Source organism: Sarcophilus harrisii, chromosome 4 (assembly GCF_902635505.1).
Source record: "Sarcophilus harrisii chromosome 4, mSarHar1.11, whole genome shotgun sequence".
Lineage (NCBI taxonomy): Eukaryota > Metazoa > Chordata > Mammalia > Dasyuromorphia > Dasyuridae > Sarcophilus > Sarcophilus harrisii.
Genome location: NC_045429.1, coordinates 31,109,628 through 31,230,845, shown reverse-complemented (window position 1 = coordinate 31,230,845; position 121,218 = coordinate 31,109,628). Strand labels below are relative to the sequence as shown.

The 121,218-nt window shown below is 52.0% G+C and overlaps 6 protein-coding genes across 12 annotated transcripts; 4 read left to right on the top strand and 2 right to left on the bottom strand.

The window, feature by feature from the left end:
• The first annotated feature begins 585 nt into the window (after positions 1 to 585).
• On the top strand, positions 586 to 6,731 carry FAM183A (family with sequence similarity 183 member A). The gene is made up of 4 exons (XM_003770356.4): positions 586 to 773; positions 4,155 to 4,214; positions 5,466 to 5,569; positions 6,546 to 6,731. The coding sequence occupies exons 1-4, from the start codon at positions 641 to 643 to the stop codon at positions 6,654 to 6,656; spliced, it is 408 nt and encodes a 135-aa protein (XP_003770404.1). The 5' UTR covers positions 586 to 640; the 3' UTR covers positions 6,657 to 6,731.
• EBNA1BP2 (EBNA1 binding protein 2) lies at positions 6,381 to 12,350 on the bottom strand. The gene is made up of 9 exons (XM_031969293.1): positions 12,115 to 12,350; positions 11,941 to 12,024; positions 11,507 to 11,667; positions 11,241 to 11,364; positions 8,217 to 8,306; positions 7,812 to 7,887; positions 7,599 to 7,692; positions 7,018 to 7,180; positions 6,381 to 6,918 (listed from the first exon to the last, which is right to left on the bottom strand). Exons 1-9 carry the CDS (start codon positions 12,196 to 12,198, stop codon positions 6,868 to 6,870), a joined length of 927 nt encoding a protein of 308 aa, XP_031825153.1. The 5' UTR covers positions 12,199 to 12,350; the 3' UTR covers positions 6,381 to 6,867.
• Positions 12,297 to 56,100, top strand: CFAP57 (cilia and flagella associated protein 57). The gene is made up of 23 exons (XM_031969292.1): positions 12,297 to 12,393; positions 12,538 to 12,714; positions 13,137 to 13,453; positions 16,440 to 16,726; positions 18,481 to 18,691; positions 25,070 to 25,222; positions 25,728 to 25,867; positions 26,260 to 26,425; positions 27,126 to 27,239; positions 33,449 to 33,661; positions 37,781 to 37,954; positions 38,722 to 38,883; positions 39,957 to 40,112; positions 43,341 to 43,434; positions 47,029 to 47,219; positions 47,730 to 47,903; positions 48,770 to 48,928; positions 49,249 to 49,392; positions 52,076 to 52,192; positions 52,810 to 52,944; positions 53,025 to 53,168; positions 53,502 to 53,634; positions 54,046 to 56,100. Exons 2-23 carry the CDS (start codon positions 12,558 to 12,560, stop codon positions 54,249 to 54,251), a joined length of 3,747 nt encoding a protein of 1,248 aa, XP_031825152.1. The 5' UTR covers positions 12,297 to 12,393; positions 12,538 to 12,557; the 3' UTR covers positions 54,252 to 56,100.
• A 4,204-nt stretch (positions 56,101 to 60,304) lies between these two features.
• TMEM125 (transmembrane protein 125) lies at positions 60,305 to 70,851 on the top strand. 2 transcript variants are annotated; one of them, XM_031969290.1, is made up of 4 exons: positions 60,305 to 60,502; positions 66,845 to 67,081; positions 69,137 to 69,231; positions 69,419 to 70,851. In XM_031969290.1, exon 4 carries the CDS (start codon positions 69,573 to 69,575, stop codon positions 70,248 to 70,250), a length of 678 nt encoding a protein of 225 aa, XP_031825150.1. In that variant the 5' UTR covers positions 60,305 to 60,502; positions 66,845 to 67,081; positions 69,137 to 69,231; positions 69,419 to 69,572; the 3' UTR covers positions 70,251 to 70,851. The 2 variants fall into 2 exon arrangements, with proteins under 2 accessions (XP_031825150.1, XP_031825149.1); XM_031969289.1 differs by lacking the exon at positions 66,845 to 67,081.
• An 11,402-nt stretch (positions 70,852 to 82,253) lies between these two features.
• On the bottom strand, positions 82,254 to 88,253 carry C4H1orf210 (chromosome 4 C1orf210 homolog). Of its 4 annotated transcripts, none has more exons than XM_031969287.1 (3): positions 87,965 to 88,253; positions 82,994 to 83,140; positions 82,254 to 82,653 (listed from the first exon to the last, which is right to left on the bottom strand). In XM_031969287.1, the coding sequence occupies exons 2-3, from the start codon at positions 83,010 to 83,012 to the stop codon at positions 82,331 to 82,333; spliced, it is 342 nt and encodes a 113-aa protein (XP_031825147.1). In that variant the 5' UTR covers positions 83,013 to 83,140; positions 87,965 to 88,253; the 3' UTR covers positions 82,254 to 82,330. The 4 variants fall into 4 exon arrangements, with proteins under 4 accessions (XP_031825147.1, XP_031825146.1, XP_031825148.1 ...); XM_031969286.1 differs by lacking the exon at positions 87,965 to 88,253 and adding an exon at positions 87,837 to 87,936; XM_031969288.1 differs by lacking the exon at positions 87,965 to 88,253 and adding an exon at positions 87,770 to 87,851.
• A 150-nt stretch (positions 88,254 to 88,403) lies between these two features.
• On the top strand, positions 88,404 to 116,082 carry TIE1 (tyrosine kinase with immunoglobulin like and EGF like domains 1). Of its 3 annotated transcripts, none has more exons than XM_031969283.1 (23): positions 88,406 to 89,001; positions 89,278 to 89,595; positions 89,690 to 89,800; positions 95,818 to 95,973; positions 96,057 to 96,188; positions 96,386 to 96,526; positions 97,020 to 97,148; positions 97,412 to 97,557; positions 97,809 to 97,953; positions 104,129 to 104,287; positions 104,474 to 104,611; positions 104,742 to 105,038; positions 105,160 to 105,438; positions 105,545 to 105,735; positions 107,472 to 107,682; positions 107,945 to 108,055; positions 108,126 to 108,316; positions 110,576 to 110,689; positions 110,799 to 110,869; positions 111,453 to 111,493; positions 111,705 to 111,801; positions 112,266 to 112,365; positions 115,670 to 116,082. In XM_031969283.1, exons 1-23 carry the CDS (start codon positions 88,947 to 88,949, stop codon positions 115,739 to 115,741), a joined length of 3,405 nt encoding a protein of 1,134 aa, XP_031825143.1. In that variant the 5' UTR covers positions 88,406 to 88,946; the 3' UTR covers positions 115,742 to 116,082. The 3 variants fall into 3 exon arrangements, with proteins under 3 accessions (XP_031825144.1, XP_031825143.1, XP_031825142.1); XM_031969282.1 differs by having other exon boundaries at positions 105,160 to 105,444; XM_031969284.1 differs by lacking the exons at positions 111,705 to 111,801; positions 115,670 to 116,082 and having other exon boundaries at positions 88,404 to 89,001; positions 105,160 to 105,444; positions 112,266 to 112,355.
• Positions 116,083 to 121,218: the final 5,136 nt, after the last annotated feature.

Below are 121,218 nucleotides of genomic sequence, written 5' to 3'. Positions count from 1 at the left end.
TCACCGTACAAACTGAAGGGAGAAAACGAAGCCGACGCTGCCCTCAAAAACTTACGCTCTGCTCGGGGCGGGAGACAATGCAAACGCGCATCGAGAAATACAAAGCCCGCAGCGAGAGTAATAGGAGGGATTTGTGGGGAGGCCCAACCAGCGCAGGGATCGGGAGGGGGCCCGACCAGAGCCACGGGGACCGCGGTGGGGAAGGCGACCGGGCCAACGCCCCGGCAAAGCGCCCACGGCGCAAAGGGGACACTGAGGGAGAAGCGGGGGAGCTTCCGAGGCCAGATGAGGCGGGATCTTCGGGGGGACTTCGGGGCTGCGGCCGTGGGAGGATGGGGGAAGGAGAGAGCGGCTTTTTTAAATTAACAGTTAGAGGAGGAGGCTCTACGGCCGTCCCGCCGGCTGGGAAGGACTCTTGGGGCTGTACGGCTTCTTCCCAGAGCAGATCCTCGGGGCCGGGGAGCGAGCGCCCCGGCCTCGCTAAGCGCGGGCCGAGGCGGGGAATGGGGGAAGGGGGGAAGAAAGAGCACTGTGGGGGGCGGGGGAAGAAGCGAGACCGGGCGGCGGTTGCCTGGAGACGGCGTCGGGACCCGCGGTCTACTGAGCCCAGAGCGCAGCGAGAGGGAGCTGGAACCTGATCATGGCGGCTCGCGGGCGTGAGAAGGCTCCTCCGGACCCAGTGCATCAGAACCAGATCATGTGCGAGCTAATCCGCAAGGAGCTTCGGGCCCAGAAGCTGTACACTCAGTACAACGTGAACCCCCACCACCCAGGTGCACCCCCCTTCCGGGGAGAGGGGGACTCAGTGTCAGAATGCACCCCCCCACCTGTGGGTGCCCCAGGGAGGTCTGGGAGAGGAGGGAGGGGGAAGGATCACGTGAACCCCACCGAAGGCACCCACATACCCCTCCAACACTCAGGATTTAGTGGGGATCAGACGGGAATTCCTCCGCAGTTTCTTAAATACCACCTCATATTGGGGTTTGGTAACTGAGTGGGGGTCTCGAAATTATGATTCCTCATCGTTAAATGTTCGATTTGCATACCTATTTTATATACCTATCTATTTGGGTCGAAAATTTCTCAGGTGAAAAGGGGATGGGGAGTGCAAAAACTTTAGAAGCTTCTTGACCCACTTTGTGTTTGGGGGTGAGGGGCGTACAGGGGAGCCTGGGTGTAAAGATCAGCTGCGGAGGCCAGAACACAGGGCATTTGGGGGGCGGGGGACACACAGGGAAAAGCACCCTAGGGAGCAGAGCCTGATCAGTTCAGATCTTGCCTCAAAGTCTTGTCCCCTTTTTCAGTTTCCCCACCTGTAAAATTGGTATAATGTTAGCACCTGTCTCCCCAGGGCTGTGTGAAAATGATTTATTCTGTAATTTCTGCAAATCTTAAAGGACCATGTTAATATTATCAATTAATGATTTAGTATTTAGCTATGGTCACTATATTGTAGCTAAATATTAGCTATTACTGTCTCCTCTGCACAAGAATGAGAGCAGACGGGCTCCACAGGAGAACCCAGATCATCTGTGCCCATCACCCACCCAGTGCCAAGCATAGAGCTTTGACTCTGGATCGTCAGAAATGAATGAAGAGAGCTCTAACTTGGGCTCCCCAAGGAAAACTTACCCCAGAGTGCCTTCTAGTGTTCCTCTTGGAGCCTTCAATCTGGCCTCAGACTACTTAGTTAGCTTTGTAACCCTGGATAACTCATTTCATCCTGTCTGCCGCCTCAGTTTCCTTGTGTATAAAATGAGCTAAAGGAGGAACCAGTAAAGTACTTCCCAAGAAAACCCCAAAGGAGGTCACAGAGGGTCAGATTCTGTGAACAACAAAATGTCCATCTTGCGGAGCTGGGCATGAGGCTGGAGACAGATACTAAACAGGCATCCCAGGGAAGCAGGACTGGGTTCTCCCCAGAGTACGTCAGAATTAGGGTTAGGGTTAGCAGTATATGTATGGTACCCCCACCCCTCCAGACATGCTGAGCTGGAAGGGGCTCCCGGTTATCACTCATGAGTAGGCTTTCATCTGTAGGAGTCCATTTTCTCTTTGAGACTCGGCTCTGTTGCCAACTCTCTTAACAGCTAGTAATTATAAAACACTTCGTGATCTCACTTGATCCAAAACTTGTGCTGCCTGTCCTATCACCCCATTTTATCAATGAAAAGGCCGACACACAAGTTTCACAACTTTCCTGCTTCTAGTAAGTGTCTGAGGCTGAAATCCAGCCTTCCTGACTGCTAAGTCTGAGAATCTGGTCAGTGTATCACCTAGCTCCCTATTTCTTCCCTGGTCAACTTTTCCCTCTCCAAACCAGAGCAGTGACTCTCAGACCAAACTGACCTTCATGCTCCTTTTGTGAATATATTTCCTTGCTAAATTATGCAATGATTTGTCTCCCTAGCATCTGGACACAGTAATTACTCCAATCTTCCCAACCCAAGATTTCACTTTTGTAGGGAGAACTAAAAACTCCCCCTTCCCAATGCACCCATCTTCATCTTAGCCCTAGAAAGCTGCCTCCTGCAAGGCAAGGTCACAGTTTGTGTCAGAAGTGGGACTTGAATCCAGGGCACCTCAATGGTAAGGACTGTGCGCCATTCCCTTCACCATGCTGCCTTTTAACAGTGATTAAACACAGAATCTCAGAGCTTGGAAATAAAGTTAATCTTGGAAATAAAGTTAATCTGGCCTGACCTCTTCCAGCTGAAACCATATTAGCTTTCTGTGGTCCCGGCTTCCTTTTTGAAATATTTTTCAACCATCCCTTTAACAATACATTCTAGATCTTGTGCTCTCCTTTCCCTTTTGTTTAATCTTAAGACTCCCATTTTCGATTATTCTGAGTATAGTTTGAAAAGACGATAAGCATTTTTTAATGTACCAGGGCACATGCTAAGCTCTAGGGATACAAAGAGTGCCAAAAAACAGGAATGATAGAGTTACGAAGTCAAAAAATCACTGGGTTTGGGATGACTTCTAGACAAAAGGGGATTTGAACTGGCCTGGAAGGATGGATGGAATTGGGATCTTTAGAGAAGGAATTTCATATGAGAAGAATCTCACCTCTGTCCGTACTAAGCTAGGTATTTGGGGGAGAGGCAAAAGGGATGAACTAAAGGGATGTTTTGGGGTGCAGCTATTAAAACTTTGTTTACAGCTCTAGGATTGATAGCTTATTGGAGGACCTAGATAAGGGACTGCACTGTCTCCTAGGGTCTTTTCTGGCTCCAAACCCAAATAAATCATAAGACATAGCTCTATAACATTGCTGTCACTCCTCTGAGAGTACTTCAGGCCTGTGGGGAAAAAGAGGAAGACGGAGCTAGAGATATGGTCCCCTCCTGCTGTTTTTCTGATTCATACCATCATCAGTCAGACAAGATTAGCCTAGCACTGAAGGAGTCAGAAACTCAAGTCCTGGCTAACCTCTTTTCTCTACCCATACCGATTACCTCTCAGGTGGTTGGGAATTTCAAACAAGATAACGTATAAATTGGGATCCAAAAGTCCATCACCACCTCGGGAGGAAGAGGAAGAGGGTGGGAGTTAGTGCTGTGGGTCATGGCTGGCTGGTATCAGTGCACTTCACACAAACACCTGATGGGGAGTGTGGTGGTCAGTGCCTCAAAGAATCACACCATCATGGGGTTAGAAGGGACGTCAGCCGCCAGCTATTTCAGCCCTCCCTGCAAGGAATCTCCATTTACAAATGACTCAAGTTGTCACCCAGCTTGTTTTCTGCCTCTCTGCCCCATCCTCGGGTTAGAGGTGGCATGTAACGCAGAGAAAAACTAAATTACCAGTGCTAACTCTCTCCTGTGCCTCATTCTCCCTGCTCAATAGTATGGGAATAGGGTGAACTGCAGATAGTGCTGAACCAACAGTGGCCTGACTTTCTATTCCAGCAGCATCACCAAGCTTGAGCAGGATTAGAGGCAAGGAGTGGTTTGATGTCATGTTCCCAAGGTATTTTGTCTCCAGTTCACACCCGCCTAGGGCAGGAGTAGGGTACCAAGTGCAAGAGTTATTTAGGGCCTGCACAGAGCTTCTCGTGTATGGCTTTTTCCAGTTCACATGGGTTTGGGGCAGGGGAAGTGGTTGAGAGAATAGTTAGTGCTGAAATCTCTCCTGTCCTGTCTCTGCAGTTCACAACATTACCAGAAAGCCCATGTCCTGGCATGACAATGTGGAGGAACCTGCAGATGGTAAGACTCCTCTACTCAAACTGGTGCCCCAGTTGGCAGCCGTAAGGGCTTTGCCATGCCCTGTGCCTGGGGCTGTGAGCTGGGGGCAGGAATTGGGAGAGTCCAAGTCAGTATTCAGAGATGTTCAGGAGGGCCCAGACTGGTGGGGCTTTGTTCCAGTCATGGTCAGATCATCCAGAAATTTAATTTTTCAAGGTGGGGCAGAGAAGGGGTAATGCTCAGTCAAGACCATCTTTCCCTGACTTCTCATCATAGCATGGAGGCTACCCTGGGTCCCTGAAGGCTGAGAAAGTAGAACAGAGCTTGATGGGCTCTAATTAGGCCCAATGCTGCATAAATAAAACATGGAGGCTGGCTATCAGCAGATCTGTCTAGGCCGGACCTGCAAATGGCAGCAGTGAGCTATTGTCCAGTGCTTTTATGGATTCCGGGCTCCTGTGAAGACCAATTATTTCCTCAGTCTTGGAAGGACTGACATGGAGGTTTGGGGGGCATGAAGTGTGGGAGCAGAAGGCACAGCAGATGTATTGCACAGAGATGGCGTCACCGTTGAAGAAATGCCAGAGCCCCCCCATCACTACTGAGCTAGTTACCTGTTGGGGGCATGACCAAGAACCAGCCCCAGGAGAGGGCGTGGATCAGGACCCACTTGGTGGCTGGTGTTCACAGTAAGAAGATCACAGATTCCAGGCTGCAGCGGAAGATGTTCCACAGGACGAGTGAGGGGGTGCACACCAGGCAGTGCCAGACTCAAGCCCCGGCTCTCTAGGCTCCATGCCCACTGCCCACCACTGGAGACAGGGTGAAGCCTGGGCTTCCAACAGGGGGGCCTCTCTTAAACCCAATTCAGGCCTGATGCTTTCCTCTCCCAGAATGAAGGAGCAACAGCCCACGCCCCACCTGCCAACCCACCCCCAGCCCCATCTTGCTTCCCTGACACTGACCTTGAGACACACATGAGCACCCACACACACAGAAAGGGGGTAGCAGGGGTCCTCAAACTATGGCCCATGGGCCAGATGCAGCAGCTGAGGACGTTTGTCCTTAACCAGGGGTTGGAACTTTATTTAAAGGCCCACAAAACAAAGTTTTTGTTTTTACTATAGTCCGGCCCTCCAACAGTCTGAGGGACAGTGAGTTGGCCCCCTATTTAAGAAGTTTAAGGATCCCTGGGCTAGAGAAGGGATCATGGCACACGCCGGTCTTTGGCCCGTCGCCCTCAGAAGCTCCCTTCACTTGTCTCACCTCTAGCCAAGTTCCTGAATGTCATTCACTACGCTGCTCAGGGACCCAAGAAGAAATACTCAGAGCCCCAGACAGAGAGCCAGGAAATCGGCTGGGACTGCGAGCCCTTGGTGAGTGAGCCAGGCAGCCAGGGACGGCCTTCTGGAAGGCTCCAGATCTCCCCCTCCCTCCATTCACAGCTGACCCCTCACTTTTCTCAGGCCACAGGGCTCCCGAGCCACACTGACCCCTCACACTCAGGCCTAAATAAGAGGTAAGGGAGGCATGTAATCCAGATCCATGGGGAGTCTCCTTTACAAGCTGGAAGGCAGGGGCTGGCTTAGGTAACTCCGGGCCTCACCCCACTGACTCCAGCCAGGCTGTCCAGGTGACAAATGGTAACCTTGCTTAGTAGGATTTCTAATAGATTAAGGGATTGAACTTATTTGCAACATCAGTTCTAGGAGCCTGCACCTCGCAGCCAGAGACAAAGGGACTAAAGAAAATGCAAGAGATAACCAGCAAAGGGGACCCCCCCCCAAGAAGTAACCCCCTTCCTCAGCCTCTGTCAGCAGGCTGCAGACTAGGAAAAGACCCCAAAGGACTTGTCCCCGGCCCCACCTCTTCAGAAGAGAGGAACCTTGCTTTGGTCACACCTCTGCCCCGACATCTCTAAATCAGACATCCTTTGTCCAGTCTATCATTTGCCCTTTGGCCCCCCATGCTGCCCATTTACAACCAAGAGATGAGAAGTGAGACAGAGGAAGCCGGGGGGCCACAAAGGGCCAAGAAGTTCTGAACCAGGTCCGCTGCTCCGCTCCCTGCAATGCTGCTGAGAGTGGCGGAGCTCTGGGGTCAAGGCAGCCGCTGCAGAGCAGCCAGGGGGAGGACATTCTGCCCAGGAAGCCGCAGGTGGGGTGTTGGGGGGAATCACACAAGAAGCAGAGGGGAATGCAGGCCTAAGCCTGACAGCCATTTATTCACCCAGCCCTTAGAAGGGGCCGGCACTGACCCCAAAGGGGCTGTGAATGGATGGGGCAGGCAGGGGGCAAAGCATGGGGGACAACCAGACCATCCCCTCACTACCATGTGTCCTCCTCTCTCCAGATTCCTAGCGAGCGCGGAGACAAGAGGATCAATTTTTTCCGCACCTACCAGGACATCACGAAGTATATGGCGGAGTTCTGGCGCCTAAAGGCCAAGCAGAGCTCAAAGTAGCGGGGCCAGGGTCGCTCAGCTCCAGTGCTTGGGCCACACCCCAATCCTTTGAAGCACCCAAGCCCATTTTTGCCCCACCCTCCCTCCTCAACCCCGCTCCAGCCAGCACAACAGGGGTGGCTCATACCCCCCAATCCCGTAACTCAGAAAGCAAAGGCAGCCAAGGGATGGCTGTGGCTCGAGCCTGTGTCCTCTGTATAAAAGGCGTTGCTTAGCGTGCTCGGTTTTTCATTTTCTCTCTTGCCCGTTTTCCAGGTCTCTTCTAAAAAAATAAAATAGATATTATGACATCCTGAGTCTGACATGTTCTGCTGCTGCACTTCCCCTCCCACTGGGAGCCCAGGCCTCCAGGTGCACTCACATTGGCCATCTTCTTGCCCATCTTGTGAGGGCCCTTGCCATGGGCAGTCCGGGCCCGGAAGCCTGACACGTCATCGTAGCTCTCCTTGGTGTTCCTCTTGGATCCTTTCTTCCTTCCACCAAAACCAAACTTCTGGTTTTTGTACCGACGCTTGGCACTGGGCCTGAAATCAAGCACGGTCTCCCTTCAAGGCCTTGTCTCCCTGAAGCTTCAAGGTCCTTCCAGGCCCTATCCTCCAAGACTGCTTGCTGATTAACAGACCAACTGACCCACAGCTTCTGCCCCTGATGGGCTTCTTGGGGGCCCAGGGGATCTCTGAGCCTGAGCCCAGGGCCAGCTGGACACCAATCTGGCCTCAAAGTTAAATTATTTCCTGGCTGCATGACCTTCAGCAAGTCACAGTCCCAGGGTCTTCAACAGCAAAATGGAATTAAGAGCCACCACCAGAATCAAGAACAAATCTGATCATGTGTAAAACACTTGGCACAAGGCCTGGTATGTAGCAGGCACCCAATCAAAGCTCGCTCCCCCCACCCTCGGGCCTTAAAGCAGCCCCAAAGCAGGAGGAAACGCAGCCTCACCCCTTCTTCATCTGCTGGGCCTTGGCACCGTCCTTCTCAGCCCGAGAGTGTGACCGCCCATCTCCCTCAAGGAAGTCCAGTCTGTCAGAGAAGCCTGCGTGTGGAGAGTGACCGGCTGAGCAGGGCTACACGCCAGAACAGCTGGCATCCCAAAGCAGCCCAAGGCAGGGTCACGCCCTTAAGCCCCCCCCCTCCCCGCCAGTCTGTGCCCACCTTTCTGGTACTTCTTGATGGCCGTCATCATCTTGGACTTCTCCTGCTGCCTCTTCTGAAGGACCTCTGTTTGAACCTACAAGAGACAGAGCCAGGCCAGTCCAGAAGCTCCCCCTGTGCTGGTTAACTGCATACAGCCACCCGGCCCTGGGATGGACCCAAGGCCCAGGGCATGAATAAAGGAACCAAGGGACCCAGGGGCAAGGCTCCCCACCCCAGGCCAATCCCAAGGCTGGGCCTCCCTCTGGCCCCCTTCTCCAGCCCTTGTGGGACACAGAGAAAACGGCTCCTCCCCTCCAGCAACATCAGGAAGTAGCAGTGGGGAGAAGGCCATGGCTGGGCCCCCCCTCCTCCCCAGGCCGTCCAAGCCAGGCCCTGACCGGCCCCATCCCCTTTCTGCCTCACCTTCTTGCCGTACTTCCGGAGCGCCCGGAGCTGCTTGGCCTTTTCAGACTTCTCCATGGCAGCCTGTTTCGTTTGCAGTTTCTGTCGAATCTAGAGGGGCCAAGAGAGGAAGCCCTGGAGCCAACGGTGCCACAGCCCTGGCACCTCGTCCCCCAGCACGAGGGCCCCAGAGAGCAGACTCCCGCTCACTAAGACCAACAAGGATTTGTTGAGCACCATTCTATGCCCTGGGAATACCGAGAAGGGCAAAGGTCACAGTCTCTGCCCTCAATGGGCTATGTGCAGCTGGAAAGGCCCTCTCCAAAGGGGGAGAAGAGACCCCGCCACAGTCTGTTCACTGCGTTTTTTACTTCACCTCATGACAAGAGGCACCTCTGAGCCAGGGTGGGAGGGGACCCCAGCCCTGGGGAGACAGCTCAGATCCAAAAGGAGCAGGCTGGTGGAGGTGGGGAGAGGGCAGCTTAGCACTACACATGAAGATGTGAGGAGACTCAGGACTAGGAGGACATAATGGAGAGCGAGGCTCAATGGAGGTAGAAATAGAAGGGACCCCTCGTCCTGTCCACCAGAGAAAATGGATGAGAAGTTCTAAACAAAGGCCCAGCCATAACACGCCTGCCCCGCAGAGCGGCCTTCCGTAACCTGTTAGCACTGACTCCCTCACACTAGCAGGGATCAAAGGCACTGGTGGATCCCCAGGGCTCAGACAATGCAACATATTCCATTTCTATTAAAGTCCTTGCTCTGCACCTGCCAGGCTTGGTGCTCAGCAACGGAGACAGATACAGGTTCTTAGATAAATAACTAAATGGAGGCTCCCTGTGAAATCAACACCAAATGATCAAGGGTCAAGTGCTAAAAACTGCAAATCAAGACAGAGCTCCTCGGCGGTGTTTGAGGTGTGCGCTGAAGTTCCAAGAGAAGATGGGAAAGGGGAGGACAACCTGTACAAAGGCAAGGAAGCTGGAGCTGGAAAACCCGCTACAGGTTACAGGGAGGAGGGAAAGAAGCATTACTAAGCACTTATATGCCAGGTCTTGTGCCAAGCTCTACACAAGGAGGCTCACAGAGAACCTAAATGTAAATAGGACGCAATGTGTCTGGACAACTCTGTAGATAGGACATGCATTATCTCTTAACAACCAATGACGGGGATATTTCAAAAAGGTTAAATGACTTGTGTACAATCAGATGGTTAATTAGTATTAAGATTCTTAGGGACCCGTATGTGCAAAAATGTTTGTGGCAGCCCTTTTTGTAGTGGAACTGGAAAATGAATGGATGCAAACAATACAATGATCAATGACTATCATAATCTAGTATTTGGTAAAAACCCAAAACTCCAGCTTCTGGGATAAAAACTCATGATTTCATAAAAATTTTAGGAAAAACTGGAAAATAATGTCAGAAATTTTCCATACACCTACATTAAGGACCAAAAAGATCTCCCTGGGGGAGGAGCAAAGGCAGAAGGTCAGAAGGTGGAGGGTGTTCAGGTTCAGGGGAGGGGGAGGGGAGAGCAGGTGCAGGCGGCACCTACTTTCCCCTTGGGCTTCTGCCCGGTTCAGACAAAACCAATGCTCCTTGTTTCTTGGATCAAGGAGAATGACCTCTCGATTACCAAGTACAAAAGGGCCTGGCACCAGGGGTGGCTAAGGAGCTAACAGGAAAACTTCAGGCAGCCAGGAGTCAGAAAGCCCTGGTTCAAATCCAGCTTCAGACACTATTTGTGTGGCCTTGGGCAAGTTCCTTAACCCCAACTACCTCAGTTTCCCCATCTGTAAAATGAACTGGAGAAGGAAATGACAAAACCCTCCTTTTGCTGAAAAAACCCCCAATGGGTCACAGAATCAGACAGGATGGAAAAGACTCAACAACAAAGAACCCTCCCCGACTTCTGGGAGCTCGGCCATACAATCATCCAACTCGGGACAATGGCCCTCTCATGGAGGGGCTGGGAAAGCAGAGGGCAGAGAGGGAACGTGACAGACCGAGCCAGCGATCCCCAGATGGGGACAAGGCGTCCCCCTAGGTTCCCCCCTCTGCACCGGCCACACCACCCCGTGACCAGCCCAGGAAGCATCTCTGGCTCTCAGAAGAGCTGACAGACGTGACCAGGTTGGTGGTGGGGAGGCTCCGGAGGAGGGGATGAAGGAACCAAGCAGCTGGCATGCTGTGAAGCCAGAGCGCCTGCCTTGGGACCTCCAGCCCCGATGAAGCGGTGGCGAATACAAAAGCTGGTGGGGCTTCGTCCCGGAAGGGGTCAGGCCAGCCTTAGCACGTCTCCCTTTGATGGTTACCAGAGGAACAAGTGCATGCACACAAGCCCAAGGACGCCCGGTCAGCTGCAGTCACAAACTCACCGCCTGGCCCGAGCCCCTGGGCAGTCCCTCAGAGCCCGACACCTGCCCAAGAAGGGGGCGTCCCAGAAAGCTGCAGGTCACCCCCACTAACGGCGTACCCTGCACCTCCCCCCCATCACTGAGAACTGGCGTCTGCACGACACTTAAGCTGCGGACATCACCTCATCTGACCCCGAGTTACCTAAAAGGTGAGAATGAGCTGACCCAGCAAGGGGGCACAGGGGGGAGGGGGACGAGGGAGACCACCTTCCCCCTCACTGCTGACAAACCCGAAGCCGGAGGAAAGTCCGAGACGGGGAGGGCAGCGTGGGGTGGACCAGGAGCTCGCGGGCTGCACTAGAGAGGCCGTGCCCAGGGGCAGGAGAAGAACAGCTCCCAGGGACTGCATCCCAACCACAAGAGAGACCTGGGGGTCACACTGCCGGAAACATTTCCGGGGTAAGCAGAAAAGGTGCCCTGTCTGGGAGGAGGTGGTTCCCCTCGCGCTCCCTAAGACAGAGGGTGAATGACCACTGGGGGGGATGGGGCGGTGCCCAAGAGTCATCCTTGGGGGCCAGGGCTGGGACTCTGCTCCCCTCAGGCAGGAGCCCGAGGCTCTCCTTCCTCCAGGCACCAGCGGGGGCGCCGCCCCCTCCCGCCCCCGCACTGCCCAAGGTCCCACCTTCTGCATCTGCTGGTCAGACTTGGCCATCTCTGCGAAGTAATCCTGGGGCCTCTTGGTGGGGATCTGGTGCTGGTGGAGCCGGGGCAGGACGGCCAGGACCGCAGCCTGGGCCTGGCGGTAGCTGCCCCGCAGACAAGGGTCAGCACCTCCGGCTGCCTGCGGGCCCCGCCCCCCAGCCCCCCCCCTCGGTTAGGCCGCCCCCCCCTCTCCCAGCCCCCCCCCCCGGCCAGGCCGCCCCCCTCTTCGCCCCCTCCCCCACTTACAAGGTCATCTCCCGCCGGAAGTCGTCCTCCGGGTCCGCCGCTGCAGACTTCTCGGGCCCCTGCTGCGCCGGCAGCTCCGGAGCCGGCCCCACGGTCACGTCCAGCCGCTCCAGCCACGGCAAGTCCTTCCGGAACTCGGCCAGACACTGATTCAGGCCAGCCTGGGGAGGGCTCACGGTGAGCCTCCCGGAGGGCCCTCCCCGGGCCCGCCCACAAACACCCCACGCTCCCCAAACAACGTCCACGCCTCGGCCCGCGCGCGTGCGCGTGCTCTCGCCCCGCCCCTCCCCGCGCGCTCTCGCCTCGCCCCGCCCCCCGCGAACTCGCCCCGTCACTGCGCATGCTCCGTGGGCCGGAGCCGCACGTGGAGCCGCACGTGGAGCCGCAGCGCGCGCCCCTCCCCGCGCCGATGGCGCCCCCTCCGAAACTCTCACCACGTCGTTCTGCCGGCGTTTGGGCGCCTCGAGCTCCACGTTGAGCCCCGGTTTGAGGTCGCCCCGAGCGAAGGCCGCCTGCAGCTGCAGAGGAGACACAAAGCGGAGTCAGCGCCGGCCGGGCCGGGGGAGGGAGCGGGCCGGACCCAGGCCCGGGCCTGGCGGGGCACCGACCTCAGCGTCCGAGAGCGCCTCCGAGTCCGCCTCCGAGTCCGAGCCTGACTCCAGCGCCGCCATCGCCGCCTCCTTCAGCTTCATTTCCCCGAGCCCAGAAGCCGCCAGAGCCTCGCCGCTCTCACTTCCGGCGGGATGCTTCCGTTTCCTGTAGGAAGGCCCGCCTCTTCCTGTTTACCGTTGCCGTGGGAACGCGGAGGTTTCCCTGAGAGAAACCCAACCAAAGAAAAAGGAGAGAGTGGAAAAGACAGAGACAGAGACCGAGGCGGCAGAGGCCAGGTTTGGATGGGGCCCCGTGGGATCACGGGTCAGGGCCGGCGGGGGCGGCAGGGGGAGCCCTGCTCGGGGGGCTTGGGGGCCCCAGCCCGGGAGCACGGCGGGGTCACAGGTCAGGGGTCACGGTGCCTCTCTCCCCCTCGGCAGCCCCCGCCCCCCGCGGCGCCATGAGCGCCGTGGTCGCCCAGGCCCAGCACATCTTCGGCATCCGCGCCGGGGTCGTCAACAACCTCTGCTTCTTCGACGAGCAGATCATCATCTTTCCGTGCGGGAACTACTGTGTGAAGTACAACGTGGACCAGAAATGGCAGAAGTTCATTCCAGGTACCCGCGGGGGGAGGGGAAACGGAGGCAGGGCCGGGACACTCCCCCTGCGGTCGGCCGGGACACGCCCCTGCGGTCGGCCGAGACACGCCCCCTGAGGCCGGGATACGCCCCTGCGGTCGGCCGGGACACGCCCCCTGCAGCCGTCCCGGACACGCCCCCTGCTGCCGGGACACGCCCCCTGAGGCCGGGACACGCCCCTGCGGTCGGCCCGGACACGCCCCCTGAGGCCGGCCCGATGTGGGGCTGTGGGGGTGAGGTGGGAGGGACCCCTGAGGGTCTCGCCCCCGGAGAGCGAGAGCTGGTCCCCGGCTCCGGCCTTTCCCGCAGCATTGCCCGCCCCCTGGCAGATCCCCCGGCGCCTCCCCGGCCCCGCAGCAGAGAAGCGCCCCCGCCCCTGACCCCCGCGCCGCCCCTCGCAGGCTCAGAGAAGAGTCAGGGCATGCTGGCCCTGGCCATCAGCCCCAACCGGCGCTACCTGGCCATCTCGGAGATCGTGCAGAACAAAGCCACCATCACCATCTACGAGCTCTCGTCGGTGCCTTGCAGGAAGCGGAAGGTCATCAACAACTTCGACTTCACCGTCCACAAGTTCATCAGTCTGGCCTTCTCTCCAGACTCCAAGTACCTCGTGGCCCACACGGGGACCCCCGAGTCCAACCTGGTCTACTGGATGTGGGAGAAGCAGAAAGTGATGGCCATCATCAGGACCGACACTCAAAACAACCCCATCTACCAGGTGACCGGCCGTGGGGACAATCGGGCGAGGGGGGCGTGGGCATTGCCCGGGCCGTGGGGATGACCGGGGGGAGGGGGGCGTGGGCATTGCCCGGGCCGTGGGGATGATCGGGCGAGGGGAGCGTGGGCATTGTCTGGGCCGTGGGGATGACCTGGGGAGGGGAGCATGGGCATTGCCCGGGCCGTGGGGATGACCGGGGGGAGGGGGGCGTGGGCATTGTCTGGGCCATGGGGATGACCTGGGGAGGGGAGCGTGGGCATTGTCCGGCCGTGCTGCACCTGCTTCCCACCCTCCAGGGGCCGGCCCGCCAAGTCCAAAAGAGAGCCACAATGCCGGGGCCACGGGGAGGGAAGATGGCGCAGCATCACGGGGTTGCAGACATACACTCTCTGCGGGGATCATGCAGAGAGCGGGCTTTGGGAGAAGGGAGGAGCCCCTGCCTGGGGTTACCAGGGCTAAAAGCAGGGGCCGGGGTCAGATCCTGGGCCTCCCCCCTGGCACCATGGTCTCACCTGCTCTTCATAAAGGACAGGAAAGGTTTCCCAGCAGGGACAGACTGGGATGAGGGGCCCACAATGTCACCGTCAGCACTAATGATGGACTCTGGGGTCGGTCAGGGTTTCTCCGCAGAAAGGTCCCGGTGCCGGTGTCTGTCTCCTCAGTCCTAGGGCCCACACTGAGCATTTAGGTATTGATCTGCCTCAGGGTGGCCTGGCTGGGCCCACTTCAGAGCCAGTCCTTTGCTACCTAGAGGAGGACTTCTGGGAACAAGTTCATCAGTCTCTCACAATGAGGGCTTCTTCAAAGGCCCCATTCCCTGCACCGGTGGAGATACCTTTGCCTGGCATTTCAGGCCTTCCCCATCCAGCTTCTGCAGAGCCGGTCCTCCTGACCCCCTGCACAGCCTGTCTTCCCCAGACAGATTGGCCTTGGTGCTTCTCTCCATCTGTAGCGTGTCCCCTCAGTGCTCTCCCTCCCCCCTCTGCCTCTCAGAACTGCTAAGCGCCGCCTCCTTATCATGGCCTTTCTCACTCCCCCCAGTTATTAATACCATGCCCACCTAATGCTGCTCCTGTCAGACGAAGAACCAGTATTTTCTTTTCTGTGAGCATGTGTGCCCTCCCTCAAAACAGTGTAAGCTCTCAAGGGCAGGAACTGTTTCATTTTTGTCTTTCCTCCATGCCCAGCACAGTGTCGGATGCACAGCAAACACGTAGCAAATGCTTGCTGACCAATGAATGGTCCCTTGTCTTCTGATCTAGCAGACCCTCCCCCTGCCCTTAGTTTTATTTGTTTTTCCTTTTAAACATTTATTTAAGTTTTGAATTCCAAATCCAGTCCCTCCCTCCTCTTTCCTCTCCATTAGATGGTAAGCAATCAGAAATCAATTATACCTGCCTAAATACATAATATATTTCCATATTAGTCATTTCGGAAAGATACAAATAAAAGGGAAAAAAAAGACAGTGAAAAACAGAATGCCCCCGTCTGTATTCGCATAATACCAGTTCTTTCTCTGGAGGCAACTGGTATGCTTCGTTATTAGTCCTTTGGGATTGCCTCTGATTGTTGGATTGCTGAGAAGAGCTAAGGCATTTGCAGTTTATCCCAGTGTTGCTGTTGTTGCGTACATTCTTCTGGTTCTGTTCCCTTCCCTCAGCATCAGTTCATGTGAGTCCCTCCAGGCCTTTCTGAAATCAGCCTGCTGGTCATTTCTTACAGCGCAGCAAGATTCCATTACGATCATGTACCACAACTTGGTCAGCTAGTCCCTCATCGACAGGCGTCCCTTTGATTTCCAATGTTTAACCACCACAGAAAGAACTGCTATAACTGTTTGTTCAGATAGCGCTTCCCCTTCTTTTGGGCGTCTCTGGGATGCCCACATAGCAGTCCCTCTCCTCTTTTTCACTCTCACTCCCCAACTCATCCCTTCTGTCGGTCTGACTTTTCCCACACTGTTCGGCTGGAGTGTCTGTCTTGGAGGTTTCCAGGCTGTACGTAGGCCGCTCTGTGCCCGGGACTCTAGGTGTTAGGTGGCCTAATTTGTGAGGCCCTAAGACTTGTAGGCGCTGCTCTGTGCCTGGGAGTCTAGAATACATACAACCTAACTTGTGAGGCCCTATGGCTATTATTCCTTTGAAAAGACAAAGAAACTTTGAGAATATAATTGGCAACTGATAGTCAAGTCACAGATCTCACGGGGCCCATCTATAAATGAAGACTTAGAACCCAGGAGCTCTCGCAGTGGGCCCAGCTTACAATGTCAGGGCTCAGGTTAGGGACTTAAGCATCTCTTGCAAACTGGGATTTGTGAAACCCCTTTTCTGTGTGCTAAGAATACCGTTGCTGACGGAGAAACAGGAGTGGAGAGGCAGCAGGGCGCTTGGGGGCCTCAGGCTAACCTGGAGGACCCCATTGTACCATAAGCACAAACAGTGCCTCTGCTTTCAGCCTCCCCGTTCCTCCTGCCTCCCTGTGAACTCTGACTCCAGCTCTGGCACCCCTGCGCCACCTCCCTGCCACCCTCAGCAACAGGGATTACACGTGGACCCCCCCCCGCCTTGCCTAGATGTGGTCCAGCCAGCACGTGCTGATTCCCTCCATTTCTTTTCCCTGTGACTCGATCACCTTTTACAAACCCCGTCTAGAATTTGGTGAGAGCAACAAGTCAGACTCTTCATGTCCCCTCAAACTTCCCTGGGAGTAGCAACCTTAGGTGCCCTGACTGCACAAGAGCAGAGGGCCCAGCAGAGCTGGCCTCCCTTGAAGGCTTCAGCATGACCCTCATGCTGGCACCAGCCTTTCCTCGTAGTGGGAGCTGGCTGCAGCCTTGAGGGGTGCGGAGTGCCAGAGCCGCGGGCCTTTAAACACAGAGGGCATCATGGGGCTGGGGGCAGCTCGGCTCGGCTGCAGCACGGGGAAACCAAAGGCGTTTTCTCTCAGGGTAGGTGAGAAAACGGGCATCATTTTTTCCCTCTTGCAGGTGAGCTTCAATCCCCAAGATAATACTCAGATTTGTGTCGTCGGAAATGGAATCTTTAAACTTTTCCGCTATGCCGAGGGCACGCTGAAACAGACCAATTTTGTACGGGGAGAGCCCCAGAATTACCGGTCTCACGCCTGGATCTCTGAAGAGCGGATCGTCGTGGGCACTGACACGGGCAAGCTCTTTTTGTTCGAATCTGGGGATCTTCGCTGGGAAACGAGCATTGTGTGCAGGGAGACGCCCAGCGACACCAAGAAACTGGAGGTGGTGCACGAGTCGGAAAGGTAACGGGGCCTCTCGGCGGGCGTCGGGGATGAGGGGTCCTGGGCGTCCGGCGGCTTCTCTCTGGCCTCTGCAGCTCTGCACCAGCTGTCTCGGCCACAAGAGGGGAGGCCTGTGAGATTGTTGGGGGGTCCAGTAAGAAACCTTACCTGGGGACACTGGTCTATGAATTTGTTAATCAGGGAACTAGGCCCTGCACTGAGCAGCAGGGACACAGAGACCTAAGGGATGCAGTTGCTGCCCTCAGGGGGCTCACACTCTTTGAGACCCACAGAGAAGCATCTGTCGGATGGACACAGTGATTTTGGTGGGAGTCAGAGCCCCCTCAGAGAGAAAGATTGAGAAAGCCTCAAGAAAGCGATAGGAGAGCTGAGCCCCAAAGGGAGCTAGGAATGCCAAGAGGCAGAATAAGGAGGGCAGAGCATCCCCAGCATTGGTATAGCCTGGGCAGAGACGCAGAGGCTGGGCATGGGCTGAGGCAGGGAGGGTGGGCTCTAAAGTGTGATGCCAGAGGGAAGCCTTTCTTTGAATAGAGATAATATAAGTCTTTTTAAAAGTATTTAAGGCTTGCACCATCATCCGGAGTCATGAATTCCTAAGCTTTGCCAGCACTTGTGCAGAGCAGGATGTTCTATGGTCTGCCCCAAGCTGGGCCTTGCCAGGCCTTAAAGGTGCGCCATTGGGGATGGCCCTTGCAGACCTCTGCCTGCCCGCCCTTCTCACACTTGATCTTCCAGACAATCCCACGTTGTACTTTATCCATGGCTGCCCCAGCCCATATTAGCTGCCTACCTCTCTTGGTCGCCCCCCTGTTCAATATCCCTGCCCTCTCCTCTGGGTGCCACAAGTGTGGAGGAGAATGTGTGCTGCGTCAACCAGGCCCCCATCCCCCTGAGGGATGCCGAGCCCTTGGCCACGTTCCAGAAGCACGTGGCCTTTGTGTGGATTTAGGAGAAACCCCTGGGATGCTGCCTTCATCCCAATTTGGTCTGTCCCGTGGGGAGTCTCCCAAGCTTTCCTAATGGCAGAGGTTTGAAGGGAACCGTACCTAGCTCTGAAATGCACCCCGTGCCTCCAGTGACTCGTCCCAATGGCAGAACCAGTCCGAGCCTTGGAGCTTACGTTCTTAGATGCCTTGTCTGTGATTAGTGAAGAGCTGGGCGCGCTCTGGGAGGAAGTCCACCTGCAGGGACAGACCAGCTCTTGCTCCGAAATCTTCACGGCTTCCTGTGTCATCCAGCCAGGGTGTGTCAAAGCCTCCTGGTGCCTCCGGGCTCAGCCTCCTCTGAATCAGCACCTGGCACACAACAAAAATGGGGGCAGGTGGCACGTTAGCTGGGACTAGAGGGAAGTGAGGAGACCGGGACGAGGGAGAGAGTTCAGGGGCAAGCCCATGTATGTGGCCAGGCCGAACGTGGCACGTCTTGTGTGAGGAGTGATGGGGCCAGTGTCACTGGCTCAGAGAATGTGACTGGAGAGGCCGGCTTGTGAGTCCTAAGGGGAGGATTCTGTCCTTGATCCTGGAGGTAATGGGGGTGGGGGGGGCAGTGACATGGCAAACATGGACTCAGGGAAGATCTCTGACAGCCGGATGGAGAGTGGACTAGAGTGGGGAGAGCTGGGTCAGCCAAAACTCCGTCTCCACCTGGCTCAGTCTTGGGGAGGCCCAGAGCGAGCCCTCCCTCCTCCTCGCTATCAGTGACCTCCACGCCAGGGAAGCTCTTCCTGTGGTTCCCACAATCTTTTTCTTTTGCAGCCTCATTGAATTCCCAGCCCCCAGCTCTCCTGACTATTCCAGCGAGCAGCTCTTTGTGGAGAAGAGCGAGAGCCAGAATATGACGCTGCCCCAGGTGTCGGCCATTGCCGTGTACTCCAAGGGCTTCGCCTGTTCGGCGGGCCTGGGCCGAGTCCTGCTCTATGAGAAGATGGAAGAGAAGGACGCCTATCGGGAGAGCCGGGAGATCCGGGTAAGGGAGGGGCCAGGGGCGTGGGAAAGGGGCCCCCCATGTGCACTTAAGGCTTCCTTGGGAGAGAACATGGCCCCCAGGCTCCCCCTGGGATCAGAGGGGGTGGGGCAGCAGGATACCCTCAGGCTCCACCACAGAGGCCGGGCCTGTGGGCCCAAGGGGGATGGATCTACAGTGAACATCTGTTAAGTGCCTACTGTGTGCCAAGTTGTGGGGCAGGTTCTGCCTTCAGGGAGCTTACACTCCACGGGGAGATAAGCACCTTCACATAAGACAGACACCAGATGGATAGGAGGAGAGATCCCACCGCAAGGACCCGGACTGAGCCCAGTGGGGAAGGTGGAAGGCGGGGTCAGGGCCAAGGCACCATGCTGCTACGGCATCCAGGAGGGAGAAAAAGGCTGTGCCTGAGGCAGGGCAGGGTCAGGCAAAAGCAATCCCCCCCCTGGCCTTGTCCAAGCCTGTATGTGAGCTCATCAGCTCGCTGCCAAGAGGTGGGGAAACATCAGGCCTCCGGAATCCTGCTGGACCAAGGCACTGATCAGAGGTCCCCAGTTCTTTTTCCTGGGATGTTGCTACTGAGCAATGTGTTCTCCTAGAACTTCTCAGCGAATTAGATCCCTCTTTTCCCCTAGTCCCTTCATAGAAGTCTTATCCCTCTCTCAACCTCACAAATCTTCTTTTATACATTTAACATTCTTAATATACATTTATATACATTAATATACATTATGTACTTAATGTATATGTAAATATACATATACATATACATTTATATACATTATATACTTAATATACATTTCATACATTTAACGTTGGGTAACAATTCTTCTCATCAATGTAAATCAGTTGATCAATTATGAAAGGCTTGGTTCTTCTCAGTAGTTCAGTGATCCAAAGCAATCCTGATAGATTTTGGACAGAACTAAGAGACTGCATGTAAATCAACACGTGCTGTGTTTACTTCTTTTTTTTCTCTCCCGTTTGCTCTGATTTTTCTCTCCCATATAATTCATAAAACAATGTGTATTAAAAATAAACTAAAGAAAATCAATTTGAATCAGTATTATCTACATCTTGAAAATGAGACCCTTATCAGAGCAACCTGCTGCAAAGATAGTTTCCCACTTAACTGTTTTACTTCTAATTTTAATTATATTGGTTTCATTTATACAAATTCTTTTAAATTTTATGTAATCAAAATTGTCCATCTGTTATGATGCCCTCTATCCTTTTTTTTTGGTCATGAATTCTTCTTCTCCCCATAGATCCAAAACCTAATTAATTTCTCCTTAGCTCCCCTGATTTGTTTATAATGTCTCCCTCCATATCTAATGCATTCATTTGGAGCTTTTCTTGATAGATGATGTGACATATTAGTCTCAACCTGATTTCTGCTTAACCCCAGCTGCTTTTTATTAAATAATGAGCCCTTATCTCAGTTCTTGAGGTCTTTGAGATTAACAAACAGTAGAGGTAATTGTTTAACTGCTTCTTCATATTGTATATGTAATCTATTCCACTGATCAATCACTCTCTTTTTTTAAACTAGTATCAGACCATTTTGATGATTACTGCTTTATAGTAGTTTCCACAGTTTGAGATCTGGTATTTGTAGGCCCTCTTCTTTCACACCTTTTTTTTTTTCATTTTTTCCCTGGAGATTCTCAACCTTTTGTTCCTCTAGATAGTATCTTGATTGACTTGACACTGAATAAGTATAATGGCTTACGCAGTAATTTTTATTTTTCCAATTATTTTGTTCTGTCTTTATTTCTATAGAAATAAAGTTTCTTATAATTATAGTCATGTAGCATCCATGTGTGATCCAGTAGATAGATCATCAAGTATTTTATTTCTATCATTTTTAATGGAACTTCTGTCTGTTTTGGAGAATATACAGAAATGCTGATGATTTATGATAATTTCTTTTATATTCTGTAATTGTACTGAATGTATTAGTTGTTACAGTTAATTTTTAGTTGACCCTTTGGACTTCTCAGCATACACCATCATATTATCTGCAGAAAACAATAGTTTCATTTCTTTTTTGCCTGTGTTTATTCTTTTGATTTTTTTTTCTTATCTTATTGTAAGAATGTGCATTTTTAGCACCATATTAAATTGTAGTGATAACAATGAACATTCAACTTTGATTCATTTTCTTTATGAAAAGTCTTTAATCTTTTTCTATTACATATATTTGCTCTTGGTTTTTTAGATATATGCTACTTATCCCTTTAAGGAAAAACCCATTTGTTCCTGTGCTCTCTAATGGTTTTGACAGAAAAGGGTATTGGATTTTGTCAAAATCTCTTCAACATTTATATAATGTGGTTTTTGTTATTTTTCTTTTTAACATGATCAATTATATTTCTGATAAGTTTTCCTTTTATCGAAAAACCTGTATTTTTAGTAAAGATTCTGTTTGGTTTGGTGTATAATCTTTTTTTTTCTTTTTGCTGGTCACTGGCATTTTCTTTTTTAATTAAGTTATTTTAATACACTGCTTTATGAGTCATGTTGGGAGAGAAAAATTAGGAGAAAAGGGAAAAACCTTGGGAGAGGAAAAAAAAGTGAACATAGTGTGTGTTGATTTACATTCAATCTCCATAATTCTTTTTTCTGGATGGAGATGATGTTTTCTATGCAAAGTCTATTAGGTTTGCTTTGGATCACTGAAACACTGAGAAGAACCAAGCTTATCATAGTTGATCATTGTACATTCTTGCTGTTATTATATACAATGTATTCCTAGTTCTGCTTGTTTTGCTCAGTATCAATTCATATAAATCTTTCCAGGATATTCTAAAAATCAGCTTGTTCATCGTTTTTTACAGAACAATAATTTTCTATTACCTTCATATATCTTCAGCTTATTCAGCCATTCCCCAATTGGTAGTATATATGCTTTTTAATATGATATTTTTGCCTCTTTGCTAGTATTTTATTTAAATTTTTGCACTACTGTTCTCTAGGGATATTGGTCTACAGTTTTCTTTCTCTGCTTTTTCTCTCCCTGATTTTGGTATCAGCTTCCTATTATACATAGAAGTCACTTGAAAGAGTCCCTTATTTTTCTATTCTGGCAAATAATTTAAGTAATATTAAAATTGTTGTTTAAAATATTTGGTAGTCCTAATTCTGCTTGTTTTGCTCAGTATCAGTTTGTATAAATCTTTCCAGGCTCATCAAATGTGTTTCATCCTTCAGTCTGAGTCTTACCTTTCAGCCAGGTGATAGGTAGCATGTTTCATTATGGATCCTCTGCATTGTGGTTGGTCATTATGCTGATTGCAGTTACCCAGTCCTTCCCGGTTACTCATCTCCAATCCATTCTGTGTATCTTGTTGGAATAAAGTTGTTTGTATGTTGTCTTTCCCTCCGTTCAGTGGGGGCCCCTCCAGGGCTGGGTCTGTCTTTTGTATCTCCAGGGCTTAGCACAAGATAGACACTGCTTATGACTGACTGCCTGCACTTGTCTGTGTGCCGCTCTGGTGGTGGGGACTTGTAAGTCCTGGGACATGGCTAAACTGAGGAATTGGGAGCTTAGAGTGCTTGAGGGAGCATCAGTATCGCTGTTAAAGTTGAGGAGGAAGGACTGTGAGCCAGACACTGAATCTGAGAGGGGCCTAGACATCTGCAGACAACTGCTCTGAGAATCTTGACTGAGGGACAAACACAAGGAACTGAAAGCACGGAGGGAATGGTCAGACCATCTGTGAGTCTTCCTGGGAGGAGGAGAGATGCAAGGCTGCTGGTGGTAGATTAACTGAGAGGCCAGATTGAGACACCACCAAAACATCCTTCTGGGAATGTGAAAGTTAGAACAGTCCCCAGATGGGGAGAGTCCCTCTGTCCTCTGCTCGGTCTGTCTGTGTCTCTGGGATTGTCCCCAGGGATTGTACTTTGAAGGATGTAAGGTGATATCCAAATGAGAATTCTGCCAAAGCTAAAGGCCTCTAGCGCCTAAAAGACAAGATAACAGAGGGAAAAGCAAAAACCTTCAGATGGAAAACCTTTTGCCTCTCTTAGAAAGGATGGAAAGCTTGGATCCTTGGGTTGCATATGAATTAGCCTGCAATCGAGTGAACTTACCCTTAGTTTGTTTGACAAACTACATGAGATTCCTCAAGAGAATTGGAGATGAAAATGACTCTTCTATAGCCATCCACAGGACCACGTAGGATGGTTTAGTCTGGCTCAGGGGCTTTGGAGTCGGGAAGATTTGGTCTGGAGGAGGACCCTCGGCTAGAGCTGAGCCTCTGAGGGAGTCCCAGGGAAGAGGTTTCTGCCTGTCCCAAGCTAAGGGCCATTTCCCTAGCAGAAGGAGCTTGGTAGCTCTGCAGGTAAAAAGCTCAGTGACCAAATGTAGAAAAGGGCCAGAGTGAGCCCAGGAGACAGCGAAGACACCATGTCTTCGGAAGGACCATCTAGTGAGCCACCTGCCCCATCTGGGGGCCAATGGCAAGGTGGCCTGCTGGGCCTGGTAAGGAGGTAGCGAGTGGCCCGGCCCGGTCCTCCAGCCCCTTGCCCACTAGCAAGAGCTTCAGCTCAGGCTGGCTCCCCAGGGTGCATTGTGCCTGTCAGGGAGCCGGCCCTGCTCAGCCTGTAACAGCTAGTCGGAAAGGACTTTTAGGGAGAGAAGGGGCGTTGGGGGCCCGCGGCTCCAGAGCTGGGCCTTGCCTGGGCACTTGTACCCCACGTGTGTCTCACTTTTATTATGTTCCAGGCTTCCCCCACGCTTGTGTATATTTGTGGCAGAGTGCCCCCCCCCCCCCCCCCCCCCCCGAAGGGAGAGGAAATGCTTTGTGACTCTTGCCCTTAAAGATCCGAGTCTGTCGGCCGGCAAGTTAGCATTTAGATCCCCGAGAGGGACGGGCTCCCCTGAGGAGCTGCTGCTGGGGGCGAAAATGAGCGGTCGGAGCCGGAGCGTGTTACAGACACTGATGGGGCCTAGTTGAGGCAGGCGGGGAGAGCCCTCAGACAGGAAGGGGCCACATGTCCAGGGCTTGGAGGAACAGCAGAAAGGGTGTGGGGACAGCCTGGGGAAGAGAGAACCTGAGGGGTCTGTCACAGGGGGATGTGGCTTGGCTCGGGGGGGAGGGGTTCAGGCTCAATATCATTAAATCATTCTAAGATTGGATCCATTGGTCCCAAGGGAGGGCTGGCTGCCTCTGGGAGTCTTGAGGTATCCAGACACTGTGGCTTGTTGTCACAAATGCTATTGAAGAGAGGATTCTTGTTCAGGTGTGACGTGGACTGGGCAGCCACTGACATAATTTCCATGCCTGAAGTTTGTGATTTCCTGAATTTCCATGACATGGGGAATAAAGGGAGGGGACAGACTGTTGGCTTGGTGGTGGCGTAGAGCCCGTGTGGGCTTAGAAGTGGCAGGTGGGACCGATTGGATGTGGCCAGGAGTCTTGACAATGACCCTGCAGCCACATCCCGCCCACTGGGTGTGGAGTGAGGAATCTCACCTTAGGGGTTCAAGCAAAGGCCCCTAGGACTCAGTGCTGGCCCAAGCCACATAATACATGCGGCTTTGGGGGAGGGGAGGGCACACGCCTCGAACCCATCAGAGAAGCCCAGGCAGTCCGTGTCTGCAGTGCCTGGCCCAGCCCCCAGGACCCCACCTCCAGACTGGGCCTCAGGCCCCCTGGGGAGGGGGACGGCCCTGTGGTACTAGAGGGTCCAGCTGAGTGCTTTCCCTCCCTTTTCTTTATTACAAGGGTGCCCCAGTGGAGGGGAGGGGTGTTTTTCTCTCCTTCATTTTTGTTTGTTTTTCTGGGGGGGCTTTTCTTGGGGTCAAGAGCCTTGCTCTGGGTCACACAGCTACCAAGCGCCAGAGGCTGGATTTGTACTCGGGTCCTGACGCCAGGGCCATCCTGCCACCCCGAGGGAGGTGGTGACAGAACAGCAAAAGTCACCAGTAAGAATTTAGAAGAAAAAATGACTCCTTTGGCCTGAGTGGTTTGTGGTTTTCCCAGGGAAAGCCTCCTGCCAGGAAAGGCAGCTTCCCCTCCCCAGCACAGGGCAGTTCAGTCCTGCCTCGGCGGCGGGAGAAGCTGAGGGCGTCCGAGGCCTCCGTAGCCTGCCCTGCGCTGATGATCGGCAAGACTAGGCCGAGGAAGTGACTTATTGGCCGTCCTCATCTCATGGCACGATGAATGGCACGCTGGCCTTGGAATCAAGAAGAGCTGAGTTCAAAACTCACTTCTCACACTTCCCGGCCTGGGACCCTTGGCAGATCACACCCCCTCAGTCCCCCTCAGTGTCCTCATCTGTAAAATGGGAGTGATGATAAGAGCTATGATTCAGGTAAAAGGCACTAGAGCTAACTGCAGTCTCCTCCTCCCCTGGTCCGGTCGGCAGATTCCCTTGGACCAGCACAGCAATGACCCGAGCCAGTCCAACAAACAGGAGATTGTCTGTATGTGCTTCAGCCCCTCCGAGGAGACGCTGATCATCAGCACCAGCAAAAGCCAGCTCTACAGCATCGCCATGTCCCTGACGGAGATCAGCAAGGTGAGTCAGGAGGTCCACCCTGGGCAAGGCCCGGCCTCTTCTTCCCTCTCTGGGAAGTGAGGGAACCTCGAGGGCTCCTTCCAGCTCCGAGCCCATGAACTGGGGACTCTAGGAAGAGGAAGCGTCCTCTTTGCTAAGTAATTCCTACATGATCAGGTGTCCTGATCAACAAACACTTATTAAGCACCTGTGGTGTACCAGGTACTGGGATAAAAAGGCAAGAACCCAAAAAAGGAACCTAAGCCATCCTTCGATGTGTCCAGGCGATATGAAGCGGCTCCTCCCAAGTGCCAGTGACCCCCTTGTATCTGTTCCTCCACGTTCTGTTGCCTCCATGATGTGTTGGGCAGCAGAAAGCCCCAGGAGACTGTGGCCCGGACTTGCTGTCCCTCAGCATTATTTCTTCCCAGTCTAATTTCCTCAGCTTCTAGGCCTGTCCCACCTGGAGTGACCCGCGAGGGACCTGGGGAGTGCCCATTTGAGAGTCCTTGTGTGATTTTCCCAGGGGGAGCCCGCCCAATTTGAGTTTCTCATGTACTCGCTACATTCTGCGGCCATCACAGGGCTGGCCGTCTGTATCCGCAAGCCCCTCATTGCTACCTGTTCCCTGGACCGATCAGTGCGCATCTGGAACTATGAAACCAAGTAAGAAAGACAAAGCCTGACCCTGGGAGGTTTGCCTCCCTGTTGCCTGCCCAGATTTCGTGGGCTGTCCCAACTCGCCGGGCAGGGGCCAGACGGCCGCCACAACACCCGGGAGGCCTCCTCCTGAGCCCTGCCTGAGACACACGCTGGCTAGGTGACTGTCCTCCTCAGGGCCCTTCTGTCAGGGGAGGTGCCACTGTGCCCTGGGGAAAGTCTGGGCTCCAGGGACACGGAGACAAAAAGCCAGGAATCCTGCTCTTCTGTCGGGGGGTGGGAAGAGGTGGGCTCGGGTCAGCACTGGCACCAGGGAGCTGCCTGCCGGGGGGGCTGGGCCGCCGACTGGCATGCTATGGAGGAGAGTGATGGAGAGCCCTCGTCCGTCCTGTCCCCAGTAACCTGGAGCTGTACAGAGAATACCAGGAGGAGGCGTACACGGTCTCTCTTCACCCCTCCGGGCACTTCACCGTGGTCGGCTTTGCCGACAAACTACGCATCATGAATCTGCTCATTAATGACATCCGGGCTTTCAAGGAGTTCCCCATCCGAGGGTGCCGAGAGGTAAGAGCTCCCGGGAGGCAGCGAGCAAGGCCAGGCCTCCTGGGAGGCACACGGGGGCTCGCTCATCATCTCCCCTGGAGGGCATCCGGCCTCTGCCTGCAGGGGCGCTTTCCCCTCAGGGACAGCTGGGCTCGCGGGCAGTTCTCCTTTCCTTGAGGAAAGCCTGGCCCTTGTTGCCCTGCATAGGATCCATTTCTTCTGTCTGCCCAAGTCATTTATCTTTGTCCCCACATTGGTCTTCACCCACATTCTCCCCACCAAACTTCCCCCTGCTGCTCACTCCTGGATAAATAACCTCTTAATGGCCAGTGGGCCAGACTTCCATCCTACCCCCTTTAAGGGATGGCATGTGACTGCCAAGAGGCCTAGGGCGGAGGCCAGAGTAACGCAGCCTTCCGGCCCCTTTTCTTACTGCCCCCAAAATGGGCTGGTGCCTGGGAGAACCAGCCCCAAGCAGGGAGTCAAAAGGGGCCCGGACTGGAAGTCAGGAGCACGTGAAGGGATCTGCAAAGTTGTGCCGGGTGGGGGGGGATTATCCATCACAGACTGCCCTCCCTGGTCAGCCCAGTGGGCAAAATGTCCACTGCAGCCATTGCTGCCCCTGCCCCCAGCCCATGCTGACGTGGCTGAGTCACATTGGAAGGACCTGGAGCTGTCTGAGGGTCCTGAGGCAAGACCTCTCTCACCCCAACACTTGCAGTGTGCCTTTAGTAATGGAGGTCACCTGTTTGCCGCTGTCAATGGGAACGTGATCCACGTCTACACCTCAACCAGCCTGGAGAATATCAGCAACCTGAAGGGACACACTGGCAAGGTGAGGGGGACTGAGGGGGAGGGAAGGCCCCCGCCAGACCCACGGTGAGGGGCCCAGGCAGGGAGGGGCTCTGGTCCAGGCTATAGGGAATCTTCCCCCACCATATTCATGTGAGAGCAAGCTCACACACACACACACACACACTCTCACACACACGTGTGAGCCTTCTGGCCTAGGCCCAAGGTGAATGTCACAATGCACTTTGAGGCTGCCAGATGACAGATTGACTCAAATTGAGTTTGCAGTCACAGGAAGAGCCTCGGAGGTTCCCTCCCCAATATCCATGACCACGAGCCTCCAGCCCCATCTCCCGTGGCAGCCCCTTCCACTTTGTACACATCTTGTTGCTGGGAAGTCTTTCCAGACACTGAAACAGGCTGGGACTTCTTGAAACTTCTCTCGGTGCTTCAGGTTCTGCCCTCTTGGGTCGAGTAAACAAGCATTCTCTTTAGATACTTGAAAAACAGCCCAAGTGTTCTCTTCTTGCTCCACGTATCCAGGTCCTTCACCCGATCTCCACTTGTCGAGCACTCATGGCCCCTTGCCCCCGTCATTTCTTTCTCTCTCTCCTTCTTGCACCCAGAACTGTAGCCAGTAACCCCGACTTGGGTTACAAGGACTACATCAAGGCTTATCTCCATCCATGTTCTGGTCACTCACAGTAGATCATGAGGCCATCCCTGAATGGATGGAGAAAGTTGTCCCCTCCTGGTGGGCTTCAGCCTGGAAAAGCTTCACCTTGGCTCTTACGTCCTTGCCCCCTTGGCTCAGTATAGTGGGGAGCCGGCACTAATCTACAGCCACATAAGGCCAACCTTGAATAGGTTGAATCTCCTAATCACATCCTAACTTTGAATAGGCAGATATCTAGGCATCCCCTAATCACATCATAGGGCTTCCTGCCACCAGAAACATCTGAGCAGCTCATCCTTGGGCGGGATACCAACCCTTTGTCTAGGACCCCCACCCTGTACTGTGTTTGAACAACCCTGCCTTCTTTTCTACTGCTATATATATCTGTACTATTGCACCCATTAAAATGAGGCTTGATCAGAATGATTTGACTTGCCTCCATTTTGCGCGTCCCCTCTCTCTCTTGCCCTTATCTCTTTTCTTCCAGGGTAGACAGGTAGAGCATTCTCTAGAGGGACGTGGGCACACATACACAGAGCACCTTGCTAGAGGAAAATGGATAGGAAACTCCTGTGACCAAGATGGCTCATGTTTCCAGCATGCCCTTCCTGTCCTTGGGATGTCCTGACATGGCAGGGTCTCTTCTGGGCAGCTCATTAGCTGGTTTCCTTGGGCCCGATCTTCTCTGCAGCCCTTTGATCAGGGGTGACTCTCTTGACTCACAAAGCTCCTTCATTCTTGTGCTTTGACTAACTGGGCCGGGTCCATATCAGGTACAGGGTGGGTTCAAGGTCTGGGTTCTTCCATAATGAGTTCCAGAGTTCCAGAGAACTCCTCAGAGTTCTCTCCTTTTTCAATAGATTGCCAAGGGAGTGCCTTGCTCTTTAAAGAATCACTAAGTACATGGCTAAACCAATGGCTATCTGCTTTCCAATTGTATCAAGTTTGGTCACACACACACACACATACACACACAGAAATCTGGATCACAGTCCAAACTATATCAAGCAACAGTCATCACAAACATTTGGTACTAGTTAAAAAACAGAAAAAAATCAATCATTGAAATAGACAAGAGAATGGAGAATCAGAAATAATGGAATTCAAGAAACCAGTGTTCAATAAATTCAAAACTCTAAATTACCTTGGGAAAAACTCCTTTTGGGATAAGAACTGTTGAAAACACTAGAAACCAAACTGGCACAAATTAGATTTAGACCAGCATCTCACATTATAATCCACATGATGACTGCTGAATATCCTGTTCAACATATGTACCCTGAATAGAAAAGATCATACCATTAAAAAGTGAGAAGAAGCTCATCATATCCCTCTCGTGGCTCTGGGGAGGAGATGTGTTGTTAATTAAGCAAGAAATGGAGGCAGTCACAAAAGATAGATAATTCTGACGTAATGTGTTAGAAAAACTTTTGCGTGAACAAAATTAATACATCTGACATAAGATAAAGAGTGGTTGACTGGGGGGAAGTATTTAAATCAAATATCTCCCAATAAGATTTAATATCCAAGGTATATAGACAACAGAAATGTAAAAGGTCAAAAGCCATTCTCCAATCGATAAGGGATCAAAAGATAGAAGTGGATTGTTCTCAGTGGAAGACTTTCAAACTTGATGACAACATGAAAGAATGCTCCATTTCACTGATAATGGAAATGTTAATTAAAACAACTTGGAAATTTCATCTCATACCTGTTAAGGACCACACCTAAGTGTGAAGGGGCAGGTTGATTCTCCAAGGTTGACTCTCCCCAAAGCTGTGAATTATAACACCCCTGAAGGAGTTGCAAATCAGCCTTTACTGACACAGATGTGGCTTGTGGATTGGCAAAGAAATAATTTGGAGGCAAGAGGGAAGAGGAGAGAGATCAGAGAATGCATCTGCCTCTCAGTTGCCTTGTATGTTATCATCCTTTCACATGAAGGGATCTGTTCTACTGGTCAGAATGAGATCCTCAGTGGTCACTAGCAGATGGTTCCTGTAACACCCAGTAGCCACTAATAGGTGGCTCCCATAACAAATGACACCCAACGTGGGGCACAAGAAACATAAGAAAGAAGCAGCCATGCTTGAGAGCTGTTCATGAGTAGGATCCTCCCAGAAGAGTTCCTTCGGTGACCCATGAGGAAGGAAAGGGAGAAGAGACCCAATAAGACTTTTTTAGTCGGGGTAATTAAAATGTGCTAACACATCAAAGAGCCAAGCCAGAAGATTGATGAGGGACTTATGAAAAAAGCCTACTCTGACTACAATCTTGCTTGTCCATTTGAAAAAAAGTTTGCCTCCATGATAGACTATTACAATATTAGAGCAAGCTACATCTTGCAAAATTCAACACCTGCTCTAGCATCTCACCCTCAAACCATCCAGAGGAGTAGGACAGAAAAGACTGTGATAGTGCTGTTTGCATTCCTGTTACAAATAATAGCTGCTTCACAATATCGGACAAACTTACTGATCATGCTGTTGGGGAAAAATAATCATGTTCCTATAAAACAAAAAATGGCAAATTGTTAAGGACTATGTCTAAGTGTGAAGGGGCAGGTAAATTCTCCACAGCTGTGAGTCATAACACCCCTGAAGGAATTACAAATCAGCCTTTACTGATGTAGCTTGTGAATTGGAAATGAAATAAATTGGAGGCAAGAGGAAAGAGGAGAGAGGCCAGAGAATACTGCTGCCTTTCAGTTCCTTGTATCTTTTCATCCTCTCACATGGAGGGATCTATTTTGCTGGTCAGAATTAGATCCCCAGCAGACACTAGTATGTGGCTCCCATAACACCCAGCAGCCACTAACATGTTGCTCCCCTAACACATACCCAGAAACCCTGGGTAGAAAATGGACCCACTAACACATTGTGGATTGAGTTGTGAATTGGTCCAATTCTGGAAAGCAAGTTTTAAGTATGTAAATAAAGTGGATCCATATCCTTTTCTAACCCAGAAATTCCACTTGTAAACTTATGCTAGGTATGTACTGCTACATGTATCCACTAAGTGATCCAGTAAATAGAACTCATGAAATGGTGGTGTCTGAATCAAAATTTCTTTCAGAATCCAAAATCATCTTTATTGAAAAAGGCGAAAAATGCTTTTTCCAGAGGATAGTATGGTATATGAAAATTTGGCCACCTAATATAAGAAGTCATTTTTTTAATATTGGGAAAATGTAGAGCCAACATAAATGAACATATTGTTGATCTACTTTTCTTAGAACTTTCATAAAAGATTTTTCACCAAAAACAAATTGGACATTAAAAAAAAGTCTCTATGTACTCCCAAATGTTTATAGCAGCATTTTCTGTGATTATTAAGAACCTGGAAACCAAATATATTCATCAGTTGGAGAATGGCCAAACCAGTTGTTGGTACATGAATGTAATGGAAGAAACAATGAACAATAAACATGAATACAGAGATTCATGGAAAGATTTACCTGGACTGATGCAAAGTACAGTAAAGCAGAATCAGGAAAACAATATGTAGTTGATACAATAATGGGCAGCAAGGTGGCACAGTGGATAGAGCACTGGATTTAGAATCAGAAAAACCTGAGTTCAAATCTGGCCTCAGATACTTAACACTTACTAGTTTGTGCCACCCTGGGCAAGTCACTTAACCCCAATTGCCTTGCAAAAAATAATAAAGGTGGTAGAGTAAAATGCCAAATATACCATTCCAAAGTCTGACATTCGCTGCCACAAATATGTGCAAAATCCATGGGAAATAGGGCTCACACTTAGTCCACATGGTAAAGTCATCAGCTTCTGATTGCTAGAAATCCTTTTCTTCCATTTATAGAGTACTTAGGAAGCTCCATGAAGCATAGTGAACTTGTATCTGGTCAATAATTGGCCATCAGTGTAGACACTGCCACCAGTTGCTGCTGTCCTTGAGGGACAGTGCTGAAGCCTGATGAAAATAACTCTAATGAAAAGAGGAGTCCAGAATCCTGTGGGCCTTCAGAACTTGCCGGTTTTCTTCAGGATAAAAGTGATAGGCTGAAGCTGAAGCCTTTCTTCCTTCCCCCTTCCCATCTCAGGCAGTTCTTCCTCAGAGCTTTGCTGAATATTTCCTCTTTTTCTGACTTGCTCGAATGCCTCAGTTCCAACCATCTTGATACTTTTATATGAGACCTAGAGAGCCAAAGAAAACCCTCTTCCATTTGTAACAGATCACCCATCTAGCATCATTTCACTTCATCAAATAACTTTAAAGTTTTTAGACTTTGTTGAGATCTATGATTGATTGATTGGGTATCTTATCATTTTAAGTGTAGTGAGGTTGAATAAGTCTATTCCACCTTTACAATTAAAAAAAAAAAATTTGTTTCAAATGTAACAGTGATTACTTCAGCTTTCACTGCTTAAAAGCCAGAACTTTCCAGTATGCATGCTGAAGGCGATCGGGGCTATCTAGTTTCTGCCAGTGGCTCAAACCTCCACTAGTTTGTGTGCACCCAATTTGGGGGGTCCCCTACACCCTAGTTCCATTCCATCACTTTCTAGTCGAATCAGCTTTTACAAAAGAATAGTTACTTCAGCCCTCCCCCAGTATTTGGGAGGCCCAATCCCCCTGACAATTTCCCCAGCCTTTGGAGACTCTGAATGTGGTTCATACCTTATCTCATTACCTACATAGCATGGCCCCACAAGTTCTGAGTCCAAAACCCCTGGGTTTGCATCCCTGTAGCCTGCTTCTCATGCCTTCCTTGCTGAACTGGCAGCATCCAGTTCCCACTCTGACTCCATATTCACCACGGCTCAAGATCTCCAGTCCAGAGATCTCACTGCCTATGTCTAGAACTGAAGCGGATGAATAAAACAGGCCAAGACCCCAAATCTGATTTTTAAGATCACAAGGTCTTACAGGGAGGGGGAAAGTAACCCTTATTCCCACATAACTCAGTGCTTGGTACCCATGCGGTGAGTAACTGGGACCCTTGCCCCATGCATGCTGCCAGAGCATGAGACTGTGCCCCAGTACTCCTTAACTTGGCCTAGATCCCATCTTGGTTCCCCTTTATTGCTTTTCCAGACTCCGCTACAGACACATCCACAACCAGGCCTCCAACTGTGATTTCTCTGCCCTCCCACCCCCGAGACACAAGATGCCATATTGCAGAACTATTTCTGTTCATTGTTTACTTCTGTTTTCACTCATAAATTACTTTCTCTTAGGGGCTCAATCATTTTTCTTCTGTTTTCCTCAATGCTTTTCTCTGATAAGACCATCTCTTCCATCCATCATCTATATGATTTGACAGAGGAGTTGCCCTACTAAATTGGCATTGCCTTACGTCTACACTAGGCAAACTAATTAAGCATTTGCCAACTAAGGCAGCTTTTAAGTTCTTGATGTTTTCATCACAGTGATTAGTTTATATCAGTTAAATTTGTATGTCTTTATTGTGTCTGGATTGAATGCTCCAAAGAGATTCTCATTTCTTTATATATCCCCCAGTGCCTTACACATAAAAGCTCAAAAAATGCTGGCTAACCTGGATTTTCCAGGCCTACAGCACCTTACCAGGGCCAATCTTTGTACTCTTCCAGATCAAGTCAATCGCATGGAATTTGGATGACAGCAAGCTGATCTCCTGCGGCACAGATGGTGCCGTGTATGAGTGGAACCTGACTTCGGGAAAGAGGGAGACTGAGTGCGTGATCAAATCTTGCAGCTACAACTGTGTGACCATCTCTCCTGACTCTAAAATCATTTTTGCTGTTGGAAGTGACCAAACTCTCAAAGAGATTGCAGATTCTTCGGTGAGCAAGATCATGACACTGGGAGAAGGGCTGGGGTAGACCCCAAGGAGCAAGATACCAGACATTCATGATTGACTAGCTGGTGTCGGGGATGAAAATCCCAGATTGGAAAACTCTTCAGTTGGGTCCTCCTGTAAGTACGTAGGGCATCCCAGATTAAGCCCATTCATTACAGCCCACTCTCTTGAACTATCTTCTCCTAACTCATACTTGCAAGTTGGGACTCCAGAAGGGCAACTGCTTGAAGGTTCAAGTTATTCTGTAGTGTTATGATCCTAAAAATATTACTCGTGAGCCCCCACCAATGTGTTTACCTTTAATAATTGACCACACACACAGTTGCCTCAAAGAAAAGATATTTACTGAAATGACATGACATGAAAAAATAGAAATAAATCATTCTCTCCATAAACCCTCCCCACACCGCATCAATGGGAAGAATTTAAACACATATGGAATATAAAGCTAGAGAAATACATATGTAAGAAATACCCTGGACACTAATACCTCTAGTCAGAGGTAGGAACACAATGTTCTTTCCTTTCTTTAAGAATGTCTTCATGAGGTTTCCCCTAAGTACAGTGTCTGTGCTGGGCAGGTTCAGCTGGGATCCCTGACTGTTATTCTCCATAGCTCAGTTCTTGCTTACCAGGGCAAGCTCTCTAAATTCACAAAGCTCCTCCAGTGCTGTGCCTTAACTGGCCTACTCCACTTGGGGTGAGAAGAAGAAGAGAATAAACATTTGCTAAGTACCTACTATGTGCTTTCCAGATGTCATCTCACTTGATCCTTACAACCACTCAGAGAGGAAGATAATGTTATCAGAGAGATAGATGCTCTTATTATCCCCATTTTACAGTTGAGGCAAAGGTTTAATGACTTTCCCAAAGTCATACTACAAATAAGGGTTTGATGTTGGATTTGGACTCGGGTTTTCCCAATTCCAGTCCAACACTTTCTGTATTGTACCAACCTACTCAGCAATTAGTTCACCTGAAAAACAGCACTTTTGATGGTATAAAGAAGAGAGAGAAGTCCCCTTCCTGGCCCTGGCCCAAAGGGTGAGCAACTATTCTTTCTCAAAAACTGGCTGCTTCTTTTTCAGAATTGATCCTTCACTTGACTGATTCCATCTTTCTTTTTTCAGAGCTGTTTGTTGACTTGACTAATTCCATCTTTCTACTTAAGGGTAACCAGGAGCATGGTCGGTCATCCCCGAGCCAGTCAGTTAGCTAACTGCCTTCTATTTCCATCATAAGGTGTATGGGGTATTCAGGGAGCACTAGGCTCTCTGGGGTGAGGGCTGCCAAGCTCTTTTCAGCACTGCTCATCCACAGCTCTGAGAAGCTGTAGCATGAACAGCAGCCACATCCCAGTAAAACCATGTCAGCATATGGGCTAAATTAGGCTGAAGGTAACTAACGGGTCTCGGACCTACCTGCGAGTTAGGGAGGTTCAGCCCCAACCATGTGAAGACTAGAAGAAGGAGCAAATGAGAACATTTTGTCTCAGTGGACTGTGAAGATGGCAGAAGCATGTCTCCTAGAGCTCTTGGAGCTGGATCAGTCTCCAAGGTTATCCATTGCATCCAGAACCAGTGTTCTGTACTGACTTTTGTCCTGCCATGGGACTCCAGTGATTGGGAGAGAGTGAAGCTGAAGAGTTCACACAACTCTGTCTCACTTAAATCCAATTTATGCTCAAATCAAAAGGCATCCTACCATTTTATTGTTATTTCACTGTGCAATAATTGCTTGTGCACAAGCTGATGGAAATTTTCCAGCTTATGTGAAGGCTATCCCCCAGGAGTTCAAGGATGCTTCCATTGTCTTGACTATATAAAGGAAAATGAAATAAGTTGTCCTGTGACAACCACAGGAAGGTGATCTTTGTCACTTCTAGCAGGATTCTTGCTAGAATCTTCCTTAATCAGCCGAACCTTCACTTGAAAGATGGTCATCCAAATGTGGTAAAACTGGGACCCTAATGATGAGGTATAGATTTGGGGTACCCAAATGAAAATGAGGTCTAATGGCAGGTTTGGGGTACAGGGAGTCAAATGAAGCTCCCCTTTAACCCCTTTGCATTCAGAGCAAGAATACGGAGTTAAATGAGGTCTAGTAGTGGTGCAGGAGTCCCCTGTAAAGAAATTTACAGATCCGAAAACCTAGATTGATAAAAGAGGTTTATTATGGGGTTTGGAAGTAAGGTTAAAGTCTAGTTGGTAAACGGTGAAGGTAGAGATAAGAGGGCACGGGAAACAGGATTCTAGTGGGCAGAGATCCTTGGCATGCCAGGTATAAAGCTGGCATGTTTGGAACCTCTTCAAAGAGAGGGCCCCAGCTTGGCTCTTTTATAATGAGATTTAGGTAAAGGGGCCCGTGGGTGGAGTCCCAAGTTGGCTAGAGAGCTAGATTTTGCCTGGTGGGGAAACCTGAGCAGATCATTAGAATGGGCTGGGAGAGCCCAAGTTGGCTCAGATCCGATGGAAGCTGGAAAAGCCCAGATCTCCTATTGGAATTCAAAGGGGTGCTTTTGACCAGGATTTATGAATCAAAGATCTTGGCTGAAGATCTTGGCTGAACTGATAATGCATCAGCTAGAATGGGAATCAGAAAGGAATAAATCAATCTGAAAGGACTAGTTTCTTAAGGGGACCACAACCCACTTCACTAATACATTGTTGGTGGCGTTGTAAACAGATCCAACTATTCTGGAGAGCGATTTGGAACGATGCTCAAAAAGTTATCAAACTGTGCATATCCTTTGATCCAGCAGTGTTTCTACTGGGCTTATATCCCAAAGAGATCTCAAAGGAGGGAAAGGGACCCAAATGTGCCAAAATGTTTGTGGCAGCCTTTTATGTAATGGCAAGGAATTGGAGACTGAGTGGATGCCCATCAGTTGGAGAATGGCTGGATAAGTAATGGTATATAAATGTTATGGAATATTATTGTTCTATAAGAAATGACCAGCAGGAGGATTTCAGAAAGTCCTGAAGAGACTTACAGGAACTGATGGTGAGTGAAATGAGGAGGACCAGGAGATCACCAGGAGATGACAACAACAAGATTATGTGATGATCAATTCTTTGGATGTGGCCCTCTTCAACAATGAAATGATTGAAACCAGTTCCAATGATCTTGTGATGGAGAGATGGAGGTATTAGGCTGACGACCAACCTGAGGGTCTGCAGAGCTGGGGCACTGATCTCATTGTTGTGCACAGTCTACCAGCGCCGTGCCAGGATGGCATCCCTTCCATTGGAGGTGCCTTGGGAAGATCTGGCAAGCTCGGATCTTGCACCCTGAAGTCCTTTCTCGAGCCAAACTGCCAAACATTGAAACCTGCTGCAGAGAGCCCAGAGGGCTGGCCACACTGCTCAGATGCCACTTCATGGCCGCTGGCATGGACTGTTCTCATTCACCATTCCCCTGGGGAAAGTCTTCCCATTTGTGGGGCAGACACCCTTGTGACTCCCTGATGGGTGTGAGACCTGTCAGTCACCCTCAGTCGGGTGTAGAACACAACGCGAGCAGAAGGCCGGTACCTTCCCTTCTAAGAGAGAGCACAGCCATCAGAACAAACATTGAAAAGAGGGGGGAAGGGGACAAGGGCTGTTCTGGGGGACGTCCTGCCCAGTTTGTGGCGCAGGGCTGAGGCTCAGAAGGGAGGTGAGGGCCTGAGAGAGATGGATTTGAAATTCATCTGCTTAGATAAGGTGAAGATTGAATTCATGGAAGCTGATGAAGTCACCAAGTGAAAGAGAATAGAAAAGAGGGCTCAGGATGGGCTGGGGGGTTCCCCAGTTAGTCCCTCTGAGGAGATTGAGGAGCCATCTGCAGTGGGGGAACACAATAGAATTGCTGCTGTGTGTTCTCTTGCTCCTCCTTCCTCTGCTGTGCCCCTGAGCAAGCGTTTATCACACACCTACAGCATACAGAGGCTGGAGTTGGGAGGAGGGAACCAAGTCAGCAAGCTGGCAGTTGCCCTCCAGACTTGGCTGTCCCACGCTGACCGCTCCTCGCTGACCAGCCCTCCATTGGCAAGGGTGGCAAGGGTCTGGCTCTACATGAGAGGCTCGGGCTCAGCCCCTGAGCAGAGCTCTCCATGTCCCAGGTGCTTCGGGAAGTGTCTGCCTTTGATGTTGTCTATACGTCGCTGGTCATCTCCCACTCTGGGCGCATGATGTTTGTGGGCACCTCAATGGGCACTGTCCGATCCATGAAGTACCCCCTGCCCGTGAGCAAGGAGTTCAACGAGTACCAGGCACATGCTGGGCCTGTCACCAAGGTGAGAAGAGCCCTCGGCCTCCCCCTTCCTCCACTCTTCTGGACATCTTCTGCCCCTGTCCCTCCTTGGCCAACTCCCTGTGAAAAAAAGCTCCAGGTAGTTGGGATTTAAACAGTTGTTCCAGTGTCTTTTAATGACAAACATTGAGAGGTTTCCAAGGCTCCGTGGAAATCTTCTCTTCTGGCCACCATCGGGCAGCTGGCCATCCCACAGGTTCTGAGATCGCAGGGAGCGACTCCCAGGTGTTCAAGGCACCCCAAAGGGCTATCCACTGCTCCCTGGCAACAGAGACTCCCTCCTGGGACAGCCCTGCCTCTGCCTGTAGGCTTGGAGAGACCTGGATGGGAAGGCAGGGCAGAGTCAGCACTCCCGAGGGGCATAGCTGGGGGATGGGCACAGCCGGGAGGAAGGGGCGCAGCCAGGGGATGGGGCACAGCCAGGGGAAGGAGCACAGCTGGGGGACGGGGCACAGCCGGGGGACGGGCACAGCCTTTCATGGCACTAGGCCAATGGCCTGGACAGCTATGGGCTGGGAGCCATCCCCCTCCAGCAGTGGTGCTGCTGGTCCTGCCCCCTCCCCTGTCCTTAGAGCTTCTTGGCCTAAGTGAAGCCTACAGCCAGTCGGGAGGGCCCCATAGTGGGGAACGCCTTTGTGCAGAAGCCGCAGAGGCCATGGAGAGCCCCGTCTGCCCCGTCCATGAGTGGGCTCTGGACGGCCCCCACTGTAGCCCTCACGGCCCCTTTGTTCCCACTCCTTCCTTCCATAGATGACCATTACGTTCGACGACCAGTTCCTGCTGACGAGCGCTGACGATGGCTGCCTCATCACCTGGAAGGTCTTCGACAAGGATGGCCGGGGCGTCAAGAGGGAGCGGGAAGTGGGCTTTTCTGAGGAGGTGCTGGTCACCAAGACAGACATGGAAGAGAAGGTGAGGCTGGCACAGAGCCTGTCCGTAGTGCCCGCTCCTGGCCGACGCCTGCCCCATCCCACTGCAAGAAGACACGGGAGGGTCCCCGGGAGCTGGACCCCCACCGCAGTCTCCACACTGGGGGGCACAGAGCCAACACAGCCCCTTCTGTGGGCACCGGCTCCCCCACACAGACAGGCATCTGGAGCCAGAGAGGCTGGCTTGGGAGAGCCAGTGGCCCAGTGGGTAGTGGGACATTTACCCCAAGTCTACAGATCCGGGCAAGTTCACTGGTGGCTTATTTAGATTTATGAACATGACATTTTGTGTGTGTGTGTGTGTGTGTGTAGTGTGTAGTGTCTTGGAAGAGCCTGAGCACCTCTTCTTAAAGTTCCAAGACCCTCAGGGGCCAGAGAGAAGTGAAAATTGAGGTTACACGTGGCCTGTGAAGGCCATAGGAAAAGGTCAGGGGCATTAAAATAAAGAGAACGGGCGACTTTGAGGCAGACAAGCCCGAGAGGTTCCCTTGGACAAGTCCCCCATCCTGGGCATCCAGGGCTCCGCCACATAGCAGGGGCCACCCTGCAGGGGGCGGGGCTGGAGCTGGGATAAAGGCACCGTATCCCTGTTGGTGAACCTGAACCTTGCCGCAGAATATGGGAAACAGGAGGGAAGCTCTGAAAAGTTCCCCTTGAAGAGGGCACCCTTTGCTCTGGCTCCCTTCCACCCCGGTCACAGAGGGCCCACATACGTGCAGAGTATGGGGTTCTGGACCCTCAGGGCCCCACCTGCCATGTGCCAGGGCCTGGCTGGCTCTGACAGGGACCAGAAAGCGGCTCCAGATAAGTCAGGTGCAGGGGGAAGGAGGGAGGACTCCTCCCTGGGAGAAGAGAGCAGAGGAGGGAGGAAGGACACAGGGCACAGAAGAGGGGCCTTGCCCAGAGAGCCACCAGCCACTCCAGGCCTTCAGCGTAGCTGGCACCCACTGCTCCTGGTGCTGGGGGAGGCTCCTAACACAAGATGGGGTGAGGGGCTGCCCCCACATACAGGGGGAATCCTCAGGCCCGGCCCAAGGCTGCGCTCTCCCTCCACAGGCCCAGATCATGCTGGAGCTGAAGACTCGCGTGGAAGAGCTCAAGATGGAGAACGAGTACCAGCTCCGGCTGAAGGACATGAATTACACAGAGAAGATCAAGGAGCTGACGGACAAGTTCATCCAGGAGATGGAGTCCCTGAAGACAAAGAACCAGGTCTGTCTGCACTTGGGGCGGTCCTGGCGGCCGCCATCCAGCCTCCCTGGGTAGGGAAGGCTTCTGTCCTCGAGCCAGATAAGATGGAACAAGGGTGGGAATGGAGGAAGGGCTGGGAACATGAGGGCATCAAGAGCCACCCTATACACTAACTCTGGAGTAGGCTGGGCGCTTATTAATCACTGTGTACCAGGCAGAGGGAGAGAGGGCGGGAGGGCTGGGGGCCGAGCACTTGGGAGCAGCCCAAACACAACTGCCTGTGCCCCCACACTGTGAAGCCACCCCTGGGTCCTCACAAGCAGCCGGGGGGAGACCACCCCCATAACACAAGCCGCGGAGCAGACACGTGCCACGGCAAACCGCCACAGCCTGTGGAAAGCAGAGTGAAGAAGCTGCCGGCCGGGCTCTGGATCCTGGCCACAGGCTATCAAGTAGCGGATTATGAGGGGCCTGGGAGGGCCGGCTCCCCGGCAAAAGTGAACATAACCCTGCAGAGGAAAGGGGGGTGTAACTAGCCTTCCTCATGACCAGAGAGAAACAGAAAAGGAGGCTTTCAAATACAAGATTCAAGAAGCAGGAAGAAAAATCAAGCTAAAGGCTGACAGTGATATTTGAGGAAAGGTGATCCCTGTAACGTGTGAGAAGGTTCTCACTATTGGGGCAGCTAGGAGTAGGGTGCGAGCCAGATATGGTGGAATGAGATCTAAAAAAATAAAATTAAGGGGTGAGAACCAAGAATGCTCTGAGAGGAGTGGGAGGGGAAAATTCAGATGGATAAATTGTCTCATATAAAAGAAATGTAAAAGCTTTTATGATGGAGGGGAAGATGAGGAAGTTGGGAGAACCTTTTTCTCATCAGAATTGGCTCAAAAAAAGGAATAAACATAACCAGTTAAGCATAGAAATCTATCTTTTTGTTGGAGTTCAATAATTTTTTAGTCACGCCCAACTCTTTGTGACCCTTTCTGGGGTTTTCTTAGCAAAAATCCTGGAGTGGTTTGCTGTAATGTCTGGGCTGGCTTTCTGGGGGTCCTCCAACTGGGTCTTGGTCTCAGCAGGACAAGAATAGAGTCCACAGTCTCTATTGTCTCTTACACAGTCTGACCCAGTCTCAGTCTGAGCCAATCCCCTTCAGCAGTCTGCCAGTCTACCCGTCTCAACCAGTCTCCCCCTTAGTGCAGGAGGCAGGAGAGCCACCATGAGGATAGTCAAAGATAGACTGTCTCTCTTCCAATCCTTCTCAGCTCTTATATACCTTATTGTAATTACATCATTACAGCATACTGAGCATGTGTGAACTAGAGAACCATCATCTCATCAATTCCACTGACTTAACACCTTGTTTCAAGTATGCTTCTCCAGGTTCCAGCCCTCTACAGTTTGCCATTTCCAATTCCAGATCATTTTACAGATAAGGAAATTGAGGCAGACATGATTAAGTGACTTAGCCAGCATCATACAGCTAGTCAGAGTCTGAGCCTATCTGTGAACTCAGAAAGAGGGATCTTCCTGACTCCAGGCATGGCACTCTACCCACTCTCTGCCCAAAATCTGTCTTACCCTTCAAGAAAGTAGAAGGAAAAGAGGATTGGGCAGCAAGGAGATTAGGGAAGGTGGTAGTCAGAAGCAAAATACATTTAAAAATGGACATAGTGAAAGGAAAGGGAAATGGGGGGGGAGAGAGTGGGAGGGAAAGAGAAAAAGAAAGAGGGAGGGAAAGAAAAAGAAGGAAAGAGGCAGAGGAGGGGAGAAAGAGGGAGACAGGTGAAAGAGAAGGAAGGAAGGAGAGAGAAAAGAGGGGGAAAGAGAAAGGAAAAGGGGAGAGAGAGAGGAAAAGAGAGAAAGCAGGATAAATGGGGGGGAAATAGGACAAAAGGAAATTGAGAACATTTTCTCAATTGAGAACAATTATAGCAAGTTTCTCTGATAGAGGCTTCATTTCTCAAATGTTTAGGAAACTGAGTCAAATTTATAAGAATACAAGACATTTTCCAGTTGATAAATGATAAAAGGATATGAACAAGCAGTTTTTGAACAAAGTAATCAAAGCTCTTTATACTCATATAAAAAAGTGCTCTGAATCACTTGTAGAGAAATGCAAATTAAAACTCCAAGATACCAAATGAAAAGGAAAAAGACAAATGTTGAAGGGGATGTGGGAAAATTGACCCTAATGCATTGTTGCTGGAGTTGTGCACTAATGCAACCATTCTGTAAAATAATTTGGATCTATGCCCAAAGGGCTATAAAACTCTGCATATCTTTTGACCCAGCTTCTACTAGGGCTGTATCCCAGAGTGATTAAAAGAAAAAGAAAAAGGGGGCCCGTTATGTACAAAAATAGTTATAGAGGCAAAGAATTGGAAATTGAGGGGATGTTCATCAGTGGGAGAAGGGGTAGCTGAACAAGTTGTGCTATATTGCGATGGAGTACTATTCTGTTATAATAAATGATGATCAGGATGCTCTCAGAAAAACCCATAAAGACTTCCATGAGCTGATGCCGAGTGAAATGAGCAGAACCAGAAGATCATTGTAGATGGGTGTACCTTGGGTGTGATAAACAGCTGGGAATGACTTGGTTATTCTCAGCTTTACAATGATCCAAGGCAGTTCCAAAGGACTCGCCTCCGGTGAAAGAACTGATGAATTCAGAATGCAGATCCAAGCAGACTCTTTATACTTTCTTAATTTTCTTGTTAGATTTTTGGGGTTTGGGGCTTTGGTTTGGTTTGTAGTTTTTTGATCTGTGTTTTCTTTTGCAACATAACTAATACGGAAATATATTTTGTATGACTTCACACGTATAATCTATACCAAATTGCTTGCCCTCCCAAAGTTTTTTTTTTTTTTGGGGGGGGGGGGCGGGGGGGGGGGTGGGGGGGGGGGGGGGGGGGGGTGGGGGAGGGGGGGGGGGGGGGGGAGGGAGGAAGAGAGCAGATGGGACTCAAATTTTAAAAGCAAGTGTTTACAGTTTTGTCATGCAATTGAGAAAAGAAAAGAAAAAAAGAATAAAACAACAACAATAAAAATGGTACCCACATCTCAGGCTTGCTGGACCAGTGTGCTCTAGAAAAGTGAGCCCTCTCACCATGATTGTCCCCAGGGAGGGCTGGGTGATCTTCAAGAGAAATTGACCTCCAAATTCTGGCCCTTGGGGATTGGGGGAAGTTCCAGAGAAATAGATAAAAACAGGAAGGAGATCCCCAAACTTTGCTTGGGTTTCAGGTTCTGAGAACGGAGAAGGAGAAGCAAGAGGCCTCCCACAATACCTATGTAGAGGATCTCTTGGAGAAGCAGAGCCGGGAACTACAGGACATTGGTGAGGGGGTGGCACCTTGGGGGCACGAGGAGGGTCTCCCCCTGTTCTGGGATGGAGGGTTTACCCAGACTCTGTGGGGAAGGGCCCCAGCAGCCTTGACTCCCCTCCCTCCCACTACCCCCTTCCCATAGCCCAGGCTCACAGAGTCACCTCTGCAGCATCTTGCTCCTAGCAGCCTCCTCTCAGACTTGGGCCCCTACATTCAGCTGTCAGTCAGTTTGGGTCTGGGTCTCCCTGCCACTCTCTGTGTCTCTGTCACACACACACACATACACACACACATACACACACACACACACATACACACACACACACACACACACACACACACACACCCTCATCATTCAGTTGCCTCCAGGGGCTAACAGTTTAGAAGTGGAAGTGAACAGAGGCCAGACACTAAAACTTGCCCAAAGAGGATGGGAGTCCCCTTTCCTCACCTGCCTCTGGGGGAGAGAGGGAGGGAAGAGCCTGTGGGTTTCTTGGGGCTGCCCCTTGCACAGAGGTGCCCATCAGGCTCTCCCCCAATCCCAGGCATCCTTGGGTCAGCCCCTGGCAGCCATCCCCAGGGATGCTTCTCATGCCCTTCACTTCAGCTTGGAAGGGGTTCCTGCTTCCCTCCACAAACCCCCTGAAGTTCAGGTCGGGGGCAGGATTAGAACCTGACAACCTGGCTCCTCCACAGGGGGCCACAGCCAAACACGGGCCTCGTGCTTTATTTCTTAGAGACTTTGGACTTGGAAAGGCAGTGTACTCAGCGGGTATACAGCCGATTCTGGCGTGGGAAGTGTGGCTGGGGGAGCAGGCAGCTGCCTCCTTTAGGAGGTTGGGGGGGTGGGAGGGGGACTCAAACGAGGCAGTTCTCCCGAGGAACCTTGTATGAGACATGGATGACAGAGCTCCTGAGCCCTGCTTGTGGCTGTTGCCCTGGGTGACCGTGGGGTGGGAGGGAGTCCCTTCAGCTCTGGCCAGATCAGCTGAGGGCCCTGCCAGCCCCAGTCCTGCCCGTCACACCGGCTTAGGTATCTGTTGTCTCCTTAAGGACAGGCCCTGCTTTTTCCTCTCCATGTTTCCTCAGGCCTTGGCCCAGCAAGTACACATACAGGAGGTGCTTCATAAATGCTTGTTGACTAACTCCATCTCAGTGCCCTTGTTTCTTTGAAATATCCAGAGGCCTTGATCAGTTCAGCAAGCATTAAACATTATGTGTCAAGGGCTGTGACACCTGTGAGGTCTACCTTGCCTTCCTGCATTAGGGTCCCTGCATCCCCAGTTTTGGGCATTTCTGAGCATGGATCTGAGATTGTGACTTCCTGAGCACTGGTCTTTGTAGGATTCCAACTCCTCTGACCTTTGAGGTGTCTCAGCTCCCCTTCCTCTTCTTCCACTGGTGCAGGAAAACCCAGTTTGGTGACATATTCAGTGCTGCTCCTCCTCCATCCTTCCTATGCAAGCTTTTTGGATTCCATTTGCAAGACACCATAGAGATGTCCCTGCTGTCCTCGTTGGGGTTACTCCATGGCTAGGCAGTGTCTGGTGTGTTTGTACCTGGTGCTGGAGTCAGGGCCATTATCAGCTCTTGCCTTGCCTAGGACGGGCAGCTATGAAGGGAATTGGGAGTCATCCATCTCTTGCACATCAGCTTTGGTGACACGTCCTAGGTTCCTATCAGCAGGGACAGCACAACAGTAGGAGTCATTGGCTTTGACAGGAGACTCAGAACTGCCCCATCCCCATTCACTGGCCAGATGGTCCTTACTGTGAACTCAGCTCCGCTCCCTTATGTGAGATGCGTGGACAAGTCCAATCTGGGAGGTCTCCCGGGAGGCCCTCTGCCCTCATGGGGCTGCCAGCCTTGTCTCCCCCTGTTCCCTTGCCCCTTTGCTCATGCATGGCACCTGAGGCGCTGACCCAGATCCAGCTGCATCTAAGGAACAAAGATTTGTTTTTATTTTATTTTTTAATAATAACTTTTTATTTTCAAAATAAATGCAAAGATAGTTTTCAACATACATCCCTGAAAAGCCTTGTGTTCCAAATTTTTCTCCCTTTCTTCCCCCTCTCCTAGACAGCAAGCACCAATATATGTTAAACATTTAATCATCCATACATATTTCCACATTTATCTTGCTTTATTAAATCAAGTCAAAAAGGAAAAAAAAATGAGAAAGAAAAAAAAGCAAGCAAACAACAGAAAAGATGAAAATACTACTTGTGATCCCCATTCAGTCTCTACATTCCTCTTTCTGACTCTCTTCAACACAAGTCTATTGGAATTGGCCACATTGATGAAAAGAGCCAAGTCCATCAGAATCGATCATCATATAATCTTCTCATTGCTGTGTACAATGTTCTTGTCGTTCTGCTCACTTCACTTAGTATTAGTTCATGTCAGTCTCTCCAAGCCTCTCTGAAATCATCCTGCTGGTTATTTCTTATAGAATAATAATACTCCATAACATTCATAACTTATTCAGCCATTCCCCAACTGATGGGCATCCACTCAGTTTCCATTTCCTTGCCACTTCAAAAAGAACTGCTACAAATATTTTTGCTCATGTGGGTCCATTTTCCTTTTTTATGATCTCTTTGGGATACAGACCAGATAGAAACACTGCTGGATTAAAGGGGATGCAGTTTGATAACACTTTGGGCATAGTTCCAAATTGCGCTTCAGAATGGCTGGATCAGTTCACAACTCCACCAGTAATATTTTAGTGTCCTAGTTTTCCCCTGTCCCCTCCAACATTTATCATATCTTTTCCTGTTAACCATTATGAGAAGTGTGAAGGTGGTACCTCAGAGGTGTCTTAATTTGCATTTCTCTAATCAATAGTGATTTAGAACATTTTTTTCATATTACTAGAAATGGCTTTAATTTCTTTGAAAACTGTCAGTGCATTTATTAATTAGAGAATGGCTGGTATTCTTATAAATTTGCGGCCCATTCTCTATACATTTTAGAAATAAGGCCCTGATCAGAACCCTTGGATATAATTTTTTTAATATCCAGTTTTCTGTTTCTCTATTAATCTTGGCTGTATTGGTTTTGTTTGTGCAAAAGGCTTTTTTAATATAATTTAATCTAATCAAAATTATCCATTTTTCATTTCATAATGTTCTCTAGTTCTTTGGCCATAAATTCCTTCCTTCTCCACAGATCCGAGAGGTAGACTAGCCCAAAGATTCATTTTTCAAAATCTTGCCGAGCCTTCTTTCCTCTTCCTCTTCCTCTCCGAGGTCCACTTCATGACCCTCTTCCAGACATTCCCCAACCCTGGAATTCTAAGTTCCAATCTCTCTGTCCTCCCAAGTCTCCAGCTAAAGGCAATTGGCGGGTCCTGGGCTCCTCGCCACCCTTTCTCCTTGTACGTCCTGCTCTGTCCCTTAGACACCTGCGTATGTGCCTTCTCCCTGGGGAGGGCACGGGCGCCCCTTGTCTCAGGATGGAGCCGGCGCTCTGCCCGCGGCAGGTGCACGTCGCGCCGTCCCCTCCCTCGCTCTCGGGCTCCCCTTGGGGAGGAGGCCGGTTGGGGGGCAGCGAGCCTGGGCCTGCAGCACCTCAGTTCTCAGAGGCTCCACCCTCCTTCCTAGAGTGTTGTAACAATCAGAAGCTGCTGCTGGAGTATGAGAAGTACCAGGAGCTGCAGCTCAAGTCCCAGCGGATGCAGGAGGAATACGAAAAACAGCTCCGCGACAACGAGGAGACCAAGAGCCAGGCCCTGGAGGAGCTCACCGAGTACTACGAGGCCAAGCTGCACGAGAAAGCCAGCCTGCTGGAAGAGGTGCCCGCCCCGCCTGTCGGCCCCGGGGCCAGCGGGGGCGGGGACTCTAGGGACCCCACGCGGGGCCAGCGGGGGCGGGGACTCTAGGGACCCCACGCAGGGCCAGCGGGGGCGGGGACTCTAGGGACCCCACGCGGAGCCAGCCTCAGCAGGATCGGAGAAATCTAGGGACCCCACAAAGGGCCAGCGGGGGCGGGGACTCTAGGGACCCCACAAAGGGCCAGCCACAGCAGGGGATGAGGAATCTAGTGACCCTGCCCGGGACCAGCCGAAGCAGGCGGTAGGGAACCCTGGCGACCCCCTTTCCCCCTCAGATGAGCCCAGTGGGCTTTCTGTCGGTCTCTATGAACTCGGGCGGGCCTTAGGGAGCAGAGGGCCTGAGCCCCCGTTCCACAGCACGCTGGCACAACCCAAGCTCCCCGCCTCCCCCCCGGGCCCTTAGCCGCGCGCACGGAGGGAGTCGGGCCGGGGAGCTGACCCCTGCGCCCTCCCCCGCCGTCCCTGAGCCAGGCCCAAGATGACGCCCGGCAGCAAATGCGAGAGTTTGAAGAGACCAAGAAGCAGATCGAGGAAGATGAAGACCGAGAGATTCAGGACATCAAAACCAAGTACGAGAAAAGACTCCGAGAGGAAAAGGAAGCTAACTTACGCCTCAAAGGAGAAACGGGCATCATGCGCAAGAAGGTGAGGGCCCCCTGGGGGGGGAGGGGGAGAGAGGAGGGGGAGGAGCTGCCCTGGCAGGAGCAGGGCGAGGACGCCGGCTGAGGGGGTCGAGAGCTTTGGGGGGGGGCGCCCCCTCTGTCCCCACCCCTGGGAGGCCCCCGGAAGGCTTTCCCACCCACTTCTTCAAACGTTGACTCATGCCCCGGGGGGCTGTGCGTGGAAGCACCAAGCAAAGGCAAACTTCAATTTCCCCCACTGCGAGGTTCCGCCCCAGCTCAGGGACAGGCACACACACATGCGCGCCCACAGCCCCCTCTCCTGCTCCCTGCCCAGCTCACCAGGCTTCTCTCCTCCCCCTCCTCTCTTTGGCCTGGATTTCCAAGCCCTTTGCTTTGCCCTTCCCCCTCCAGCTTGTCCCTGTCCCTCCTGAAAGCCGGGGCCCGGCGCCAAAATCCAGGGCCTGGCAATGGTCGGGCCCAGGCTTCAGCCAGAGCCCCTCCCGCTCCTCCCGAAAGGTGGCTGTGGGTGGCCTAGATCTGCCACCTGCCCAGGGCCAGTCTGACAGATGGGTCCCTCAGTGCTGAGAGGACCCATCAGTGGGACTTGTCCTCCGCTGAGGCAGGCCACGGTCCTGTGGGCCTCGGGTGTGGCCCTGTAACGAGCGTGGCGGGACTGGTCCTGGAGCAGCAGGCCCCTCGCCTGCCATCACCAGCCTCTTGGAGGTCAGCTCCTCTGGGGACCGGCTCCTTCCTCATCCTCCCCTCGGGCTCCTGTCAGAGTTCTGCCCCAGCGGGCACGAGGCTCCGGGACCATCCCTCTGGAGGGAGGCTGGCTGCTGGCCGCCAAGGGGCCTGGGTCACCCACTGTCCGGGGGGGGCGGGTTCCAGTTCAGCAGCCTGCAGAAGGAGATTGAGGAGCGGAGCACCGACATTGAGGCCCTAAAGGGGGAGCAGGCGAAACTCCAAGGGGTCATCAAGGCTCTGGAGAAGGATATTCAAGGCCTCAAGCGGGAGATCCAGGAGAGAGACGAGACCATCCAGGACAAGGTGAGAGGCTGACCCCCGGGACATGGCCCCAGACACAGCTGGCAAAGGGGGGTGAGTGGGAGCTGCCTCTGACCCCATAGGGATCAGGGACCAGTCATTGTGGCCCTGGCGTCACTGCTGCAGGCAGGAGGAGCTCCCCCCAGCGGCCACACCGCCTGCCCCGCTCAGGGCGGCTTCCCTCAGCATCCACACCGCCTGCCCGGCTCAGGGGGTCCCCACAGTTTCATGAGTCCCAGCCAGCTTCGGGAGGGGCTTGGTGTCTCTCCACTGCCGTCTCCCCCAATCCTGAAGTGTGTCCCTGTGACCCCCTGGCCCCTTAGGAGAGGAGAATCTATGACCTGAAGAAAAAGAACCAGGAGCTGGAGAAATTCAAGTTTGTGCTGGACTACAAGATTAAGGAACTGAAGAAGCAGATCGAGCCTCGGGAGAACGAGATCAAAGCCATGAAGGAGCAGATCCAGGAGGTGGGCAGCCCCTCCCCCTCGCCAGCCCCCGCCCCGCCCCTCTCCGCTTCACTCGCTCCTCTCCTGCCCCTCCCCCGCTCCCTTCTCCAGCCCCTCCCTAGCCAGGGCCAGCTGCAGGTTGGCAGGCGCTGGGAACAGGGAGGGGGAAAAGGGGAGGGAAGGGAAGGAGCTCTGCCCCCCCATCCCTGCCCCCGGACAGTGGGGAGAGCCTGGGCCCTCTGGCTGGAGGGTCCCCCGGATTTCCTTCAGGTACAGCTGGGGCCCATGGGTAACCAGACAGTCTGGGAGAAGGGGCTTTGTTCCAGATTGGAATCCTGGACATCCAGAGCCTTTGTAGGACGGGCCTGGAGAGGTTCTTAAGTCCGAAGCAGTGACTGGGGGTCCCGTCTGAGGGGCCACATGGGACATGCCTCTCTCCTCTCTACACAGTCCTCAGACCCACCGGGCTGGTCAGTGCAAGGAGTCTGTTTCAGGAAAGGTTTTCAGCCCTGGTGGTGGCCACGTGAAGGTTCCAAACCCACTGCGATGCCCCAGCATTCCCACTCCCACACACCCATGGCCTGAGTGACCTCGGACACAGTCACTCACTCCCTGGCCCAGACTCCGGCCTCTGGGCAAAGGCCTTCAAGGAGGGCCACCTGCTATATCCTGACAGCCCAGCAAGTCCCCACGTGTTCCTGGGGGCCCTTCTCTTCTGCAGGGCAGCTGGAAGCCCCTTCTGCACCCTCTCCAGACTGAAGACAAGGTTCCAGAGGCCAGAACTTTCCCAGAGTGGTCCTCTGAGTTGCAGACCACTCAGATCCCTAGATCTTTCTCAAGACACCAGGCATCCAACCAGGCTTTCCCCATCCTGCAGTTGGGGAGCTAATGTTTTATTTCCAGGACTTTGGTTCTTATTTTATAAAACTTTGGACTTGCCACTTCCTGAGGTCCAGCCCAAGGCTTAAGCCTCTGGGGATCCTTTGGGAGCCAGCCCACCCTGTTTGGGTGCGCTCCTGAGAGCGCAGGTGAAGGGAACAGAGCCAGGAGGATTTATACTGAGAGAACACCACCAGAGCCAGTGATAAAGAGCTGCCAGGGCAGCCGATTCCTGGAGCCTCCAGGCCCACCCACTCTCCATCCGGCTCAGTGCATCTACCCCACCCCGACCCATAGCTTTGTGCCAATCATGCCCCCGGCATCATCCTCATCTGCTGGCCTAGCACTGCCATCAAAATGGGAAACGAGCCCAAGGCAGCCGGCCCTCGGCCCTTTCTGGGTGCTCAGCCAACCAGCTCTTCAGGAAACTGTTCTAGAATGTTTTGAGGAATCAAAGTTAAGTTCACTGGCTTAGAGCTTACAGATTCTGGTATTGACTGGACTTGCAGTCAAGAAGGCCCGAATTCAAATTCTACCTTAGACAGTAGCTGTGTGACTCAAGCAAATTGCCACCTCAGCCTCAGTTTCTTCATCTGCAAAATGGAGACAATAGTTGCACCAATCTCCAGGACTGATGAAATAGGATGTATAAAGTGCTTTGCAAATCTATGATTAGTATTTTCCTTTTTAAAAAAATCCAAACAGATTTTGTGATTCCTCTCCCATTTTCACAATCCCTCCCATAGCACAGTTAATAATGGGCCAGTTCTTTTGGTATCCAGTATGTCTTTTTCTGGGCCAGAGATCTTAGATTGATCCAGAGCAGCTGAGCCGGGCTCACTCACTGTACCCCTTCTTAGCTTGGGAACCTGTCCTGTTACTTGGAGTGCCGAGGTCCTTGTCCTTGTCCCCCTGTCCCGAGGGAGAAGGCTCCCTCCAGCAGCCCCAGAGCTCATTCAGCCTGCCTTTGAAGGCCTTGTCCAGGCCCACTCTGCCCTCCTCCACAACTACGGACTGAAGCTTCTCCAGACCTTGGTGTGGATTGTGCCTCCCTGACTCCTGCTGCTCTAGTCTATAGCCACAGTGTCCGACCAGACGATTCTCTTTTTCTAACCCTGGTTCTGTGAGCTGATCGTCCTTTGGCCAGGGAGTTCCTGGGGGATTCTTTCCTATGCCCCCCCTCCACCCCAGGTGAAGGGAGCAGAGCCAGGAGGATTTATACTGAGAGAACACCACCAGAAAACAACTTGGGAAGACTTAGAAACCTGGTGAAGATAATCAACAAATAGCCCTATTTCTGCAGGACTTGTGATGAAGCATTCTCCTTAGCTCTGGGCAGAGGGGAGGAAAGAGACAGACCTGTTTGGACATGGCTTCCCTGGAAATGTGTTTGGTTTGACTATGCAAATTTGTTATAAGGGATTTTTTTTTCTGGTTTTTATTGGGAAAAGAAGAAAGTTCAGAAAAAATACACAAGCAGGACAGCTTTGGAAATTCATCAAGCATTTATTAAGCACCTATTGTGTCCCAGACACTGTGCTAAGCACTGAGGTTAAAAACACTGTCCCTGCCCTCACAAGAGCTCATCACCTAGTGGGAAGGACAACATGCAAACAGTTGGGAGCTATGGGATGGATCTATACTATCACTTTTATTTCTCATAGCTAGAACAGTGCCGGGCACACAGTAGGGGTTTGATAAATGTCTCCTAATTTGCACTGTTTGTAACCGGATAGTTCTAGTGGTGACAAGGAATGGAGGAGCATCTGAGGGCAGTGGGGTTGCACATGTGCATCTGGCTTTCTCCTTCCTTCCTTCTCTGCAGATGGAGGCAGAGCTAGAGCGATTCCATAAACAGAACACACAACTGGAACTGAACATCACGGAGCTGTGGCAGAAGCTCAAAGCTACAGACCAGGAGATGCGCCGGGAGCGGCAGAAGGTAAATCGGCTGAGCCCGGGAGCACCATAGGGATTGAGGGCTGGGCTTCTCCATGGCCATAAAAGCCATTTCGCTTGGCCCCAGTGGGCCGGAGCCCTGGGAGTGTCCAGGAGAACCTTCCCGAGCAGCAGAGCTGTCCTGGTGCGGGCATGTGCAGGGAGGTGTGGGGAGGGGGCATGTGCAGGGGGGAGAGGGAAGGGATCATAGCCTGGGCCAAGACCCAAACCCACAGATAGCGCCTGACAGAGTCTGGTGCTGTTTGCTTTGGAGCAGGGCAGTCAGAGCCAGCAGGGCAGAGGCTCCACCCACAGGTCCTGATAAGGAGGGGGCACCCAAGCGCTTCTCTGTCCCTAGAAGATCAGACAGGAGGGCGGTGGCAGGGGCTGGGCGGCTGGGCTCCCTCTTGAGGCCTGCCTTGTTGGCATCAGACTGGCTGGGAGACGGCCTCTCAGCTGGCATCTTGGCACTCTGGGAGGTCTCCCGGCGGCAGGCTCCAAGCCAGCAGAGGCAGGGGGTCCTCAGCCCTGGCTGGAGCCCAGGACGGCCCTCGGCCTCTGCCCTTTGGCCCCTGCCCCTTGGCCCTGGCCCACTGCTAAGCCAGAGCCCTGTGCATTCAGGAGCGGGACATGGAGGCCCTGGTCAAGCGGTTTAAGATCGACCTGCACAACTGCGTGGGCTTCATCCAGGAACCTCGGCAGCTGAAGGAAAAGATCCGCGCGCTCTTCGACAAGTACGTCCAGCAGGCCGACATGGTGAGTGGGAGCCCTCCCCGCCCGCCCCGCGCGCCGCGGCCCAGCCCCGCCCACCTGGCCTGCTCCTCCCGTCCCTCCAGGTGGAGATCGTGGGCGTGGACACAGACCTGCAGCAGGAGTACATCCGGCAGAGGGAGCACCTGGAGAGGAACCTGGCCACGCTCAAGAAGAAGGTGGTCAAGGAGAACGAGCTGCACCGCTCCGACAACGTGCGCATCATGCAGGTAGCCCCGCCCTCGGACCCGGGCCGAAAGCCTGAGCCCCCAAGCCTGCATCGCCCCCCCCCCCCGGGGCAGACTGGTCCTGCCGGCTGCTCCGGCCTCAGCCCCTGGGCCGCCGCCCGGACCCCGCACCCCCGGGCTCACCCATCGCCTCTCCGGCCCTCCCACTGCTGCCGGGGGAAAACCCGCCGGATGCTCCGTGGGAAGGCCTCCGTCCTAGCCGGAGGCCCCGCTGCAGGGGCTGGGGAGGGCCCCACACCTGGGCGCGCGGCCCGGGGCCTGGGCACATGCGCCGCCCGGCGGGGGCTCACGCCGCGCTCCCCCTCCTTTCTGCAGGAAAACGTGAACTTGATCAAGGAGATTAACGAGCTTCGAAGGGAGCTGAAGATCACGCGCGCCCAGGTGCACGACCTCGAGTCGGCTCTGAGGCTCACCAAGAAGCTGCGGCACTCGGAGGTCCCCGAGCCAGGTACCGGCTGGCCGAGCAGCGCCCCTGCCTGCGCCCCCCGCGGCACGCGGACACGCGCTTCCCGCGCCCCCACGGCCCTCCGAGCGTTATTGTTGCACCTTGGCTTCAGACACCCCGCGCACGGGCCTCGTTCCTCCCCGGCCCCTTGCCTGGTGTCCGTGAACCGCGCTGTTGTGTCTCGCGTGCTAGATCCCTCCCGCCCGCCTCATTCCTGGGCTTACTGCCTATCCTCCCCCAGCCTCCCCCTTGTCTGGGATTCCAGCCTCGGGCCCTGTGCCCGGGCTCCCTGTTCCAGGCCCCGGGCTCATCTCCAGGTCTGAGGGGGCCGCGTTGTCTCGGATCCTTTCCCCAGGCCGCGGGAGGGGCCCGGCTTCCAGAGCCAGACCTTTCCCTTCTCTCCCCTCCTCACAGTGCCCAGTGTGGAGAAGCCCTCCACCGCTGGGATTTTGAGGCTGACCGAGGAAGAAGAAACGGAGCGGATCATAGAGATGCAGCGGCTGGAGATCCGGCGCCTGCGGGACCATCTGCAAGAGAAGGAACAGATCCCGGGGCTCCACCCCCCGGGGAGGCTCCCCTCCTTAGAGAGTGACAGGAGCATTGAGACCGGGAGCAACTGAGCCTCCTGAGCCGCAAGCAGATGCAAGCAGGCCCCCAGGAGCCCTGGAGGAGGAGGCCTCGGTGCTCTCTGCCCCTGGCTGGTCTGAAGCCCCGCAAGGCGGGCCCTGTTCCCTGAGCCCCCGGGAGAAGGCAAGGGGGGGGGAATAAAGGAAGTGCCTGCCTTCAGCCATTGACAGTTCAGTTGTGGGGCCAGGGGCCAGAGGGAGGCAAAGGGGCTGCAGGGCCTGCCCACCCTCCTTGCTCCCTGCAGAGGCCGGCACCATCTGCTTCCCCACTCCCCCTCCTGCTCTGGCCGCTGGCAAATTCGGGCAAGCAAGGAAAGGAGACAAATGGAGAGAGTGACCAGTTTTCTCCCGTTCCCTGGAACTGAACAATGCCGGCCTCCTCAGTCATGGCTGGGCACCCATGAGGCTCCGGCCCTCCTGGGCTTTTCGGCGGAGCCCCAGAGCTCTCCCGCTTCCCCTCCTGGATTCCCTTCCAGCCCCCACCATTCGGCCCTCCCGCCGAGATTCCCAGCCTGTGCTCGCTCTGAGGACTGGAGCCCAACCCGCTGTATTCAAGATCCCCACCTTCAGCTTCACTGGGGGTAGAACTGAAGTGTCCTCTTGTACTCTGGCTCCCCTGCCCCCCAAATGGGGCTCTCCATCCTGGCTTCCTTACCAGGGTGCTTGACTGAAGCCCTCCCTCAGCCCACACTGTCTCCCTTCCCAGGGAGAGTCCAGCCCAGACCCTCCAGGCCAGATCCTCCCCCTGAAATGCTTTCCTATGAGATTCAGCTCAAGTTCTACCTTTAAGAGGCCTCTCCCAGCCACCACCCCCCCCCCAGCACCTTGCCCTGAAATTACCTCCTATTGGCCTTGTTTGCACCTTGTTCGTATGCAGTGGCTCACCTATTCCCCCCCCTCCCCTCAATTAGACTGTGAGTTCAGAAGGCAGGAACTGGTTTTTCTCTTTTTTTCTTTTTTTTTGTCTGTCTTGTATCCCCAGTATTTTGCGCAGGGCCTGCTTCGTGGCAAATGCCCGTTGCTTGGTGATGACCACCCTGGCCACCCTGCCTAGGCCAGCCCCTCTCAATCCCCTCTACCCTCTGCGGCCTTGCGGGTAGCAGGGGTCCCTGCAACAACTACAGACTTTGTGATCTACTTTGAGCCCCAGAGTTAGGTATGAGGAAGAGGCTGTCTAATTGTTAGAGGTTCCACAGGAGGGAATTGCTGCTGTGGGACGCAGTGACCTCCCTGTCACTGGGGGTCTTTAAGGAGAATCGGGATGGCTGAGTGCTCAAAATCCCTCAGAGAAGTAGCGACTGCAGCACTTCTCTAGTAATGGATGTGAAGGGACCAAGACTGGAAGCCGGGTGTCCTGATCCTGGATCACCTACTGCTTCTAGATCACATCCCATACAGCAGTCCGGACAGAGGCAGGATCACAGAATCTTGGGTGTAAAAAGGCCCTCAGAGACTGGAGTCCAAACCACATCCAAATACCAACCGCTCTATCACCTCTGACCAATGTGGTAGGCACATCCTGGTACAGTAGAACTTGCCCTGCACTGGAGGCCAAATCTCTGCTCTGCCGCTGACTGCCCACGGCCATCCACTTGGATCTGTCTGGGCTTCCATTGTGAAACAGGGTTGGGGAAAGGGGGAGGGGGTCTCAATGGTCCCTTCCCATGTCATCCTGCCTCTGCTGGGAAACCTCCAGTGAAAGGAAAGCCATCATCTCCCTAGGCAGCTTTTTAAATTTTCATTGAAGCTCTTTTTGAAATATGTGCCAGGATCATTTTTCACCATTGACTCTTGAAAAACTGTGTTCCTATTCCCCCCTTTCCCTCCACCCTCTCCCCTAAATGGCAAGTAGTCCAGTGCATGTTAAACATGGGGGGGGGGGAATATGTAAATGCAATATAGGCATACATATACAATTATCTTGCTGCACAAGAAAAAAATGATCAAAAAGGAAGAAAAATGCGAAAATTCAAGCAAATGGAAGTAAAAATGATAGGTTGAAATCCACACTCAGTTCCCATGGTTCTTTCTCTCTGGTGTAGATGACTCTCATCATAAAATCATTGGAACTGGCCTGAATCATCTCATTCTTAAGAAGAGCTGCGTCCATCAGAGTTGATCGTCATATGATCTTGTTTAGGCAGCTCATTCTTAAGGATGGCTTTCACTGGCAGAAAGACACACGCGCTAAAATTTGCCTCTTTACAACTTTTGCAAACAGGATTTTGTATCTAGCAGGCGCCTACTTTGTGTTGGAGCACAAAGAATCCCTGTCCCCAAGGAGCTTACATTCTCCTTGGGGAAAAAAGGGTACAACCTGTACGATAAGCACAGGACAATGCCAGGGAGAAGCGACCACTGCTGGGGGCATCAGGCACTTAAGTGAGGAGGCACTGGGCAAAGCCACCAGCCTCACTTTCTCCTCCAGAACCCCCTGGGGCGGTGGCCAGATGGAGATAGATCGGGAGGACTGGAGATGGCTTGTAGGAAATGAGGGAAGAGAAAGGTGTCGCTGTCCACCAGGTCGGGTGCTGGTGAGGTGCACGCAGCAGGACATGGTCACCCCCAGCATCTGGGACAGACTGAGGCTCTCGCCACGCTGTTGCTCCCACCTCTCACCCTCTGTAGCACTGAGTATTCCTTTCAGGCCCTGGATCAGAAGGAGGGGGCAGATTTTCTTTTCTCAGTCACTCCCAGACAGTCCCTTTGCGTTTATAAGCTACAACATCAACAATAACAATTGCATTCAATAGCATGTGTAAGCTTTTCAAGCACTTTATTTGATCATCAAAATATCCCCTCGAGGTAGAGGTAGAGCCCCTAGATGCTGCTTTTTAATACAAATAAAGAAACTGAAGTCATCAAACGTTAAAACTTGCCCAACATCACAAGGCTAAGAAACTCCTGAGATTGGTTTTCAACTCATCTTCCTAATTAACTCCGAGTCCGAGTCTACACAGCCGCTGTGGCACACAACTGACTCCAGAATGCTCCTGCCCCACTCACACACTCTTTCTTTCTGTCTCCTCTCCCAATCCCTGCGAGTTCATCTTTTATTATATTCTTTATTTTGTTGGTTTTTCAAGTCTTCTTCCTCACTCTGTACCTCTCTGCCCATTCCCTTCACTTCTGCCGCCTATTTAACTTTCCCCTGTCAGCACCCCTTGAATCCCTCAGTCCCTGCTCCTCCTGCCAAACTCAGGCCTTAATTACTCCCACTTACCATCTTCTCCCCTCCCTACCACACACTCCTAGAGAAAGCCATGTGACCTTGATGACTGACTTGATGATGTGAGACAGATAAAATAATTGAATCTCTGTTGAGCTCTCACCACTACCCAGAAGCCTTTCCTTCTCCCATGATTGACTTGTTTTCTTATCAATAGTATTTTATTTTATATTTAGAAGAATTTCACATTTAACCTATATCAGGTTATTTGCTATTTGGGGAAGGACAGAGAGAGAACAATTTGGAACACAAGTTTTTGCAAAAAGTGAATGTTGAAAACTATCTTTGCATGTATTTGGAAAAAATAAATACTATTAAGAAAATATAAAAGATGCTAAAGACAGCATTTTATTTTTTCCAGACACATGTAAAGATAGTTTTCAACATTCATTTTTGTATGTTCCAATTGAGGGAATGCCCATCAACTGGGGAATGGCTGAATAAATTGTGGTATGTGATTGTCATGGAATATTGTTGTTCTGTGGGAAATGATGAGCAGGATGCTCTCAGAAAAAAACCCTGGAAAGTCCTCCATGAACTAAAGGAAAGTGAAATGTACTGTATACAAAGTAATACAATGTTCTGAGATGACCAACCAACTATAAATGACTTTGCTAATCTTGGCAGTACAATGATTCACAACTCTGAAGAACTTATGATGCATATTCTCTCTCTCTCTCTCTCTCTCTCTCTCTCTCTCTCTCTCTCTCTCTCTCGGGATTTTTATTAGGGTTGGAGATCTATGGTTGTTTTTTTTCACATGACTTTTATGAAAATATTTTGTATAACTTCACATGTGGTTTCTTAATGGGGTTGGGATAAGGGAGAAAATCTGGAACTCAAAAGTTTAAAAAATGTAAAAATACTGTTTTAAATGTAACTGGGGAAAAATATTAAGAAAACAAATTTAAATGAAATGTTCCAATCTTTTGCTCCCTCCTTACCTTCCCCCCAGACAACAATCTGATATAGGTTATATACATGTACATTCTTTTAAACATATTTCCACATTTGTCATGTTGTGCAAGAAAAAATCAGTACAAAAGGGGAAAACCACCAAAAAGGAAAAGCAAACTAAAAAAAGGTAAAAATACTATGCTTTGATTCACATTCAGTCTGCATAGTTCCTTCTCAGAGGAAGATTGTCCCTTTCACCCAAACTCCTAGGAAGCTTTGCCTAGCCTCCATTTCCTTCCCTCAAGTTCATTGCTCACGTTCCTCCAATTGAGCTTCCAGCTCTGCCACTGCATGGGAGTGCTCACTTCTGGGTCACCACGAGCTCAACCACCCCAATCAACAGCATTTCTTCAGTCATCATTCTGTTTGACCTCCAGCTTTTCAGATGGCTGTCTATACTCCTCTCCATCCCTCAGTTTCCATGATGTTGCTCCTCCTGGTTATATCCTGCCCTATCAAGTCGGTCTGTCTTTTTTCCCAGCTCCTCCTCTGCCTTGCTGTGCTCTTTCACTTGACGTCTCCTTCGCCCACGAGCTCTCTGGGATGCCCCCCAGATCTATGTTCCCAGCCCTCTTCTCTTTGGAGCTCTAGGCTCACACTTTCTACTGGATATCTACATTATGATTAGACTGTAAGCTCCTTGAGGTCAGGGAATGTGTTTTTGCCTTTCTTTATGTCCCTAGAGCTTAGGATAGTATCTGAACCTAAGTCTTCCTCACACACCTGCCAGCTCAGCTAATTTGGCCCTGCTTGTTCCCTGAACACGATTCCTTCATGGACAGACGGACACTGTGCCTTTGCCCGCCCTGGCCTCCTCTCATTCGGCTTCCTTGAATCCCTGCCTCCTCTCAGGGGCTCCCACCTAAATCTCGGGGAAGGATTTGTCTGTTGTGCAAGTCGCATCCATGCGGGCAAGGACTGTTTCAGGCTCAAACAAACACTCAACGGATGGAAGTGAATCGACAGAAACCTCAGGGCTTGGCAGAATTCAGACTCCTCTCTTCCATCAGGATCTTTCGGCCCAGAGCAAAATCCCAAACCAAACCATTACGCCGGGCGCCCCATGAGACCTAAGATGCTCCCCAACCTTCAGATTTAAACAGCCCAAAGGGACGGAGCCCAGAGAAGAGCTGGGGCCCGATGGGGGATCTGGGGGCTCATGCTGGAAGTCAGGAGGTCTGGCTCAAAGGTGCTAGAGCAGGGGAGGAATGTTGGGTAAGCAGTGAGAGGCGTGGAGCTGGGGTGGGAGTTTGAAGGCTGTTAGAACACCTGGGAGGGCCGGACCAGGGATACAGTGGCCCAGGGGCTGTTAAAGAGCCATGGGGGTATCCGGAGGTCTCTGCAGGGTGAGCTTGTGATGGAGGCAATTAAAACACCTGGGGCTATGCTGGGAGGGCCCTGCTGGCTCAGGGGGCATTAGACTGGGGGCAGTTAGAGAGCCGCAGGTCCCTGCAGAGTCAGTGCATGGAGGGTTAGAAAGAGGCTGTGTGATGGGGGCAGTGAAGGGCTGTTTCCGAGGCTCCGTGGGCATGGGGCCTCAGGAGGAGCAGGTGGCCAGGCAGCATTCCTTCTGCTCCACTTGCATCCTGTACCACCTGTACCACATCCTCCCCCACCCCTCCTCCTCCTCCTCCTCCTCCCCTCCTCCTCCTTTTCCTCCTCCTCCTCCTCCTCCTCCTCCTCCTCCTCCTCCTCCTCCTCCTCCCTCCTCCTCCTCCCTCCTCCCTCCTCTCTCCTCCTCCTCCTCCTCCTCCTCCTCCTCCTCCTCCTCCTCCCAGGGCAGGTTGGCCCTGACTAGGAGGGATCCAGTTTCCGGTAAGCCCTACCCAGCCGGGGAATGTCCCTGCCCAGGTCCTACTGGGAGGACAGGAGGCGGGCAGGCAGAGCAGCTGCAGCCAATCCAGGGCAAGGCCCAGGGACAGGAAGGGCTAACCTGCCGCTTGCCCTGCCTCCTTCCTAGCTTACCTGGGGCCGGTAAACAGGTAATCTGGCTGAATTTTCCTCGGGCTTTTGGCTCCCTCCTTCTCTGCTGCCGTCCTTGGAGCCCATGGACCCGCAGGTCAGTTCTCAGCCTGTGTCCCCTTGGGCTCCCACAACTGGGGGGGGGGGGGGGGGTAAGCAGGAAGCCAGCATACACCCTGCCCCCACCTCTCCCTGAGCTGGCCCTGTTGGGCCGCCAAATAACGAAGTCAGAGGCTGCCCTGCGCTGGCCACCTTCCAGGGCCTGAGGGGTGACGTGTGTGGGCTGCTAGGGACAAAAGGCCCGAGGTGGGCCTCTAAAAGACGCACCTCCCCGGCCCCAACACCCAAGGGCTCTGTCCTGGGACTCCGGCCACCCCCTTCTCAGATGAAGGGCCCCTCCACTCTGGGACAGCTGTCACCGTGCAGTTTTTTCTGACATTTAACCTCATCTGGCCTCCTGGAGCATTCCCCCAAGACTCCCAATTCTGCCCGCTTCCCTCCTCCCCTGGGGACTCCTCCATGTTCCTAAAGACAGCACTCGTGTCCCCCCGAACCTTCTCCAGCCCAAACACTCCCAGGTCTTTCTACCCAGCCTCTGCCAGGGCTCCAAGCCCATCCCCATTCGGCGGCCATCCTCTGGACAGTGGGTCAGTCAGTAGACATTGATTTAGCACCTACTATATACAGGGAGCTGTGTGAAGGGCTGGAGATGCAAAGAAAGGAAAAGACGCTCCGGCTTCACAGACTCCCCTGTTTAATGGGGCTCTTGGCTTATCCAGGCCCCGCCTAAGTCATGCCACCCAGACCTGAGGACGGGTCTGGTGGGGGAGAAATGGTGGGATCTGCTTCCTCTTCAACCACCCAAGCAACAGATTCCCTTCCAGATGATCCAAAACCATCCCTTAATAAGCAAGTCCAGATTTCTGCCAAGGACCCAAGGGAGGAGGGTCCAGAACTGGAGCACTCCCCACTTTCCCGAGGTCCCCCCGCCCCGTTGCCATGAGACATGTCAGGCCAGGAGTCTTGGCCACTTAGTGGCCATTTAGACTTTCTCTTCCTCTTACTGCAGACAGGGCCCCCTTCCTTACTCACAAATCACAGGCATTTATTAGGCGCCTAACCAGACTCCATTCTCTAGCAGCCTATCAGCTTGTGCGGCTTTGCGCAAAGTCTAAGACAACAAAGTAAAGAGTAATTGTGTTGGGCAAGATGGGAGACCCGGACCCCTGGGAGCCCGTCTGGATTTGTCCTGGGAGAGCCGTTCCCATGTGGGGGAAACGGCCGGTTCATAAGCACAGAACCCGGAGACGGAGGAACAGCGAGAGAGCCAGTGGCTCTGGGGTCTGGGATGTCGTCTGTGTGGCTTTAAATGCCAAACGTCGGGTTGTGTATGTTTTATTGATGACTGGGGGCTACAAGCAACAACAAACAGAAAGGGGGTTGTCCAAACCCCCCCACCCCCAAGGAGGGGACGCTCTCCTGGCAGTCTCCTCTGCTCTGGGACAGCCAGTTCTGATTATTAGGCCTCTGCCCTGCTCACCTTCCGCCCCCATCAGGTTCCTGGCTCTCAGAGCAAACAGAACAGGACTGATGTCTTCCACCCTTCCGGGCCTTTGGGGACAATTCACACCTTCCTTACCAAGTCTGTCTGTCTCTCTCAATCCTGGATCTCCTGTAAATTTGCTGAGCATGCTCTCTCTGCTTTTATCCAAAAATTAAATTTAAAAAATTTAAAATTAAAAAAAATTTAACTGATTAAAAAAATACAGCACAGGGCCAAACAGAGATCCCTGGCGTGGCCCACTGGAGATCGCCTGCCTTGGTCACATGGAACCGTTAACAATTACCTTCTCTTTGAACCTGGCCAGCCAACAAGTTCTATGTCCACCTGACTGTGTTATCAGTTAATCCGTATCTCTCCACCTTCCCCACAAGGATAGCAGGGGACAGCATCTATTCTAACATGCTTAACATATAGTGGATGGCCTGCCATCTAGGGGAGGAGGTGAGGGGAAGGAGAGGAAACACAAGGTTTTACAGGGATCAGTGCTGACAATTTTTCCATGCAAATGTTTTGAAAATAAAAAGCTTTAATTTAAAAAAAAAAAAAAAAAAGAATAGCATCTGACATTTCATCAAAAGCTTTGCTAATAACTAAATCAATTGCAGAGCATTCCCTTCTACTAGTACTGAAGTTACAGGTCAGGAAAGGCAAGGAGATGAGTGTGGCCCAAAGGGGGCGCCATCTTTTGAATGATTTTTTAAATTCAAGTCAAGCTCACTGGCCCATAGTTTGCAGTCTGCTCGCTTCTTCTTTTCTTGAAAGCAGGACGTTTCCATATCCTCTGATCTATCAATATTACTAAACCTTCATTCAAAAGAGGAAAAAGACTCAGAGACACAAAAAAATTATAACCTAAAGAACTGGAAGCTAAAGGGGGTGCCCATCTCTCATGGTGTGATGATGTCATGAGGTCTAATTTGGCCCCCAAATGGGGGGCAGCTGAGTGGTGCAGCGGGTAGAGCACCAGCCTGGAAGTCAGGAGAGCCTGACTTAGACCTCAGACACTTAACACGTCCCGGCTGTGTGACCTTGGGCAAGTCACTTAACTCCAATCGCCTCAGTAAAAAAAAAAAGAGAGAGAGAAAAGAAAAGAAAAAGAAAAAAAAAGAAATGACCAAATGGACAATTTCAGAAGAAACTGAAAACACTTTTATAAACTCATGCAGAGTAAAGTTATCAGAAGTAGCAGGATAATTTATGCAACAAAAGCAGTCCTATAAGGAAGAAGTTTGGTTTAGCTTAAATGACTTTAGGATTCTAATCACCATAATGATAAACCATTATGCCGGAGGACGGGAGCTGACACACACGTCATGAGGTGATGCACTCAAAATGAGACTCACGTGTTAGGACATGACCCATGTAGAGACTTGTTTTGCTGAACCATGCATTTTTGTTCTGATTGGGTTTTTATTTTGTTCATTTGTGGAGAGGGGAAGTGGGAAGGATGAATAATAATTGCATATAAAATTTTTAAAAGAGCAGAACATTTACCTGTTTCCAATCTTGTCACCTCTATTCCATTTCCCATGATTTTTCAAAGATCACTGACAATGGCTTAAACGTTCCCTCTTCCAGCTCTTTGGGGATCCAAGGATGTAGTTCTGAACCTGACATTCATCCAGGGTAGCTGAGAGCTCTCTCCCTATCTCCTTAATTATCTTGGGTATCAATTGTGTTTGTTCTTTCCCATCCAATATATGTGAAGTAAATGAGAGAGGAATCAAAATGACCCTGAGGTCATGAGCCCAGGAATTGGGAAGATGGTGGGAAATTTTCCAACAGAAAAGAGAATTTCATTGGACGAAAATTCCAGAAAGATCACTAAAGAGATCTGTCCCTTTTCCAATATGGGCTTCGACACTAGATGAAGGGAGGGCTGCGGAGTTTATTTACATATTAGCAAAGTTTTGGATGAAATGTCTCATGATATTCTTGTGGAGAAGATGGAGAGTTTGGGGCTAGATCCCAGCTTGTGAAACTGTAGGTCACAACTCTATCGGGATCTCATAACTGAATATGGGGGTCACGAAATTATGACTTACTATCAGCAAATGGTTGATTTTATACCTATCTTATATATCTATAAACCCAGGATCACATAAGAATTTCTCAGGGGGGAAAAAGGGCTGAGTGAAAAAAAACTTTAAGAAGCACTGGACAAAATGATAGTACAATCAAATGGATATAGACCCAGTTGGCTGGCAAGGGTTAAAGACTAAATCATTGTTAATGGCTCCATGTTACCACAGCATGAGGTCTCCAGTGGACCACCTTTATTACAAGAACCATGGCAGGGGCAATAATGAGCTCTGGTTTTGGACATGTTGAATTTGATGCGTATCTGGGACATCCAGTTCAAGATGTTGAAAATGGCCAGTCAGTGACAAGGAACTGATGCTCAGGAGAGCCTAGGGCCAGATATCTAGATCTGGGAATCTACTTTCTAGAGATGATAATTGGTAATCATCCAGTAAAAGTGTAGCGAAAAGCAAGGGCTCAAGACAGAGCTTTGGGGGACATCCACAGGGAAGGAGCGTGATGTAAATGAAGATCTGGCTAAGGAGACCGAGGAATGGTCAGTCTAGTTGAAGGCAAGCAAGGAGAGGGCAGGGTTCCAAGAATTCAGATAGGAGAGGAAAAGGTTATCATGTGTCAAAGGCTGCAGAGAGGACAAGAAGGATGAAGATTGAGAAAAGGCCATTCAGTCTGCTGATTAAGAAAAATCACAGGGGCAGTGGATCAAGCTCTGGCCCTAAAATCAGAAACTCCTGAGTTCAAATCTGGCCTCAGACACTTAATGCTTATTAACTGTGTGACTCTGGGCAAGTCACTTAATCCAAAATGCCTTGCCACTCCCTCCATTCCTTACTGGTAATTCTGGAGAGAGCAGTTTTGGTTGAATATTGAGACTGTAAGCCAATCTGGAAAGTCTGAGAAATGAGTGAGAGGAAAGGAAGTGACAAGTATAGACAGCTTTTTCTGAGATTTTGTGAAAGGAAGAAGAAATATAGCTTGAGGGAATGGTAGGGTCAAATATGTTTTTGATTTTTTTTCTAATTTAAGGGAGAGATAAATAGGTAGGAAGCAAAGAAATAGCCAAGAGACTCCAATTGAAAAATGGTCAAAGGATATGAACAGACAATTCTCAGATGAAGAAATTGAAACTATTTCTAGTCATATGAAAAGATGCTCCAAGTCATTATTAATCAGAGAAATGCAAATTAAGACAACTCTAAGATACCACTACACACCTGTCAGATTGGCTAAGATGACAGGAAAAATAATGATGATTGTTGAGGGGATGGGAAAACTGGGACATTGATTCATTGTTGGTGGAGTTGTGAACGAATCCAACCATTTTGGAGAGTAGTTTGGATCTATGCTCAAAAAGTTATCAAACTGTGCATACCCTTTGATCCAGCAGTGTTACTACTGGGATTATATCCCAAAGAGATTATAAAGAAGGGAAAGGGACCTGTATGTGCACGAATGTTTGTGGCAGCCCTTTTGTAGTGGCTAGAAACTGGAAACTGAATGGATGTCCATCAGTTGGAGAATGGCTGAATAAATTGTGGTATATGAAAATTATGGAATATTACTGTTCTGTAAGAAATGACCAACAGGATGATTTCAGAAAGGCCTGGAAAGACTTACATGAACTGATGCTGAGTGAAATGAGCAGGACCAGGAGATCATTATATACTTCTACAACAATACTAGATGATGACCAGTTCTGATGGATCAGGCCATCCTCAGCAACGAGATCAACCAAATCATTTCTAATGGAGCAGTAATGAACTGAACTAGCTATACCCAGAAAAAGAACTCTGGGAGATGACTAAAAACCATTACATTGAATTCTAATCCCTATATTTATGCACACCTGCATTTTTGATTTCCTTCACAAGCTAATTGTACAATAATTCAGAGTCTGATTCTTTTTGTACAGCAAAATAATGTTTTGGTCATGTATACTTATTGTGTATCTAAGTTATATTTTAATATATTTTAACATCTACTGGTCATCCTGACATTTAGGGGAGGGGGTGGGGGGGCAAGAGGTGAAAAATTGGAACAAGAGGTTTGGCAATTGTTAATGCTGTAAAGTTACCCATGTATATATCCTGTAAATAAAAGGCTATTAAATAAAAAAAAATTTAAAAAAAAAAAAAAAAAAAAAGAAATAGCCAAGAGACATGGGAGATTGAAGATTAGATTGAATGGAGCAGGATTGATCATGCTTGTAGAGGGGTCTGCCTTGACAAAGAGAAAAGTTGCTTCTTTTTTTTTTTTAATTTTCCCTCCCCAACTTATTGAGAAGGCAAGAAATGTGATTCCCATTATACATAAGAAGTTATATAAAACATTTCCACATGTTATGTGGAAAAAAGCAATAAAAATAAACATTTTAAATGTATTAATCTGCATTTAGAGATCATCTGTTCTGTCTCTGGAAGTTGATAGTATTTTTCATCATAAGTCTTTGGCATTGGCTGGATAATTGTATTTAAGAGTAGCGAAGTCTGTCAAAGCAGATTTTCTTTATACTATTGCTGTTGCTATATACAATATTCTCTTGGTTCTGCTCATTTTACTCTGCATCAGCTCATACAGATCTTCCCAGGTTTTTCTGAAAACCTCTCCTTCATTTCTTATACGTGGATTCCATCAAAACCATATGCTACAACTTGGTCAGCCATTCCCCAATCGATGAGTATCCCCTCAGTTTCCAATTTTTTGCCACCACAAAATAATTTTGTACATATGGGTCCTTTTCCTTCTCCTTAGTATCTCTGGGATACAGACCTAGCATTGATATTGTTAGCTCAAAGGATATGCATAATTTTATATTAAAAAAGGACCATTTTTCAGATACTGGAGTGAAGGAAGAGCTGGTAAGGAGAATATGTCAGGGAAGTGGAAGATGAGCAAAGAGGAAGAAGAGGTACCTTAAGGTGAATGGTCTCAATTTTCTCAATAAAGAGATGAAGTACCGTTTTCAGTTGAGAAGTGGAAGGCTGGAAGAGAGAAGAGAAAGTCAGAAACAGCCATTGTGGAGAGAGGACAAAGCAAAAAGCACAGCAAGAATCAGAGGATTGCCTTGCTATGGTAAGGACACAGTTAAGATTAGCTAACAGATTTATAGTGGACTCAATCATTACAGTCGGGTGACTTCCTTCTATTTCGTGGAAACAAAGAACAAGACATGTGAGGATAGAAAGCAGTATGAAGGTGAACCAGGCAGCTCCAAGATCAAGATTGGAAGAGAGGAAAGGGAAGCAATAGCAAGGGAGATGCCTAGGGAAGGGAGGCAATTGTGAGCAGACAAGATGGCAAGGGGTAAGGCAGAAGGAGAAATGGAATGCTGGGAGGTTAGGATCATTTAGAGGATTTCCAGACTTTGTGAGCATTTGTGGGGGATAGTAAGATGGAAGAGGTAATTATCCCTAGTTTGTAAAAGGTAGAGGCATGGAGGTAGGGTAGAGAATCATGGTAATTGATGAGATTGGGGAACTGGAAAGTGAAGGCATTAATAAATTTTATTTATTTATCTATTTGAACCCCTCCCCCATTATTCAAAACAAAAAAATTTACATTTTTTTCTAAAATTTTTGAGGTCTATGTTCTCTCCCTTATCCTCATTCACAATTAAGAAACCACTTGTGAAGTTATGCAAAACATTTACATAAAAGTTAAGTAGTGGAAAAAAAAAAACCATAGATCTCCTACCCTTATGAAAATAAAAATGAAAAAGGGAGAGAGAGAGAAGGAGAGAGAGTAAGAGAAAGAGACAGGGAGGGGAAGAGAGTGGGGGGGGGAGAGAGAGAGAGGGGGAGAGAGAAAGAGAGACAGAGACAGAGACAGAAAGAGGGGGAGACAGAGACGGGGTGGGGGGAGACAGAGACACAGAGAGAGAGAGAATATGCTTTTCAGTCTGTATTCAGACACAATCAGTTCCTTCTCTGGGTATGGAGAGGATTTTTCATGGAAAGTCCTTCAGAGTAGTCACAGATGATCGCACTGTGGAAAATAGCAAAGTCATTCACCACTGATCATGACAGAACATTGCTATTACTTTGTTCACAGTACATTTCACTTTGCTTGAGATCGAGGAGGTTTGTTTTTTTTCCCCAAGAGCATCCTGCTCATCATTTCCCATAGAATAATAATATTTCATGATAAACACACGCCTCAGTTTACTGAGCCATTCCCCAAATGATGGGCATCTGGTGAGGGCATTTGAGGGAACATCAGTGTGTATATTGAAGTCTCCTAGTATAATGATAGAGAGCAAGGGGGTCAGGAACCAAATTCCTCATGCAAGAGGAGAATATGATTTGGGAGCTGGGAGATACATGTTAGCATATGGAGTGAGTGGCAGTTCTGGCTTAGAGGAGAAGCGGTTTCTGAATCATGGCGACAGAAGTGAGGCTCTGGAAGTGGCAGTGGGCAAAGACAGTTTCGGTTTCCCCATGGAGAAAAGCGTGAGAAAAGATGCAGCCAGTGCTAGAGCCGGTGGCCGGGGAGGCTGTGTCTTGGTGAGGAACAAGATCTCGGTGAATGACAGAAAAGAAGTTGTTCTCAAAGTGTGGTTGGGGGGTCCCTGGAAATCCTCAAAGCCTTTCAACGTCAAAACCCTTTTTATAATAATAGTAAGATTTTCATGTTGAATATAACAAAAAGCAATAGATAATAGATATAACACATAGATAAAAGCCCTCCGGGGCTGGGGATATCAAATTTTTAAGAGTGTAAAGAGGGACCCCAAAGTCTGCGAACCCCTGGGTTAGAGGAAGAAGCCTGACACAAAGCCAGGTTTGTTGGTGTATCGGTGCCTTCCGAATGCATCCCTCCCAGGGCAGGGCTCTCAGGGATCTGGGCACCCGGCTCTGTCCCTTACTGATCCGAAGCTCTAACCCCCAGGTCCTGGGCGGGCATGAGGGACCCAGGCCTGGGGGTGACTGCCAGGCGAGCTCCTGCCGTAGGTGGGGACGGTGACGCTCAGGGCCGGGCCCTTCCTTTGGATGAGGGAATACCAGGAGCAGCGCTGGGTTCCAGATCCTTGGGGGCTGAAGGGTTACTCGCAGCCCCACGGAGCTGGTGGTGACAAGAGGCAGCTGAGGTCATGGGAGTGGCCTGGGGCTCAATGGGCCTTTGTTCCAGGCGCTGCTGGGGACACCGCTGGGAGCCTAGCCTTGGAGCTGTCCAGAGAGGAGCCCGCTTACCATGAAGGAGCCAGAATGCCGGAATCTCAGAAGGTGGGAAGGGGCTCCAAGAGGGGGAAGAGAGAGGGAGGCAGGGGCGTTGTTGGGGGAGGGGGCTCCAAGAGCCACAGGGAGGGGCTGGTGAGCAGAGGGGACAGAGAGCTTCCCAGGAGCGAGAATCTGGGGGACGTGGGCACCTCTCAGGAGCCTCCGGATCTCACAAACGTCTCTGTCTTCCTAGGGGACAATGGCTCTGCTACAGACTGCAGAGGGACTCGAGCCTCAGGGTCTAGGCCCACTGTGGGCAGCCATGAGCTAAAGCCCTGCATCCCCCAAGTCTCCCTGGACTCTCCGGTCCTTTCTAGCTCTGAAGTGGCCGCGGCTGCGGGGGACAGATGGCCCGGCTGGAAGCGGCCCCTGGCCTGCCCCTGCCCGGGAGTGTGGCGGGGGCCCCAGACGTGCTGGAGGAGTACGTGGAGCTTTGGTGGTCGCAGGAGCCCCGGCGAGCGGCCCTGTGCTTCTCTGTGGCCGTGGGGCTGGTGGCCGGTTGCGGGGCGGGCGGCGTGGCCCTGCTCTACTCCACCAGCAGCCGCTCTGGCGAGTGGCGGCTGGCCATGGGCACCGTGCTCTGCCTGCTGGCCCTGATGGTGCTGGTGAAGCAGCTCCTGGGCTCGGCCGTGCAGGACATGAACTGCATCCGGCAGCCCCAGCACGTGGCCCTGCTGCGCAGCGGGGGAGGAGCAGACAGCCTCGTGGTGCTGGTCAGCGGCCTGGTGCTACTGGTCAGCGGCCTTGTGCTGGTCAGCCTGGCGGCCTTCCCCGTCGCCGGCCCCGGCCCCAGCCCCAGCCCAGCCCGGCCCCTGGCCACCATGCTGACTGCAGGCATCATCCTGGGTGTTGTGGGGGCCCTCCTGCTGCTGGGAGTGCTGCTGTACCAGGCGGGCATCGGAGGCCGCTGTCTCCTGCCCACCACAGGCGCGGGCTCGGGCCGGGGCCGGGGACTGAGGGGCAGCAGCATCTTCAGCATCTCCGGACGGTTGCCCACCACCCCCAGCGTTGCCAACCTCCTCTGACCGAGCCCTGGCAGCAGCCAAAACCCTTATGACTTTCATGGTGCCCTCTGGGTCCAACTAGCGGCCTCTGCCCTCCACACTTCCCCCCAGGCGAGCTGTGCCAAGAACCACCTTCCTAAGCATAGTTCTGACCTTCATCACTCCCCAAACTAGTGACTTCCTGTTACCCTCAAGATCAAACATAAAATCCCTTCATAACCATTCTTCTTCTTATCCTTCCAGTCTCCTGAAGCCTTATTTTCTTACACACATCCTTTGCTCCAGGTACACTGGCCTCCTTGCTATGACTTAACTACAACATTCTCATCTCTTTACTTCCATGGTTCTCACTGTCTCCCATGCCTGAAATGCTCATCCTCTTCGTCTCCATCTCCTGGTTTCCGTCAACTCCCAAATAAAATCCTGCCTTCCACAATACTAGAATCTTTCTCCTGTGGATGACCAGCAATTTATCCTATCTGTAGCTCCTTTGCACAGTTGTTTGTGTTTTGTCTCTTCCTTTAGACTGTAAGCTCCTTGAGGGCAGGGACTGTTTTGTTGTTTTGTATCCCCCTGTTCTTAGAATATAACCGATATTTAATAAATGCAAGTTTTAACTGACTGACTGATGGAATCAGAACCAGGGAATAATATATGCAGTGCCTACAACAACATAAATGAAAAGAACAATCGCCACAGAAATTTAGAAAAGTGAGAGGTTGCAACTCATGATTGGTTGGCCCTGTAGAAAAAAATGGGAAAACACAACTGATGCTTGTCTGTGCATAAATCGGGGTGATGAGTATGGGACACCGCATGACTCAATATGCTCAGTCACTTTTACTAAACAATTTTTTGACCTTTATTCTTTGTTATGTGAGATTGTACTCTGGGGAGAGAAGGGGGAAGGGCTGGATTTGTAAATGAAGGTGATAAAAAATCAATAAAATTAAATAATTAATTTAGAAGGAAATAGGACAATAAGTGTAGTTGTAGTCAACTGGGCGTTGACTTGTTGCTGCTCAGGGTGGTGATTACCTGAATAAACACAGCAAGCAGCCAGTCTCATTGCTACAGGCTTATTTCATCTCTCCAGAGGTCAACTCCAGTCTGGGGCACAGGGACCTCAGGTATCATTAGCTGCAATAATTAACTCTCTAGTTGGCTCTGCCCCCTTCTCAGCCTGAGCTAAGTAAAAATCTGTCCCTTGTGGGTTCCCTCCGCCATCTCATTCTCCAACCATGTATTTATTGACTGAGATCAAAGTTCTTGTAAATGGTGAACATTTTAGTAGCAGTCTCAAGTAAAACAGGAGTATGAATGAGCAGTTAAAGGAACAACTTCCACTTTCAGGCCACTGTGGTTATGAGGGGTGCTCTCCCCCCCACCTTCCAGCAGTTGGAGGAGAAATAAAGATTAGTGTTTTTCCAGGGACACATTCAGGGAAATGGGGTGGGCAGGTGATGGGGACTGGTCTGTTTCCCTCTCCTGTCCCCTGCCCCTGATTCCCCATCTACAGGCAGGCTCCCCCCTGCAAGAACAAGGGATCCATCCTGCTCTGCCTGCCCCACTTCTGGGTTCCCACATGTGCTCTTCATCTGGACCACAAGGTTTCTAGGGGAAGAACGCATCTTTCAAAGCCAAAAGAAGCTCCGAGATGGCGGAGCTCCAGATGATGACTCGGTCTCCATGGCAATGCTCCTGGAGAAGCGAGGAGGACGACAGAAGAAACTGGGGGTTTGGTGGACAGAGAGGAGGCAGCTGAACAAAAGCAGATGCAGGCTGGATAAAGGCAGAGCCTTTGGGACTAAGCAGGTGAAGGGACCTCTGCCCCAGTCAGACCCTGTGAGGAGAACTGTGCTCAGCCCTGAGCAGCTTTCAGGTATCTAGAGGGGAACCAGAATGGTGGGAAACTTTCAGATTTCCTGTCTGGGGATTGGTTCAAGGAACTGAGGTTGTGCAGCCTGAGAATACTCAGGAGACCCAGGTGGTCTTCCCATATTTGAAGAGCTCTACTGAGGAGGAATCAACCTCCCAGGAAGCAAATCCAGTCACAATTAGGCCACGTTTTTGGAGGTCAGTTTAAGTTTGATGTCGGGAAAAACTTTCTAAGAATTGGAGTTATCCAAAAGTAAAGGGGCTGCCTTGAATGACATCTTTCTAATTGAGGACAGCATAATAATTAAAAATAATTGCTTAGAGAGTATATCTACATATTTATATATGTGTGTAAATATAAATATATACTATATTATATTATATAATTATATAGTAATTATTATAATAGATAATAATATATACACATAACTATTTAGTTTTTCTTTTTTTCTTTTTATTTTTTTGGTTGAGGTAATTGGGGTTAAGCGACTTGCCCAAGGTCGCACAGCTAGGAAGTGTTAAGTGTCTGAGATCTGATTTGAACTCAGGTCCTCCTGGCTTCAGGAGTGCTCTATCCATTGCACTACCTACCTGCCCTACACATAGCTATTTAAGATTTACAAAACCAAATTTTTTCCTCACAAAAGCCCTGAGGAATAAGGTGCTGTTATTATCTCCAATTTATAGATGAGGAAACTAAGGCTGAGAAAGAGATTTAATGACTTGCCCAAGATTATACAGCTAAGTGACTGAGACTGAATTTGAACTCAGATCTTTCTGCTCCAAGGCTGGTGATGCTCTATGTGACAAAGAAGCCAGGAAATCCCTGGTTTCGGATCCTTCCCTGATACTTTGCAGACTTATGATCATGAGCAATCCACTAGACCTTTTTCTGCCTCAGTTTCCTCATTAGTAAAGAAAGGAAAATAATCCTTGCTTGCCAGCCTAGAAGTATGGTGTGTGTGGAGACTTTTATTATAAACTGGAGGCCTTTGAGTGAAAGTGGAATAGAATCCAATCCAATAAGCTTTTATTAATGGAACCTCTGAATCGAAGCCCACTGAGATGGGATTCTCCTTATTGATGGAGGTGGATTCCCCGGCCTGTGTGAGAGCAGGTGGGAAGCTGTCCAGAGGAAAAAGCTTTGGGTCTCAGACAGTCCCCTTCTGGGATTCTCCAAGCAAGAGTCTTCTCTGTGCATCCAACTAGTTGACTTCCAGCTTCAGGTTGCTGAAGGAAAAGACTCAGAAGACCAAGAGGATCCAATGGTCTCCATCATGTCCCTATTCCCAATTTGATCACTAGAGGTTCCGGGAGCTTTTTCTGAATGAGATCTGGACCCCTTTCCCTTGGTTGAACTGAATTAACTTAGTCCTAAAAGCAGAACATCTTCATTCTATATTTTCTCGTATATACCTTCTCTAGTTTCTGTCTGCTATTATTTGGACAAATGGGTTCTCTTGGCTAATTAGTTCTCATGGAACTAATAAGGCATCAAGTCATGGCTATAGAGCTTGGGGTTCCTCCTTCCCCCAAAACAAGGCAATCCAAAGTTAGTTTGAATTTGATCATATCTCCTAGTCTAATAATATTTACAGGAGCAGATATTCTCTCTCTCTTTCTCTCTCTCTGTCTCTCTCTCTCTTTCTCCCTCCCTCCCTCCTTCTCTTTCTCTCCCTCCCTTCTTCCCTCCCTCCCTCTGTCTCTGTCCCTGTCTGTCTGTCTCCCTCCCTCCCTCCCCCTTCCTCTCTCTCTCTCTCTCTCTCTCTCTCTCTCTCTCTCTCTCTCTCAGAGGGATATCCTCCAGCCCCAATTTCCTGTTGCTTTTCCTATCTGGAATAAAAGTCTCTTTTGGAGAAGGAGAAGATGTTTATTCTGCCTCCCTCCAATCCCCTCGCAGCTCCTGTGTGCCCTACTTGTGCTAAAACCTGGGGACCCCGGTGCAAGCGAGTCTCGTGCTCAGATGGGAGAGGGAAGAACATCATGCCCACATATCCAGCCAGTTTTGAGGGGGAAGCACTTTTGGTGGAGGGCAGGGAAAGGTGAGGTTTGAACTGGTTCTTGACAGAAAGCAAGGATTCTTGGAGGTGAGGTGAGCCCGGAGAGAGTGTTTTGCAGTATAAGCGTCTTCTTCCAGGAACAGCAAGGAGGCTTATGTTTCTGGGTGCCGGGATACACGCAGAGGAGCATAACGAATCTAGAAAGGTGAGAAGAAGCTGGCTTGTGAAGGACTTTAAATACTAGCACCGGTATTTTTTCCTGGAGGTAATAGGGAGCCACTGGAGTTTATTCTATAGGGAGATGACAGGCTTAGAACTGTTTTAGGAAAGTCACTTTTGTGAAGGAACAGACATGGACTGGAGTAGGGAGAGAGCTGCAGAGGCTGTTCAGTGGGCCAGGACAGTGGGTTTGAGCAACAGTGGGAAGATCTGACCGTTGGGAGAGCTGGAGAATTTGAAGAGAGAGGGCTATGGGTTAGAGAAGGGGGGGGAAAGGTTAAAGACTTGCATCTGAGCAAGTCTTAAAGGAAGCTACATTTCCAGGAGTAAGAAATGCCCCAGCTTTGGGGCAGCTAATGCAAAGGACTGGAGGTAAGACGTGGGCTCAGCCAGTGGAACTAGAATGGCAAGCAAGGTGGGCTTCCTGCAGGAAAGGTGGGCTCTCGCCAGGCTGAGAAGGGCTTCCTCAGTTAAGGGGTTTGGATTCTGGCTTCCAGGCAAAGGGGGGATCATTGGGAGGGCGTTCCAAGCCCCCTCAGACTGAATGTCTGAGACCCTATCAGGCCCCCCAAGGCCGGGACTGGGGAGCTTTGTAAGTTTCCTGTGCTGGGGGATGTCTGGGATTTAGCTCCAGCTCCAGGCCCAGGCAGGCCCAGGATATGAGCTGAGGGGCCAGCCCCGTCCCTTCCCCCACAGCGGTCTCTATCCTCCAGGAAAGTCAGAGAGCCCAAGCTGCGGAAGGTGCCGCCCAGCCAGCATGGGGTCAATGTCCACAGCCTTCCCTTTCCCCCTCTGTTTCCTGGGCCTCTCGGCCGGCCCGCTCCGGCCGGCCCGGCCCTGCCCCCAGCTACCTGTGCTCACTTCCTTCCAAGGGCACCGAGCCCTTCCAGGCCCAGGCAGGCTTTCTCCTGGGCTCTGGGAGAACCAGTGGAATTTCCCCAAAAGCAATTTTCCTTAGGAGCTCGAGGAACAAAGGGCAGAGACCCGGTGGTCCAAAGCTGAGACGTCTGGGATGTTAACTCTGTGTCTGACCAAGCATCCGGCGCTGACAGGAGCCTCCCTGCCTCTCCCAGGGGGCCCAGTGTGTGAAGATCTGAGTGCGAATTCGACCCCAACCACTTCCATCTCATCACTGAATTCCCCGTCTTCAGAATGGGCTCAATGACCTCTACAATATTTCCTTTGCTGGCTGTGAGGGTCAGATACGATCCTGACTAGATTCTCAGTGCTTGTCCTGAGTGCCCTGCGCCCTCCCAGGAGCCCTCCCAGGGGCTGCCCCCCTCCCTCTTTCTTACCTGCCCTGTCTGGCTTTGCAGGAGCCTCCCCACCCCCTCAGCCAAAGCTCACACACACACACACACACACACACACACACACACTCTCTCACACACACACACACACAATCACACACACCATGGAGTCACAGACCCATGCTATGAAGTTTCCACTCCAATCCCTGCCTCCCGGCTACATCCATGCAGCCCACAAACACACCTAAGCCTCCCTCACCTTAAATCCCCCTCCTTTGTAGTAGACATGCTGGACCCTAACTTGAGCCCCGGACTAGCCTCTGAAAATGACTAACATGAACGCTTTCTGAAGTTACGAGCATGAGCACGCTTAGACTGGCTGGGCTCACCCATAAGCCGTTCCTTGAACCCAGGCAACGAAGTTGCCACTTGGACAAAGTGGGCTTTTCCCAGACCCTCCAGCTCGGCTACTGGGTAAAAAAAAGATTCTGTTTGTGGCAGCCTTGGCATTCCCACCGTGGCTTGGAGCCAGAATGACACATATCAGCTTTATGCCCCTTGCTCTGCTTGTCAGCAGCACCCCGCGCTATTTAGCCGGTTCGATTTGACAAGATAAAGCTTTGGCTTAAAGACCCTGTGCTAGTGCTCCCTCTGACTCCGAACCAGAACGCCCGTCTGCAGCACCACGATCCACCAGAGCTGGTAGCCAGCACCCACTGCTCGCCTGCCTGGGGGGCTGCCTCCTTCACAAGCTGCTCCAAGAAGCACCTCCATTCCCCTTCCTGTCACTGCTCTCCTCAATCAAGTATCTCTTAATTGCTCAATCTAATGTCTCTTTAAAAACCCTGTCCTGTTAATTTGTAGAGTTGTGAACTGATCCAGCCATTCTGGAGAACAATTTGGAACTGGGCCCAAAGGCCTGTCAAACTGTGCATTCCCTATGATCCAACAGTGCTACTACTGGGCTTCTATCCCAAAGAGATTAACTAAAGAAGGGAAAGGGACCTGTATGTACACGAATGTTTGTGGCAGCCCTTTTTATAATGGCCAGATACTGGAAATTGAATGGATGCCTATCAATTGGAGAATGGCTGAGTAAATTGTGGTATATGAATGTTATGGAATATTATTGTTTTGTAAGAAACAACCAGCAGGATGATTTCAGAAAGGCTTGGAGAGACTTAGATGAACTGATGCTGAGTGAAATGAGCAGGACCAAATCATTGTACACAACAACAGCAAGATTATATGATGATCAATTCTGAAGGATGTGGCTCTTCAGCAATGAGATGATTCCGGCCAGTTCCAATGACCTTGTGATGATGAGAGCCGTTTATACCCAGAGAGACTGTGGGAACTGAGTATGGTTCACAACCTAGCATTTTCCCTCTTTTTTGTCATTGTTGCTTGCTTTTCCTTTTCTTTCTCACTTTTTCCTTTTTGATGAGTCCTTCATGACAATTCTCATCGATTCTGCAAAGGAGACTTTGGTCTCCTTGTTGTTCCTGGCACAAAGCACTCCATCCCCAATTCTAGGAATTTTTACCAGCTTTCCTCCATACCTGGAATGTTCTCCCTTTTCATCCCCATCATTCCTAGCTTTCCTGGGCTTCCTTGGTGTCCCAGATAAAATACCACCTTACAAGAATCCATTTCCTATCTCCCCACTGCAGGCACTTTCCTTCTGAAATCATCCCCAGCTTGCCTCCCTAAATTCTGCTTTTTCAATTATTTGCCTGTTGTCTCCCCCATCAGACTGTGAGCACCTTGAGGAAAAAGACTTTTTTCCCCTTTCCTTGTCTCCCCAGCACAGAGCACAGTGGGTCTAGAGGTCAGCCATCAGGTTGTTGACTTGACTCAGCCCTGGATTAGCCTGGATCAAAGATGGCTGCTTGACAGGCTTCCGTGTGAGCCCCTTTCACTCTAGGCCAGTTCTCATTGTGGGAAAGTTGTCCTTAACCAGGCTCGATCCCTCCTCTCCCCCCATCCTTTCATTGCTCATTTGGCCTTCCAAGGTCAAACAATGGCCCGTCCCTCTTCCACAGGACAGCCCATCAAATACTTGGAGCCAGATCTAATGCCCCATCTGAGTTTTCTTTTCTCTAGACCAAACAGACCTAATCCCTCCATCTCCCTTTTCTGAACACTTTGTGTTTCTTTCAGTTGGCCAACAGCCTTCTGAAAACATGGGGGCCAAAAGTGAACCCATCCCCCTGCAGGGAGGGGGATGATTTTATTCCCCTCTGTGGACACTATGTTCCCCAAATATTAGACTCTGCTCCTTTCCTTCCCCCTGCAGCAGAGCATAAGCTCCTTAAGGGGAGGAACTATTTAACCCATTAAATTGAGGGTAGGAGCTATTGAACCATTCAGGCCCGATCCAAGAGGATTCACTTGCATGTCACAGCATCCCCTCCCTGATGTCATGGTCCTCTTCAAGACCTTCAAGAAGTTTGAATGAGACTGGATGCATCCCTAAATCCCACGTGCTCTATTGGCTGCCACAGGACTCTGCCGACTCATACTGAGCTCGTAGACCATGGGAAGCCCCCAGACTGTTTTCACGTGAACTATTGTCTAATCCCTTGCCTTATACAAGGGCAGTTAATGTTTTTAACATAGGGAGCCTTCTTCTCTAGTCAGTTTCATCTGATTAGATCTGGCCTGAAGAATCCTCTCTGTCTATACCAGTGGCAGCAGCCTCAGTTAACAGACCTTCAGGGATGGGGAAGATTAGCACATGCATGCTGGGCCAGCTAGCCTCTCAGTAGCTCATGACATTGAGCTGAAATCTGCCTCTGCAGGTCTCTCCAGGTTTCCTAGTTCTGTTCTTGGAGTTCAAACAAAAGCACTTTCGTGAGTGTCTTTCGGTCTTCAGTGCCCTGGTACGTTTGCTGAGCTGAACTGGAGCTAAACAAAAGTAATGAGAAATCTTAACCCAAGAGAGAGTGGCCAAGAGCACTTCCCAGGCATCTTGGAGGCTGGGAGGAATTATTTTCAGGATGAGACCAGTTCTGGAACAGTATGTTTTATCCAAAGGAAATAGGGCCTGGCTAAATGGTCAAAGGATATGGACAATCTTCAGATGATGAAAGAAAAGTCTTCTATAGTTATATGACAAAATGCTCCAAATCACTATTGATTCGAGAAGTGCAAATTAAAACAATTCTGAGATGCCACCTCATACCTCTAGATAGGCTAAGATGACAAGAAAAGATAAAGATAAATGTTGGAGGGAATGTGGGAAAGCTGGGACACTAATGCATTGTTGGTGGAACTGTGAATGATCCAATCATTCTGGAGACCAATGCCCAAAGGGCTATCAAACTGTGCATAAACTTTGACCCAGCAGTGCCATTACTGGGTCTGTATCCCAAGGAGATCAAAAAAAGGGAAAGGGACCCATGTGTCAAAAGTGTAGCAGCTCTTTCTGTGGTAGCAAAGAATTGGAAAGTGAGTGGATGCCCCTTCTTTGGGGAATGGCTGAATAAGTTATGGTACATGAATGTAATGGAATATTATTGTTCTATAAAAAATGATGAACAAATTGATTTTTTAAAAGGCCCAGGAAACATTTACATGAACTGATGCTGAGCAAAACAAGCAGAACCAGGAATATATTGTACACAATGAAAGCAAGAATGTAGGATGATCAACCATGCACGACTTGGTTATTCTCAGCGGTTCAATGATCCAAGGCAATCCCAATAGACTTTGGACAGAAAATGCTATCTGTGGCCAGAAAAAGAACTATGGAGACTGAATATAAATCAACACATTCTACGCTCACTTCTTTTTTCTGATTTTTTCTCTCTCCCATGGTTTTTCTCTTTTTCTCTGATTTTTCTCTCCTGACATGATTCATAAAGTAATACGTTTTAAAAATAAATAAATTTACTGGAAATAGGGCCTGGAATCAGGAAGACCATTTGAGATGCAGCTTTGGACATGTTATTAACTGTGTGACTTTGGGCAAAACACTTAATCTCTGCCTCAGTTTCCTCAATTGTGTGGCTATAATAATAATACATTACAGAATAGGGTTGCTGTGAGAATTAAATAATAACTTTTAAAAGGCACCTAACATAATACCTGGCATATAATAGGCACTGCATAAATGTTTATTCTCTTCCTTTTCTTTTTTTCCCTAGAAAGACATTCTCAATTAATCAGAAGATGTGAGAGGTAAATGGGACCTCAATCATTATTTAATCCAACCCCCACACAAAAGGAACCCCCATTACTTCACCAAAACTCTAACCCCAAGCAATAAAGATGGATTGTGTTAGGGGCTGCCCCCCAGGAGCACAAGCCACCCTATAGTTTTCTTTCGCTCTCAAGTAGAGCAGCCAGTAGGGTCGGACTTGCTTCGAAGTCCACTTCATTCTTCAAAAAGGAGAAGACATGATGAGGGTCCTGCTATTGTAGTCCTGGTGCTGATCTTTTGTGACTGGATGCTGAGGGAGAAGGGATGAGAAGACTGAGAGAAAGGAAGTCCTCTGTCCTTAAGATTGCTGATAGAGAAGTATGGGGAAAACCCAGTTATCTGATGAACACCCTGGGCTTAGGAAGGGTAAATTTAATGGCAGAGAGGAAGCATCCCCCAGTCTCAAGTTCTACAGGGAGAGTTTGTTGAAGGGAAGCTACCAGGAAGGACATTCTGAGAGTTTCAGCACAAATGATTCTGATGAGGGAAGGCAGAGGAGCTCTCTAAAGAAGCATGAGGATGCATAGGGAGCTCTTAAGCTAACCCAGCTCATAAAAGCACATATTTAGAAGCTAGAGCCAATACAGGTGCTTCAGCAGCCCATGATGTCCCCGTACCAGCACTCCCTGCACCTGAAGCAGATCCTCCGCGTTCCCCAGACCCAGCTGAGATGGTTCTCAGAGCCCTCCTGGATTAGCAGGACTTCTAGGAGGTCACCTTCTGCCAGTGTAGCCTTCAGGAACACAGGCTGCCTCCATCCCATGGCAGAGCTTGCCATGTTTTAGAGGAGAAAGTGAGAAAGAGTGGAGGGTAAGTCTTGTTGCCCAGCCCAGTCCTATAAGAGTCATGTCAGACTGAGGCTGGCTGTGAAGAAAGAGGTCACACCATAGAGGGCCCAAGTCCCTTCTCTACTTCTTACACTTTTGAAATCATGTGTTACCCTTCATCTTTCAAAGTGGGGCTCCTTCCATGGGAGCCTGCGCCAGCCCTGGATCTAACCCCACCTCCTCCATCCTGGAGGTGGGGAGGAATACTAGATTTTATTGGCATTCCTCAAATGTGGGATGGTTCATGATCTTCTGTACCTATTCATAGCCTCTACAGAGGCTGAGCCAGGCACTCAGAGTCCGGGGACAAGGTGTCCAGCAACTCTCCTCCTCATCTGTAGGCAGTGAGGACACCCTGAGAGCAGTAAGATGCCAGCTGCCTCTGCCCTGGGGCAGCCCTTAATTACTTTTTTTGCCCCTCCCCACCTGCACTTCTATAGGGGGATGGGGTGATGTCAACTAACAAAAGGGAAATTTTGGAGCTTCCCAGCGCTATTTTTACTTCTGGTTTCTCTGCTAATAAGTGATTTTTGGCCTGGAAAGTACAAAACAAAACAGAATAACTCAGTGCTTGGCCCTGGATTCTATCCTTGGGAGTTGAAACCACTGCCAGTACCTTTGAAAGCCCTCCAAGAAAAAAAATAAATATAAAAAATGGTTTCATTAAGAAAAAAATTTTAAAGAAAAGAAAGCCCTCCAGGAATGGGAAAGGCATTGGAGGACTGGTCCCTATTCTTTTAAATAGGAAGAAAGAGGTTGGAGTTTCCCAAATCTGGGCCAGAGAGCTGCCCTTTGAGTCCTGGGGAAAATCTTGGACATCTCAAAGATATGATTCATGAGCACTTAGAGAAACTATGACCAGGAAAACCCAGCAGGGCTTCATCCAGAAAAGGGAGGACCAGACTCCCGGAGCTCCAAGCTAGAAGAGACCACAGCAGCCCCCGAGCTGTGCCAAAAGAGGATTCCCACTTCAACAATCCGGGGCAGTGGACAGGCTCCCTGGATGGAGAGAAATGGGCTGCTGACTAGTCTTAGCAGAGCCGAAGAGCAATGAGGTCTTGACAAGGATCTCACCTAACAAGCCAGGGACAATTGGAGCCTGGATTCCAGTTCTGCCTCTGATACTTAGTAGCCATGTAATCACTTCAGTTTCCTCAACTGTGAAATAAAAGAGCTGGTTCTGACTCCCTTCAGCTCTAAATCAATGGTCCCATGATCGCTACCCACATTAGTAACTAACGTAACTAAAGTTACAAGTTACATTGTAAACTCATCATCCCAATGGATTCGAGACTTCACTCTCTCATGACAGAGATCCCTCCTCTTGTGGATGAGACCCAGGACTCCGGGCTGGACACAAAGAGCAGTGAACAGGGACCCTTCCGTTCTCTGAGGTCTGAAGAAAAGTATTACCCCTATGACCAGGGCTAGGATAGGGGGAAAGAATGAGGAAGGAGCCCTTTCAGAACTTCAGGGAGGCCATGATGAAGCTGGGTACCACCCAAAGGGGTCCCTGACCCTGTTCTATTCTGTTGTGCCTCCAACTCAGCTGCCTGTATTGTATTATATTGGTATCTGCTGTGCCCCGCTTTCTCATACCCTTCCACCCCCCTCAACCACAACAGGGCAGAACAGTCTACACAGTCTTTAAGTTTGAGTTTATTGGGGAACTCTGGGAACGGTAAGGGGGAGAGAACTGGCAGCGAGAAAGGGGCTTGACTCAGAGGGAAAATGGACCCTCACTGATTCCTGGCCTTGACTCCTCAGCCTCTGGCTGGATGTAGTTGTCCTCAATGAAGCCGTCGTCATCCTTATCATCATCGGGTGGTAGCCCAAAAGTAACACTCTTCCCTGACCCAGAGAGTGGACGGTGGCCATAGCTGGCGCGGTGCTGGTGGCAGACATGGCACTTGGCAGCCAAAGCAATAAGGAGAGAGAGCAGCACAGCTGCGAGGATCACCCCCACCAGAGCAGGCCAGGCAGTGGTCGCAGCCCCCGTCCCTGCCTCTGGTTCAGCAGAGGTCATTAAGGACTCTGGACTTGCTGCAGAGACAAAAACACAGACTGAAAAGTATCCCCCAGAAATGCGGCCAGCCCCGGACCTTGGGCAGAGGGGGAGATCTGCCAAAAGGAAAAATCAACAAGGGCAGAGAGAAGAAAGGAAGGAAGGCATCAGAGAAAGGGCTGTGGTCAAGACCAAGCTAAGGGAGGCCAGCCTAGGAAAACCAGACAATATTAAGGCTCTGAAAAGGGATCTGCTTGCTCCCCAGCTCCTCTCAGATCCCTTGACCACTGCAAAATAGGGGTGGTAACCCCAGGAAACAGAGGACAAATCTGGGTGGTGGTACCCACAGCCCCCTGCCACTCCCACAACTGCACTCACTGGTGTTTGCTTCTGTCATGGTCCTGAGGCTGCCTCCTTCCTTCACTGGATCTTAGGAGACCACAGAACTCAGGTATCCCCTTGACCCACAGCCTGGAGGGAGTTACAAGAATTGGGGAGGAAACTGAATCTTCAGGCCTGAAGAATCTAGAGAGGGAGAGAAGGAAGTCCAGATCAGAATCTGTTTGGAAAGAATAGGAACCTTTCCTTAAACTCCCTGTCTCTGTTCTCATCCCCCATATTTCCCACCTCATCCTCAATTGCTCACTCCCTCAGCAGTAACACACACACACACACACACACACACACACACACACACACACACACATCTAACTAGGCAATAAATCTAGCTGTTTCTACCTCCGTAGGTTCTCATCTATTCCCTCTTTTCTCCTATTCAAATCCTCATCACATGATTAACCAACTGCCCCGCTCTGAATCATATCTTCCCCATGCCAATGATTCCAAACTCTCTGCTCTCACCATTCAAATACCATTCTCTGCCCTCCTCTGCCTAATCCCTTATTCCCACCCCAATTAGCTTCACCTGACAATTCCCACTCTAAAAACAGTCTTTGCCTCCCACTGTGCCCTCTGAAATTCTTGCTTTATAAGTAACAAATTTGCTTTCATCTTAAGTCTTTTCCTTTCCCACGCTTTCATCTCTCATTGAGATCTAGTTCCCTTTTGATGACACAGCCTCTCTGAATTCCCTTTCTAGCACTGATTATACTTTTACTCATTCCTCCAGTTTACAAATTAGCGGAGAAATCAGAATATTCCTATTTATTACCATTTCCAGCTTCTCCCTCTACCACCATCGCAGGTAGCCCTGTTTGAGGTTTATTCAACCTGTAGCTATCTATCACCCTGTCAAAATCCGGGCAATCGCTGCCTGTCAACCTCCAGACATATTCCTTTCTTCCTCGGAGTTCAATTCCTAGTTCACAACCTTTCTTTCTTCCTTAGCACCTGCCTTCCTACTAAGAGACTTCAATATACATATTGAGACCACTCAAAATCTTTCTCCCAAGTATCAACTTACAGATTTCACATGGCCTTTTCCTCCACCCCATCTTGGCCACACACAAAGGTCGTAGCTTCAATCTTGCTATCCCTTGTAAATGCACCACCTCAATGTAATGAGTTTTGAATTCCTTTATTTGATCACAGTCTGTTGTTATTCCATCTCCCCCAAAGCCTTGCAACCCCAAATCTTGTTCTTTGTTGTCCATCTCCTCCAATCCAATCTGTTCCAGACCATCACCCCCCCCCATTAGCTACTCTCCTTTCTTTCCCATATTGAGGCCCCTAGATCCTCAACCCTACATTCTCTTACCCCGTCACCAAACTTGCCTTGCCAAGCCTCAGTCTTTAATTATCCCCACCACCTACTACTAACCACCTCTACCCACATTCTGCTGAACCAAACTGAAGAAAAATCACAAAACTCTATTGACAGAGTCCATTAGAAATTTATGTCACATAGCTCCCCTGGGCTCTCACTGTGGCAAGACAATCCCTGCACACCTCCCTAATCAGTTTTCTATCCTATACTCTACAGTGGCTCTTCCAAACCTTTTAATCCCTCTTCAAATCTCCCAGAAAATTGCTCCTGCCCCCATCCTCCTAACTCGGAACTTGAGCTCATATTTCACTGAAAAAAATTTCAGACCATTCCATAAGACCTTTCTCTTTATCTCACATCACTCCTGAGGCACGTAGCTCAGCAGATAGTGTGTCAGGACTAGAGTTGGGAAGCCCTTAGTTCAAATCCAGCCTCAGACACTTACTAGCTATGTGTTATGTAGGCACATAGTAGGTGCCTTCTTCTCCTTCCTTTTCAAATGCCTTCTACAATTATTCCTGCCTTCATCCATCTCGCACAAAGAGGTGGCCCTTCTCCTTGCCATGGCAAATTCTTCCATCCCATCTTCTTCAGCAGGTTACCTTCTCTGTCATTCCCATTCTTTCACTTATCTTCAATCTCTCCCTGTCTCCTGGTTGTTTCCATATTGCAGACATAAATGCCCATGACTCCCCCATACTCAAAAAACTCTCATTTGATCCACCCATCCATTCTAATTAATCCTTCTATGTCTCTTTTCTCTTTTGTGGTTAAATTACTTGAAAAGGCCATCTACAATCAATGCCTCCACTTCTCATCTCATTCTCTTCTCACCACTCTACAATTTGGTTTTGGACCTCATCCTTCAACTGTAAATGCTCCCTCCAAAGTTAGCAATGATCTCCTAAAAACCTTTGCTCAATCCTCATCCTTTTGGACCTTGCTTGTAGCCTTTAGTGCCAATGGCGGCCATCTTCTCCTTAATACCCTCTTCTCTCTTTTATGATATTGTTCTCTCTGGGTTCTTCTTCCACCTGGCTGACTGTTCCTTCTCTGTTCCTTTTGCTGGAACTTAATCCAGGATCAAGACCATTAATTGTGTTCTTCAAGATTATGCCCTGGAACAGATTCTGTCTCCTTCCAATAAACTCCATCATTTTTATGTAGATGATTTTCAGATTTATTTGTCCAGTCCTAACCTCTCTCCTGACCTCCAGGCTCACATCTCCAATTGCCTACTGGACATTTGAAACGTCATTATCTCAGATACCTTAAACTTATCGTGTTCAATAGCGAACTCTTTGCCTTCCCCTTAACCAAATGCTCACTTCTTAAATTCCTGATTCCCATCAAGGGTACCACAATCTTTCCAGTCACCCAGGCTTAAAACCTAGGAGTCATGCTTGACCCTTCCCTCTTGTCTCATCCCCTACATCTTATCAGCTGGAAAGACCCATCACTTTTACCTTTGTAACATCTTTGTTTCACCCCTCTGGGGTGGTGCAGTCCCTCATCACCTCCCCCAGACCACCGGAATAGCCTCCTGGAGTTTCTCCATTCCATCCTACACTCAGCTATCAAGATGATCTCCTAAAGTGAAAGTCTGACTATCTCTCACACACTCACACTCCATTCAACCAATTCCAGTGGCTTCCTATTACCTCCAGGATCAAGTATAAAATCCTGTTTAGCTAGTAGAGTCCTCTGGATCCCATTTCTTTCCACCTTCTCACTTCTTATCTCCACCCCCTCCTCATCATGTTCTTTTTGATCCAGTGATTCTGGCTTGCTCCTCCTCCTCCTCTTCCTCCTCCTCCTCCTCCCCCCCCCCATTTTCATGTTGCATCCCATAACTGAAACTCTTTTCCTCCTCAACTGTGCCTCATGGCTTTCTTCAAGTCTCAGCTAAAACTCCAGCCTCTACAGGAGCTTCTCCTATTCCCCTTAATGCTGGTGCCCTCCCTTAGCTGATTTATCTCCAATTTATCCTGCATGTAGCTTGTTTATGTGTAAGTTTTTGCCTGTTTTCTCCTTCGTTAGGAGAGCTGGAACTGTGTTTAACCAACCGTCCTTTGTATCCTGCTTAGCAGTGTCTGGCACACAAAAGGTACTTAATAAATGTTTATTGACTATTACAGTAAACCCACTGGATTCTTGTGAGGATCAAATGAGTTAAAAGAGGCAAAGCACTTGACAACATCAAAGTCTTATGTTAAATAGCCGCAAGTTATAATAACATAACTTCAATTACTCTCCTCGTTTCCCTAACTCCCTCTCCAATTCATCCTTCACACAGCTGACAAAACCATCTTCCTAAGGCACAGATATACCTCTGCTACTCATGAAACTTCACTGGCTCCCTATTGCCTCCAAGGGGGGAAAATGTCATTTAAAGCCCTTTGCAGTGCAGCCGGTTTTTCCACGGTTATCACATATAACCGCATCTTACACCCATAATGGTTTACTTTTTTCCTTGTCTCAGTTTTCCACTTCCTACCTCTGTACTTTTATGTACACTAGCTGTCCCTCATGCCGGGTATGCCCTCCCTCCTCACCTCTGTCTCTTAGGAACTCTTCGTTCAGTGCTTATCTCAGGTGCCACCTTCTACAGGAAGTCCTTCTTCATCCCCACCCCTTCATTAGTACTCCCTTCCTCCTCGAGCCATCTGCTAGTTCCCTATTTGTACGCCAAATGGAATATAAGCTCCTCAGGGGAAAGACTGCTTGTTCTTGTCATTGTAACCCCACACTTGGTATGGTAGAAAGCCCATAAAGGATTTTTTTTTTGGTGGTACAGAGCAGGGGTGCTGGGAAGAATTGGGGAAGAGATGAAGGGAGGGATGGCAGGGCCTCTTTTGCCCCCCCTCCAGACACCCCATCTGAAACAGTCGTCCTTCCACTAAATTTTGAATCTGAGAGCCTTTGTTGGGGGCTCAGCCCTCCCCCCTACACACACACACCCAGAGCAACAAGCTCTGGGTCCTTTCCTGTCCTCCAGCATGCTGTGCACACACACTGCCCGACCACACTGGAGACACACGGAGGTACAAACACAAAGGTGGCCAACTGAGGGATGACGGGAGAGAGCCGGGAGTCAGCAGGTGCCGGGGGAAGAGCTCAGGAGCGTCTTATTTCTAACTATAGGAGCCCCAAAGCTGTCAGTGCGGAGGGAGCCCCACCCCCAGCGGAGTCACTGGTAGTCTCCCCCCCAACCCGCCCGGGCCCCGCCGCCCACACGCTTGCCCCACCCACCGCACACCTGCAGCGAGGGACCCACAAGGACACACGCCGACGCCCCCCGAGTCCGTACCCCCACAGACACAGTGACCAGCACACACTGACAGCCCCTCCCCGCCGGGGCAAGCCCGCGTGCACACACAAACACAAGCGCCCAGCCCCCGAGGACCCACTCACTCCCGGGTCCTCACTCAGGCTCCTCACGCTCCCCGGAGCCAGAGAGCACCGGCTCTCCTTCCCTCCGCCGGACAGCCGTACCTGCGGCTCCTGAACTGGGCTTCCGGGCCAACGGGCAGGGCAGGGGCCCGGGCAGACTTGGTCTGAAGGGGCGGGATGTACCTGGCCCGGAGGGGCGGGGCGCACCTGGCTCAGGGGGCGGGGCCTACCTGGCTCGGGGCGGGGCCAAAATCCCCTATCTCCTCTAGCCACAATCTGCCCAGCCGGCAGGGCGCACGCCGCCCGGGGCAGTGAGCCGGCCCATATACGACGGGCACGCCAGCAGGGCCTCTAGAAGGAGGCTGACGGTTTCTCTTTATTGGACCCATGCTTAGTGACCACCTCCCGTGTTCCAGGCGTGTCTGTGTCCATGCGTGCAGGGGGAGGGGTGTCTACCAGCCTGAGAGAGGATCCTCCGGGGGCCCCTCGCGGGAATGCCCCGAGTGCGTCCCCCTTAGGCGCGGGAGGCGGGCTCTCCTATGACTGCCCGCCCCCTCCGGGTCCAGAACAATGGCCCTCCTCGCCCCCCTGCTCTAGCCCCTGCCCCTTTCCCTCCCCCTGAATGGTCGGAAGCCCAGCCTGTTTCCTCCTTTTCCTGCCTGAGGGCTGGGAGGGGGCAGGGTGGCCAGCCAGAAGGGGGGGGGCACGATGGTGCCCCCTGCGTTGGGGGTCCCCCCCAGTTGTCCTAGCCACCCCGGGAAATGAGCCCCTTCCCTCAAGCTAAGGGGGACACGGAGGGATCCTGAGAAAGGAAGGGAACCCCAGGTTCTGAGCTTCCCGACCCTCCCTTCCCAGCTTCCCTTCCCCCGCCCCCTCACACACACATACACCATCACCACTACCACCCCCAGCCCCAGCTGGCTCATTTCCTCCTGGGGCCCTGCGGACACACCAAGCCAGACACCAGCGTCGGGACACGCACACGGAGCCACAAACACCCATGGACACACACTCACTGCCAGGCGGAGACGCTCACTGACACAAACAGAACACACTCTCCTCACACGGTGGCCGGTCCACGCTAATGGGCAGAAACCTGGACCAACACAGAAGCCCACTGTGACCACAGGGGAACCGGCCAAAGGCCCAGTGTGAATCCAGAAGCAAACCGGGGGCGGCCCAGAGAGGATTTGGCCCCAGTGTCCCTGGGCCATGGGCCAAGGCGGCCCCCTTCTCCTCCTCCTCTTCCTTCTCAGCTACCAAGTGGGTAAGTTGTGCCTCTGGAGCCAAACTTCAAAGCTATTTTCTGTCCCTCCGGGGCTCAGATGTGGCTGGGTTGTACCCAGAAGCTGAGGATGGCAGGGGGTCAGTGGGGATCATGGGGTCCTGCTCCATTGAATAACCAGGGCCAACGGAGGCCCGAGGCCCAGAGAGTCCAAGGTTAAAGTTAGATGTGGCCAGGAAGGAACTGGCAGAGTTAGATGTAGGTGGTGGGCCCCTGGGGTCCTGGATCAGGGGGTCAGTCTCCTCTCTTGAACCCCAGGGGCAGCCATGGACCTCACGCTGCTGGCAGACCTTCGCCTCACAGACCCCCAACGCTTTTTTCTGACCTGTGTATCTGGAGAATCTGGGGCAGGCAGGGGCCCAGATGTCTGGGACCCTCCCCTGCTCCTGGAAAAGGATGACCGAATCGTTCGGGCCTTCCCACCTCGCCAGCCCCTCCATTCTACAAGAAATGGATCTCGCCACATCACGCTTCGGGGCTTCTCCCAGCCCTCTGACCTGGTCGGCGTATTTTCCTGCATTGGTGGAACCGGGTCCCGGCGCACACGTGTGGTCTATGTACACAATAGTCCTGGGGGTAAGCCGGGACGGGAAGAGCGGGGAGGGATGAAATGGGGGCCTGGGGCCGACACTGGCCCTACCTGCCCCCTGACCTCCCTCTGGGCTCCCAGCCCACCTGCTCCCAGACAAGGTGACTCACACCGTGAATGTGGGTGACACAGCTGTGCTGTCCGCTCAGATCCGCACGGAAAAACAAGTAGATGTGATCTGGAAGAGTAACGGTGAGTCTGAGCCTCCCTGCCCGCATGTACACCCCAGGACCCTCCCAGGAGGACTACCAGAGTGCTAACCTTCTCAGGAGCTCCACAGTGGAACTAATTCTGGATCCCTTGGCCAGGACTCCAAGGCCCCCCAAGTGGGCACCCTTTGCCCTGTCTCACTGTGTTCCTTTCCAGCCAAGCCAGAGAGGCGGCTCCCTGAGGGCAGGGCTCCCCATGCTTAGGTGCTTGTTTGGAGAGCAGGCAGTTGCTCTTCCATCTGCCCCAGCAGACTCTCCCGACCCTTGCCATCTGCGAGTTCCTGCTGAGCCCTGAGGTGGGAAGGGAAGGTGGGTGGGGGATACATCAGCCGCTCATCATTTAACAGGAACTGGATTCAGGTTACCGGCCTCCAGAAAAGGGTTTGAGGAGAGCCCAGTGGCAGTCCCAGGCCTGTCGGGCTGAGGAGAGGGGGAGGAGGAGTCCCAGCGGGACATCGGAAATGGCTTCACAGGGGAGGTGGCCCTGGGGCTGGCTGCTGCCGAGTGCAGAGGGTGGCAAAGGAAAAGGGTTCTGAGCCAAGTGCCAAGGAGGAGGTTTGTGGGGCGGACGAGCTGTTCTAGGAGCCCGACTCGGCCTCAGCAGGGCCGGGGCAGCGGGGAGGCCGGGGAACACCATGTCAGCCGGCCCTTTCCCCTCCCAAAGAGTCCCTTCAAGCTTTTCACTCCTTCACTTACCATTCCCTCTCTCCTCTTTCCTCTTCCTCTTGGCTCTAAGACCCCCCTGGCCTCCGTAGCCCCGGGGATTCAGCCCTGTTCGGGCTCCAGCGGGCTTACTCCAGTCCTGGGGCTCCTGTTCTCCTGGAGTCACCTCTGGGTGCATCCTCCACCTCTCCTGGCCTCGTGTTTTAGCTGCAGCTGGGCTACTCTTCTTCCTCCTGATGGATTCTCTGCACGCTCACTGTCACACACACAGACACACACACACACACTCACATATACACACACAATCACACGCGCGCACACTGTCACACATAATCACATACAATGATACACACACTCACAATCACACACACTCACATGCGCACACAATCACAGACACACACATACACATGGCCAAGAGGAAGGGCAAGAAGCCTTCTTGCCCCTTTGCCCCTTTGAGACGTCCTCTCTGCCCCCATCTCTCAGAAGCCAGTCTTTCTTTCCAATCCCTCCTCACCTGTGCCTCAGCCTTGCCTCGGGCGGAGCTTCCAGAGCGGGCCAGACTCAGGCCACTAGCACACCATCGGCCGCCATAGCGGGAACCCGTCCCACCAGCCTGTGCCCCGGTCACCCACAGCCTTTGCCCTTGCTTTGGCCTCATGCTTGGACCTCCCCACCCTCCCCCCCGGCTCCCAGACCACCCCCCTTCCCTCCGGCTCCGCCAGTCCTGGGGCTTTGGCTCTCGGTCGAAGCCCGGCTCCGCCTCCCAGCCGCGGGGCACCTGCCTGAGCCTCAAGGTCTTGCCTACAAGCAGGGCCGGTGAGAAGGCTGGCATCTGCTCCAAGAGCCGGCGGGGACTGTGAGGCCATCGGCTCTCGTCCCAGGCAGCGGAGGGCGGTGGTCAGAGAGCCGGGGCCCGGCCCAACCCGCCCCCGATGCTCACCAGGCCATTGCCCCCTGCCTCGATGCCCTGGGACACGGCCCCACATCAGCCAGAGCAGCTTCTTGGGGACGTCCTCCCCCAGTGCGTGCACATGCAAAACACATGCATATAACACACACACACACCAAGCACACAGCCCACCTACATGTGCTCCATGCATGTGCAGCCTCATACATACATGTGTGTATCTAATGCACACCCAGCCACATCCCGTGCACACATACGCACAGTGTTCCACACGCCCCCTGCCCACACAACCCCACACAGACATGCCCAAACTGCGCCCCCACCCCGGGCACACACAGCCGGGTACACATGCCCCGTACATGCACACCCGGCACACACATGGCACACGTGCACACCCCGCCATGCCTCCTGCACACACACATGCCCAAACTGCGCCCCCACCCCGGGCACGCACAGCTGGGTACACATGCCCCATGCATGCACACCTGGCACACACATGGCACACATGCACCTCCCACCGCACCTCCTGCACGCACACATGCCCAAACTGCGCCCCCACCCCGGGCACGCACAGCCGGGTACACATGCCCCGTGCGTGCACACCCGGCACACACATGGCACACGTGCACACCCCGCCACGCCTCCTGCACACACACATGCCCAAACTGCGCCCCCACCCCGGGCACGCACAGCCGGGTACACATGCCCCGTGCGTGCACACCCGGCACACACATGGCACACGTGCACACCCCGCCACGCCTCCTGCACACACACATGCCCAAACTGCGCCCCCACCCCGGGTACACATGCCCCATGAATGCACACCTGGCACACACATGGCACACATGCACCTCCCGCCGCACCTCCTGCACGCACACATGCCCAAACTGCGCCCCCACCCCGGGCACGCACAGCCAGGTACACATGCCCTGTGCCTGCACGCCCGGCACACACATGGTACACGTGCACACCCCGCCACGCCTCCTGCCACATGTGCACGCGCCTGTCATCCAGCTGCGCCCGGCACTGCCTCACGTGTGCCCACGCATACAGACACGCACAGACTTGTGGGCACACACCCTTCAGGCCGCTAGGCGGCGCCGTAGTTCGCAGAGCACAGGCCTGCATCCAGAGCATCTTCCCGAGTTCGAACCTGGTCCGACTCTTGCTCACTGGGAGCCCCTGGACCAGCCCCGCCCGTTTGCCTTAATCTCCTCTCCTGTAAAAGAAGCCGGAGAGACAAATGGTGCCCCTGCCAGTGTTGTTGCCAGGGAAACCCTACTGGGTCCTGAAGGGTGGGCCACAGCGGAAATAACCGAGCAACAATATGCACAGGTGCATACACGCACACACACTCACACTCTTACACACATGTACACATCCGCACACCCTCATTCTGTTCTCACTTGTCTGCCTGAGTCAAAGCCCGCTTGTGGCCCTTTCTCCCACGTGCGCCCCTTTCTCCCATATGCGGCCCTTTCCCCTGCCTGCGGCCCTTTCCCCCCGCGTGTGGCCCTTTCTCCCACGTGCAGCCCTTTCTCCCACCTTTTCCCCTGCGTGCGCCCCTTTCTCCCACATGCGGCCCTTTCTCCCACCTTTTCCCCCACGTGCGGCCCTTTCTCCCACCTTTCCCCCCGCGTGCGGCCCTTTCTCCCACCTTTTCCCCCGCGTGCGGCCCTTTCTCCTACCTTTTCCCCCACGTGCAGCCTTTTCTCCCACCGTTTCCCCCACGTGTGGCCCTTTCCCCCCACACTCGAGCGCACCCTCACCCCAGAATCGCAGCTCCCCAGGACCCGCCCCTCTAACACTCAGCCCCGAATGGCCCCTCCCTCCCCAGACCCTCCACTCCTCCCAGCGATCTGTGCAGAGGCAAGCAGAGGGAGCAGGCCTCAGTGGGGTCCAGGCTCTGTGGGCCGGGTCGCTCCTTCCCAGCCTCATGTGCTCTGCAGACTGGACAAGGGAACACTATTCAAGTCTCTTCAAGCACGCTAAGTAGCCCGGGACCCCCCCCCCCCCAGGGCCCTCCCTGGACACTCAACAACCTCTCCTCACTCACTCCCCCAACAGCGCTGCCTTCTGGGCTCCACCTGCCCAGCTTGTCTACAAGGTGACCCTGGGCCGGCCTGGCTGAGACCCAGATGTACAGCGCCCACGCCATCTCCTGCCCCCCTGATGGTAGCACTCTCTCTAGTCCTAGGTCACTCCTCAGTAACTTAGGGAACAGCTTCTCTTGAACATCAGCATCAGAGGGTGGTAGGAAGGAGTCCCGTGGCCTGGGGCACATTTCTAGGCACAGGAGGAGGGAGCTGGAGATGTAGAAAATCAGAGGGCCAAGAGCTGGGCCAAGGTCCTGGGGGCCCCTGGAAGGGGGAGGCTGGAGATAATCTGCATTTTAGGCGGGCCAGTCTGCCCGCTGACATTAGAAGGAGAACCACGACCAGGAGACAACAGCAGCTTAGGGCAATAGTCCAGAGGTGAGGTGATAAGGGCTAAGACCCGAATGGCGGCTTTGGTGGAGAAGGGGCTGGGGCCAGAAACGTAACAAGGACAGAAACTCAGGAAATACAGAAAAATGGGGGCTGACATCTGACTGGCTATGGAGGACGCTCCCCAGTTTGGGGCCTGGGAAACGATGGCCCCCACAATAACAGGGAGGTTAGGGAGAAGGAAAAGCTTGAGGAAGGTGACAGTCACTCCTGTTTGGGCCCAGTTTAAGATGTCTGCAGAGTATCCGGCTCAAGATGTCCAAGGGGCAGCGGGAGACACAGGAGTGGATATTGGGAGTTAAAGCTGGACAAATGAATCTGAAGTCATCTTCAAAGAGATGATCGAATTCATGGGACTGAAGAGCCTGCCGAGTGAAGCAGGGGAAAAAAGTGGGAGGCGGGAGGAGGGCCTGGTGAAGAGAAGCCCGGAGAGGGTGGGGGAGGAGAACAATCCAGAACGGTTACGGGGATGGCCAATGGGGGTGAAGCTGAGAATCAAACACCTGCACAGGGGGAGTCAGCAAAGCTCAGCAGCCCAGGAGGAGGGATGGGTGTAGAGAGAGCAGGAGGGGCCCCAGGGCTTTTTTTTAATGCTGAGGCAATTGGGATGAAGTGACCCGTCTAGGGTCACACAGTAAGGAAGTGTTTAGTGTCTGTCTAAGAACCTCCTGACTGCAGGGCTGGTGCTCTACCCACTGCCCCTCCAGCTGTCCCTCAGTGGCTTTTTTTTAAATCACTTTCTCCTACATATTAACCTTTCCTTCCTCCCTGTTAATAACAATTTACATTGAATATTACCCACATTACCTCATTTTATCCTCACAACATTCTTGGAAGATAGGTGGTATTATCTCTTTCTTTTTTCTTACAAATAAGGAAACTGAGGCAGACAGGGTAAGGTGACCTGCCCAGAGTCCCACGTGTCTGAGGGCAGATTTGAGTTCAGGAAGCTGAGTCCCCCTGATGCCAGGCCCCGTACTCCGTGCACTCTGACATCCCCTGCTATCCACTGTTAGCTGAGTGCAGATGTCTCTGGGGCCCCCTACTTATGCCCCTCCCTCCGAGCCGGCTGCTCCTCCCTGGTCCTGGAGGTGGGAGCTTCCTCTCGGGCCAGAAGCTGGACACCGTCCTCCTCTGAGCTCCCCCAACTGGCTGTGGTGAGCAGCCCCCGCTCGGGGCCCTCCTCCTGACCCCGTGCATCTGGGAGCCCCATCGCTCAGATCTGGGGGGCTCGGTGAGGGGGAGCAAGAAAGCAGAAGGGAAGAGCCAGCATGTTATTAAAGAAGGCGGCAGCACAGGCGGCAGGAGCCCCAGAGGACGAGGCTGGGAAAGGAAGCGGGGAAGTGGCCAGAGGACAGTTTCCTTTTTCCAGGAGCAGCGGCCATCTGGGAGAGGGCCAGTCAGCCCTGACAGCCAGTCCTAGGAGGGGGACTTTCTTCCCCCCAGAGGCAGCCCCTGCCCCAGTGGCCCCCCGCCCCCCCCCCCCCCCCCCGGGAGGCAGCCTTTGCCCCAGTATCCCCCCTTTCCCTTCCCTCCATGGCTAGGGGCTCTGCTCTCTGGCAGGAGCTGGCTGAGCCAGGCTAACCCCTCCTGGGGGAAGCTGCCCAAGGATGTCAGAATAAACTTTTCCTTCTGCCCCTCCTCCCTTGGCCGGTGGGTTAGACCAACCTGTCCTGAAGGCCTAGAGTGCTGAGGCCCCCGTGGGCCCCCCAGGGTTCCCCAGGCCAGGCAGCTCCTTCCATGGGCAGGGCTCCCGTGTGTCTAGAGGTGGTCTGGGGGCCCCCTCCGGCGTCCTCCAGCTTGGGAACCTCCCCGGTCCTTTCAGAAGTCCCCAGAGGCCCCCCTGCTCCTCAGACTGAGGGAGCTGGCCAAAGCGAAGGACTCAAAGGTGGGCCTGACCCCAGCCCCATCACCGTGGCCGTCCTCCTCTTCCTCCCCCTCCAGGCTCCTACTTCCACACCCTGGACTGGCGTGAAGCCCAGGATGGGCGATTCAGGATAGCGCTCCCCAACCTGAAGGCCTCGGATGGCGGCATCTACAGCGCCACCTACCTGCAGGGCAACCCCCTGGCCAGCGCCTTCTTCAGGGTCATTGTGCGAGGTCAGAGCTGGCAGGAATGGGGGGGGGGGGGGGGGGGGGGGGGGGGGGGGGGTGGCAGGGCGGCACTGACTTCTCTCCCTCAGGCTGCGGTGCGGGGCGATGGGGGCCGGGCTGCGCCAAGGACTGCCCCAGCTGCCTGCATGGAGGCATTTGCCATGACCAAAATGGCGAGTGTGTGTGCCCCCCTGGCTTCACGGGCACCCGCTGCGAGCAGGGTAAGGGCCCCACATGGGGCAGGGTAACAGGGATTCTGGAGGGCTGGGGGTCGCGCTCGGGCTCCTAGGGGCTAAGGGAGGGGCTGTCACGGAGCCCAGGGTGGGAGCAGGAGGTCCCGGGAGGTTTTGAGAGCATTTCCTGGGGTGCAGGATCTGGGAGGGAGGCAGCGGATCCCCCATACTCTTGCCTCTCCCAGCCTGCAGGGAGGGCCGGTTCGGGCAAGGCTGCCAGCAGCAGTGTCCGGGCACGTCCGGCTGCCGCGGACTCACCTTCTGCCTCCCGGACCCCTATGGCTGCTCCTGTGGGGCTGGCTGGGGGGGCGACCAGTGCCAAGAAGGTAGGTGCCCCCTGGCGACGCCCATGTTGCCGACGATGGCCTTTCCCTGCCCCTTGCCCACCCTGTCCCCACAGGCCACAGCTAGGAAGAGAGGGACCAAGACAGAGAAGCCTCTCTGTGCAGGGGAGAGACATGCAGATAGATAAAAAGGGTGGAGAGGATGTATTAGCAGGGAGGAAGGGATGCCACCTCAGAGGGCAGGCTCCCTTGGCCAGAGGAAGTGTGGGAAATCCTCTAGCACAGGTGGGCCATGTGCCCTCCGCCCCCAGCTGGGACCCCTTCTTCCTCCTTCCGCCCCCCCCAGCTGGGACCCCCTCCTCCTCTCTCCTCCTCCTCTCTCCGCCCCCAGGTGGGACCCCCTTTTCCTCCCTCTGTCCCCCAGCTGGGACCCCCTCTTCCTCCCTCCGACTCCCAGCTGGGACCCCCTCTTCCTCCCTCCACCCCCCCAACCGGTCTCTCTGTTCCCCACCCCACTTCCTCTCTGTCCCCTTAGCCTGTTCCCCTGGCTGGTTTGGGGCCTCCTGTTACCTGCAGTGTCGATGCCAGAACGGAGGCACCTGTGACCGCTTTAGTGGCTGTGTCTGTCCCTCAGGATGGCACGGGGAGCACTGCGAAAAATCAGGTTTGAGGCAGGAGCGGGAGGGCTGGGGGCGAGGACCGAGGGACCGGGGCAGGGAGGGCAGAGCAAGGAGGGCCCTTGGGGGATGTGGCGGCAGGGATGGTTCCAGGCATGAATAGGGGGCAGGGAACCTGACCTGGCTCAGCCCGGGCCAGTCTCAGGACGGGCATCTGCCGCCTCCCGGCACATTTGCCCATCCACGTGTCCCTGAGCGGCCACATCCACGAGCGTGTGCGCACATACCCGAGAATCTCCACTGCCCCCAGACCGAAACCCAGAAATCGTGAACATGGCCTCAGAGTTGGACTTCAACGTGGGAGCCATGCCCGTAGTCAGCTGTGCAGCCACAGGGAATCCGCCCCCGGTGCGGGGCAGCATGGAGCTACGAAGGCCCGATGGCACCATCTTCATGGTCAGCACCCCTAATGACCTCTAACCTTACCCATTTGACCCCGTCCGCTGATGTTCCGAACCACCGGTGAGGTGGAACCCAGGAGGTTCTGGGGGCAGGGGACCCAACTCCACTTCGGATGCCTGCTGTTCACGGGAGCTTGGGTCGGTCACTTCTTTTTCCTGGGCCTCAGTTCCTCATCCATAAAAGGAGGAGAGGTCCAGGCCGGTCCCTGCTTACGCAGGAACCAAGTTCCCACTGACTGCCCACAGCCGTCCAAGGCCATCATGGAGGTGGACAAGACTACGTCCGAGTTCCAGGTGCCGCCCTTGAGCCCCACAGACAGTGGCCTGTGGGAGTGTCGAGTGTCTACGTCCGGGGGTCAGGACAGCAGGCACTTCAAGGTCAACATCAAAGGTGAAGAGATGTGGGAGTGTCTGGGGGTGGGAAAGGAGAATGTAGCCTGGGGTGGGGGATGAAGCCAGGAGGGGATGGGAGAAGGTCATGACTATGGGTGTGGGACCTTCCTCCCACAGCAAAGCAGCTTCCCTGCATCCCCAAGCCCTCCCCCATCATTCCTGGAGAGGGGGCTCCGCTGTCCTTGGGACAAAGAAGAGAAAGGGTCTTCCCTCCCCCCGGACAGCCCTTAACAGAAGTGAAGAGAGTTCTCACATTCTCTAGAGTGACTGTTCTCTAGTCAGAGCCCAGGTCCACCAGCCGGATTGTCCTCCTCTGGCCAATAACCGGCTTATCAACATCTCTTTAAATTGTGGTACCCAGGGGCAGCTGGGTGGTACAGTGGATAGAGCAGGAGCCCTGAAGGCAGGAGGACCTGAAGTGAAATCTGGTCTCAGACACTTCCTGGCTGTGTGACCCTGGGCAAATCACTTAACCCCAATTGCCTCAGCAAAATAATAATAATTATTATTATTATTATTACTCTTTAAACCCAGCCTTTCAGCTTTGAATCTGTATTACAGTACTATACTATACCAATTGTATTATAGTCTTGTCGTCCTGGGATCTAGAGCTGAAAGGAGCTTTGTTGGGTGACCCTGGCAAAGATACTGCAGTGGCTGCCATTTCTTTCTCCAGATCATTTTGCAAATGAGGAAACTGAGGCAAACAGGGTTAAGTGACTTGCCCAGGGTCACACAGCTCGTAACTAAGGCTGCACTTGAACTCGCGTTTCCTGATTCTAGGTCAGGCACTGTATGCCCTATGGCACACCTAACTGCCCAGCCGTCCGGTCCAACCCCTCATTTTCTCTCTTTTCCCCTTCTCCCTATCTTTTCCACAAGGACGATATATTTAGTCCATCCCTCCTGATCCACCACTTTAGTGACCTTGACCAAAAAAAGCAAATGGGGTGATTTGAGCAGGACTGGCCCTTGCTGAAAGCGAGGCTGGCTTTCTGGGACTGTGCTTCCTTTTCTAGATACATATTAACCTCTTTAACCAGCCATTCTAAAATGTCTCCCAGAATCAGAGCGATACAATTCAGCCCCCCTTTCCTAAAATCCGGACCTCTTTCCTTCTCCCATGCTGTGGTCCCGCTCATGTTCTCAGATGTCCCCGAGAGGGCTCTTCAACCCCCCCCAGGCCACTTCCAGACCCAAGGGTGTCACTCCCCTGGGCCAGGGAACCTTACATCATCAAGCCAGTCAGGTGGTCTCTTATCATGGCCTTTCTTAGCTTTTTAATCACGTTTGCTTGGCTCTTGCAATCTAAAACTCCTTTTGCTTTGCAGAGAAAAGAAACAAGATTAGAGTTGAGCAATCCTGCCTTCTCCCTTTTGTCAGCGATTATCCCACCCACCTCCAGCTTATATCCTCTCCTTCTGGGTTATTTTCTCCAAACACAGGAATGAGTCCTTGATCTCCTCAGCATGCATCACTGTCCCAAAGTCCTTTCCTCCCGTTCCAGGGATTCTTGGTTCTGTCACAGAATCTGCTTTTGTCAGTAGAGAACTCCAGCATCCTTCGCCGCAGCTCGGTCCTGCCTCCCCAGGTTCCCGATGTTTCCCAGACCCCTCCTCATTTCCTTTTTCAGTCCAGATAATCAGCAGGCATGGTTCTCCCCCCAGTGACCTTCACCCAAATGTTCTCAACCATCTTCCCCCTTTAGTTCTGCATTTCCTTAGATGACTGCTCCATCTTAGCTTGTAATCAATTCCCTGCAGTCTTTGCTCTATCCTGTGTCTTTTGAATACGGCGCACCCTCCGTCCAGGAGAGGGCTTCCTCCAAACTTCAGTGATATCAATAAGGTCGATTTTGATTCTATTTTTCTCATGTTTTGAGTTCTGAGCCCACTCTACAGAAAGTTTTTAGATATCATTAGTTACCTAGGGGGGCCACTAGGTGGCACAGCGGATAGAGTGCTGAGTCTAGAGTCGGGAAGTCCTGAGTTCAAATATGACATTTGCTAGTTGTGGGACCCGGGCAAGTCACTTAACCCTGTTTGCGTCACTTTCCTCATCTGTAAAATGCTCTGGAGAAGGAAACGGCGCCAGCATCTCTGCCAAGAAAATCTACAAGGGTTACAAAGAATCAGATATGAGTGAAAAACAACTCGGCAACAAAATAACCCAGAAGGCAACAAAGCCAGTGGCCTCCAAGTCTCATCTCTGCTAAGATGCCTTAAAGGAAATCCTCCTCAATACTCTGTCTCTGTCTCTCTGTCGCTCCGTTTCTTTCTCTCTGTGTGTCTCTGTCTCTCCCTCTCCACTTTCCTTCTGTCCCTCTCTTTTCTTCTTCTTCTCTTCCTCCTCCTCCTCTTCCTCTTTCCTCTTCTCCTCCTTTTCTCTTCTTCCTCTTTTCCTCCTCCTCCTCCTCTTCTTTTCCTCCTCTTCCTCTTCCTCTTTTCCTCCTCCTTCTCCTCCTTTTCTCCTCCTCCTCTTCCTCTTTTCCTCCTCCTCCTCCTTTCTTTCTCTTGCTGTCTCCCCCTGATTTCTCTTTCCAGTTCTTCTTCTCCTAATCCTCCTACACACTCACTTCCTCCCACCCCTCAAGGCTTTCTCCTTAACTCTTATCTCTCCCTCAGCAATCTTGTCTGCCCCAGGCCTTCCATCATTCTCTCTCTGATAGAGACTCCCAGGTCTTTATCTGTCCCTGCCCTCCTCCTTTGAAGGATCCTCTCAAATTTCTCCCAGAGTTTTCCCTTATCTAGCTGAGGGAAGGAGCATTTATTAAGGACTCATAGTATGTTTTCTAATTTTTAATCATCTCATCTTGCTACTATCTCTATGCTAAAAAACTTTGCCTCTTCACATCTCTGGGAGCTGGGGATTGTTATCATAGTGGGGGAAACGAATATTTATTAGGTGATTTGCCCAGGATCCCACAGCCACTGTATCTGGTCCCTCAGACTCATCCAACCCTAAACAACTAACCATCTGCTCCCCAAACTTCTCCTTTGCCCAGGTTCCTTCTCTTTATCTCGGGGCATGCAGACTCAAAAGCAGAGTTGTTCCTGTCCTTCACATTCTCTCTCCATCTCTTCAGTAGCCAACTGTTCTTGGTTCTGGGTTCAAGGCATCTCTTAGAAGCTATCATGTGCTTTTTTATTGGAGGGGTGAGGTGTTTTGTCCCACACACCTCCTTTTTCTCATTCAGATAGCTCAGAGGTGCAGCGGATAGAGTGCCGAGCTCTTCAGTCCAGCCTCAGACACTAGAAGATAAGTAACCCTGGAAAAGTCACTGAAATCTGTGCACCTCAATTATAAAATGAGAATAGCAATAGCATCTACCTCCTAGAGTTGAAATAATGATTGTAGAGTCCCAAGTAGTGCCTGGTACTAGAAAGAGCTATATAAATGCTAGTTAAATAACACCATTATTAGCTCTATGACCTTAGATAATCATTTAACTGCTTACCTCTATTCATTTATCTGTAAAATGGGGATAATAATAGCACCTGCCTATCACGCTTTCTGTGAGCAGCAAATGCTGTTATTTCCCTCAGCTACCGTCCTGGGTTCCACAGGGACAGTTGCATTTGCCTTCTCATTGTTCCCCCCCTCAAGCTTTAGATGAGGGCTCTGAAGCCTTGCTTCCCAAATGTGCAGAATGGGGATGGGTGGAGAGCAATCATTTTGAAGAAAATCTGAGGGTCTCACTAGTCTGCAATTAAAGAGTCATCATCAGTGTGTTAAGGGAGCCAGAGAAACTCTTGTGATGTGGGGCATCTGGAGGCAGATGTCCTCTGCCCTGGGCTGTCTGGAAGCGGGCATTCAGGCCTTAAGCGCCTCCTTTGTGCCATGCCTACAAGGTCACAGAGAAAGGGTCCTGCCTCAGGGAACTCCCGTTCTCCCAAAGGGGCAGAATTTTCCCATAGATAAGCCAAAAGATCCTGAGATCTACAAAGACTTGCCCAGGTTGGAGTTTGTGAGTTGAGCTTTGTAGGAACCTAAGGATTCTGGGAGGTGATGGTGAGGAGAGAGCATGGTCCAGACTTGGATATCTCAAGTCATAGAGATGAGAGACCTGGACAGGAAATAGCTTGCAAGCAAGTTTGATGGGAATATAGATTAACAAAATTATGGCGTGCCACTGGAAAGCTAGATGGGAACTGGGTGTTGGAGGGCTCTGAATGCCAGGATGTGGTACTTGTATTTTATTTTATTTGGAAACAATTGGGGTTAAGTTACTTGCCAGGGTCTGAGGCTAGATTTGAACTCAGATCCTCATGACTTCTGAGCTGGTAGCCTATTCACCTTGCCATCTAGCTGCCCCTCTATTTTTTTCTTAAGGCAATAGGGAGCTACTGAAGATTTTTGACCAGACATGTGAGCTGCTCAAGCCCGTAACTAGCCATAGGGAAGCATGGAGGAGGATTCAGCTTGAGGGCAATATGAGTTTCATTTGGAGCCTGATGAGTTTGAGGAGCCAGGCTGACATCTGGGTAGAGACTGTCCCTGGGTACTCGGCAGCAGAATGATAGGGCGAGGCAGTTGAAACCTAGGAGTCCTTAGGAGAGAGATGATTGAGCCATGGGAAATCCTGAGAAAGAGGATAAAGAGAGAAAAGGAGACCTAGACGAGGGCCTGGGGAGACAGGAGGAAGCAGGCTGCTGACTCCGGAAGAGTTGGGATGATCTGACAAAGAGAGGAGGGCAAGAAGAGAGGGCCAATGTGTGAAGGAGAGGCTGTTCAGTGTGGAGTCTTAGAGCAAGACCCAGAAAAGGCTATTGAACTTGGCAGTGACCTTGGAGTGAGCAGTTTCCTTCTGGTGGGAAGTAAGGAAGCCAGAAAGTCAAGGTGGGCAGGGAGGAAATGGAGACATTGACTGGCAGCGCCCTATTCTGGAGTCTGTCCATGGAAGGGTGGAAAGGTAGAGGACAATACCTTGGAGAGATGTCAGAGTCCCATCCTATGATGGGACTATGTGTTTAAGAATGAGAGAGACCTGGGCTTATTGGTGGGCAGCGGGAAAGGAGCCAGTCGGACGTGGGGAGGTGGACCGTGAAGAGAGCTACCCTCTGGAAGAGACTGAAGGGACTGGGTCCAGACACTGGGGAAGGGCTGACTGTGACCCTTTATTTCTCAAAGTTCGGAGCAGGGAAGAAATAGGTCGGGACAGGGCCAATGAAAAGACTTGTAGACTGGAAGAGAGGAGGGAGCTGGTGCAGAGACCTGGGCTAAGTGCCAAGGAGGAAGAGAGCGGCCTCCAGGCTACTGCTCCTTACTGAGGAGTGGGGAGGAGGCGGCTCGAGGGGGGACTCAAGGGAAGAGGAGGAGGCTTGGGCCAGTTAGAGAGTCTTTCTAACAACATTCAAAGGATTGCTGCTGAAATTAGAAATTGCACATTTGTAGTGAACCCAGAAGGCTGGCCCCTGGCTCCCTCCCTCCCTTCTTTGTTAGCTACAGAACTCGGAGGCCTGACACCCAGGTCAGAGGCCTGGAGCCCATGGCACGGGAAGACCCATTCAGGAACCTCCGGAGTGGACCTGATGCAGTGATGGGCGCATGCTAATTTTTGCTCTATATGGTCCCAGACACAGAATAATGGGTGGAAGTTCAAGAGAGAGATTGAAGTCTGATATTAGAGGACAAAACCTTAACAATGGGAGCTGCCCCAAAGGGAAAGGGACCCCTTCCCAGGAGACTGAGTGCCCCACTACCCAAGGCCTTTAGACAAGGGCCAGAAGGTCACTGGAAGGGTTCATGCTTTAGGAAAGCCAGAAAAAATAACATTTAAGGCTGATTTCCAGTTATAGAATCCTGTAATTTGTGAGAACTCAAAGGTCTTTCCACCCGCTGGCACTGTATCATTTGGGAATTCCACAGCTCCCTTGGATATGGTCTTAGGAGTTTAACAGAGCTAGGGGCCCAAAGCTGGAGGAGATCCGGGCATCTGGCCCAACTGGGGCCCAGGGGATGTGGGGCGTGGAGGAGAGCTTGGCCAGCACCATCCCAGAGGGAAGGACCCAAGTGCTCTGCCCTGAGCATGGGGTCCTGAGCTTTTCCCACAGCCCCGGTACCACTCCATGCATTCGATGGGCAGTCAGCAGGGAGGCAGGCTCGGGTCTGTGCGCCTGGGCACACAAGCCCCTGAGGGCCTCAGATCTTCATTACTGTCCTCTGCTTTCCAGTTCCCCCCGTGCCCCTGGCCCCTCCGAAGCTCCTGGCCCGCCTCAGCCGCCAACTTGTGGTCTCCCCACTGGTGCCGTTCGCAGGGGACGGGCCCATCTCGTCAGTGCGCCTTCGCTACCGGCCTCAGGACAGCTCCGCGGCCTGGTCCACCATTGTGGGTGAGTGAGTGAGGGGAAGGGAGAGAGAGAGAATGAGAAGGCTGGGGTGAGGGAAGGGTCTGGGAGTGGCTAAAGGCTGTTTCCCCCTCATCCACCCTGTGCCTCACGGAGCTCCTTCTTCTCCCTGTATTCCCTTCTCTTTGCTCATCTGCGCTTCCTGACCACCACGACCTCCCTCCTTGGCAGTGGACCCCAGCGAAAATGTGACCCTCATGAACCTCCGGCCTCAGACGGGGTACAGCGTCCTGGTGCAGTTGAGTCGCCCAGGAGAGGGGGGCGAGGGAGCCTGGGGGTCACCCTCCATCATGGCCACTGACTGCCTTGGTGAGATTCCTGCCTATTCCTGGGGGACGGGAGAGTGCTTGGCCTGGCAGACCCCTGACCCACAGAGGCTGTAGCCAGGAATGGTTTGTGACCCTTCCTCCCTCCTTTGGCCCTTGGCCTCTGGCTGCAGAGCCCAAGTTGCGACCCCAGCTGGAGGACTGGCATGTGGAGACCCCGGACCGGATCCGAGTGACCTGGTCCTTGCCTGCCGTGCCCGGTCCCCTGGTGGGAGACGGTTTCCTCCTACTCCTGCGGGACCCGGAACGGGGCCACGAGCTGCGTAAGAACGTCACCTCTGCCCAGGCACGCTCCACTACTCTGAGCGGCCTTGTGCCCGGCACCTTCTACCTCCTGGAAGTGCGGCTCTACCATTGCACGCGCCTGGGCCCCGCTTCCCCGCCAACGCGCGTGCTCCTGCCCCACTCTGGTACGGGAGGTGGGGGAGGGAGGCTCGTGAAGGAGCTGAGAGGTGGTGGGCCCCAGGCCCGAGAGCTTGGGAAGGCCAGAGGGTGCCAGTCCCTTATGCCCTTTCCCCCTGACTCCCCCAGGCCCCCCAGCTCCACGGCTGCTCCAGGCTGAGGCCCTGTCAGACTCGGCCATCCGGCTGACCTGGCAACGTCCAGAGGACGTCGGAGCCATTGCCAAGTACATCGTGGAGCTGCAGGTGGTCGGAGGGTCTGGGGAGCCCCTGTGGGTGGACACAGAAGGAGCCGAGGAGAGCACCGTCATCCACAGCCTCAATGCCAGCACCTGCTACCACTTCCGGGTTCGAGCCAGCGCTCAGGGCCCGGGAGCCTGGAGCGAAGTAGTAGAGGAAACGACGCTGGGTAATGGTGAGGGGACCTTCTCCAAGGGGTTGCGGCTGGGGACGGACACCTCCCAGAACCCCCCCGGCTAGCCTCGGGTCACCCCCCCTCCTTGCCTCCTTCCCAGGCCTGGAGAGCGAGGGCCCAGCCCAGCAGAGCCGGACAGCAAGCCCCAGCCTGGACCAGCAGCTGGTGCTGGCCATCGTGGGCTCCGTGTCGGCCACGTGCCTCACCATCCTGGCCGCGCTGCTGGCCCTGGTCTGCATCCGCAAAAGCTGCCTCCATCGAAGACGGACCTTCACCTACCAGTCGGGCTCGGTCAGTGGCCCAGCCCCTGACACTGGGATGGGGCTCCCTGAAGCAGGGAGGGGGGTCTGTGTGTGTGTGTGGGTCCCTCCTTCAGCCTGGCTCTTTGCTGCTCTCGGGGTCGGGGGGGTCCTACATGAGCACACCCCTTCCCACGGGGCTCCCTGCAGCAGGGAAGGGGGTCTGTATGTGTGTGGGGGTCCCTCCTTTGGCCTGGCTCCTTGCTGCCCTCAGGGTCAGGGCCCACACGCCTTCCCATGGGGCTCTGTTCCTCTGCCCGGGGGTATCAGGAGGAGCCGGTCCCAGGCTGGGCCAGTCTCACCTTAGCCCTCGAGGTCTGTCTCCAGCTTGGGGTCCCCTCTCCTCATACGGCTCCTTCTGTGTCCCTTCAGCCTTCAGACCCGGAGGGGAAGGGGAGCCCCGCAGATTGTGGGAGCCCCCGATGCTGGGGTTTGGGGACCCTCAGGGGCAGCTTCAGGGGAACCTTCAGGGCTCACATGTGAGGTGCAGAAGGGCCAACTGGGCCGGACTGTGGCACGGGGGGGAGGGGAGGAAAGCGTAGAACCGGAAAAGCAGGAAGGGGCCTGGCTGTAAAGAACGTTAAATGCCAAACAGAGAAGTTTGCATTTGATGCTGGGGATGGGAGGGGTGTGAGCCAAGAAGGGCCGATGGGCAGCCCAGCGTCCGCGGAAGCCTGGCTTCCACTCTTTGCCAAGAACCAGCCGTGGCCGGGCAGTGTCCCCGGGCCCGGGGGCGGGTGGCCGGCTCTGACCCAAGCACCCCTCGCAGTAGGAGAAGTGGGGACCGGGAAGAGCAGCCCCGCAGTGAGCCACCAGCCGGTCCGGCCGCATTTCCCTTCCTGGCAGCAGCCCTGGGCTGATAGATGGAGAGCACGGCCCAGATAGGATCTTGCCTGCGCCCTGGCCAGACTTGATAAAGAGAGATACAATATGGGCAGTCAGGCAGATGCCAGACCAGCCCCCAGTGGGATTTAAAGACTGAGCCATCAATAAACCAACGTCCACCTGGCGACCTGCCCTCGGGTCCCGGCCCACAGAGTGTTTTGGCCCAGATGTAAATCCCTATAAAAGGCTTGGGGGGAAGAGCATCAATCTCGCTGGTGACACAAGCTGATCCTTACCCAGGGGGAGAGAGCTGCAAACTCAGTGTGATGGGGGACAGGGGCCAAGACAGCAGAGGGAGGGACCAGCCACAAGGGGAGGCCCCTGGCTCGGGAGGAAAGTGGGCACAGGTTGCCCCTGCCCTGGCTAAGCCCAGCTCGGTTCTGGGAGCTGCAGGCTGGAGGAAGACCCTCGCTGACCAGGGACGTCTGTACGGCCAGTGGGGGAGGCTCCAAGCCCACCCCCTGAGGTTATCTGTAGGGACCTGGCACATCTGCCTCCCTTGGAGTGGGCATGATGAGAGCGACTTTGGGGCCTCGAGGGCTGTCACACGGAAGGGGGAGCAGCAGGCGGGGGATGGGGGACTCTGACAAGGGGCAGGCTCAGGCCGGGAGTCAGGAAGGAGGCTCTGGCCCAGAGAATCTCCCAGCTGCCCCGGAGCTTGCAGCTTCGTCCCCTGGGGGGTTCGGTGTGGGACTCTGGGGGGGGTTTCCCCCCTCTCTCTGGCAGGAGGTCTGACTGCTCTCCGCCCTTATTTACCGCCATTCCCAGTAGCTCCGGGCCGGGGCTGGTGGCTCCCGTCCCCTTCTCCTGCCTGTGAGTGACTGTCCATTCTGTCCCCCAAAGGGAGAAGAGACGGTGCTTCAGTTCAGCTCCGGGACGCTGACCCTGACCCGCCGTCCGAAGCCGCAGCTGGAGCCTTTGAGTTACCCCGTGCTGGAGTGGGAAGACATCACCTTTGAGGACCTCATTGGGGAGGGCAACTTCGGCCAGGTCCTTAGAGCCATGATCAAGAAGGATGGGCTCCAGATGAATGCGGCCGTCAAGATGCTCAAAGGTCCCAGCCCTGTTCCAGCCCTCAGGCCCCGGTGCCCCTCTGTCCCTGAATTCAGTGCCTGACCTCCAACCCTTGACGCCCTGACCTCTGACCTCCTGGCTGCAGCAGGCCTGTGACTGCCCTAGTGTCTGACCCCCACCCCCACTCTCCTTAATCAAGCCCACTCCAGGCCCAAGCTACACCCCCCCCCCAACCCACACTGAATCCCAGTCCTGGGCCCCGTGCTCACCTCGATTCTGATACCGGTTCCCGCTGGGTCCAGAATTCGCCTCCGAGAACGACCACCGTGACTTTGCCGGAGAACTGGAGGTTCTGTGCAAGCTGGGACACCACCCGAACATCATCAACCTGCTGGGAGCCTGCGAGAACCGAGGTGAGCCCCCTCCCCGCCGCGGGCCCCCAGCCGGAGCCCCCGCCCGGCCTGACCTGCCCGTCCCCCCCAGGATACCTGTACATCGCCATAGAGTACGCCCCCTACGGGAACCTGCTGGACTTCCTTCGGAAGAGCCGCGTGCTGGAGACGGACCCGGCCTTCGCCCACGAGCACGGCACGGCCTCCACGCTCACGTCCCAGCAGCTCCTGCGCTTCGCCAGCGACGTGTCCAAGGGCATGCAGTACCTGAGCGAGAAGCAGGTGCTGCCCGTGGGGCTGGGGAAGGGGGGGAGGGGGGAGCTCAAGTGGCGAGCATTTATTAAGTGCCTGCTGTGTACGTGCCCAGGAAGCAGCTTCCTCCCTTTAAGATCCAGTTCCTTGAGTTCCCCAGGGGGACCCACTTGCCTAAGTCTTGTCCCCAGGGACTCAGTTTCCCTCCTTCCTTTCCTCCACCACTGGCCACATTCCTGCTTCTCCCTTTTCTCCTTAGTGCCCCCGGGCATGTTTCTCTCCTCCATTTGAGAAGCCCAGAAGCAGCCCAGGGCAGCCCAGCTTCTCCTTCATACCCGATCTTTGCCTCTGGAAGGGGCCCAAGCACAGAACGGTTTCTGTGTTAGGTTTCCCTCAGCCCCAGTAATGGCCGCTCCCTTCCCTAGCTCCCACTCTCGGCTTCCAGGGAACGCACTGGGAGTTCAGGACCGAGCCGCCGGCGAGCCCCGGCCCAGCCTTGGAGCTTGTTGGGTGAGCCGGTGGGGTCAAAATCCCCAAGCTCTGGCCAGGCGACCGTTCCCAGCTCCCTGAGTCTCATCCCATCGGTCACTGGCTTGTTCTGCCCCGGCCCTCCAGGGCAGGGTAGGGTTGGGGGTGGGAAGGCTTGGCCACCTTTACTGAGACAAACACTGGGTCAGGGCCTGAGTCCTAGGTGGGGGCAAGGACTGGGGGGAGGGAAGTGTCACTGACAGAAGCATCTGAGCTGAGCCCATAAAGGAAGGTGAGGACTATGAGAGTCTAAGGTCCGGGGGTCTGTGAAGCTTTTGAAAAACATGGAGGAAAGGAGGGGTGCAATGTCACGCAGTGGAGATTTCCCCTTTGGAGAACACTCGGTAAGCTTTGCATTTCTACTAGAGATGAGAGTAGTGAAAGGCAATAAGGAAAAATAGAATTTGAAGGGAAGGGGGAGAGATTGTGGAGAAGGGTCTTAAAGTCCAGGCTGGCAATTTATTCTGGAAGCAATAGGGAGCCATTGAAATTTCTTGAGCAGAGGAGCAACATAGTCCAATAAACCTGTGCTTTAACAGTTGTGGCCACTGGGCAAAGAAAAAAAAAAAAACAAGTAAGATTAGTAGTCAGTGATTCAATAAATATTAACTGGCTCTTATGTGTCAAGCACTGAGCTAAGTTATTTCTCAAAGAGGACTGTGACATGGAGAAGTGATATGCAAGTGAATTAGATTGGAGGGAGGGAGAGAAGGCTGTGCAAGGGCACCTGCTTTAGTTTCCCCTCCAGAGCCGTTTGGGTCCAGTGGCCAGATAGACTGGAGCTGGCCCTGGATGCAGCAGGAGCCCTTGGGCTATTTAAGTTAAGATCTTTAAAAGGCCTGTTTGTCCAAGGCGACTCCAGGCAGAGAGGCATGCTGGGAGATTTCAGCTGGGAGAATTTACATTCCTTTGGACAGAACACCAGTAGGTAAGGGTATGATTCTCTAAATAGATAGAGGAAGAGGAAGGACGGAAAGAAGGAAGAAGGGAAGGAAGGAAGGAGAGAAGGAAAGGAAGAAAGGAAGGGAAGGAGGGAAAGGAAGGAAGGAAAGAAGGAGGGAAAGGAAGGAAAGAGGGAAGGACAGAAGGAAGAAGGGAAGGAAGAAAGGAAAGAGGGAAGGAAGGAAGGAGGGAAGGGAGGAAGGAAGGAAGGAAGGAAGGAAGGAGGGAAGGGAGGAAGGAAAGAGGGAAGGAAGGTGGGGAAGGAAGGAGAGAAAGGAAGGAAGGAAAGAACCCAGGAAGGCAGGCAGGCATATGACTACTTGGGTCCCCAGTGGGACAACTACTATTCACAAGTTGTTTGTCCTTCATTCTCAAAGAGGACCAAGACATTGGGGAAGTGATACCATACCATGCAAGTGAATTAGATTGGAGGGAGGAAGGGAGGGAGGACTGTGCAAGGGCACCTGCCTCAGTTTCCCCTCAAGAGCCATCTGGATCCTGAGGCCCCATAGAGATTAGGAAGACTGGTGCTGGCCCTGCATGCAGTGGGAGCCCTCGGGCTATTAAAGTTAATGTCTCTCCCAGGCCTGTTTGTCTGAGGCAATGCCCAGTCAGCGATTAAGGCTAGGGGAAAATGAGACAAAAAATGGCCTCTTTTACGAAGTTTCTGGCCAAAACAGGAACGATTGCTGTTTACACTCATTCTGAGCCACCAGAATCCAAACAAGGCCCCGATAATCCTTCCTAGATGGCAGTGAACCCCATGCCCTATGCCCCTCTGCCCTCATCCCTGGACCCACAGTGTTCTCTCCCCTAAAGTTCATCCACAGGGATCTGGCCGCCCGGAACGTGCTCGTGGGGGAGAATCTGGCCTCCAAGATTGCAGACTTCGGCCTGTCCCGGGGGGAGGAGGTCTACGTGAAGAAGACCATGGTGAGTCTGGGGCCCCGGGGCTCAGTCCTCAGGGACCGCCCCAATCCTGGTATCCCCCGACCCTCCTCGGGGGCCCTGACGCTCTCCTTTGGTCCCTCCTGGGTCCCAGGGCCGGCTCCCTGTGCGCTGGATGGCCATCGAGTCTCTGAACTACAGTGTCTACACCACCAAGAGTGACGTGTGAGTGAGAAAGGGCCCCGGGAGGTCCAGGACGTGGGCTCTGGGGAGAGAGGGAGTGACGGGAGGGAGGGAGGGGGGAGAAAAAAGGGCAACAGGGAGCGCAAGGAGAGAAGGGGGCCAGCGGATGGGGACTGACTAAAGGACGGGCCCCTGTCTGGGGAGAGGGAGCCGGGGGGCCCTGGGAGCCCAAAGTCCCTGAGGATACATCCAGCCCCTTCTCCTTGGTTCCTCAGTAGAGGACAGCCCGGCGGCATCCTGGGTCAAAGGCAGGAGGCCATTAGGGGCTAGTGTGGGGGGCCTGGTCCGGCCTGGGGAACGAGGCTGCCCCCCAGGGGCCTGAGCGCTGAGCTGCGGCCTGGGAGGTGGGAGGGGGAGCTCCTCAGAATTCTCGTCCTCCCCGGCCCAGAGGCCGGGAGGAGAGAAGGCCTCATTGTGACATCACCCAGCCCATTGTTCTCTGGGGACACTGTGACATTGTTGTTCCTCGGTGGCTCCCAGCTGCTGCCCTGGGCAGGGCAGGGCCAGGCTGGTGTGGCCACCTTGCCTCACCCGTGCTTAACGAGGCTGCTGTCTGTCCTTGCAGTTGGTCCTTCGGGGTTTTGCTCTGGGAGATCGTGAGCCTCGGTAAACCTCCCCCCCATTAATGTGCCCCCTCCTGTTAGTGTGCCCCCCCCCGGCCCAGCCCCAAAGCCCGTAGTGGATCCCCACCCTCCGGCCCAGACCAAACCCGCTTCCAGCCCCTCCATCGCCCCCAGCATGGGAGCCCAACCTCTCAGCTTGGATCCCCCCAAGCCCCTGCCCTGGGGGAGCTGCAGGGCCCGGCCTCTTCTTGCAGGGGGCACGCCGTACTGTGGGATGACGTGCGCTGAGCTCTACGAGAAGCTGCCCCAGGGTTACCGCATGGAGCAACCCCGAAATTGTGATGACGAAGTGTATGTGAAGCCCCACCCCTTCTCACCGCACCCTCCAGGCCCCGGGCCCTGGGTCTGGGTGCTGGCCATGTCTGAGTCAGGGCCGGGCTGCTCCCAAGCCCAAAAATGGGCCGGGACTCGAGGGCCCGGGAACTTCCGGTGCCTCGGACTGAGCCAGGGCCCCCCCACCCCAGGCCCATCTCAGGGCCGGCAATGGCTCCCACTCACACACTGTTCTCTCTGGGCTTGGGGTTAGTGATTCCTTCTCCACAGAACCGAGGGTGTGGGACCTCCCGCCTGCCGGGGCCCAAGGACCTATAACCTCCCATCTCCTGGATCTGGGAGTTAATGGAGCCCCCGAGGTACTCCTCACCTCAGATCTGAGGGACCTCCCATCTGCTGCTCAGAGATGCCCCTCACTCCACAGTCCTGGGGGGGCCATGTCCCCCATCCCCGGTCTGAGGGCCTGCGACCTTCACCCGCAGGTATGAGCTGATGCGCCAGTGCTGGAGGGACCGTCCCTACGAAAGGCCGCCCTTTGCGCAGATCTCCGTGCAGCTGGGCCGGATGTTAGAGGCCAGGAAGGTGAGAGCCCCAGGAGGGGGCCAGGCCCCGACCCCAGGAGGGGAGGGCAGCTCCTAGAACCCCCTTGTCTCCTTCAGCCCCACCCCTCGCCCCAGCCTGCTCCCTGTCCCTGCTGTCAGGCCCCAGGATGCCATAGCACACTTCTGGTCTTTCCTAGGCTCCCTCTCTCCTGAAGAACAGGTCACAAGCCCAGGCTCTGGCTGCAGGTTCCAGGCTCTGAGCTCTGGGCTCTCCCCTTCCCCTTCCATCCCATCTTTAAGGAGCCCACAGCCCTCTGGGGAGCTCTGAGGGTCTTAACTCAGGATAGAAACCAGTGAGCAGAGTGGGTTAAAGCACAAGAAGGGGAGGGAAATTTGGGAGAGCTCCAAGCCTGGCATCATGGTGGCCGGGACAGCCGGGCCCTTCTCGGCCCTTCTGGGCTCTCCAGCTCCTCTCAGAAGTCAGGCCCTTTGCTCCAGTTGAGAGACCCTGATGACTTAGGGAGGGGGGAGCGGATGGAGCAGGGAGGGAGGAGGGGGTGGGGGGCCTCCTGAGCTGGAAGCCGCTCCAGGCTGAGGTGGGGGTGCCCCGAGGGTGCAGGTGGGAGAAAAAAGCCCAAGAACAGCAGCCGGAGACAAAGGGGACAACTGTGGGAACAGGGGAGACAACTAGGCTGGTCTTGGAGCTCGCAGAGGCCTTGAATGCCAGATCAGCAGCCCTGTTGTTCTCACGGATATTCTGAAGGAGCAGGTGGGGTCACGGGAAGAGTGCGGGTCTGGCCCAGAAGGGTGGGGCAGAGGGGGCCGCTGGGGCCACTGGGGAAGGGACGGCCGCCTCCCGGGACTTTCCTAGGTCTCTTCCAGCTCTGTGATTCTGCAGTTCAGCAAGAGCTGGGTCCCCTCTGTGGGAAAAGGGAGAGACAAGGGCGGCCGGGAAGCCCTTGGGGGCTTCTGTCTTGGGGCATCGGGAGGGGAGGCAGGCTTGGGGCAGGGGCGGGGAATGAATCCCACTGGGTACCGAAAGAAACATGGGACTCGGCAGGACAATGGAGGCTAGATTCATGAGGTCAGGGGCCGAAAGAGAGAAGAGGCAGACAGGGCTTAAATCGGGCAGAGTGCTGACTTGGAACCAGGAAAATCCGAGTTCAAATCATGCCTCAGGACACTGGGCAAGATACATGCTCTGCCCACCTCGGTTTCTTCCTCTGTAAATGGGAATTTTCCCAGAGTTGTAGTGAGCTTCACAGCAGCTACCACTGGAAAAGGGCTCTGCAGATTTTGAAGAGCTATAGGAATGGGGAAGGTATCTAGAGAAACAGAGAAGGACCAGTCGGAGAAGTAGCCAAAGAGCCACAGGGGCCTTGATCCCACAATGCTCTGGGGCCTCCACTCGCCGGCAGTCCCCGCAGCAGTTCCGAGCCGACCTTAACTGTTCTCCCCAGCCCTGCTGCCAGCCAGGGTGCCCCACTGTACCGCCGCCTCTGTGGAATCCTGCCCGCTGGGGGTCTCAAAGCCCCCCTGCCTCCCCCTCCTTAACCAGCTCCAGGACCTTCTCGGAAGCTATGTCTGCCTCCCTCCCCTCCACTGATGTGTGTGCTGGGGATGGCAGCAGGAGGCAGGCCGGCTCTTAAGACCCCCTGGCTCTCCACCCACCTCCCATTCCCATTCCACACCAGCCCGGCAATCAGAGTAGCGCCCGCTTCCTGTTCCCTAAGCTGCCCAGCCTCAGGGCCCTCCCTTGTCCCTGTGGCAGCTTCGAGGGGGAAGCCAGGCATCCCCCAGTCCTCCATCCCTCTCGCAGGACCATCTCCTGAGAAGGGTCACGTGATCACCTCAGCAACTTCTTCATCCTACAGATGAACAAAAGGAGCAGGGGGTGGGGGGGAGGGGGTGACTTGTCCAGGATCATCTGCTAGTAGTGGTACAGCCAGGATTCAGACTCAGGACACTGGGGAGTAAGTCCACAGGGGTGGAAAGAAGAAAGGAAGGAAAGAAAGGGAGGGAGGGAAGAGAGAACAGCAGAGGGTGGGGCAGGGAGAAAGAGGAGGAGGAAGGAAGAAGAGGTAGAAGCAGAAGAGGAAAAAGAGGAGGAAGAGGAAGGAAGAAAGGCCTGTTAAAGGATGAAGAAGAGAAAAGGCAGGGAAGAAGAGGGAGGGAAGGAAGGAAAGCCTATCATTAAAGGATGAAGGAGAGGACAGAAGAGAAGAAAGGGAGAGAGGGAGGGAACAAAGGAGGAAGGAGGGAAGGGAGGAAGAAAGAAGGAATCCACTTTAGGCAGTGTCAGGAAAGACACCCTAATCTTGAGAGCCGACCCAGCGTGGAAGGGGATACCTTAAAAGTGGTGACCGCTCCTTAGATGTCAAGGCCTGTAGCTGGTGCAGGAGCTCCCTTTGATATCCAAGTTGCACCAAGTGCTGCTGCCCTCCCTCCCAGCTCTCAGATGCTAAAATTTTGTGGGCATCTGTATCAAAATGGGAAACTCCCCCCACCCCCATCCACCTGCACGCCCCTCCCCCACATCTCTGGTACAGGCTGGGGGTCCTTCAGAGTTCCCGGGCAGCGCTCTGGGCTGCTCAGTCCTTTGTCCCAGCTGGAGGAGTTGCCGTTGCTCCTTTCCCAGCTTCCTCTCCGCAGAGTCAGCTCCGTTCTGAAGCCTGTCAGTGCCTTTGGATCCCGGTTCTGACCCTGTCAGTGCCTTTGGATCCCAGTTCTGACCCTGTCAGTGCCTTTGGAAACCGGTTCTGACCCTGTCAGTGCCTTTGGATCCCGGTTCTGACTCTGTCGGTGCCTTTCGATCCTGCTCGGACTCTGGAGCTCTCTCCCCAGCTCAAGCCCCTCTGTGAGCCCGAGGAGCCTTCCAGGCTTGCAGCCGAGGCACTGATAAAAGCTGACCGGCACCTGGAGGGGTGCAGACCCCAGAAACCCTCCTCCCGCCACCTGGCCCTGGGCCATTCCCGAGCCCGACCCCAGTCACAGCCGCTTCCTCAGTTCTGTCTCTGCCTTCTCCTCCAGCCCCCTGCTCCCCCCCACCCCAGCCCCATGTAACCATCTGTCCCCAAGGACTTGGTGAGAAACTGGTGGATTCTATGTTGAGGCCAGCAGGCATTTAATTATACTGATAGTGACCTCAATATTATCAGTAAGGTTTCTCCAGGGTGCTGATCCTTCTCCAGGTCTCTCCCCTGAGACTGTCCCCACCCCCAGACACTGGGCCTCGTTGCCAGAAGGCAGCCGGCGGCCCGGGGGCCTTCCTGGGTGACGGCGGGAGTGCTCCTGGAGGACGGCGTCTCATGCTCTCCCTCCCTCTCTCCCTCCCTCTCTCTCAGGCCTATGTGAACATGGCGCTGTTTGAAAACTTCACCTACGCAGGTATTGATGCGACTGCTGAGGAGGCCTGAAAGTCCGATGGCTCCGTGCTCCCTGCGGTCAGCGAGCCTCCGGGGACGGACGGGCACGGGCTGACCCCCGCCGGCAAGGGGGGGCCCTGCTGGGATCCCGGACCAGCCTCGGGGACTCAGATTTTTAGTCCTGTGTATAGATGGGTGCAGGTAGTGGTGGGAGGATCCTGGTGCCAGCCTTCTCCCCAGTCTGGCCACTCCTCCTCCTCTGAGTTATTACCTGCCCCCACCCCCAAATCCTCCCTCACTGTAGCTACTCCTCCCCCCTCATGCACCTCCCTGCCCCCTCCTCTGCCCTCCGTGGGGCAAATAGGGACAATAAAACATTTGGTTCTGTCCGAGTCTTGTGGTGGATCTCTTCGTGTCCTCAGGTGGACTGGGGGTGAGGAGGGCAGGTTAGATGTCAGATGTGGTCCCAGATCATCTGGGGCCTGAATCCCCGCCCTGTTTCACACCACCCCCTTCCCAAGTAATGACTCTCCTCTATCTCGGATTGGAAAAATTAGTTTAGCCGCCACACGGAGGACGGATGGGAGAGGAGAGGAAATCTGGGGGCCGCTGGGACATGGTCACTGTGGTCCAGGCAGAGGGGGTGAGGGCCTGGACCAGGGAGGAAGCCACGAGACCAGCGTTCTGGAGGCAGGATGGTCGGAGATCTCCCAGCTGATTGGAAGGCTGGGAGAGGCAGGGAGGAGTCAAGAGTCAAAGGTGATTCCAAAATAGCCAGCCTGAGGGAGGGTGGCGAAGAGGGTAGGGCCGGGACTTGGAAGAGGGCAGGGTTTGGGAGAGAAGGCAGGAGCTTCCTCTTAGACATTTTGGGCTTCCAAATGAGCCTCCAGTTGGGGACATCCAGGCCATCATTAAAGGTACAGCAAACTCAGGAGAAGGGTTGGGAGTCACAGCCCGCGGAACGGAGCTGACTAAGTGAGGAGTGGAGGAGAGAGCCCCACAGGGAGGATGGACAGAGGTCATTCGTGGCCAGGATCCAGCAAAGGAGCCCAAGGGTGATAAGTACCCAGTGGGCAGAGGAGGCAGGGAGAGTGGAAGCAGTTCCTGGAGGAAAGGGGAGAGGGAGGAAGGAAGGAAAGATGGAAGGAAGGAAGGAAGGCCTATCATTAAAGGAAGAAGGAGAGGACAGAAGATGTTGGAATCTTTACAAAGTGTTAAGTCATTAGAATTGATAGAGACAATAATTATCTAATTTAGCCTGGTTCAGTATGATTGATCTGATCCTCCGAGGAGATGTTATGGGCCAGAACTTGAAACAAGGTACTAAGTACAACCTAGAGACAATGCTTGTGTTCACACCTTTAGAGAGCTCATATAAGCAAGAAGTATTTAAGTACTCATTGGAGTTCACATGTTTGGGAGATTTCAGGGATTAGTATGAGCTATCCGAATTCACATCTCCCTGGAAGCTCTCAGAGCCAGAGAGCACTCTGGGAGAAACCCATAATTCCACTCTCTCAGAGAAGGAATTAACCTTTGGGAGATCATATATAAGAAACAGACAAAGACTTGGTTGAGAATTGAGCTGAAAACATTGAGAGGGAAGCGTCAAGTCAGTTCAGGAGAAGCCCTCTCTCTCGGAGACGCAACCAGATTCACTTCATCTCACACACCTGTGGTGGATGGGCTCCTGCACCTCCTCCACTGAGACCAAGGCGGGTCTGAAAGGCTCTCCAGAAAGCTGCCCAGCCCTAGGCAAGGAGGTGCTGGCTGGAGGCTGAAGAAAGCAGAGGTAGAAGCAAGAGACAATCTGCAAAAGCTCTTGGAACCAAGCAGAGAGATAGGCCTCTGAGCTAACCCAGCCCAAGGAAAGAGATAAGAAATTAAAGGTCTGAACTTTTATCACCTGGCTGCGTTTGGAGTAATTATTACTTTTAACTGAAACGAAGGCTGCCTCCAGAAAACCTCCCCAAGAAACCTGCTCCCAGAGAGAACCATTATTATTTAAAAGAAGAAAAAACACCACAGAAGGGAAGGAGGAAGGGAAGGGAGAGAAGAAGGAAGGAGAGAGGGAAGGGACAAAGGAGGAAGGAGCAAAAGCCACAGAGTCCAGAAGAACGAGGGCGGAGAGAAAAGCCCAGATTTCGCCACTGATGGCCAGTGGGGAGAGTGGTTTCCATCCTGAAGCAGAGACATATTAGAGCCCATTCCAACACAAGCAGCCTCTGGGCCAGACCTGTCCTGCCTGAGGGCTCACAAAAACAAGGAAAACAATCATGTCTGCCCTTGAGAGCGGCACACACCAGATCATATAGGGGTGTGATGTAGGTACATAGGTTTACATATGTATGGATGGATATATGTGTATATATATAAATGTTTTTATTTATATGTCATATTGATATTTAATATAAAATTAATACAATTACTATATATTACACTTATATAATATGGAATTATTTAATATAAAAATATGTGTGTATATATTTTATATATTTTGTGCACACACACACATACATATACTAATTAAGGGGGAAAGGAAAGAACATTGACAGCTAAAAGAATCCAGGAAGGCTTCTGGTAGGATTGGGCATAAGAGATGAATCTTGAAGGATGCTGGGAATTCTGAGGATAGAAGTACAATTAATTAATCAGTAAACATTTATTAAGCACCTACTATGTGCCAGGCATAGGAAAGACTACCTGTGCCAAGGCAGAGAGATGGCAGATGGAATCTCAGTTTGGGGAGTGAACAAGTTGGCCATTTGGGCTGAAACAAAAAAGTGTGATCCCCATCATGCTTCAGAGGAGGAGGAAGGTGATGTGGCTAAGCCTGAAGTCAGACAAGTGTGTATGGGATCCTAGGGGCAAGAGGGAGCCACTGAAGTGTCAGACAGGAGAGCTGGTCAGAGCCATGCTTTAGGAAAATCCCTTTGGCAAGTATGGGAAGGAGACGGGAAGGAGGAGGTGCTGCTGAAGCTGGGAGACCCCCAGAAGGCTATTACCGTAATGCCAGTGTGAGGGATGGGGAAGACCCTTACCCAAAATGACTACTCAGAGATCAGTCAGTAGAAGGCAGAAAAGTTGTTTATTGAAAACCTCTAGAGGATGAGCTAAGATAAGAAAGAGAAAGCTCATGGTAGGAGGGCTAAAGTAGTAAAGATAACATAGCTTTTATACAAGAGATTACATCACAAGTAAGAGAACATTGAGAAGGGGAGGGGGAGGCATCTAATTGGTTATTGCTCTTTGGAGAGATTGGAATGGAAAGTTTCAGGGAAATCTCCTGATTTCTAGGAAACAGAAAATCAGGCCTTCAGGCTTAATCAAGCAGACAGTGGTCCCACTAATAGACTAAATATCAATAAATGTCAAACACCAATAAACGTCATCAGCTCAAGTTAAGTAAATATGTTTCTAGCTGGCCAAGGTTCAAGTAAATATAGGCCTGCACATATTATACAGGTCATAGAGGAGACATAGAAATAATAAAATACAGAAAAAGAGTTCATACATTGCTGTAAGTTCTTCACCTTCTCTCTCTCTATTCCATACACCAGGTAGAGATGAGAAAGGTGGTAGCCCAGTGAGAAAGGGGCAGATCAAGGCAAAGTCAGGAACTATATGAGCAAAACACAAAACGCTTTTCACACAAATAAAATCAGATCTAATCAACTGGAAAAATATCAAGTGCTCATGGGTAGGCCAAGCAAATATAATAAAAATGACAAAACTATCTAAACTAATCGACTTATTCAGTGCCAGACCAATCAAACTCCCGAGAAATTATTTTACAGAACTAGAAAAAATAATAACAGAGTTCATTTGGAGGAACAAAAAATCAAGAATTTCAAGGGAATTAATGGAAAAAAATGCCAGCGAAGGTGGCCTAGCTGTGCCAGACCTAAAACTATATTATAAAGCAGCAGTCACCAAAACCATTTGGTATTGGCTAAGAAATAAAAGTAGTCAATCAGTGGAATAGGTTAAGTTCATAGGACAAAATAGTCGATAACTATAGTAATCTAGTTTCTGACAAACCCCAAGACCCCAACTTTAGGGATAAAAACTCACTATTCAACAAAAACTGCTGGGAAAACTGGAAACTAACATGGCAGAAATGAGGCATTGACCCACACCTAACATGGTATACCAAGATAAGGTCAAAATGGGTTCATGATTTAAATATAAAGACTGATATTATAAAAAAATTAGAAGAACAAAGGTAGTTTACCTCTTAGATCTCTGGAGAAGGAAGGAATTTTATAGCCAAAGAAGATCTGGAGTTTATTATTGATCACAAAAGAGATAATTTTAATTATATTAAATTAAAAAGGTTTTGTACAAACAAAACTAATGCAAACAAGATTAGAATGGAAGCAATAATTTGGGAAAACATTTTTACATTCAAAGGTTCTGATAAAGGCCTCATTTCTAAAACATATAGAGAATTGACTCAAATTTGTAAGAATTCAAACCATTCTTCAATTGCTAAATGGTCAAAGAATATGAACAGACAATTTTCAGATAAGAAATTGAGACTATATCTAGTCATATAGGTGCTCTAAATCACTATTGATCAGAGAAATGCAAATTAAGACAACTCTGAGGTACCACTACACACCTATCAGATTGGCTAAGAGACAGGAAAAGATAATGATGAATAGGGGACTATATAGGAATGTGGGGAAACTGGGATACTAATACATTGTTGGTGGAATTGTCCTGGAGAGCAATTTGGAACTGTGACCAAAGGGCTATCAAACTGTGCACACCCTTTGATCCAGCAGTGTTTCTACTGGACTTGTATCCCAAAGAGATTTTAAAGGAGGGAAAGGGACCCACATGTGTAAAAATGTTTGTGGCAGCCCTTTTTGTAGTGGCAAGAAACTGGAAACTTAAGTGGATGCCCATCAGTTGGGGAATGACTGAATAAGTGATGGTGTATGAATGTTATGGAATATTATTGTTTTGTAAGAAATGATCAGCAGGATAATTATAGAAAGGCCTGAAGAGACTGACATGAACTGAAGCTGAGTGAAGTGAGCAGAACCAAGAGAATATTGTACATGGCAACAAGAATATTATATGAAGATCAATTCTGATGGGTGTGTAAATAAAAAACAATGAGATGACTCAAACCAGTCCCAATGATCTTAAGATGGAGAAAGCCATCTGCTCCCAGAGAGAGGGCAATGGGAACTGAGTGTGAATCACAACATAGAATTTCCACTTTTTTTGTTGTTGTTTGCTTGCATTTTGTTTTCTTTCTCATTTTTTCCCTTTTTGACCTGATTTTTCTTGTGCAGCAAGGTAATTGTATAAATATGTATGCATACAACGGACTTAACATATATTTTTACCATGTTTAACATATATTGGATTATTTGCCATCTAGGGAAAGGGGTGTGGGGAAGAGGGAGAAAATTGGAACACAAAGTTTTGCAAGGGTTAATGTTGAAAAATTATCCATGCTATATGAATGTTATGGAATATTATTGTTCTGTAAGAAATGACCAGCAAGAGGA

Excerpts from the sequence above, each read along its gene's own strand:
- TMEM125 (XM_031969289.1), top strand. The coding sequence starts at position 69,573 with ATGGCCCGGCTGGAAGCGGCCCCTGGCCTGCCCCTGCCCGGGAGTGTG.
- TIE1 (XM_031969282.1), top strand. The coding sequence starts at position 88,947 with ATGGGCCAAGGCGGCCCCCTTCTCCTCCTCCTCTTCCTTCTCAGCTAC. Across the intron at positions 96,527-97,019 it reads GGGCGACCAGTGCCAAGAAG|CCTGTTCCCCTGGCTGGTTT; the intron begins GTAGGTGCCCCC and ends CTGTCCCCTTAG. Across the intron at positions 112,366-115,669 it reads GGATGTTAGAGGCCAGGAAG|GCCTATGTGAACATGGCGCT; the intron begins GTGAGAGCCCCA and ends CCTCTCTCTCAG.
- EBNA1BP2 (XM_031969293.1), bottom strand. The coding sequence starts at position 12,198 with ATGAAGCTGAAGGAGGCGGCGATGGCGGCGCTGGAGTCAGGCTCGGAC. Across the intron at positions 11,365-11,506 it reads TTCCGGCGGGAGATGACCTT|CTACCGCCAGGCCCAGGCTG; the intron begins GTAAGTGGGGGA and ends TCTGCGGGGCAG. Across the intron at positions 7,181-7,598 it reads GCCCAGCAGATGAAGAAGGG|GCCCAGTGCCAAGCGTCGGT; the intron begins GTGAGGCTGCGT and ends GCTTGATTTCAG.
- FAM183A (XM_003770356.4), top strand. The coding sequence starts at position 641 with ATGGCGGCTCGCGGGCGTGAGAAGGCTCCTCCGGACCCAGTGCATCAG. Across the intron at positions 774-4,154 it reads CGTGAACCCCCACCACCCAG|TTCACAACATTACCAGAAAG; the intron begins GTGCACCCCCCT and ends CTGTCTCTGCAG. Across the intron at positions 5,570-6,545 it reads GCTGGGACTGCGAGCCCTTG|ATTCCTAGCGAGCGCGGAGA; the intron begins GTGAGTGAGCCA and ends TCCTCTCTCCAG.
- CFAP57 (XM_031969292.1), top strand. The coding sequence starts at position 12,558 with ATGAGCGCCGTGGTCGCCCAGGCCCAGCACATCTTCGGCATCCGCGCC. Across the intron at positions 16,727-18,480 it reads GTGGTGCACGAGTCGGAAAG|CCTCATTGAATTCCCAGCCC; the intron begins GTAACGGGGCCT and ends TTTCTTTTGCAG. Across the intron at positions 38,884-39,956 it reads AGACAGACATGGAAGAGAAG|GCCCAGATCATGCTGGAGCT; the intron begins GTGAGGCTGGCA and ends CTCCCTCCACAG.